Below are 144,179 nucleotides of genomic sequence, written 5' to 3' on the forward strand. Positions count from 1 at the left end.
GACCGAGACACGTCTCCGGTCAATAACCAATAGCGGAACCTGGATGTTCATATTGGGTCCTACATATTCTACGAAGATTTTTATCGGTCAAACCGCATAACAGTATACGTTGTTCCCTTTGTCATCGGTATGTTACTTGCCCGAGATTCGATCGTCGGTATCTCAATACCTAGTTCAATCTCGTCATCGGCAAGTCTCTTTACTCGTTCCGTAATGCATCATCCCGCAACTAACTCATTAGTCACATTGCTTGCAAGGCTTATAGTGATGTGCATTACCGAGAGGGCCCAGAGATACCTCTCCGACAATCGGAGTGACAAATCCTAATCTTGATCTATGCCAACTCAACAAGTACCGTCGGAGACACCTGTAGAGCACCTTTATAATCACCCAGTTATGTTGTGACGTTTGGTAGCACACAAAGTGTTCCTCCGGTGTTCGGGAGTTGCATAATCTCATAGTCATAGGAACATGTATAAGTCATGAATAAAAACAATAGCAACAAACTGAACTATCAAGTGCTAATGCTAATGGATTGGGTCAGGTCAATCACATCATTCTCTAATGATGTGATCCCGTTAATCAAATGACAACTCATGTCTATGGTTAGGAAACACAACCATCTTTGATTAACGGGCTAGTCAAGTAGAGGCATACTAGTGACACTCTGTTTGTCTATGTATCCACACATGTATCAAGTTTCCGGTTAATACAATTCTAGCATGAATAATAAACATTTATCATGATATAAGGAAATATAAATAACAACTTTATTATTGCCTCTAGGGCATATTTCCTTCAGTCTCCCACTTGCACTAGAGTCAATAATCTAGATTACACAGTAATGATTCTAACACCCATGGAGTCTTGGTGCTGATCATGTTTTTCTCGTGAGAGAGGTTTAGTCAACGGGTCTGCAACATTCAGATCCGTATGTATCTTGCAAATCTCTATGTCTCCCTCCTTGACTTGATCGCGGATGGAATTGAAGCGTCTCTTGATGTGCTTGGTTCTTTTGTGAAATATGGATTCCTTTGCCAAGGCAATTGCACCAGTATTGTCACAAAAGATTTTCATTGGACCCGATGCACTAGGTATGACACCTAGATCGGATATGAACTCCTTCATCCAGACTCCTTCATTTGCTGCTTCCGAAGCAGCTATGTACTCCGCTTCACACGTAGATCCCGCCGCGACGCTTTGCTTAGAACTGCACCAACTGACAGCTCCACCTTTCAATATAAACCTGTATCCGGTTTGCAACTTAGAGTCATCCGGATCAGTGTCAAAGCTTGCATTGATGTAACCGTTTACGACGAGCTCTTTGTCACCTCCATAAACGAGAAACATATCCTTAGTCCTTTTCAGGTATTTCAGGATGTTCTTGACCGTTGTCCAGTGATCCACTCCTAGATTACTTTGGTACCTCCCTGCTAAACTAATAGCAAGGCACACATCAGGTCTGGTACACAGCATTCCATACATGATAGAGCCTATGGCTGAAGCATAGGGAACACCTTTCATTTTCTCTCTATCTTCTGCAGTGGCCGGGCATTGAGTCTGACTCAACTTCACACCTTGTAACACAGGCAAGAACCCTTTCTTTGCTTGACCCATTTTGAAGTTCTTCAAAACTTTATCAAGGTATGTGCTTTGTGAAAGTCCAATTAAGCGTCTTGACCTATCTCTATAGATCTTGATGCCCAATATATAAGCAGCTTCACCGAGGTCTTTCATTGAAAAATTCTTATTCAAGTATCCCTTTATGCTATCCAGAAATTCTATATCATTTCCGATCAACAATATGTCATCCACATATAATATCAGAAATGCTACAGAGCTCCCACTCACTTTCTTGTAAATATAGGCTTCTCCAAAAGTCTGTGTAAAACCATATGCTTTGGTCACACTATCAAAGCGTATATTCCAACTCCGAGATGATTGCACCAGTCCATAAATGGATTGCTGGAGCTTGCACACTTTGTTAGCACCTTTTGGATCAACAAAACCTTCTGGTTGCATCATATACAACTCTTCTTTAAGATATCCATTAAGGAATGCAGTTTTGACATCCATTTGCCAAATTTCATAATCATAAAATTCAGCAATTGCTAACATGATTCGGACGGACTTAAGCATCGCTACGGGTGAGAAGGTCCCATCGTAGTCAACTCCTTGAACTTGTCGAAAACCTTTCACAACAAGTCGAGCTTTGTAAACGGTAACATTACCGTCAGCGTCAGTCTTCCTCTTGAAGATCCATTTATTCTCTATGGCTTGCCGATCATCGGGCAAGTCAACCAAAGTCCACACTTTGTTCTCATAGATGGATCCCATCTCAGATTTCATGGCCTCAAGCCATTTTGCAGAATCTGGGCTCATCATCGCTTCCTCATAGTTCGTAGGTTCGTCATGGTCAAGTAACATGACTTCCAGAACAGGATTACCATACCACTTTGGTGCGGATCTTACTCTGGTTAACCTACGAGGTTCGGTAGTAACTTGATCTGAAGTTTCATGATCATTATCATTAGCTTCCTCACTAATTGGTGTAGCAATCACATGAACCGGTTTCTGTGAAGAACTACTTTCCAATAAGGGAGCAGGTAGAGTTACTCATCAAGTTCTACTTTCCTCCCACTCACTTCTTTGAAGAGAAACTCCTTCTCTAGAAAGGATCCATTCTTAGCAACGAATATCTTGCTTTCGGATCTGTGATAGAAGGTGTACCCAACAGTTTCCTTTGGGTATCATATGAAGACGCAGTTCTCCGATTTGGGTTTGAGCTTATCAGGTTGAAGCTTTTTCACATAAGCATCGCAGCCCCAAACTTTGAGAAACGACAACTTGGGTTTCTTGCCAAACCACAATTCATATGGCGTCGTCTCAACGGACTTAGATGGTTCCCTATTTAATGTGAATGCAGCCGTCTCTAAAGCATAACCCCAAAACGATAGCGGTAAATCAGTAAGAGACATCATAGATCACACCATATCTATAAAGTGCGGTTACGACGTTCGGGCACACCATTACGCTGTGGTGTTCCGGGTGGCGTGAGTTGTGAAACTATTTCGCATTGTTTCAAATGAAGACCAAACTCGTAACTCAAATATTCTCCTCCACGATCAGATCATAGAAACTTTATTTTCTTCTTACGATGATTTTCCACTTCACTCTGAAATTCTTTGAACTTTTCAAATGTTTCAGACTTATGTTTCATCAAGTAGATATACCCATATCTGCTCAAATCATCTGTGAAGGTGAGAAAATAACGATACCCGCCGCAAGCTTCAATATTCATTGGACCACATACATCGGTATGTATGATTTCCAACAAATCAGTTGCTCGCTCCATAGTTCCGGAGAACGACGTTTTAGTCATCTTGCCCATGAGGCATGGTTCGCAAGTACCAAGTGATTAGTAATCAAGTGATTCCAAAAGTCCATCAGTATGGAGTTTCTTCATGCGCTTTACACCAATATGACCTAAACGGCAGTGCCACAAATAAGTTGCACTATCATTATCAACTCTGCATCTTTTAGCTTCAATATTATGAACATGTGTATCACTACTACCGAGATTTAGTAAAAACAGACCACTCTTCAAGGGTGCATGACCATAAAAGATATTACTCATATAAATAGAACAACCATTATTCTCTGATTTAGATGAATAACCTTCTCGCATCAAACAAGATCCAGATATAATGTTCATGCTTAACGCTGGCACCAAATAACAATTATTCAGGTCTAAGACTAATCCCGAAGGTAGATGTAGAGGTAGCGTGCCGACGGCGATCACATCAACTTTGGAACCATTTCCCACGCGCATCGTCACCTCATCCTTAGCCAATCTTTGCTAGATCCGTAGCCTCTGTTTCAAGTTGCAAATATTAGCAACAGAACCAGTATCAAATACCCAGGTGCTACTGCGAGCATTAGTAAGGTACACATCAATAACATGTATATCAAATATACCTTTCACTTTGCCATCCTTCTTATCCGCCAAATACTTGGGGCAGTTCCGCTTCCAGTGACCAGTCCCTTTGTAGTAGAAGCACTCAGTCTCGGCTTAGGTCCAGACTTGGGTTTCTTCTCTTGAGCCGCAACTTGCTTGCTGTTCTTCTTGAATTTCCCCTTCTTCCCTTTACCTTTCTTGAAACTGGTGGTCTTATTGACCATCAACACTTGATGCTCTTTCTTGATTTCTACCTCCGAAGCCTTTAGCATTGCGAAGAGCTCGGGAATTGTCTTGTTCATCCCTTGCATTTTATAGTTCATCACGAAGCTCTTGTAGCTTGGTGGAAGTGATTGAAGAATCCTGTCAATGACACTATCATCAGGAAGATTAACTCCCAGCTGAATCAAGTGGTTGTTATACCCAGACATTTTGAGTATATGTTCACTGACAGAACTATTCTCCTCCATCTTACAACTGTAGAACTTATTGGAGACTTCATATCTCTCAATCCGGGCATTTGCTTGAAATATTAACTTCAACTCCTGGAACATCTCATATGCTCCATGACGTTCAAAACGTCGTTGAAGTCCCGGTTCTAAGCCGTAAAGCATGGCACACTGAACTATCGAGTAGTCATCAGCTTTGCTCTGCCAAACGTTCATAATGTCCGGCGTTGCTCCTGCAGCGGGTTTCGCACTCAGCGGTGCTTCCAGGACATAATTCTTCTGTGCAGCAATGAGGATAATCCTCAAGTTACGGACCCAGTCCGTGTAATTGCTACCATCATCTTTCAACTTTGCTTTCTCAAGGAACGCATTAAAATTCAATGGAACAACAGCACAGGCCATCTATCTACAACAACATAGACATGCAAAATACTATCAGGTACTAAGTTCATGATAAATTAAAGTTCAATTAATCAAATTACTTAAGACTCCCACTTAGATAAACATCCCTCTAATCATCTAAGTGATCACGTGATCCATATCAACTAAACCATGTCCGATCATCACGTGAGATGGAGTAGTTTTCAATGGTGAACATCACTATGTTGATCATATCTACTATATGATTCACCCTCGACCTTTCAGTCTCAGTGTTCTGAGGCCATATTTGCATCTTCTAGGCTTGTCAAGTTTAATCCGAGTATTCTGCGTGTGCAAAACTGGCTTGCACCCGTCGTATGTGAACGTAGAGCTTATCACACCCGATCATCACGTGGTGTCTCGGCACGACGAACTTTCGCAACGGTGGATACTCACGGAGAACACTTGTACCTTGAAATTTAGTGAGAGGTCATCTTATAATGCTACCGTCAATCAAAGCAAAATAAGATGCATAAAGGATAAACATCACATGCAATCAATATAAGTGATATGATATGGCCATCATCATCTTGTGCCTTTGGTCTCCATCTCCAAAGCACCGTCATGATCACCATCATCACCGACGCGACACCTTGATCATCATTGTAGCATCGTTGTCGTCTCGCCAACTATTGCTTCTACGACTATTGCTACCGCTTAGTGATAAAGTAAAGCAATTACATGGCGATTGCATTTCATACAATAAAGCGACAACCATATGGCTCCTGCCAGTTGCCGATAACTCGGTTACAAAACATGATCATCTCATACAATAAAATATAGCATCGCGTCTTGACCATATCACATCACAACATGCCCTGCAAAAACAAGTTAGACGTCCTCTACTTTGTTGTTGCAAGTTTTACGTGGCTGCTATGGGCTGAGCAAGAACCGTTCTTACCTACGCATCAAAACCACAATGATTTTTTGTCAAGTATGTGCTGTTTTAACCTTCAACAAGGACCGGGCGTAGCCACACTCGATTCAACTAAAGTTGGAGAAACGGACACCCGCCAGCCACCTGTGTGCGAAGCACGTCGGTAGAACCAGTCTCGCGTAAGCGTACGCGTAATGTCGGTCCGGGTCGCTTCATCCAACAATACCGTCGAATCAAAGTATGACATGCTGGTAAGCAGCATGACTATTATCGCCCACAACTCACTTGTGTTCTACTCGTGCAGATAACATCTACGCATAAACCTGGCTCGGATGCTGCTGTTGGGGAACGTAGTAATTTCAAAAAAAAAATCCTACGCACACGCAAGATCATGGTGATGCATAGCAATGAGAGGGGAGAGTGTTGTCTACGTACCCTCGTAGACCGTAAGCGGAAGCGGTATGAAAACGCGGTTGATGTAGTCGTACGTCTTCACGACCGGACCAATCCTAGTACCGAACGTACGGCACTTCCGTGATCTGCACACGTTCTGCTCGGCGACGTCCCATGAACTCACGATCTAGCAGAATGTCGAGGGAGAGTTCCGTCAGCACGACGGCGTGATGATGGTGATGATGAAGTGATGACCCACAAGTATAGGGTTTCTATCGTAGTCCTTCCGATAAGTAAGAGTGTCGAACCCAACAAGGAGCAGAAGGAAATGACAAGCGGTTTCAATAAGGTATTTTCTGCAAGCACTGAAATTATCGGTAACAGATAGTCTTGTGATAAGATAATTTGTAACGGGTAACAAGTAACAAGTGTAAATAAAGTGCAGCAAGGTGGCCCAATCCTTTTTGTAGCAAAGGACAAGTCTGGACAAACTCTTATATAAAGGAAAATGCTCCCGAGGACACATGGGAATTATCGTCAAGCTAGTTTTCATCACGCTCATATGATTCACGTTCGTTACTTTGATAATTTGATATGTGGGTGGACCGGTGCTTGGGTGCTGCCCTTCCTTGGACAATCATCCCACTTATGATTAACCCTATTTCAAGCATCCACAACTACAAAAGAAGTATTAAGGTAAACCTAACCATAGCATGAAACATATGGATCCAAATCAGCCCCTTACGAAGCAACGCATAAACTAGGGTTTAAGCTTCTGTCACTCTAGAAACCCATCATCTACTTATTTATTCCCAATGCCTTCCTCTAGGCCCAAACAAGGGTGAAGTGTCATGTAGTCGACGTTCACATAACACCACTAGAGGAGAGACAACATACATCTCATCAAAATATCGAACGAATACCAAATTCACATGACTACTTGTAGCAAGACTTCTCCCATGTCCTCAGGAACAAACGTAACTACTCACAGATCATATTCATGTTCATAATCAAAGGGGTATTAATATGCATAAAGGATCTAAACATATGATCTTCCACTGAATAAACCAACTAGCATCAACTACAAAGATTAATCAACACCACTAGCAACCTACAGGCACCAATCTGAGGCTATGAGACAAAGATTGGATACAAGAGATGAACTAGGGTTTGAGAGGAGATGGTGCTGGTGAAGATGTTGATGGAGATTGACCCTCTCCCGCTGGGAGGATCAATGGTGATGACGATGGCGATGATTTTCCCCTCCCGGAGGGATGTTTCCCCGGCAGAACAGCTCCGCCGGAGCCCTAGATTGGTTCTGCTCAAGCTCCGCCTCGAGACGGCGGTGCTTCGTCTCGAAAGCTTCCTCCTTATTTTTTTACCGGGCAAAACAGTTCATATAGCCAAAGATGGGCATCGAAGGCCAGCCAGGGGCCCACGAGGCAGGGGGCGCGCCCAGGGGGTAGGGCGCGCCCCCACCCTCGTGGACGGGGTGTGGCCCCCCTCTGGTGCTTTCTTAGCCCAATACTTTAATATATTCCAAAAATAACTTCCGTGAAGTTTCAGGACTTTTGGAGTTGTGCATAACAGGTCTCTAATATTTGCTCCTTTTCCAGCCCAGAATTCCAACTGCCGGCATTCTCCCTCTTCATGTAAACCTTGTAAATAAGAGAGAAAAGGCATAAGTATTGTAACATAATATGTAATAACAGCCCGTAATGCAATAAATATCGATATAAAAGCATGATGCAAAATGGACGTATCAACTCCCCCAAGCTTAGACCTCGCTTGTCCTCAAGCGGAAGCCGATATAGAAAAATATGTCCACATGTTTAAAGATAGTGGTGTCAATAAAATAAAATACGGACATGAGGGCATCATGATTATTCTTAGAACAGCAACATATATGTATATTGTCATATGATTTCTTATGCTGAAGTAACAATCTATTCACAATGTAAATTATGAATCAGAAACTTCATTGAAAATTAACAAACTATAATCTCGGTCAATGAAGCAATTGCTATTTATCATAACATCGGAAAGAGTCAATATAAGAGCTTTTCAGCAAGTCCACATATTTCAACTATCATTTAGTCTTTCACAATTGCTAACACTCACGCAATACTTATGGGTATGAAGTTTTAATCGGACACAGAGAAAGATAGGGGCTTATAGTTTCGCCTCCCAACCTTTTACCTCAAGGGTAATGTCAACAATAATAGTTCATGATGACTTTCATCCAATTGGATATATATATATATCAGGATCTTCCCAACACAATGTGCTTGCCAAAGGATAAAACATAAAAAGGAAAGGTGAAGATCACCATGACTCTTGCATAAGGTAGAAGACAAGAATAAAAGATAAGCCCTTCGCAGAAGGAAGCATAGGTTGTCATGTGCTTTTATAGTTGAATGCGAAAGAACGCCACTTTATGTTGCCACTTGTGATGGGGACCTTTATTATGCAGTCCGTCACTTTTATTTCTTCCACATCACAAGATCGTATAAAGCTTATTTTCTCCACATTAATAGATCATACATATTTTAAGAGCGATTTGCAACAATGACAACTTACTTGAAGGATCTTACTCAATCCATAGGTAGATATATGGTGGACTCTCATGGCAAAACTGGGTTTAAGGATATTTGGAAGCACAAGTAGTATCTCTACTTGGTGCAAAGAGTTTGGCTAGCATGAGGGGGAAAGGCAAGCTCAACATGTTGGATGATCCATGACAATATACTTTATTTCTGATACAAGAAAACATAATCCATTACGTTGTCTTCCTTGTCCAATATTAACTCTTTGGCATATCATATTTTAATGAGTGCTCACAATCATAAAAGATGTCCAAGATAGTATATTTATATGTGAAAACCTCTCTTTATTTATTACTTCCTATTAATTGCAACGATGACCAAAACTATGTTTGTCAACTCTCAACAACTTTTATTCATCATACTCTTTATATGTGAAGTCATTACTCTCCATAAGATCAATATAATCTTTTTATTTCTTTTTACTCTTTTGTTATCTCTAGATCATAGCAAGATAATCAAGCCGTTGACTCAAAACTAGTCTTTATTATATATAGCTCATGGACTCGATTACATAGAAGGATCATAATGCAAAACTCAAAACTAAATCATACTAAAATTTTATTCTACTAGATCAAGATAATACCAAAAGGATCGAACTAAGAAAAGCGGTAAAGATAGAAGTGTGATGGTGATACGATACGGGGGCAGCTCCCCCAAGCTTGGCAGTTGCCAAGGGGAGTGCCCATACCCATGTGATTATGTCTCTTTCTTCGGAGGTGGTGGTGAAGATGGTGGTGATGATGGATAATCGCACATCGAGCATAGGAGATCCTCCAATTTGCGGATTATGCCCTTGAGTGCATTAACATGCTCCTTCAACAAAATATTTTCACGTGTGAGATACTTGTTTTGTATGCAAGCTAACTCAATCATCTTAAAAGCTTCAATCTCAGTTGGGGTAAGAAGATTGTGATGAGGTTGAAGGATGTCTTCTTCTTCTGCTGCTGGAGCTTGATCCTCCATGACCTTCTTGATCCTATCATCCTTGTTGATCTCACCGGGTTCTTCTCTCTTCAGCTCTAGCATCGTTGCCCTCATTGTTGGAGGAGGGTGACGACATGATCCCTGGCCTTGACAACTCTGGCAGAAAACAGCTCAAAACAAAAACAGAGGATATTTGCGTGGTACGGTGGTCAAAACCTTCGGGAGATTATATAATGAATTTTTACCGACAAAGAAGTATCATGCAAGAAAATGGAGTCCGGAGAGCGCACGGGGTGCCCATGAGGCAGGGGCGCGCCCAGGGGGTAGGGAGCGCCCTCCACCCTCGTGGATGCCCCGTGTCCTTCCCGGACTACTTCTTATTTTTCTATTTTCTTAAATATTCCAAAACGGAGAAAAATTTGCTATTAGAACTGTTTTGGAGTCGGTTTACTTACCGTGCCGCATACCTATCCTTTTCGGAGTCTGAAATGTTCCGGAAAGTGTCCCTTATGTACTCCTCCGGGGTTATGGTGTCAATAACATTAGTTTCAACATTTATGGGATTACCTGAGATATAGTGTTTAATTCTTTGACCGTTCACCACCTTCGGATTTGTGCCTTCGAAGTTGTTGATTTTTATGGCACCGGAACGATAGACCTCCTCGATAACGTAAGGACCTTCCCATTTAGAGAGGAGCTTTGCTGCAAAAAATCTTAAACGAGAGTTGAATAGCAACACATAATCACCTACATTAAACTCACGCTTTTGTATCCTTTTGTCATGCCATCTTTTAACTTTTTCTTTAAACAGTTTGGCATTCTCATAAGCCTAAGTTCTCCATTCATCAAGTAAGCTAATGTCAAATAGCCTCTTCTCACCGGCAAGTTTGAAATCATAACTGAGCTCTTTAATGGCCCAATATGCTTTATGTTCTAGTTCGAGAGGTAAGTGACATGCTTTTCCATAAACCATTTTATACGGAGACATACCCATAGGATTTTTATATGCGGTTCTATAGGCCCATAATGCATCATCAAGTTTCTTGGACCAATTCTTTCTAGATCTATTAACAGTATTTTGCAAAATTAATTTAATCTCTCTATTACTCAGTTCTACTTGACCACTAGACTATGGATGGTATGGGGATGCAATTCTATGATTAACATCATACTTAGCAAGCATTTCACCGAAAGCACCATGAATAAAATGTGAACCACCATCAGTCATTAGATATCTAGGGACTCCAAACCTCGGAAAAATAACTTCTTTAAGCATCTTAATAGAAGTGTTATGATCAGCACTACTAGTTGGAATAGCTTCTACCCACTTAGTAACGTAATCAACAACAACTAAAATATGTGTATACCCGTTAGAGGAAGGAAACGGTCCCATATAATCAAAGCCCAAAACATCATATGGTTCAATAACAAGTGAATAATTCATAGGCATTTCTTGACATCTACTAATATTACCAATTCTTTGACATTCATCACAAGACAAGACAAACTTACGGGCATCTTTGAAAAGAATAGGCCAATAAAAACTGGATTGCGATACCTTATGTGTAGTTCTATCGCCTGCATGGTGTCCTCCATAAGCTTCAGAATGACACTTGCGTAGGATCTGTTCCTGTTCATGCTCAGGTACACAATGTCTAATAACACCATCTATTCCTTCTTTATAAAGATGTGGGTCATCCCAAAGTAATGCCTTAAATCATAGAAGAACTTTTTATTTTGCTGGTATGTGAAACTAGGTGGTATAAATTTAGCAACAATGTAATTAGCATAATCAGCATACCATGGAGCAGTACGAGAAGCATTTATGACAGCTAATTGTTCATCAGGAAAGCTATCATCTATAGGTAGTGGGTCATCAAGAACATTCTCTAACCTAGACAAGTTGTCTGCAACGGGGTTCTCAGCTCCCTTTCTATCATAATATGCAAATCAAATTCTTGTAGCAAGAGAACCCATCTAATAAGTCTAGGTTTAGCATCTTTCTTTTCCATAAGATATTTAATAGCAGCATGATCAGTGTGAACAGTTACTTTAGAATCAACAATATAAGGTCTAAACTTATCACAAGCAAATACAACTGCTAAAAATTCTTTTTCAGTAGTAGCATAATTTCTATGGGCACTGTCTAGAGTTTTACTAGCATATTGGATAACATTTAGTTTCTTATCAACTCTTTGTCCTAGAACAGCACCTACAACATAATCACTAGTGTCACACATAATTTCAAATGGTAAATTCCAATCAGGTGGCTGAACAATAGGTGCAGAAATTAAGGCTTTCTTAAGTATTTCAAATGGTTCTACACAATCATCATCAAAAACAAAAGGAACATCTTTTTGTAAGAGATTAGTCAGAGGTCTAGAAATTTTAGAGAAGTCTTTAGTGAACCTCCTATAAAATCCGGCATGACCAAGGAAACTTCTTATACCTTTGATGTCCTTGGTACATGGCATCTTTTCAATAGCATCAACTTTAGATTTATCAACTTCAATACCTCTTTCAGAAATCTTATGCCCCAAGACAATACCTTCTTTAACCATAAAGTGGCACTTCTCCCAATTCAAGACTAGATTAGTTTCTTCACATCTCTGCAAAACTCGATCAAGGTTGCTCAAGCAATCATCAAAAGAAGTTCCGTATATGGAGAAATCATCCATGAAAACCTCAACAATCTTTTCACAAAAATCAGAGAATATAGCCATCATGCATCTTTGAAAGGTAGCAGGTGCATTGCATAAACCAAAAGGCATACGTCTATAAGCAAAGGTACCGAAAGGGCAAGTAAAAGTGGTTTTATCCTGATCCTCTTTTGACACAGATATTTGAGAGAAACCAGAATAACCATCTAGAAAGCAAAAATGTGTATGTTAGGATAATCTTTCTAACATTTGATCAATAAAAGGTAAAGGGTAATGATCTTTTCTAGTAGCTTTATTTAATTTGCGAAAATCAATTACCATTATATAACATGTAACAATTCTTTGTGGGATTAATTCATCTTTATCATTAGGAACGACAGTAATACCTCCCTTCTTAGGGACACAATGGACAGGACTTACCCACTGACTATCAACAATGGGATAAATTATACCTGCCTCTAGAAGCTTTAGTATTTCCTTTTTACCACTTCTTTCATCTTAGGATTTAACCGTCGTTGATGATCAGCAACCGGTTCAACGTCTTTCTCCAGTTTTATTTTGTGCTGGCATAGAGTGGGACTAATACCCTTAAGATCGTCAAGAGTATATCCAATAGCAGCACGGTGCTTCTTCAAAGTTTTCAATAAATTTTCTTCTTCTCGCTCTGAAAGGTTAGCACTAATAATAACATGATATATTTTCTTTTCATCGAGATAAGCATATTTAAGAGTATCAGGCAATGGTTTAAGCTCAAACACGGGGTCACCCTTGGGTGGAGGGGGATCCCCTAGTATTTCAACAGGCAAGTTGTGTTTCAATATAGGTCCCCGTTTGAAGAATATTTCATATATTTCCCATCTTTCACTCATAAACATATCATTTTCATGGTCTAGCAAATATTGTTCTAAAGGATCATTAGGAGGCACGACAATAGAAGCAAGACCAATAATTTCATCTTTACTAGGATTCTTTATCATGGGGTTGTCTACGAAATTTAGCAAAATTAAACTCATGAGACATATCTCCCAAACCAATAGTAACAACATCCTTTTTGCAGTCTATCCTAGCATTAACAGTATTCAAGAAGGGTCTACCAAATATAATGGGACAAAATTTATCTTGTGGGGAACCAAGAACAAGAAAATCAGCAGGATATTTAACTTTCCCACACAAGACTTCAACATCTCTAACAATCCCAACTGGTGAAATAGTATCTTTATTGGCAAGCTTAACTGTAACATCAATATCTTCTATCTCAGCTGGTGCAATATCATGCATAATTTCTTTGTATAAGGAATGAGGTATTGTACTTGCACTAGCCCCCATATCACACAAGCCATGATAACAATGATCTCCTATTTTAACAGAAATAACAGGCATGCCTACAACAGGTCTATGTTTATCTTTAGCATCGGGTTTAGCAATTCTAGCAGCTTCATCACAAAAGTAAATAACATGCCCATCAATATTATCGGCCAAGAGATCTTTAACTATAGCAATACTAGGTTCAGCTTTAATTTGCTCAGGGGGTGTAGGTGTTCTAATATTACTTTTGTTAACCACAGTTGAAGCTTTAGCATGATCCTTTATTCTAACAGGGAAAGGTGGTTTCTCAATATAAGCAGTAGGAACAATAGGATCAACATTATAAGTGATAGTCTTTTCTTCAACTTTAATAGGTTCCACTACATTTACTTCAATGGGAGGATTATATTTAAACCACTTCTCCTTAGGGAGATCAACATGAGTAGCAAAGGATTCACAGAAAGAAGCTACTATCTCAGAGTCAAGTCCGTATTTAGTGCTAAATTCACGGAAAGCATCGGTATCCATAAAAGATTTAACACAATCAAACTTAGGTGTTATATCTGACTCATTACCTTTGTCGAGGTCCCAATCTTCAGAGTTGCGTTTAATTCTTTCCAATAAATCCCATCTGAATTCAATAGTCTTCATCATAAAAGAACCAGTACAAGAAGTATCGAGCATGGAGCCACTACTAGGAAAGTGCTTACAGATAGAAGTTTAGCAGTAGCGCCTGTTTAAGCACCCACACTACTGGTATTTACCAGTAGCACCTGGTACAAAACACACTACTACTACTACTAAATAACAGCAGCGTTTGTTAGCTTGGGCCGCGCTGCTGTTACATGGACCGCAGGGCAAAAACGGGTAGCCCACTTACCTGTAGAGTTTGTTTCGAACGGGCGCTACAGCTGGTGGGCTTAGCAGTAGCATCGGCCTCTAACCAGCGCTACTACTAGAGGAAAAGAAAACCGGCCCGAGCCCCCCGCACCCCCTCACTCTCACATTATCGATCCCCTCCGCCCGACGACGCCGCCACAGTTAGGGTTCCTCCCCGACCGCCTCACCCCCGTCGACGGCGCCGTGCGCCGCCACCACGCGCGGTTGCCTCTCGCCTCCTCCGATGCTCCAGCCCCGTAAGTCCCCCTCGATCTCCTCCTCCCTGCGCGCGCCACCACTAGCTAGGCTCCGGTCGATTCGCCGCGGCGGCTCGCCATGTTTTGGGATTTTGCATGGGGGAAAGGGATTTAGGGATTGCATGGTGGCTCCGCGCTTCGATGCGACGTGTTCCAGGCTTGTTTGCTCGCGTGATTGGGGAGAGAGTAGAGAGAGGGGTTAGGTGAGAGAAGTAGAGAGAGGGGTTTCAATTCTTGATTAGCAGTTTAGCACATATATGAACACCATTGGTTTGGTCAGCCAAACTTGGTCGAATCTAGGAGACATAAAAGGAAGCAGGTAGAGGCGGGACGGGGGATTTCGGCATGGCGGAGGCTTGGTTTCTTCTTCCTTGGTTGTTGTCCCTGGAGCAGTGGCGGCGGCGGTGCCTAGTGTTCTAGGGTTTAGAGAATCTCTAGTTTCACATGCCTTCTTTCCTAACACTAGGGTTATGCCGTGAATGCTCCTCCTTTCATCTGAATGATGTTGATTGTGCCAGTTCTTCTTAAAGGTCTAAATGTCTGTATCCTCGTGAGCTACCCTATGTGTGAATTTGATCCACTAGCTTCTTTGTTGATGCATATAAAGATATGACCAAGAAGCCCTCACTGTTATGTGGTTTCATGGAAAAATCAATGCTTGATTCGATACTCTTTCATGACCAAGAAGCCCTCACTACTTTTGCTTGTCTGCTTGCGCAATAATGGCAATATGCCATTTATCTTATTATTAGGCTCTGTTTGGGTTACATGATCTCTATTAGGTTATTGTCTGAACTGAACTACGATTTAGTTGTTATTTTTCTTGCCATGTGAACCTGATGTGTATTCTCTATGATGTGAACCTGATGTGTATATTATTCAAAACTTGATGTTTATTGAAAACTTTATGTTTACTTTTTGGATCATTAATCCTTTAATCATATTGCTTGAGGGAAATTGCGCCACCACCATGATACATCTCCAACGTATCTATAATTTTTGATTGTTCCATGCTATTATATATTCTGTTTTGGATGTCTAATGGGCTTTATTATACACTTTTATATTATTTTTGGGACTAACCTATTAATCCAATTAAAACTAATCTGCGGTTTCTTTCATAAATGATATAATAATTCATCATCATCATCATCATATTAATATAAGAACTCTTGCATCATATCATCACCAACAACAGTATACTAGCTAGCTAAAAATCATCATAGTCGTCATTACCACTATTTAATCATCATAGTCATTACCGCTATCTAATCACCACCAACACTAGCTTAAAGAAGAAACATTCACTTGTACCAGAAGCAAAGATGTCATCGAGTTCAACATGGTCATGATATTATAAGCGTTCATAACACCACAAAAGCAAATAACTCTTTGGGATTAAGTTCAGGACGAAGAACACGGACATGAGAGGACAAGTACTAAGAGCATGAACTAGCTAATCACTCCTGCTGCTCTCTCTCTCTCTCAGGTAAAATAGCATAGAACATGCATAGCTCTCCTAATTCATCATATTGGAGCATGCAGATGAACATGTCTCCTGATCGTGGGCTGCGCTTCTGATTGCTGCTCCCTAGTACTTCTCTGCGATCGTTAACAATTTTGCTCCAATATTTCACTATTAAGCATTCATCGCTTTTAGAAATCCTGAATGCACTCATGTGCAATGTAGGATGTCTTGGCCGTAAGCTAACCATTGACATGCGACCTTTAGTCTCGATCTACTAAGGCACAACTGTCATCGGGAGTCCCTGTTGAAGAACATCGTATAGTAATTAATATACTTAGCAATGAAAGTTTAGCTTGAAAAATAATGTATGCAAAAGATGCACTGAGGACAAATAGTAAAAATCTTACCATCTTTCCTAAATAGATGTGACCGTAGTTCAATACGATCACTATTGGTCGCACGTTTTGAGTACTAAGATTTTCAAATTCAGGAAAATAATTTCTCTTGACAGCATCAAGATCCTCAAGCCATGAGACATAATGACTTATCTCCTCGCAGTTTAGTTCAGCCCCGGGACAGTGGACGGTCCTGTCTACCAAGCGCCGGACATGTTTGCTTGAATGGAAATAAGTTGTCAATAGAAATTAGTTGTCAACTATTTTTGAATAAACAATATCGAAGACATAAATATGGTTGAGAAACTCACATAATGGTAGAACTGGAGGCGTCTGCACATTGACCCAGATGTCTCTATTACCTTCAATATCATCTTCCGGACGAATATCAAAGGTGATAGCCATATCAGGCTCAAATGCATAAGCCTTGCATAGTGCTTGCCAAGTTTTGCATTCAAAATAGGTGTATGTGTCTACATTGTATAATATGACGTTGAAAGTATAACCATGCTCGGTCTTCAAGTAACTCTCTTTACCTCCATAGTTTCCATAGCACTGAATCCTATCTTATCCAAGACAAAAATTCTTGCATGGCAGGGGATGCGCTATTAGAATAGTGAAAATTTAAAATTATAAGTTGAAGCAAATGAAGCATAAGTCATGCTTAATTACGAAAAAAAGACTTGTCGTTGTGACTTACTATATCCACTTCGAAGGTCTCATCTAGCTTGATGCTGAAGCGCCTATCATCAAGAAGGAAATTTCTGTCACACAGGCCGCGCTGGTCTTCACAGTATTCGCACATAATGAAATCTTTTTCGTCGTCAGACGATATTTTCTATGTTCATATAGGTGAAACATTAAACACATACTAGTTCTATTAATTCAACTAATTCAAGTAGTTCTATTAATTCAACGAATTCAACTAAGCATTTACTAAAAATAAACTAGTTTTATTAATTTTCTTACTAAAATAAAGTAGCTAGTTCTATATAGTAATATTTTAATTAGATCATCAAATCTCAGATACCTAAATTTCCTTACTAAAAATAAACTAGTTCTATTAATTCAACTAAGAATTTACTAAAAATAAACTAGTTCTATTAACTTTCTTACTAAAATATATAAAGTAGCTAGTTCTATATAGTAATATTTTAATTAGATCATCAAATCTCACATACCTAAATTTTCTTACTAAAAACAAACTAGTTCTATTAATTCAACTAGTTCAACTAAGCATTTACTAAAAATAAACAAGTTATATTAATTCAACTAGTTCAAATCTCATATACCTAATTTTTTTACTAAAAATAAACTAGTTCTATTAATTTTCTTACTAAAAATAAACTAGTTATATTAATTCAACTAGTTCAAATCTCATATACCTAATTAATATCTAGCTAATTCATCAAAGAAATGACATTAATATTTAACTTTTCTATCTAATTCATCTAACATTCGACATTAATCTAACATTCTTATCTAGGTAATTCATCTAATTCGATCATCTAATTAACAATTTGACATGCATTAATCTAAAAACAGAAAACAGAAAATAAGTAAAAAAATGTGTGTGAGTGTGTGTGTGTATAAGCGGGGGCGGCAGCGTACGGGCGGCGGCGCGAGACAGCGACGACGGGGACGGCGCGACGGGCGGCGGGGGCGACGGCGCGAGACGGCGGCGTACGGGGCGGCGGTGCGAGACGACGACGACGGGGACGGCGACGATGGGCGGCGGGGCGACGGCGCGCGGCGGTGGCGGCGAGGGCGAGACAGCGCACGATGGGCGACGGCGCGGCGGCGGCGGCGATGTCGCGAAGCAGTCGGAGAAGAAGTGGGGAGATGAAACTGAATTTTTTGTAAGTGCTATATATATAGGAGGGGCCTTTAGTACCGGTTGGAGCCACCAACCGGTACTAAAGGCCAATTTTGGCCAGGCCAAGCGGCGGGAAGCGCCCCCCTTTAGTACCGGTTCGTGCCCCCAACCGGTACTAAAGATCCCCCTTTAGTACCGGTTAGAGCCACGAACCGGTACTAAAGGTGGGCGCGCTCCCGCGGTGCACAAAGTTTAGTCCCACCTCGCCGAGCGAAGGGCAGCCGCACTGGTTTATAAACCCAGCCGCGGCTGCTTCTTCGAGCTCCTCTCTAAAGTAGGCTTCTGGGCCTAACTTTCCCGCGCTGCCCTGTGAGCCTGCCTGGCCTTATGGGCCTGCATATCCATGCCCAAGGCCGAGCAGGCCCACAGGGTAGCGCACAAATATTTTTTTATATAGTATTTTCTTTTATTTATTTCTGAGTAGTTTTTTTTGAAGTATTTAGTTTCTTTGTGAATATTTTTTCTTTAGGTACAAAAAATTACAAATATTTTTTCTTTGTTGATACATGCCAAGTTTCAACATTTTCAGAGTTCATTTTGTAGTGATTTTTAATTTCACGGTCATTTAGCTCTCTAAACAAATCGGTAAATGACTGAAAAATAGGAAATGATGTCAGAAAGGGTTGAAAAATGATGACGTCGCTTTGAATGGTGCATACGGAACGCAAAAAAAGTCTGATGTTCAAATAAGATTAAAAAATGATGTGCCCGTGTAACAGATGAGTTCTCGTCTGAAACCCTGATACTCCGAAAGAGATTGTCCAGTTTGTACACGAAGTGCATCCAGTTTTTTCCGTAACCCTCTCTACTTTTTTGCACATGCTATGTGGGTGAAATGATGATACCATGCCAAGTTTCAACATTTCCAGACATTCATTTTGTAGTGATTTTCAATTTCACGGTCATTCAGCTCTCTAAACAAATCGGTAAATGACTGAAAAATAGCAAATGATGTCAGAAAGGGTTGAAAATTGATGACGTCGCTTTGAATGGTGCATATGGAACACAAAAAAGTGTGGAGTTCAAATAAGTTTAAAAAATGAAGTGCCTGTGTAACAGATGAGTTTTCGTCCGAAACCCTGATACTCCGAAAGAGATTGTCCAGTTTGTACACGAAGTGCATCCAGTTTTTGTCGTAACCCTCTCTACTTTTTTGCACATGCTATGTGGTTGAAATGATGATACCATGCCAAGTTTCAACATTTTCAGAATTCATTTTGTAGTGATTTTCAATTTCACGGTCATTTAGCTCTCTAAACGAATCGGTAAATGAATGAAAAATAGCAAATGATGTCAGAAAGGGTTGAAAATTGATGACGTCGCTTTGAATGGTGCAAACGGAACGCAAAAAACTTCTGGAGTTCAAATAAGTTTAAAAAAAGGAAGTTCCCGTGTAACAGATGAGTTTTCGTCCGAAACCGTGATACTCCGAAAGAGATTGTCCAGTTTGTACACGAAGTGCATCCAGTTTTTGCCGTAACCCTCTCTACTTTTTTGCACATGCTATGTGGGTGAAATGATGATACCATGCCAAGTTTCAACATTTTCAGAATTCATTTTGTAGTGATTTTCAATTTCACGGTCATTTAGCTCTCTAAACAAATCGATAAATGAATGAAAAATAGCAAATGATGTGAGAAAGGGTTCAAAATTGATGACGTCGCTTTGAATGGTGCATACGGAACGCAAAAAAAGTCTGGAGTTCAAATAAGTTTAAAAAAATGAAGTGCCCGTGTAACAGATGAGTTTTCGTCCGAAACCGTGATACTCCGAAAGAGATTGTCCAGTTTGTACACGAAGTGCATCCAGTTTTTTTCGTAACCCTCTCTACTTTTGTGCACATGCTATGTGGGTGAAATGATGATACCATGCCAAGTTTCAACATTTTCAGAGTTCATTTTGTAGTGATTTTCAATTTCACGGTCATTTAGCTCTCTAAACAAATCGGTAAATGAATGAAAAATAGCAAATGATGTCAGAAAGGGTTGAAAATTGATGACGTCGCTTTGAATGGTGCATACGGAACGCAAAAGAGAGGCACAATGCTACCTGCACATTGCTTAGCTTCAGGCCTGGAGGAAATAGTGTAAACTGCACGGAGCTATGTGTAGTTTTCGTTCGAAACCCTGATAGCTCCGTGCAGTCTACACCACTTCCTCTAGGCGTGAAGCTAAGCAACGTGCAGGTGAGCATTGCGCCTCTCCATCATCGTCTCTGCACTCAGGGTTTATAAACCGCTGCGAGTGCCTCTCGCTTGGCGAGGTGGGACTAAAAAACAGCCGCAGAAAGAATCAACTAAAAAACTCTATTACCGGTTCATGCCACGAACCGGTACTAAAGGTGCTCGTGGGGCCCCAGCCTTCGAACTAGTACTAAAGGTGCTCATGGGGCCCCAGCCTTAGAACCGGTACTAAATAAAATTCCTTTGTTTGTAACAGATGCGTTTTCGTTCGAAACCCTAATACTTCGAAACAAATTGTGTAAACATGTAGAAATATACATAAACAATACATTGATCTAAATGATATGTGTAAACATGTAAAAATATACCCCTTTGTAAAGAAAATATAAGAGCATTTAGATCATGATCTTATATTTCCTTACAGAGAAATACATCAAAAATACTTTGATCATCAATGATCTTTTTGTGTACAATCTGAATTGTCAATATGAGTCCTCAACGGTTTTTAAACCGGTGAAGACTCATATTGCGGCCACAAATTTTACACATAGAGTTCAATGAAGACCAAGTGCTTGTGATAGTTTGAGATGTAACATATTTAAGGTGGTAAAAACCTTGTTAGGGGAGCGAGGTGGGACTAATAACAGCCCGCCACAACCTCTTTAGTACCGGTTTGTGGCACGAACCGGCACTAAAGGGGGATGGTGGGGCCACAGCCTGATCGCAGCCTGCCACAGCCTCTTTAGTACCGTTTCGTGGCATGAACCGGTACTAAAGGTTCTCCACGAACCGGTACTATTGATCTCCGCCCGCCTAGCCGTTGGAACCGGCCTGTTAAAAACCGGGACTAATGTCCTTCACATTTGACCCTTTTTCTACTAGTGATTCTCTATCATATAAGTTTCCGATCTACTTTTATTTTGCAATCTTTACTTTGAATCTATACAATAAAAATACCAAAAATATTTATCTTATTATCTCTATCAGATCTCACTTTTGCAAGTGGCCGTGAAGGGATTGACAACCCCTTTATCGCGTTGGTTGCATGGTTCTTATTTGTTTGTGTAGGTACGAGGCAACTTGAGTGTGGTCTCCTACTGGATTGATACCTTGGTTCTCAAAAACTGAGGGAAATACTTATGCTACTTTGCTGCATCACCCTTTCCTCTTCAAGGGAAAACCAACACGGTGCTCAAGAGGTAGCAAGAAGGATTTCTGGCGCCGTTGCCGGGGAGATCTACATCAAGTCAATACCAAGTACCCATCACAAACTCTTATCCCTCGCATTACATTATTTGCCATTTTCCTCTCCCCAACTTCACCTTTGCTGTTTTATTCGCCCCTCTTCCGTTCATCCTTCTGTTTGCTCGTGTTACCATGTGCCTTCTATTTGCTTGCATCTTTGCTTGCTAAAAATCTATTGATATGGATCCACTTAAAGTTTTCTACTTGGATCGTCTTCGATCTATATGTGCTCGTGCTGATACCCCAACTAGTTTAGTTGAGGGAAAATCTTTAGATGAGCATGCTCATTTTGTGCGTCATCGTTTGTCTGAAGAAGGGAAGCTCTTATGGTATCATATAAATAGTTTGCTATGCTATGCTTGGAATCTTTGTGAAATTTGTGATTTTACTTGTTGCTGTAAGAACCCTAAAAAACACCTTTCCTACCTATGTGAGTTTAATGATAATGAAATCTTATCTTCTTATGCAAAGGGTGTTTATAGTTACTATCATATCGAACAAATTAAAGAATTTGTCGTTTTTAAGGGTGCTCATGAAGTTGCTTCTTTGATTGAAAAGTATGATATTACTTTCCACAAATCTGAAAATTCCGACATACTTAAATATTGCTATGAAAACTATGCTCATAATGCCTATGTTAAGGAATTTATTGAGAGAATGACCATTTCTTTGGAAGAGAATAATGATATGCATGAATCTATAGATCGAAGATGATCCAAGTATCTCTTGATGAACATGATGCTTGCTATTCTTGTGGCCATGATGCCAATATTTATGAAGACGAATTTGCTATAGTTCCTTATGCTAAAAATGAGATCGTTGCTATTACACCCATACTTGATAGTTCCTTCGATGAAAACCATGATTGCAATGATTTTACTATAAATTCTCTTGATGTCAATTGTGCTAATAATATCCAAAACCCTAATCTTGGGGATGCTAGTTTTGCTATGTCTGCTATTTGTTGCAATGATCATGATTGGGGTGATTCTTCTTATGATATTGAAAATTTATTTAAGCCCCATGATGAATATGAGATTGATAATAGTGTTATTATTGAAAGTGGGTTTGGAAGAGTGTCAACTTTAGATCCCACATATTTGGAGAATGTTCAATCTTATGAATTTTTTGATAAAAGTGGATTTGGAGAGGTCGTGACTTTAGTTAATGTTAATCCCACTATTTTGGAAGAGTGTCAACTTCGCATGCATGTGGATCGTGTTGAAAATATTTTATGTGATAGCTATTTTGTTGAATTGGCTTATGATCCTACATGTGATTATTATGAGAGAGGAAAATATGGTTGTAGAAATTTTTATCTTACTAAATTACCTCTCGTCATGATGAGATTGCTATCGTCTCTTTCTTCTTCCTTGCATATGCTAAATTTTGCTTGCTATGATAATTTGTTTGCTTATAAAATGCATATGCATAGGAAGTATGTTAGAGTTAGATGCTTTTGTCACGTGCTATATGATGCTCTCTTTGTGCTTCAATTCTTGTCTTTCATGTGAGCATCATTAAGATTATCAATGCCTAGCTAGGGGCGTTAAACAATAGCGCTTGTTGGGAGGCAACCCAATTTTATTTTTGTTTCTTGATTTTTGCTCCTGTTTAGTAATAATTAATTTATTAGCCTCTGATTGGATGTGTTTTTATGTTTTAATTAGTGTTTGTACCAAGTAGAACCGTTGGGAAGACATGGGTAAAGTCTATATGATCATGCTGTAAAAAACAGAAACTTTTGCGCTCACGAGAATAGCTGCCGTTTTTCACCAGAGAGTGATTTTTAGTTGATTCTTTTTGAACCTGATTACTAGACAAATTCCTCACGTCCACCAATTTATTTCAGAATTGTTTGAGACACAGAAGTTTTCGTTAGAGACAGATTACTACAGACTGTTCTGTTTTTGACAGATTCTGTTTTTCGTGTGTTGTTTGCTTATTTTGATGAATCTATGGCTAGTATTGGAAGTTATGAACCATAGAGAAGTTGGAATACAGTAGGTTTATCACCAATATAAATAAAGAATGAGTTCATTACAGTACCTTAAAGTGGTGGTTTGTTTTATTTCGCTAACGGAGCTTATGAGATTTTCTGTTGAGTTTTGTGTTGTGAAGTTTTCAAGTTTTGGGTAAAGATTTGATGGATTATGGAATAAGGAGTGGTAAGAGCCTAAGCTTGGGGATTCCCAAGGCACCCCAAGGTAAAATTCAAGGACACCAAAATCTTAAGCTTGGGGATGCCCCGGAAGGCATCCCCTCTTTCGTCTTCATCTATCGGTAACTTTACTTGAGGCTATATTTTTATTCACCACATGATATGTGTTTTGCTTGGAGCGTCTTGTATGATTTGAGTCTTTGCTTTTTAGTTTACCACAATCATCCTTGCTGTAGACACCTTTTTGGAGAGACACACATGAATTGGAATTTATTAGAATCCTCTATGTGCTTCACTTATATCTTTTGAGTTAGAAAATTTTGCTCTATGTGCTTCACTTATATCTTTTAGAGCACGGTGGTGGTTTCATTTTATAGAAACTATTGATCTCTTATGCTTCACTTATATTATTTTGAGAGTCCCTTAAAACAGCATGGTAATTTGCTTTGGTTATAACAATAGTCCTAATATGATAGGCATCCAAGATGGATATAATAAAAACTTTCATAAAAAGTGCATTGAATACTATGAGAAGTTTGATACTTGATGATTGTTTTGTGACATGAAGATGGTGATATTAGAGTCATTCTAGTTGAGTAGTCGTGAATTTGAGGAATACTTGTGTTAAAGTTTGTGATTCCCATAGCATGCACGTATGGTAAACCGTTATGTGATGAAGTCGGAGCATGATTTATTTATTGATTGTCTTCCTTATGAGTGGCGGTCGGGGACCAGAGATGGTCTTTTACTACCAATCTATCCCCCTAGGAGCATGCGTATAGTACTTCGTTTCGATAACTAATAGATTTTTGCAATAAGTATGTGAGTTCTTTATGACTAATGTTGAGTCCATGGATTATACGCACTCTCACCCTTCCACCATTGCTAGCCTCTCTAATACCGCGCACCTTTCGCCGGTATCATACACCCACCATATACCTTCCTCAAAACAGCAACCACACCTACCTATTATGGCATTTCCATAGCCATTCCGAGATATATCATCATTATTAGAGCATTTCCCCAAGTGAGGAAAGGATGATGGAGACTATGATTCCCCCACAAGTCGGGATGAGACTCCGGGCTAAAAATAAAAAAAATAAAAAAGAGGCCAAAAATAAATAAAGAAAGAAAAAAAAGAAGGCCCAAATAAAAAAAGATGAGAGAAAAAGAGAGAAGGGACAATGTTACTATCCTTTTACCACACTTGTGCTTCAAAATAGCACCATGATCTTCATGATGGAGAGTCTCCTATGTTATCACTTGCATATACTAGTGGGAATTTTACATTATAGAACTTGGCTTGTATATTCCAATGATGGGCTTCCTCAAATTGCCCTAGGTCTTCGTGAGCAAGCGAGTTGGATGCACACCCACTTAGTTTCCTTTGTTGAGCTTTCATACACTTATAGCTCTAGTGCATCCGTTGCATGGCAATGCCTACTCACTCACATTGATATCTATTGACGAGCATCTCCATAGCACGTTGATATGCCTATTTGATGTGAGACTATCTTCTCCTTTTTTGTCTTCCCCACAACCACCATTCTATTCCACATATAGTGCTATGTCCATGGCTCACGCTCATGTATTGCGTGAAGATTGAAAAAGTTTGAGAACACAAAAAGTATTAAAAAATTGCTTGGCTTGTCATCGGGGTTGTGCATGATTTAAATATTTTGTGTGATGAAGATAGAGCATAGCCAGACTATATGATTTTGTAGGGATAACTTGCTTTGGCCATGTTATTTTGAGAAGACATGATTGCTTTGTTAGTATGCTTGAATTATTATTATTTTTATGTCAATATTAAACTTTTATCTTGAATCTTTCGGATCTGAACATTCATGCCACAATAAAGAAAATTACATTGAAAATTATGCTAGGTAGCATTCCACATCAAAAATTCGGTTTTTATCATTTACCTACTCGAGGACGAGCAGGAATTAAGCTTGGGGATGCTTGATACGTCTCCAAAGTATCTATAATTTTTGATTGTTCCATGCTATTATATGTTCTGTTTTGGATGTTTAATGGGATTTATTATACACTTTTATATTATTTTTGGGACTAATCTATTAACCCAAGGCCCTGTGCAAATTGCTGTTTTTTTGCCTATTTCAGTGTTTCGTAGAAAAGGAATATCAAATGGATCCAAACGGAATGAAACCTTTGGGAGAGTGATTTTTGGAACAAACGTGATCCAGAGGACTTGGAGTGGACGTCAAGAAACAAACGAGGAAGCCACGAGGTAGGGAGGCGTGCCCTACCCCCCTGGGCGCGCCCCCCACCCACGTGGGCCCCTCGTGGCTCTCCTGACCGACTTCTTTCGCCTATATATACTCATATACCCCAAAAACATCCGAGAGCACCATGAAACCCTATTTCCACTGCCGCAACCTTCTATACCCGTGAGATCCCATCTTGGGACCTTTTCCGGCGCTCCACCGGAGGGGGAATCGATCACGGAAGGCTTCTACATCAACACCATAGTCTCTCCGATGATGTGTGAGTAGTTTACCTCAGACCTTTGGGTCCATAGTTATTAGCTAGATGGCTTCTTCTCTCTCTTTGGATCTCAATACAAAGTTCTCCTCGATTCTCTTGGAGATCATTCGATGTAACTCTTTTTGCGGTGTGTTTGTCGAGATCCGATGAATTGTGGGTTTATGATCAAGATTATCTATGAACAATATTTGAATCTCCTCTGAATTCTTTTATCTATGATTTGTTATCTTTGCAAGTCTCTTCGAATTATCAGTTTGGTTTGGCCTACTAGATTGATCTTTCTTGCAATGGGAGAAGTGCTTAGCTTTGGGTTCAATCTTGTGGTGTCCTTTCCCAGTGACAGTAGGGGCAGCAAGGCACGTATTGTATTGTTGCCATCGAGGATAAAAAGATGGGGTTTATATCATATTGCTTGAGTTTATCCCTCTACATCTTGTCATCTTGCCTAATGCGTTACTCTGTTCTTATGAACTTAATACTCTAGATGCATGCTGGATAGCGGTCGATGTGTGGAGTAATAGTAGTAGATGCAGAATCGTTTCGGTCTACTTGTTGTGGACGTGATGCATATATATACATGATCATGCATAGATATTCTCATAATTATTCGCTTTTCTATCAATTGCTCGACAGTAATTTGTTCACCCACCGTAATACTTATGCTATCTTGAGAGAAGCCACTAGTGAAACCTATGGCCCCCGAGTCTATTCTCTATCATATAAGTTTCCGATCTACTTTTATTTTGCAATCTTTACTTTCAATCTACATTGTATAATATGACGTTGAAAGTATAACCATGCTCGGTCTTCAAGTAACTCTCTTTACCTCCATAGTTTCCATAGCACTGAATCCTATCTTATCCAAGACAAAAATTCTTGCATGGCAGGGGATGCGCTATTAGAATAGTGAAAATTTAAAATTATAAGTTGAAGCAAATGAAGCATAAGTCATGCTTAATTACGAAAAAAAGACTTGTCGTTGTGACTTACTATATCCACTTCGAAGGTCTCATCTAGCTTGATGCTGAAGCGCCTATCATCAAGAAGGAAATTTCTGTCACACAGGTCGCGCTGGTCTTCACAGTATTCGCACATAATGAAATCTTTTTCGTCGTCAGGCGATATTTTCTATGTTCATATAGGTGAAACATTAAACACATACTAGTTCTATTAATTCAACTAATTCAAGTAGTTCTATTAATTCAACGAATTCAACTAAGCATTTACTAAAAATAAACTAGTTTTATTAATTTTCTTACTAAAATAAAGTAGCTAGTTCTATATAGTAATATTTTAATTAGATCATCAAATCTCAGATACCTAAATTTCCTTACTAAAAATAAACTAGTTCTATTAATTCAACTAAGAATTTACTAAAAATAAACTAGTTCTATTAACTTTCTTACTAAAATATATAAAGTAGCTAGTTTTATATAGTAATATTTTAATTAGATCATCAAGGCGTTGTTGTTCGTGACCATCAATGATTGGCCTGCTCTCGGTAACCTTAGGACAGACAAACAAGGGATACCGCGCATGCACGCACTGTTTGGATGATACCGACAGTATATATTTGGATAATTGTAGGAAGAATGTGTACCTGGGACATCGTCGATTTCTTCCGAGCAGGCATCCCGTAAGAAAGAAAGGCAAGCATTTCAAAGGTGAGGCGGATCACCGGACGAAGCCTCGCCACCGTACTGGTGCTGATGTACATGATATGGTCAAGGATTTGAAGGTGTCTTTGGAAAGGGTCCTGGCGGACAACCTGTTCCGAATGATGCTGGCGGACGCGCACCCATGTGGAAGAAGAAATCTATATTTTGGGACCTGCCATATTGGAAAGACCTAGTGGTTCGCTCCGCAATCGACGTGATGCACGTGACGAAGAATCTTTGCGTGACCCTGCTTGGCTTCTTGGGCGTGCATGGGAAGACAAAAGATACACCTGAGGCACGGGAGGACCAGCAACGTATGCACGGAAAAGACGGCATACATCAGGGTCATGCCAGCTACGCTCTTACCAAAGAAGGGAAGGAAATCTTCATTGAATGCCTACTCAGTATTAAGGTACCGTCTGGCTTCTCGTGGAATATAAAGGGAATAATAAATATGGCAGAGAAAAAGTTCCAAAACCTAAAGTCTCATGACTGCCACGTGATTATGACGCAACTGCTTCCGGTTGCATTGAGGGGGCTTCTACCGGAAAACGTTCGATTAGCCATTGTGAAGCTATGTGCATTCCTCAATGCAATCTCTCAGAAGGTAATCGATCCAGAAATCACACCAAGGTTAGAGAATGATTTGGTGCAATGTCTTGTCAGTTTCGAGTTGGTGTTCCCACCATCCTTCTTCAACATCATGATGCACGTCCTAGTTCACCTATGCGAAGAGATTAACGTTTTGGGTCCTGTATTTCTACACAATATGTCCCCATTTGAGAGGTTCATGGGAGTCTTAAAGAAATATGCTCATAACCATGCTAGGCCAGAAGGAATCATCTCCAAGGGCCATGAAAATGAGGAGGTCATTGAGTTTTTTATTGACTTTATTCCTGACCTTAAGCCGATTGGTGTTCCTGAATCGCGGCATAAGGGCAGATTGGATGGAAAAGGCACGCTAGGAGGGAATCAAATAATATCTATGGACGGACATTCTCTCACTGAAGCACACTACACAGTTCTACAGAATTCTGCCTTGGTGGCTCTGTATATGGATGAACACAAGAATTTTCTACGCTCCAAACACCCGGAGCGGTCTGATGACTGGATTACACGTGAACAAATGGGGACTTTAGCCGGCTGGTTGCAGACACGTGTCATGCATGACGCCTCTATTGAAGATGGCATGTACTTGCTGTCCTAGTTACCATCTTCGAATATAATGACTTTCAAAGGGTACGAGATAAATGGGAATACATTTTACACGATCGCCCAAGATAAGAAGAGCACCAACCAAAACAGTGGTGTCCGCTTTGATGCAGCAACCAAGACGGGAAAGGAAACATATTATGGTTACATAGAGGACATATGGGAACTTGACTATGGACGTGGTTTGAAGGTACCTTTGTTTCTGTGCTAATGGGAGTGGATGACAAGACAAACATGTCAGAAGATTATGAAAAGTTTGATGAAATTGCCCCATTCACAGTGAATATTGACCCGAGCATCCAGTTAAATGATGAAGATTTTCCATGGTTACGGCGCAAAGGGACACGCGAAAAAAAGTTTCACACCCAAAGATCTGGGATGTGATCGGCTTCACTATCATCACTTTCTTCTGTGTTTCACACCCAGGAGGGAATCTCTGTAATAGTTAGGGTAGTTATGTGTTTTGGCATTTGAAACGCGAAGAAATTTTATGTGCAAACAAATTCTTTCAAGCATTTACTGATTTTTTTCAGCTAAATGACCCTGAAATTGAAAAACACTTCAAATGAACTCCAAAAAGGTTGAAAGTTGGCATGGTATCATAATTTCACCCACATAGCATGTGCAAAAAAGTAGAGAGGGTTACGGCAAAAACTGGATGCACTTCGTGTACAAAATGGACAATCTCTTTCGAAGTATCAGGGTTTCGGACGAAAACTCATCTGTTACAAAGGCATTTCATTTTTTAAATAACCTAAGTATTACCAAATTAAATATAATGATAAAACACACTAATATTAAACATAAGAAAAAAGAATCACTGAAAAATCTATTTTTAAAGTTAAGTTATTCAGAAACTAGTGATTCACACAAATTTCAAATAATTCAAAATTTAAACTATTCAAATTTGAAAACTACCGGCACTAACAGAAAGTTTGTAATTTTTTGTACCTAAAGCAAAAATATTCACAAAGAAACTCTAAATACAGCAAAAAAACAACTAAAAATAAATAAAGCAGAAAAGGAAAAAAAGAAAAAACTAAATGAAAAAAAGCCCACCTACTGGGCCACATCGGCCTGCATACGACTAGAAACCCAAATTCTAGTTGGGCCAGGATGCAGGCCCGCTAGCCCTATAGGCCCAACTGGGCATCGCAGCAGAGATAGGCCCAGAAGGCCTGCTTTAGAGAAGAGCTCGAGACAGCAGCGGCGGCGGTGCTTATAAGCTGGTTTGAGCTCCCCTCGGCTAGCAAGGTTGGACTAAACATCTGCGCCCCTCTCCTGGCAGTGCACCAACCTTTAGTACGGGGTCGTGGCTCCAATCGGTACTAAAGGGGGGTCTTTAGTACCGGTTGCAGCCACGACCCAGTACTAAAGGGGCTCGTTTCCCGCCGCTTGGCCTGGCCAAAACAAACCTTTAGTACTGGTTGGAGCCACCAACCGATACTAAAGGCCCATCCTATATAAGCAGCACTTATGAAAATTTCAGTTTCTCCTCCCCACTTCCTCTCATCTCTGCTTCGCCGTCGCCGCCGCCCCCGTCCCGCGCCGTCCCCATCGCCGCCCGGCCCGTCCCCGTCGTCGCTGCCCCGGCCGTCGCTGCCCCGTCCCCGTCATCGCCGCCCCGTCCCAGTCCAGGCCCGTCATCGCCGCCCGTCGCCGTCCCCGTCGCCGCCCCCCGTCGTCTCGCCTCGCCGGTGAGCTCCTGCCCCGGCCGCTATGTCCACACACACACACACACATTGTTAATTAGTTGTAAAATTGTTAGTATTTTATATGTTTTTTAGTTATAGAAATGTTAGAAATTTTTCTGTCTTTTATTTATAGAAATATTAGTTATATATAAATTTTAGAAATGTTAGTTTTAGCTAGATGAATTAGATTAATGTCAAATTGTTAGACGATGATCTATTTTTTTAGTTTCTTATAATTTTAGTTATAGAAAAATTTAGAATTTGCATATAGAATTTTAGTTATCACAATCCAATCGTTTAAAAAATGTTACTTTTTGCGGGCATATAGTATTTGTCTCGACGATGCCCGGCCCGCATCCTCGCCGTCGACCCTTTCACGACGACGTCCTGCTTCAGAGGACCCATGTCCGGGACTGGGCTCCGCCGGGCTGGCACGGGGAGGTGCTACCTTCAGGGGCTCGCCGCTTGGTGAGGAACCCGGCCCCGGGTCCCGTCGTCGACCCTGAGCTCCTCTGGTGGCGTTCACGTGGGCCACTTTCGGTGCGGAGGGAGCCGGCCCCGCAGGAGGTGGTACGTCACCGTGTCAGGGAGGAGGACGAGCACGTCCATCGCTACATGGCTGCTATGGACGTCAGGTTCACCAATTCCTGGCAGGTTCTTTGGGGAGATCACCCGAGCTATGATGCAGTGATGGTTCCTTCATTTTGGGTGTCCACCGCCCGCGCCTCAGGAACCGCGAGTGGTCTAGATTACTCTGTAGTATTCGATCTTTATTACCTAGCTAGCTAGTGATGTACTCGATATATAATATTCGAGACGATTTATTCGAGATTATATCTATTATTCGAGACGATGTATTCGAGATTATATATATTATTCGATAATACTCGAGACGATGTATTCGAGATTATATTCGATGATGCTTATTATGTACTATGATTGATTCAGTTTTTCCTTATTGATTGCATGCATGCATTGTAATTTTAATACTAAATTGTTTTATATTTCTTCTGGAGTAGTGAAGTATAAACTATGGCGGACAATATCGGCAGAGAAGGAGAAGAGGCCCTGTTCGAGATCATACGCTCCCCTCGCGGGCCAGATGATCAGAATGAAGAAGATGACGGCTCCCAATATCTAAACAACACCGGGGAGGGTGATATGATATTCGATCGCGATGACCGAATTGATGAAGTCATGAACTATGATTATAATTACGAAGAAAATGTTGATCTTCAAACAACAGAGACCGGCGAGGTATAAGCAGGCATCTGGTGATCTCACATGTTTTAAATGACTTGAAGATATATTAACGAATCGATCTTTCTTCTTTCAGCCCTCCGGATCGAGCAAATCTTCCACAGGCAGCAGGATAGTACAAGGCCCGAACAGAAAGTTGAAGGAGGGCGTGAAGCACAATATCGATGCCATCAAACCTAATGGTGAACCAAGTGCGCGTAAGAACATTGCGAACAAGTTTATTCGTCAGTGCGGAGTTCTTGTGAAGGACCAACTCCCGATCTCCCTTCAAGAATGGAAAGAACCAGCAAAGAAACGTCCAGATCTTACTTTTGTCAACGACAGAGCAAAATCTATGCTTTGGGAAAAACTCATGGAACATTTCATCCTACCAGATCATTTCACAGATGCAGATGTGCAGAAAGTCAGGGACGCTGCTCTTAGGAAGATGGCAATTGCATTCAACACCCACAAGAAAACTATATGGGCCAAATACACCAAAGGAGGAAAGAAGACTCCAGAATTCAAGGGAACACTGGAGAAGCAAAAAGATCATTGGGACGATTTCGTGAAATTCAAGGAATCGGAATTATCTAAGGAATGGTCAAGAAAAAATAAGGCCAATGCCGAAAAAAAGGAGCAGTTCCATAGGCTGGGTCCAGGTGGCTACGCAGTGGCAATGCCTAAGTGGGATAAGTCTGGGAAAGAGATGCTGGATGCAGAGGTCACTCCAGTTACATTGAGCTGGCCCCCCAGGTGCAGGACTTGGTTCTATGCGCATGGGGGCCGTTGGACCCGAAGACAGGCGAGGTTTCGAAGAAGGCATGTCTTAAAGGAGCCGAAGATAAGCTACTTGTTGCAATAGAAGAGGCTCGAACGGGGCTGTTCATGCCCAACAGAGAGAACGACGAGCTTACGCGCGCCCTGGGAAATCCTGAACACCCGGGAAGAACACGAGGCAAGGGCGTTATTCCATGGTATGAGGGGTTTTCGGACTTGAATGACGACTACAGAAGCCGTGTGAGAAGGAAGATGGAGGAGGAGAAGAAGAGGAAGAAAGAGGGGGAGCAAAGGAGGCAGGAAGCAGAATGCCTTCAAGGCCTAGAAGCAAGGCACGCAGAGTTGGCACTCCAATTCCAGCGGCAGCAGCAGCAAATCGACTCACTTAGCCAAGAAAGGGGGTCTCAGCAGCGGCAGCAGCTAGCGGATGATCTAGCATTGGATAGCACCGTCCCATCCATGCCGAGAAGCAGCGTGGGTTCCGCCCCGGGCGGCGCACTGCTGGATAGATACCCCATGGATGACATCATGGAGAACACTAACTGTGAGCTACACTTCAAAATGAAGAACATATCCATGAAGGTGGCGGACGCCGTTGCTTATACAAATGGCCCCGAAGCAACCTTCCATTGCAACCCGATTCCAGCCGGCTATGCTCGTGTCATGGTTGATGAGGTGGTGGACCAATATTCGGGGCTAGAGCTTGACATTCCTGGAGGTGACGACGAGCACACACTGGGAGAGGCCAGACATCGTATCATCCTATGGAGAAAGGATTGCATCATCTTTCGAAGGCCACCAACACCGCGTCAGCCGACTCCTCCTCGAAGTCCACCACCGCGTCAGCAGACTCCCGCTCCTCCAAGTCATCAGCAACCCCCTGACCAGAGTCCAGCTCCTTCAATTGCACCAACGCATCAGGCCACTCCTCCTCCTCCAAGTCCGGCACAACGTCAGGCCACTCCTCCTCCTCCTCCAAGTTCGCCAACGCGTCAGGCCACTCCTCCTCCTCCAAGTCCGGCACAGTGTCAGGCCACTCCTCCTCCAAGTCCGACACCGCGTCAGGCCACTCCTCCTGCTCCAACTCAGCCACGTCAGCCGTCTCCGCCGCCTCAGCAATCGCGGAAGAGAGCCGCCGCAGCTATGGTGCATAGCGGTACAAGTCGAGGTAGTACGGGAGGTACAGGTGGAGGCAAGCGATTTCAATATGGTCCAAGCCTCGCGCCTCTTCCGCAGAGGCCTTGCGACATGACCGAGGGGCAAAACGCAGCCATAGTGAAGGCCCATGTGGACGCTCATTTTGCACTGAAACCGCCACCGCCACCAAGGGAGAAAGTGCTTGAGGAAAAGATTGACCACTTCATTCGTTTGGCTAGACCACCAGCTCCCAAGCCTGTTGACTCAGACTATGAGCGCCAAATCAGGAAGGCACATCGAGCACGACTATAGAAGGAGTCGAGCTCGAGATCGAGCAAATCAGCTGGCAAAAAATGCGGGAAAACCGTTCCCCAACTGGGAGAACATGCGGCGCAATCGATCCCCCCGCTTGTTGTGCCAACAACACATGAGAGTACCAGTGCCCTATATATATGTTGGCAAACCGTTCCCCAGCTGGACAATCTGGTAATAACCGAGGAGCATATAATGCAGGCTGAAATGCTCGGTATCACTATTGGACAACTCCTCGAGATCGAGCCCATGCCTCGGCTTAGAGAGGAGGAAATAAAACAAAAATATGTCCGCGGCCAACCTTTGGTCAAGCCCGACGAGGTCAAGAACCTCCCAACGAGAATGTATGAACTGCATCAATGGTACATGAACATTACCAAGACTTCCAATCGAGAGTCCCTCATGGTGAATGTCAAGGAGGAGCATTACTTCCATGAGAAAGCTCTGGCCGTTGAGTATACAGAACTGCTTCAATTATTCAATCAAGACGCACTCGACAAAGCTATCGTCAGTTGCTATTGTCTGTAAGTGATTTCTTTCTGTAATTTAAGTCTCAAGCTAGCTGTAGTGATCATTTTGATCAATCATTACCTGTAATTATCCTCACTATATTCTTTTCTATGGTATTATGCTGGATGAAGGTGTATGAAATGAAAAAATCTGGACGCTATGACATTGGGTTCATTGACCCAAATACCATTAATGAACACACATGAAAAAATCCATGTTATCGAGCAAGTTTAGAGGAAAGCATGCTAGAGTTCTTCAAGCGTCTCAATACCAATGAAGATATACTTCTTCCTTACAACTTCAAGTGAGACACACTGTCTTGTACTACAAATTCTGTTTTTGCTTACTAGCTAGCTAGTTAGATGTTAATAATTAAGTGTGCGCATGCAGTTTCCACTGGATCTTGTTAGTCATTAAAGTTGATGAAGGAAAAGTTGAAGTACTGGACTCACTACTTAAGGAAGAAAGTGACTTCGCCATCGTGAAGGGGATAGTCAACAGGTAATTTCAATCGTTATTAACTATATCTCGGCCTATTTAATTAGTTCGTCATTTCCTGATATCAACTATTCAATAACCTCTTTATTCATTTTCTTTGCTGGCGGGCAGGGCTTGGGCAAAGTTCATCAACGTGACTCCAGGCCAATGGAAAAAAAACTGTTTTGGTATCGACCCAAGGTAAGTAATTAAGTAGTACTAGCTAGCTACCATATCTTTAATTCTTGTTTCAATACCATTAATTATCATGCTTGAATAATTATTATCTGATTAAATTCCATTCTCGTAAAGGCCCTGAAGCAGGCGCCGGGGAATGATCTGTGTGCATACTATGTTTGCGAGAGTATTCGCATGATGGCGTCCGAAAGGACCAGATCTGATAGACAGCTATGGGTACGTTTGCCAAAATACTATTCACAATTTTTACATCATTATCGATATCTAGTCACACAACTAATACACATGCATATTGATCTCCTTCTTAACAGTTCAATTCGGTGCGGGAGCAGATCCTACCAACGGAGCGCATACGAGCACTTCAAGAGAAAATAGCGGGATTTTTGCTCGACTAGGTCATAGATCCGAACGGAGAATACTATTACCCGCTACCAACCCCCTGAACCACTTCCAATTGTCATCGTGCTCCGAAGGCACCAAGGGCTAATCCCACTTGCTCTGAAGGCAACATGTAGGAGAAATTGTATATACCTAGCTAATTGTGTATATATATATATATACATGTGTATGTGTGAATGATGGTTGTGAGACATTCGATGATATATATATATATATATATATATATATATATATATATATGATCAGTTCTACGAGAAATTCTATTTATATATATATGCATAACGTGTACAATATGTAGTATCGTAAAATACCAGCAAACAAAAAAGAATTAAATGGAAAACACAAAATTTAATGAAAAAGAAATCATGAACCCAAAACCCCCTAACCTTTTAGTACCGGTTGGTGTTACCAACCGGTACTAAAGGTCTCCCCGCCCCCGGCGCTGGCTCGTGCCACGTGGTGGCCCTTTAGCGGCGGTTCGTGCATAACCGGTACTAAAGGGGGGACCTTTAGTCCCCACCCTTTAGTGCCGGTTATAGAACCGGCACTAAAGGCCCTTACGAACCGGTGCTATAGCCCGGTTCTGCACTAGTGCCCCCCCCCCTAATTCGGACTCCCAAGGGGGGGTGCGCGGCCAGCCCTAAGCCCTCTCCTCTCTCTCCCATAAGGCCCATGTTGGCCCATTATATCCCCAGGGAGTTCCGATAACCCCCCGGCACTCCGATAAATATCCGATGACCCTCGGAACTCATCCGGTGTCCGAATATAGTCGTCCAATATATCAATCTTTATGTCTCAACCATTTCGAGACTCCTTGTCATGTCCGTGATCACATCCGGGACTCCGAACTATCTTCGGTACATCAAAACACATAAACTCATAATACCGATCATGACCAAACGTTAAGCGTGCGGACCCTACGGGTTCGAGAACTATGTAGACATGACCGAGACACGTCTCCGGTCAATAACCAATAGCGGAACCTGGATGTTCATATTGGCTCCTACATATTCTACGAAGATCTTTATCGGTCAAGCCGCATAACAGTATACGTTGTTCCCTTTGTCATCGGTATGTTACTTGCCCGAGATTCGATCGTCGGTATCTCAATACCTAGTTCAATCTCGTCACCGGCAAGTCTCTTTACTCGTTCCGTAATGCATCATCCCGCAACTAACTCATTAGTCACATTGCTTGCAAGGCTTATAGTGATGTGCATTACCGAGAGGGCCCAGAGATACCTCTCCGACAATCGGAGTGACAAATCCTAATCTTGATCTATGCCAACTCAACAAGTACCATCGGAGACACCTGTAAAGCACCTTTATAATCACCCCGTTACGTTGTGACGTTTGGTAGCACACAAAGTGTTCCTCCGGTATTCAGGAGTTGCATAATCTCATAGTCATAGGAACATGTATAAGTCATGAATAAAAACAATAGTAACAAATTGAACGATCAAGTGCTAATGCTAATGGATTGGGTCAAGTCAATCACATCATTCTCTAATGATGTGATCCCGTTAATCAAATGACAACTCATGTCTATGGTTAGGAAACACAACCATCTTTGATTAACGAACTAGTCAAGTAGAGGCATACTAGTGACACTCTGTTTGTCTATGTATCCACACATGTATCAAGTTTCCGGTTAATACAATTCTAGCATGAATAATAAACATTTATCATGATATAAGGAAATATAACTAACAACTTTATTATTGCCTCTAGAGCATATTTCCTTCAAGGACGCCGTTGTCGTCCGATCTGGAAAACCAAAGTTTGGTGGCCCCATCACTCCAACATATCAATTGCCGCCTTGACAGGACCTGGCCTCTCCACTAGAGACACCATCATAATCATCCACCTTGCATCCATCTGCTGCACAAAACGTCGTTCCATATATTTTCATTGGCAAGTTTTAGATTCATACCATGCGAGAACTCTCCCGTTATGAAACCGGATTCTACAACCATGGTTGTGATATCACTTGGTATGCACAATTGCCTACATGGCTAGAAGATATACTCAACTGGAGTATATTTCATCAACGAAGATGATAGTACATGCAATAAAGCGACCTGAGAGGCTAGGATGGCGGCGCGCATTGCAATGCGTATTGAAATGTTTTCAGTTTGAATATTTCTTTGGTTAACTCTTTAATTTTCAACTATGTCTGCATTCACCATGTTGCTTATTTGTCGAGCGAGTGGATGGTGGGGGTGGCTCAGACAGAACGGGATAACAAGGCAGCATGGTAGCACTAGTAGAAAAAGGGCCTAATGTGAAGCACATTAGTCCCGGTTTGTAATTGAACCGACACTAATGTGCTCATCAGTGCCGGTTCCAACGGCTAGGCGGGCGGCCATCATTAGTACCGGTTCATGGCGAACCTTTAGTACCGGTTCGTGCCACGAACCGGTACTAAAGACGTGGTGGCAGGCTTGTGTCAGGCTGGGGCCCCACCAGCACCTTAAGTACCGGTTGGTTATATGAACCGGGACTAGAGATGCACTTTTAGTCCCGGTTCGTATAACCAACCGGTACTAAATGTCATCCTATATAAACCCCTTCGTCGAGCATGAACACTCTGTTCTTCCCCTTTCCCCTCTCCTCTGTTTTCTTCCTCTTCCTCTCGAGCTCACACTCCATTTTTGCCAAAATTTGTGAAGATTTGAAGGCACCCCATCCATCCAAGTGATCACAAATGTTAGAAACTTTGTCCTTTCATCTCTCATTGCTAGATTAGCTCTTGCAATGCTCTATAAGTATAGTGATTTGTGGGTTTTATTTTGGGAGGAATTATATGTGGTAGTATTTAATTTATATGCAATTTGAGGTCAAAATAACTCTTAGTTTGCATATGTAGGTGTGGTTTACTTAGAGCCTTCCCGTCTCCGTCATAACCACCGTCGATCGCCCGCACCATCCCGTGAGCCTCTTGTTCTTATCCTTTTTATATAAAAATATCATGTTTGTGTGATTTAGATATATAGTTACTCGTATAATTATCTTACCCGTACTTTGTTTGTTATACTTGTGCATACTACGTTTGCGAGAACATTCACATGATGGCGTTCGAAAGGAGCAGATCTGCTAGACAGCTATGGGTACGTTTGCTAGAACACTATTCATAATTTTTACATCATTATCGATATCTAATCACATAACTAATACATGCGTATTGATCTCCTTCTTAAAAGTTTAATGAGGTGCGGGATCAGCTCCTACCAACGGATCGCGTACGAGCAATTCAAGAGGAAATAGCGGGATTTTTGCTCGACCATGTCATAGATCCCAAAGGAGAATACCATTACCCGCTACCGCAGTAATGCCTCCATGTAGGAGAAATTGTATATACCAAATTGTATATATACATGTGTATGTGTGAATGGTGGTGCGAGACATTCGATGATATTATATATATATATATATATATATATATATATATATATATATATATATATATATATATATATATATATATGATCGGTCTAGGAGAAATTCTATTTTTATATATGCATAACGTGTACAATATACAGTATCGTAAAATACTAGCAAATGAAAAGGAATTAAATGGAAAACATAAAATTAAAGGAAAAAGAAATCATAAACCCAAACCCGCTAAACCTTTTAGTACCGGTTGGTGTTACCAACCGGTACTAAAGGTCTCCCACCACCCCCCAGTACCGGTTGGTGTTACCAACCGGTACTAAAGGTCTCCCACCCCCCCCCCCGACGCTGGCTCGTGCCACATGGTGGCCCTTTAGTGGCGGTTCGTGCTGAACCGGTACTAAGGGGGCGACGTTTAGTCCCCACCCTTTGGTGCCGGTTACAGAACCGGCACTATAGGGCCTTACGAACCGGTGCTATAGCCCGGTTCTGCACTAGTGTAGAGACGCCGGCCCTCGTGTGGCAGGGGCCGGCGTTTAGGCTGGTGGAGATGAATAGATCGATGGTGGAGGTATCTGCCTGTCCTACTGACCAAGGTTTTATTTATTTAATTTTTGCGGGGAGACGAAGGAAAAAATTGACTGATCAAAAAAAAAGTTCAAGTAACTGATAGGTAGCATGTCGCTTCACGTTCGTTCACAAGAAACAGCAAGGAAATACACTTCCCTGGAAAAAATCCTTACCAGTGCAGAAACTTATTTCATCTGGACTATAGAGTACATGGCCAGGAGCCAGCCGCACACAAAACGAATCTTCGATCTATGTGGACAAGTCAGGAACAGCAGGGCAGGCAGCGATGTACCCCTTTAGTTTGCTACAATAAACATTTATGATTTATGAATGACAATACTAAGATATTTTGAACTGACTTATTCTTAGACCTTGCCTAGTCCAAGGAGAAACCAGCATCCATGATGAGGACAGCCCAGTTGTCTGTGTTGGCTGATATTTTTTCAGTGGGGACAAGGACGATAGTGGCTGATGCTACATACAGCACCACAAATCAGCTTCTTTTCTAGCAACAGCACCACAAATCTGCTTTTTTACCATCTCTTTGCAGAGGCCTCGAATGTACTTGCAACAATATTAAGGTACCAGACTGGTAATGTGCTCTAGGCCTATAAATAACGTAACTTGAAAAAGGATGTTGATTCATTAGTACAGTATTAAAACAGATAGAGCAGAGCGGAGATATGAGAATGGAGTGCGGCTTCCTAATCCTCGTGCTTGTGCTTGCGTTGCTAGGGACGCAGACAACACGAGTGTTGGGCGCCGTGGGGACAAGTAGCCGGCCGTATGAACAAAGCAATCTTGCCGTTCCGTCGGCGGCCATGATGGGCAGGTGCCCGAAGAAGTGTGGCAATCTGAGCTTCGCCTACCCATTCGGCATGGGCACCGGCTGCTTCCGCAACCCCGACTTCAACCTGACCTGCGTCGTCGAAGGCAGCACGGGCACCTCCCGGCTCTTCTTGCGCGACGGCATCACCGAGGTCGCTGCCGGCCATTGGTTCCGGCATCGAGGTCGGCTGGTCGCCGGAAATAAGCATCTCCTACACCGAAACCGTCCCTGTCCGCTCCGGCGTGGACGTCTACAACATGTCCTCTTGGTCACCTCCCGGGCGATCTTTCTTGCTATTCGATGCCAGCATAAACGTCACGGGCTGCGGCTTCGACGTGTACATGCTGGACCACGACTTGAACACGACCTCAAAGGTCTGCTCAACCACCTGCCCCGGCGGCGAGATCACGGAGACGATGGCCATGCAGAACTGCAACGACACCTGGTGCTGCTCCGTCCGTTTTTTCTTTAACTTTAATGGGTTTCAGTTCAGCTTTGTCCGGCGACGGGGCGAGGAAGGCAGGGTAAACTACACAAGTCCCTTGTGGAACAAGATCAGCGTCACAACGGACGATGCAATCCTGCTGTGGTATGTGGCCGATCAGCAAAGATGTGCCGACGCCGAGGCAGACGTGGCCACCTACGCCTGCCTCAGCAGCAACAGCAGCTGCACAGATAACGATTTTACATATAGCGGCTACCAATGCTACTGCGACGGCGGGTATGTAGGCAATCCCTATGTTCGCGGTGGTTGCTCGCGCGACAAAGGTAACCTTCTTTTTTTTTCCCTTAATTTTGAACAAATTTTCTCTCATAACAAACTTTCGGTAAGTTTTACTGTGCACTTTGTAGAACATCACCGGGAACAATTAATTAGTACTACCTCCGTCCGAAAAAACAACGGAGCCGCCACACCACCCCCATCGCAACCCAACCCGTCCTCATCGCACCCATAGTTTGAGTCATCGCACCACCGCTATCATGGGAGCAAGACCTCCTCGACTGGCGGGCACACCTCCATGTTCCCGTGGCGGACGCCCGCAGGTTCGCAGGGAACTCCAGAGCCAACCCATACTACCCCAACCTCCAGAGGCCGTGCTCTAGAACAGCACGAGAGCGGGTCCTGGTTTATGTTTCTCACACTTGCAAAAATTATGTCTTTAATTTGGCTGGTCATATTATTAGAAAAATGTCTTGTTATATTATTATTCTTATTTGAATTGGCTTGTTATATTAAACACAACGTGGCACAGTACATTTCATCCAAAACTTGTAATTTTTCTTTGTGCAAATAGGATATAAGCCAAATCAACAAGTGACAAATTGCACACGACGATGTGGAAACATTGACATCCAATTTCCTTTCGGCCTAGAAGAAGGCTGTTTTGCGAGGGAGGTATTTCAGCTGAATTGCACTAATACGACAACCTCTACACTACAAATGAAAGATGATGATGAAAATCAAGTGACGTACATAAATATTGAGGAGGGGCTAGTGGAGATTAATTATACGGCAGATTATTACAACCTGCGGTTTTCCGCGAATTATATTGACGAGGAATCTAACCTCTATATGAGTAGTTATTGGCACACATCATCGGTTCAGTGGGCTGTCGCTAACCTAACTTGTCAAGAAGCACAGATGGACATGTCTAGGTATGCATGTGTCAGCAGCAATAGCACATGTCTGATTGTCAACTCTACGATGAATGGTTTCTATGGTTATCGCTGCAAATGTTCGCCAGGCTATCAAGGAAATCCGTACGTACATACTGGTTGTCAGGGTAATCCCTCCCTCCCTCTCTCCCTGTCTTAAAAAGTTTATCCCTCGCGGCCTAAACTAGATGAGATTGCGATGCAGATATTAATGAGTGCACTAATACAAGAGGTATATGTGAAGAGGTTTGTCATAATACTGTGGGGAGCTATTATTGCACCAAGTGTCCTCCAAAAATGGACTATGATACTACAACAATGCAATGTACTTCAATAAAAAGACAAAATATTTACATAGGTGAGTGTTTGAGTATCATCAAATTCACCGCTAAGTAAAATAAAACAATCCAATATGCTAGCTAAGATGGTTTAATATTTTCAGGTATTATCATTGGGTTGAGCAGTGGCTTCGGGGTTCTTTTTCTTAGCTTGAGTGGAGTTTTCATTGTACACAAATGGAAGAGCCACATCCGAAGGCAGATGCGGAGGAAATATTTTAGGAAAAACCAAGGTCTTCTTTTAGAACAACTTATATCGTCGGATGAAAATGCAAGTGACAAGACAAGAATTTTCTCAGTGGAAGAGCTAGAGAAGGCAACAGACAACTTCCATCAAACACGTATCGTTGGCCGTGGAGGGCATGGCATGGTTTACAAAGGCATACTATCCGACCAAAGGGTAGTTGCCATAAAGAAGTCTAAGGTCATTGAGCAAGGTGAGATCAATCAATTCATCAATGAGGTCGCCATTCTCTCTCAGATAAACCACCGAAACATCGTAAAGCTTTTCGGATGTTGTCTTGAAACAGAGGTACCTTTGTTAGTGTACGATTTTATCCCCAACGGATCATTGTATGGTATTCTTCATTCTGATTCCAACACTAGTTGTTTATCTTGGGATGACTGCATAAGGATTGCTTTGGAAGCTGCAGGAGCTCTCTCTTATCTCCATTCCGCAGCATCAATATCAGTCTTCCATCGTGATGTGAAATCATCCAATATACTATTGGATGGAAACTACACAGCTAAGGTTGCTGATTTTGGGGCTTCAAGGCTAGTTTCTATTGACCAAACCCACATTGTGACAAATGTACAAGGCACGTTTGGGTACTTGGACCGAGAATATTACTACACTGGACAATTAAATGAGAAAAGTGATGTCTACAGTTTTGGGGTTGTACTCATTGAGCTACTTCTCAGGAGAGAGCCAATATTCACAAGTGAATCCGGCTCGAAGCAAAACTTGTCAAACTATTTCCTATCGGGGTTAAAAGCAAGACCAGTTACAGAAATAGTAGCTGCCCAAGTTCTTGATGAAGCAACTGAGGAAGAGATTAGCAGCGTAGCTTCCCTTGCAGAGATGTGCTTGAGGCTCCGAGGTGAGGATAGACCTACCATGAAACACGTGGAGATGGCTTTAAGGGTTCTGCAAACAGAAAGGTTAAAATTGTGCCATGTTGATCCAGGGAATGCACAAGAGAAGGAACCACTGCTAACTCCAGCAAGAGAAAAAGATAGCTCTGATCAGTTGGTTGCTTCTGATTGTGTCAATGCTAATTTGGCATCTGAAAACATGAAACCGTGCTATAGCTTTGAGCAAGAGTTCATGTCATATGATGGTGTTTCACGCCTCTGATGATCATTCGTCCTTTATGCATCAATAAACAATGCACATTTGTAAGGTCAAGCACCATATGTACCGATGTAGTAGGTTGTGTAAGTTGTATTTCTCAGGTCTGTTGTAAACTAGTATACCAAACTTTGTGTGATCCTGTCAGTCTATTCTATGTAGGTTGTCTAGCTTAGTTCTTGAGTGGCAAAAAAAAAACACAATTTTTTTGAAAGATGGCGATTGTAATGTATCAGCACATGCAAAATGAGGCATTAGACAAAGCAGGATCCATTCTGGTACACTAATTAGCGTTATAATAAATATGAGAAAAGTAAATATTTCGTCCCTCGACTCTTTTAAAAGTACAAAAATGGCCCTCAACTCCAAAACCAGCAAACCTTAGAGCATCTCCAGCCGCGCCCCCAAGAGGCCCTCCCCAGGCGTTTTTTTAGCGCCGGCGGGCGAAAATCGGCCCAGTCGCGCCCCCATGAGTCCGTTTTTCGCCGGGTTGGGCCGAAATAACAGCTGGCGCACCCGACCCGAACCCGGCGCGCTGGGGGGCGCCGGCACAAGCGAAAACGGGCATGGGGCCGCTCTGTCGGCGAGTAGAGACCCTTTTCCCGCCGTTTCTTCCCGCTTTCCCCCGGCTTCCCTCTCGTTCGCTCCATTCCTCCCGCCAATCTCCCTCCTCCTCGCCTCTCAGCCGGCCGCCATGCCGCCGAAGAAGTACAACGGCTTCGATCGCCGCCATCGCCCAGCCGAAGCAGAGGAAGCCGAGGGCGCCGCCGTCCAAGCCACCGGGCATGTCCAACGCTGACTGGAGGGCGGAAGTTCAGCGTCGGGAGGATGTCACCACCGACCGGCGGAACAGGGCCAACGCCAAGAAGGCCCGGGACAGCGCGGCGCACGCGGCTGCGGCGGAGCAAGCGGAGCGCTCGGCCGAGCAAGTCGAGGCGGCCCGCGTGGGGATGATGAATCCACCCGGCGGCCACGCCCAGTACGCGCCCTGGAGCCAACAGAGTGTCGGTTCACCAGCCGGCTTCTCATCGTCGCCGCAACCCTGGGGATGCACGCCCTCGCCGGGCTACGCCGATGGGCACGCGCACGGTGGGTTCAACCCCAACATCACCTTCCCCCATGGTCACCGGGCGCAGCGCACGCCCTCGCCCGCCTTCGCCGGCGTGCAGTACCCGCCATACAACTACTCGCCGCCGGCCTACGCGTCCTCTCCGACGCCGCCTTTTCGCTGTGGCGCGCTGCCCTTCTCACAAGCGTCCACGTCGCACCTCGGCGACACCGACGCGACCGAAGCCGACATGGAGGACATCATTACGGCACGCTCGGCCGCCGCCGCCGCGTCCCCCGGGTTTGCAACCCAGGACGAGACGATGGACCTCAACGGCGACATGGACGACGAGGAGGAGCTGGATGAGCAGGAGGAGGAGGAGGAGCCGGCGCCGGTTCCGGCGAGGAGACGCAAGAAGAAAAAGGGGGCGGCCAAGACTGGCGAGCCGCGCATCAAGTGGGCGTCCAAGGAGCAGGAATGTCTCGCCGAGGCGTGGAAAGTCGTCTGCCTCGAACCGATCACTGGCACGAACCAGAGCATTGAGACCTATTGGGAGCGCATCAAGGCCAAGTTCGACGAGCGCAAGATCGTCGACCCCTACTTCAAAGGCGTCTACATGCAGCGCGGGTCAAAGGCAATGGCGAACCATTGGGGGCTCATCCAGGCGGCGTGCAACAAATGGCATGGGAACGTCAAGGAGATCGCGGCTCTCGCCCGAAGAGCGGCCAGTGTTGAGGATCAGGTATGGCACGCCGGTTTCCCACTTCTTTTCACCGTGCACGCCGGCCAACTGTTTTTCCTCGGCGTAGCTGCTGCGGATGTTCGCCATGTATCGCCAGGATAGCAGCGACCAAGACTTCAAGTAACTCCACGTCTTCAAGCGAACCGAGAAGTGCGAGAAGTGGGCGGATGTCCGGCGCATCCTCGCCAAGGCCAAAGAAACCTACAAGCCGGACGCGCCGACGCCGGGCGCGGGCGACGGGCGCCCCGAGGGCAACAAAGGGGCCAAGAAGGGGAAACACGCCGACTCGGCTACCGCGCGCGTGCAGGAGTCCATCGAGCATTGCCTCACCGACGCACAGGCCCGGTGTCGTGGTTCTAAGACTGACAGTAGAATGGGGGTAGGTATGAGGAGGCAAGATCCTAGCTATGGTGAAGTTGTACACACAAGATTTACGAGTTCAGGCCCTTCACGGTGGAAGTAACAGCCCTACGTCTCGGTGCTCGGGAGCTCGGTCGATTGGATTATGTGTGTGGAGTTACAGGGGGTGCGAACCCTTGTCCCTGAGGAGGGGGGTGGCTTATATAGAGTTCGCCAGACCCCTCCCGCCCTCAGTTACACAGGGTTTAAGGTACATAAAGATAGGGCGTTACTGGTAACGCCAGCAATAAAGATACATGAATGACCATTAAGTCTACAGAGTAAACGCCCGACCGTTGCTGTACAAAATGACTTTAGATCTTCTGGTCGTCGAGTGACTATTGCTATGGTCGAGTGAAATTGAATCTTCCGAGTGGAATGCTTCTGGTCGAGTGGATGATGTTATCCCTTGAATGCTTCTGACTTTAGGGTAATGTTCTTGGGGAGGGTATCTAGGTCAGGCCTATGACCCTATCCTAGGTACATATCGCCATCACCCGGGCTGCCCTGCGTGAAGAGAAGACCGAGGCGCGGTGGTCGGCGTTGATGACGAGCAGCGCCGTCAAGCTCGACCTACTCCGGACAAACGTCGCCGCGAAGAAGAGGAACACCGACCTGACTTTCCTGCTGGGCGGGGCGGACATGCTCCAGAGCAACGACAAGGCGGTCAAGGCGTGGTACTTGGCGGAGCGCGGCCTCATCCTGAACCAGCTGCCGTCGACGGCGCCGCCAACTCCCACGCCCACGCCGACGCCGCCACCAAGCCCGAGCGATGATGCCCCAAGACTCCCCGCAGCACAGAACCCACGCCGACGCCGCCCTGCACAGAAGAAGCTCCGACCCCGCCAAGCCCGCACACGACCCTGCCAAGCCCGCGTATGCCGGCTCTGCCGACGCCGGAGGCCGACCTCGCCGTTTGATGCGCGCTGCACGCGCGTCCTTTCTTTTTTGTACGCCGAACTTTTCATTCGATCGCCGAACTGTGGCCGCTTGATCGCCGGATTTGTGGCGTCTATTTTGTGAGCGGGAATGACTACGTTTAAATTTGCCGCGGCTTGGGGGCGATGTCTGGGGGCGTGGCTGGGAGCTAGGTCGCCCCCAGGGGCCAATCTAGCGCCGGTTCGCCCCCAGACCGCTCTTTTTCGGCGCCCTAGGGGGCCGAACGGCTGGAGATGCTCTTAATCCCTCAACTTCTCAAACCGTAGAAGTTTAGTTCCTCGTACCACTTCAGGTGGTTTTGACCGCGTCTGCGTCCATGTGGCAATCCCTCGTGGATCTTCTTCTTCTCATTCTAACTCAGTTGGGCATTTCGCCGAGCAGTTAGCGTGAAAATAAGAAGAAAAATGTCGCCCATCTAGCATGCATGGAAATGGTGACTTTACATTGGTACAGAAGCATTTTGGATATGTGCCTAAATTAAAATAGAGGAAATAATATACATTTATATGACTTGAGATAATCTTTTCATTAAGTGTTTGAGCTTAATTTATACTCCCTCCATCCTATAATATAGATGTTATTACAATCAATATACACATCTTATATGAGTATGTGCATGTCAAATTTTGGCATTTTTGGGGGTATATGGGTGTTACTACAACCAATATGAGCATATTATATTATGGGACAGAGGAAGTATCAAATTTCCAAAAATAAGAAATATGAGAATGGCGAACTGAGCATAGCTTGGATGGTTAGATTCTTTGTGGTGGAACCAGCCCACTAGGGTTTAAGTCCTCGACTTGACACTAGTGCTCACTTTTTTTCTCAAAAATGGGCCGACCCATCTAAGTTTGCAGTAGTAGGACCTGGTCCCAGTTTTGGGAATCTTTCAGAAGCTTTCCAACCATATTTTTGTTTTAGGTTTTTTGGATCTTTTTTCATTCTTTTTCTATTTCTTTTATTTTTTTTCTTTTTTAAAAAAATGCATGAAAACAAATCGATTTGGAAAGCCTTTTCCAATTCGCAAATTTTTCAAAAGAGTGATTTTTTTCAAGTATCAATGACCTTTTTCAAATTACCATGAAAATTTTCAAATTCGTGAACCTTTTCAAAATTTGAACTTTTTACATTTTTGTGAACCTTTTTTTTTCAAATGTATGAACCTTTCTCAAAAATTGATGAATTTTTTTCAAATAGATGAAGTTTTTTTGAAAATTCATGAGTGCAGATTTCATGTTATTGTTATTTTTTTTTCTATTTCCTTCTTTTTCCCATGAACTTTTTTGCAAATCTATAAATTTTAATCAAATCTTTATGATTTTTTTCAAAATTTATAATTTATTTTTCAAATCTATGAACCTTATTTTGAGTTCATGAGTATTTTCTTTTGGTTTTACATTTTTTTATTTTCTAAAGCATGAACTTTTTCAAATATGCAAACTGTTTTTCAAATTCCATGATTTTTTAAAAAAAATTGTGAGAATTGATGTTTTTTTTCAAAAATCTGTAAACCTTTGTTGAGCTCAATTTTTTGTCAACAGTATATTATGAAAAAGGCGGTTGGTTTTGTCCTACCACACGAACAGCTAAAAAGACAAAAAAAACAACTAGGCGAAGCGAGCGGGCGGGCGGCTGGCGCGAAGTTGGGTTGCAGCCTGCTTTTTTCTTTTAGAAGTGCAATATTTTTATATTAATAATGTCAACAGATTACAACATACATGACAGATCTGAGGAGAAACCCAAATAAACAGCACACCAAGTGAAATTGCAACAAATAAAGAAAATTTACAGAAAATCTTTTTGGTCTCCTTGCATCCACCAACAAAAGGACCACAATCTTCAGCCACCGCCGTCACCGGAGCATGCGTCGGAAAGGAGAAGAAAATGTCTCCACCAAACCAAGATCCAAGAGAAAGCCATGGCATCAAAACTGCGTTGTGAGCCTCTGAATAGGCGTTGCCGTGAACGGCGTCGCACTTGTCGATGTGGGTTGTCGGCTGAAACACATCTGCACTTCTCTTGGATTGCGATTCTAAAGTACTCATGCGACAACGCCGATGAGGGGATCCAGAACCGGCAACCATCTTCCACCTTCAAAGAAACTCTAGGTGCACCATACCTTGGATGAGACCGCCGCCGCAACGCCAGCCACCTCCAACACCAACACTTTCGGCTTCGCGACAGCACCGGAGGAACCGCTGACGCGACGTGGACGAAGCCGAAGAAACAGGACCCTCGACAAGACCTCCACCGCCGTCTAGAAGGCCTTGCCTGGACACACATCTGCGACTCCTTGACGCTGTCGTAGAACGCCGTCAAAGCGGTGGCCCGGAAACATCTTTTCTTAACAAAGACGTCGGCACCGACCGAGCGACGTCGCCTGAACAAACTAGCATAGACCTAGAAACGAGCCAAAAGGAACAGGGGCTCCCCAATCCTGTCGCCGCCGCTGCAGCGACGGCGGAGGGAAGGGGAGCCGGCCGCGTGCCGGCGTAGGAAACGGAACTACCTCGCGTGTCGCCGAGAGAGAGGGGGCAAGCAGAACTGCTCGACAATCCTCGGGCCGCCGGTCCAGCGTTTTCGCCATTTCGGCCCCAGAACATGTTTATCAGGCCGAAAATACCGGGCTCAGGTCGAGTACTCTCCAATGGGCCGAATGTGTTAGTTACAACAGCCCGGCAGCTAGGCCTTGCGCGGCCCGTCTTGTTCCGACGACGGCGAAGCGGATAAGGCCACCCCCCGCTCCCGCCACGGCGAGCCAAAGCTTCGCTCTTCCGCTCCAATGGCGTCGGCGTGCCCCCGCCCCCTCTTCCTCTCCTTCCCCAAGTCCCCGGCGCCGCCGCTCGCCGTCCCCTCCAAGCACCACCCATCCGCCACCGCCTCCCTCTCCGTCTCCACCCGCGCGCGCGCCGCCTCTTCCAGCGCCCCGTCCCCCTCGCCGTCTCCGTCTCCTCCCGCGGACGGGGTCGGCCCCGCCGCGCCGACGCGGGGCGACGTGTACCTGGGGCGGCAGCTCGCGGCCGCGGCCGCGGCAGGCGCCCGCGCGCGCGCGCCGGAGGAGGACGCCGAGAGGCGCCGCCGCCGCAAGGAGAAGCGGAAGGCCCTGGCCAAGAAGACGCCCTCCGGCGTCGCCTGCTGCTACGGCTGCGGCGCCCCGCTGCACACCGGCGAGGAGGGGTCCCCCGGCCACGTCGAGCCCGCCACCTACGACCTGGTAAGCGGCCATCCACGCGCTCAGTCCGCCGCCATTTTCAGCGTGTATGTTCACCGGCTTATCGGAGCATGGACTGACATGACACGATGTGAGCAGAAGAAGAGGCACAATCAACTAAAAACCGTGCTATGCGGGCGGTGCAAGCTGCTGTCGCACGGGCACATGGTGACCGCCGTCGGTGGCCACGGCGGTTACCCGGGGGGCAAGCAGTTTGTTTCGGCAGAAGAGCTAAGGGAGAAGCTGTCGTACCTCCGCCACGAGAAAGCATTGATAGTGAAGCTGGTAAACAACCCTGGCTCTCATACCCCAATCGATTGATGCATAGTACTTGGTTTTCCTGCTTGTGCATTTTCTTGCACTCATTTTGGCTGCTATATGAATGTAGGTTGACATAGTCGACTTCAATGGAAGTTTCCTGTCACGCATACGCGATTTCGCCGGCGCTAACCCCATCGTGCTCGTGATAACAAAGGTGAATTTCGTACATTGTCAAGTTCTATGTACTGTTACTGCTGTCAGATAACTGAAGCTAGCTGCTCTGTAGGTTGATCTCCTTCCTAGAGACACAGATTTGAATTGCATCGGCGATTGGGTCGTGGAGTCTGTTGTTAGGAAGAAACTCAAGTGAGATTTTTTTTCCCGCTGAGTTTTCCTTTCTATTTCATCAGATCTTTACCTAACTGATAATTTATTTCTCTAAAAAAAACTGATAATTTATTATTTGCTTTGCTTTGTGTGGGTAGTGTCCTTAGCGTCCATTTGACAAGTTCAAAGTCATTGGTCGGCATCACTGGTGTTATATCAGAGATTCAGCAGGAAAAGAAGGTCGGCTTGTTATCCACTTACTGTCTAGCTATTCTTGTTGGCTTTTGACTTCTCATGCACAATCCTGACTGCATTTTCATTGTCTCTTATCAGGCCCGAGATGTATATATACTGGTAAGCATTATTCACACATTACGACCGAGGCATTGTGCCGTCCTGTTTTGCACATTGTGTTTCAAAATGCAATTCATGCCTGTCATTTGTCCAAAATAATAAGGGTATAAGGAGGATCCAAAATCATGTCATGGTCCTTTGCATGTTTGAAGGGCTTATCATCCTCACCAAAAAAACTAAAAAATAGGATGATGGTCATATCTACTTCATTTGCTTTTTCATTATGCACATTGAGTGGTTATAAATTATAATAAAGACAATCTGAACAGTACGAGTAACATGCCTGCTTATTGCCTACTGTAGTTATATCTGACAATCTGATGCGTTCATACATTGTTACAGGGTTCAGCAAATGTTGGGAAATCTGCATTTATTAGTGCCATGCTAAGTAGGCCCTTAAATTCTCCTACCACCCTTTTTGTGATTATCTGGTCTTTTTTTGTTCATTCATATCTTCATCGTGCTAATAGTTGGAGATTGCTGTTGTAGAAACAATGGCATATAAAGATCCAGTGGCAGCTGCGGCTCAAAAATACAAGCCAATACAATCTGCTGTTCCTGGAACAACCTTAGGTCCTATTCAGATCGAAGCATTTTTAGGAGGAGGGGTATGCTTCTACTTGTTTTTCAAATTCAGATATGTATGCTACTTTACATGTGAACCTAGTTTATCATCAGTATTGATGTGATGTAGCTGTCAGAGAATCCAATATAATCTCTCCTGCACCCTGCTTACATGCTAAGCAAAATGCTGCTCACCTAGACAATTAGATAATTAGATGCCTTAAATCTCCGTACATAATATATTTTTAACATGTTCTAAAATGTACCTTTAGATGACACGGATAAGTGCCTATATTTTGTGTCTCCTGTGGTGTCCAGTTTGGACCTTAATATTGTTTAATCTATGCATGACAGAAATTATACGACACACCTGGAGTCCATCTTCACCATAGACAGGCAGCAGTTATCCACGCTGATGATCTGCCTTCTCTTGCACCACAAAGTCGCCTAAAGGGGCGATGTTTTCCTGTATGTATACCTCGATCTGTAAAATCCATGTTACTTTCTCAAAATTTCCACACTAATCTCTTTCTTCAGAACATAATGTTATGTTCAGGCTAATGATACAGATGTTGGATTGAGCGGGAATACGTTGTTCTGGGGGGGACTTGTCCGTATCGATGTTGTTAAGGTACCTAAATGCTCTCAAAATTTCAGTACTGATATTTTCCCGTCTTTTCAACGTCGCTCGTAAATTAGTAGCCACTAAAGGATAACCGGTAAATTGCCAGGCTCTTCCACGCACACGGCTAACATTCTATGGACCAAAGAAGCTAAGTATTAATATGGTCCCCACCACAGAAGCAGATGAATTTTACAAGGTATGTGGCTGTTCCACGAGTTTGATTTTCTTCTACTTAGAAGTAATAATTTACTTCTTCTTTCAAAATTTATTTACAAAACTTCATTGCACTTGTGCAATGGAGCTATTTCTTTATTTAAGCTTTATTCATCTCAAAGAAAGAGTCCCACCGCATGTAACCTCATCTGCTCAAAACTAGCTTTTGGCGCCGTGCCATCTTTGATTTGCTGGGCGGAGGTATTTTGGATGAGGATTTAATGTGTGCTTTCATTTCGAACAAACTGAATCCGTTGTCCTTTTCTATTCACTTCCCAGAGAGAAGTCGGAGTTATGTTGACTCCCCCAACTGGTCAGGAGAGAGCTGAAGGATGGTGTGGTCTTCAGGGCGTTCGTGAATTGCAGATAAAGTATGAAGAGCTTGATAGGTAATGTTTGCAACTAAAATTTGGGTCTTAGCTTTGCAGCAGTCATTTGCTGGCCAGTACCAGAGTTACTGCTTTGGTATTTGGTAATATATGTTATCTTCATGACAGGCAACCATATATAACAGTCTCTATATAAGAGCATTTTTATTTATTTGAACATTTTACATCCTGATTGATTTATTGGCACCTTCTTTCCTGTGCAGGCCTGCTAGCGACATTGCGATATCTGGACTCGGGTGGATCGCGGTTGAACCACTTGGTGTGCCATCTAGCGACCCTGATAGCAGCGTCGAGGAAGAAGACGGTGACAGTGGCGAGTTGCATTTAAGAGTGCATGTACCCAAACCAGTTGCGGTCTTCGTCCGCGCCCCACTGCCCGTCGGTAAAGCGGCGTCGCAGTGGTACCGGTACCAGGAGCTGACGGAGGTAGAAGAGGAGCTGAGACCCAAGTGGCACTACTGATGCTGCGGTTGCCAAATGCCTATTTTTGGTCTTCTGTGTATGCTGCTGGAGCAGCTCCGCGTGATCCAGTTACGCCCCGACATTATGTTTCTTGGATGATCTTATAGGGATGAATTCATAGTTCTAGCTTAGGATCAGCTGATGAAAATGATTCAGGAAACCTCGAGTGAAATGTTGCTGTGGTTACACTTGTTGCATATATATGAAACCATTTCACCGTCGTCTTGCAATGTTTGATTGATAGCTATTTTGTGCAAGGAGTATCAAATTCAGTTGTTGCCAAGTTTTATTAAACATGCCAATTTTGAAGGAATTAACAAAAATACAGCCAAGAAGAAAACATACATCTTACAACAGTGGAAAGTTTTCCTTTTCGCAACAAACCACTTCACCCCGGCCATATTTGATCAATTTATACAGCTCGTATTATAAATTGCAACCAGATCCCTAATGGACACGTGGAGAACGACTTTGATACGTGGCGGAAGATACTGCTCGAGCTGCCACAATAGCGCCAACCACCATGCCACGTGTCCGCCAGGGCATCCCGCCGATGACCAAGACTGGCCATGGCTGCCACCAGCAAAGTGAGTGTTGCCACTATTGTGAAAAGTTGGACACATGCAATTCTTAAGAGGCATCACAAAAAAGCCAACTTGTTTTGCAAGCGGCCATGGATTCTTAACTTGTGCACATAATATGCTTGGACTATTGGACCTAACCAGGGTCCCCTTTTTCGTATAAATTTCTCCTCTCCTCGAGAATCGCATCACCTTGGCCTATGTTACGTGCGACCTCCCCCATCCCTCACCCACCCTCGGTCAACCTCTTCCCGCCAACCCCTTCTCATTATGACCCCCTACCTCCCCATTGCCGCTCAAAACATTATATATAGATACCTTACCTCACGGGCCCCATGCTAACACGCATGAATCCGCCATCACCACCAACCCCCACCTCATAACCATATCACTCCACTCATCCTTCTTCGGGGTGGTGTGTCGAGTAGCTCAAACCATCAGATGGCCCTTCCTTCCACGTCCATCGTCAACGGTGTAGCCTCGCTCTTCCTCCCCTCCCCTCCCCTCCCCCTACCTACAGTCCTTCATTTTGCCACCACTCTAAACATTTAGGAGAGAGAGAGAAGAAAGGGAAAGGAAACGACCCTGAACAACCCTAACCTATAACCTCCCGGAGAAAAAGCACCACCAGAAAACAAAAACAGCGTATCGGCCCCGCCTCCAGAGCCGGAGCAAACGGCAGCCATGGCCGAAAGACACGCAAGGCGCTCTATCATCGTTTCTAAAAAGATTATAAACCTAATTTTCACAAACCCATGTGTTAGCCATGGACCTAATTTCCATATAAACTCAGGTGGTAGTACAAGGTTATGCATAAAAAACCTATTTTTCTCCCCAAGAAAATGCCACTCCGGGAGGGAAGCCCCTAGACTGTTCTAGAATCCACAAGGAGCGGCGCCCAAGCCCCAAGGCAAGGCAGAGACCACCGCAAGGACGAGTCTTGACACTCCTCGCCAGAGTCAAAACAAAATCCATCGGGCTTTCTCCTCTCCCCCTCCCCCTGAATCCCACCGCCGTGCCGCCTCCGACCCCACCGCCCCTCACGCCGCCGTTCCCGGTCGGCCTCGTCGCGCCCGCCCCTCCCGCCGTGCTGCGCCGACCCCCCGCCCCGCCGTCCGCGATCTTGGGCGTCGGTTTCCGAGGTACGCGCGCCCTGCCACCCACCCAGCGACTAGTCGAGCCCTAGACGGACTTCATCCGGCGGCACGCCGTCTAGATCCGCCCCCGGCTGGCGGCCCGAAATGCCGGGCGGCGGCTCCTCCGGGGCCCCGCCGGAGCAAACAAAAGGCCCGATTTTTCCCTCGGTGGTTCCTCCGCGGGGATCTTCTTCTAAGGGCGGAGTTGGTAACCCTAGGGAGAACCCCGAGGAAGACCCGGAGGCGCGCCCTGCCTTGCCATTTTACATGCCCTGTATTTTGTATGGCGCCTGAAGGATCTGTATCTGTCTTCTGTGGTTGCAGGGATGGCTGACGACGGTGCCAGTGGTGCCGGGGGTTCGACGGCGAGGGATGGCGCAGATGGCCTGGAACCCGCCACCATCGAGATCAACATCAAAACCCTCGAGTCGCAAGTGCACAAGCTCCGCGTCGACAAGAATGTAATGACGCCCTAGCCTTTCTAGTTTGGTTCTGCTGTGCCCTGAACTACTTGCAAGTGCTATCAATGCTATAGTCCTGTTTGTGCTCAAGTCCCTGTTAACTGTCAGTTCCTGTATTTAGAGTCGGAAGAACGCATATTACTGTGTGCAGTGTTTTCTGATGAACTAATTGGGTAATTGCCAATATTTTTCCTCAGGAGACTGTTCTGAACCTAAAGGAGAAGATAGTAGATGTCGCCGGGATTCCTGTGGAGCAGCAGCGGCTGATTTTTAGGGGAAGGGTCTTAAAGGATGATCACCTCTTGTCAGAATACCGTATCCTTTTGTTTGTTCCTTTCCTGTCAAGGCTACAAAGTTTTATTATTGAACCATCTGCATCTCCACATCAGTTATTACCTTGATGAGTCATACCGAAGTTTTTGTCGTATTGAAGTTGCTTAGAAATACAAACGAGAACCTCAAATCATTGTAAGCTTTTTCCATGCATTTATTAAGTCGAGTTGTTCGCTAGTAACCGCCGGAACTGTAGATTTTACTGATGCAATAATAGGAGGTTGTCATTAGTTGTTGGTTTCTGTCATTCAGAGCATGATTACGTGCAATATTCGTATACCTGTTCATCTAGACACTTTAATGGATGCTTTTCAAGTTGTTCTCCTGCCACATTTATCCATGGATTGCTCTGGTCACAACTCTTGTCATATATATGTATCCTTGACAATCTGAAGACTTGGAAGATGGATATACATTGCATTTGGTGGCTCGGCGCACAGCTGAGGGCCAACATTCCTCTGAGACTCCTGAAGCAAACCCCAATGCTAATGGTAAGTCAGATATGTCATTGCTCTGCTACCTACATCATCAATCCTGAGCACAACAAATATTTTGATATGCTGTCATGATTTAGTATACATACATGGTGCGCCTTACCCTGCGTCAGCATTATGGGAGCTCAAATTAAGTCTGCATCCACCTCTCAAATGTCGTGTTCTCCATTTGCACACAAACTGCAGTATATGCATTGCACATTCCATAATGAACATTGCTTAACACAAGGAGGCTGAAAATAGTTATAGCTAGCTGTGGATGTAAAGAGCCAGTGGAGTTTTCAGGCTATTTAAACTGAAAGAGGTCTTGATTAATCCTCTGGTATATGTGTTGCTTTAGTCTATGCAGAGGCACTGGTGACCAGTCAGAGTTATATGCTTATGCAGATCGTTTCTGCTATCTGATTATATTTTCTGTACCTTTGCTCATTTCAGATGTAATTGGTTGTTGCTGAATTCGATTCATTTATCTGATCTTTAGTATAGTATAGTATGATTGGATGACAGTATGCTGGGACTGGGCCTTATGAACCTTTTACATTTTTGTTGTGGTTGCAGTTAATAATGCTGGAAATGGAGCAATGCTCGGAGATTACATGTCCAGGGTATGCATCTACCATTTTTGTAATGGTTGGCATTGATTATATTAACTTATTTATTTGAAAAGTTGCTGCTCTGCCTACCATTTAGCAATGGTTGAACATCGATTATAATTCTTAAATAGTTGTTATTTATTCTCTTCTAGGAAACTATAGATGTTATGGTTTCCGAGGGGGTGATAAATGACATTCCTGCGGTATATGCTTTGCTCTAGCATTCTGTATAATTTTTCTGTCAGATGATCGCTTGCTTCACTTGCCCATTGGTATAATTCCTCTCTTCTGTTATGTTCAGACTGTTCGGGATATTCTTGGTAACTTTCTTGGGATGCCTGGTGGTGTGGCAAATGCTACATTCTCGGTAATGAGGTTTCCTCAATAGGCCTATCTAGGGTTGCGTAGATACATTAATGCTTAACTTCTCTGTGGTTGCTTAATTAGGTGCCATTAAACCAGCCCCCACCAGATGGGGCCAATAATGGAAGAACTCAGCCAGGCCAGGCACCACCTGGGTTCTCAATTCTCAATCATCAAATTCATGTGTCACAGCTTCCACCTTCCGGCGCTATTCCTCACAACATGGTTAATATACTGTTATCATTTTCTTCCTCATCTTTTGGCATCTGTATTTCATTCATCTAACTTTAACATTGATCATAGGTTATTCCTGATTCCATGACGACCCTTTTGGAGTATATCAATCGCATGGACCAAGTATTGCAGAACAATGGTATGGTAATTCTTTTTGCAGCTGGTTTATTTGTTGCTTGTCAATAGCACTAATATCTGTGCAATTCTTTTTTGATGTATGAAAATAAAGGTGTTCCACCATCCACGGACTCAAATGCTCAGGAACCACCAACATCAGCAACAGATGATGCTTACTTGAACCAAAGCTTTCCAAGTCCGGAGGTGCTGGCTTCAGTTGTTGAAAGGGCCCAACAACTTCTTGGCGGCAGTGCTTCTTCTGCGCTTTCTGTATGTTACTTTTCCCTCTTGTAGTTGTATTCTGCGCTTCTGACCTTTGCAATGGTTGACCTTTGACAGAGATAGCATATTTCATAACTATTTTCCCTTCTATTGTAGTCTCCAAGCCAATGCTCTCTAGCAAGTGTTACCATTTGAGTACTTTTATATAGACAATGCTATGGAAATATATATATGAAGTTATAAACTGAACATTTGAAATTTGCCCTTATTGTCTTAACACAACGCTCATAGGACTGTTGATGCTTTTTCTGCTGTTAGAATTTCATGCTTTGTTTTTTGGTAACTGATTATGCAGTTGCTATGGTGCAGTTTTGTGTCTGTTAAATTGTTCTTCTCTCAAATAATTTTTTAGACAACCGAAGAGATAAATGCGGACATTTGTGCGGACTTCTTTTGACCTACATTCTTCTGATTTTTGTTTCAGCATCTTGCACAACGTATTCAGACAGATGCTGCCACTGCTGATCCATCTGTGCGAAGCCAGATTCAGAATGAGTCGGCACAGTTGGGAGTAGCGATGCAGCATTTGGGGTCTATGCTTTTTGAGCTTGGACGGACAATGATGACGCTTAGAATGGGACCATCTCCTGTATGCATATTTCTACAAATTTCACTATCACACAAGTGATTCACATGGTTTAAGCATTCTGAAAGCTTGTTGATTTTGCAGATTAATGCTTTTGTAAATGCCGGGCCTGCTGTCTATATAACCCCCACAGGACCAAGTCCAATCATGGTTCAGGTGATGTATTATGATGCTTCTTGGTGTTGGTTTTGATGTGTTCTGCAACTCCAGTAACAATAACACGTTATTTCATTGCGCAGCCGTCTTTCCAGAGTGCCCCTCATTTTGGAGTTTCTAGCATACCGCCAGTTTTTGGTGTCTCTGGTCCATTTGGTATTGTTGATCCTTCTCGAGCAAATGGTGTCAATATTCATGGTGGTAAGATATCCCACTGCAAGTACTATTAAATTTTTTGCTTTATGGATTTTTTTAATATATAAGTGGGTTAATGGGCAAACAGGTGACCTTCTTATGGTGTATTATCTATGTTTATCCCCCCCCCCTCGTCCCCCTGCATTGAGTACATCAAAAGAGCATCTAAATTGTATCTGGTTATTAATTTGTCTGAGTTTATATGTGTTAGGTGCATCATAAATGGTGTCCTCATATGAGGAAGTAGATATGTTTCTAAACCTTGTGATTGTCATTCATCGAAAATCAAAATCATACAGACAGGAAAAGAAAAACGAATTTCTATCAAATCAATAGAAGAAAGGATCCTTTCCCTGATTTGAATCCTGGTGGACATATAACAACTGTTTTTTTTTAAATTATATTGGCTTCCAAATGTCATTTGTGTTCTCGACATTTGATGCACTCGGTGGGGAGCACATGCAGCATCGGGACCACATTGAGATACTGTGTTCTGTGTTTACTGTTCTGTGTTGTGTCTCTTGGATGACAGTTATATAGTATAAGATGAAATGTGAGCTTTAATTTTGAAGTTGCAATGAGTGCTTGTCACATTTTGATATCCCCTGAGCTTCCCCTGACTCTTCTTTTGTCCTGTATACTAGGTGCTTCTGCAACAAGTGGTCCATCTGTTGGTTCAACCACTGCTTCTGCAACCACTGCCAATGGGGAAAGCCAAAATGCAGAAAGAACTCAAGGAGGCAACCCGCCGGCTACACGTGGATTGCCACCACGAACAGTTGTTGCAGCTATTCCGGCCTTTCCAGGGAGGTCCTCAGTTGGTGTTATCCTTCCTGTTCAAATGAGAAGCCAAGTGGCAGCACCTAACCAGTCAACTGGTCCTCAAGTTCCTCAGACTGCAGTGGGCAATGGGTCTCAGCCAAATTCGACATATGTTATTCCACAAGCTTCTTCAGGCAGTGCTATTTCTTCTATGATAGCACAGATATCTGCACAGGTAGCCAATGCATTGGCCGCAAATCCGCAAGCATTGGCTTCACTTACATCATCTGTGCTGAACCCAGCAGCCCAGGGGCCTCACCCAACCACAAACAATGGAGCTGGCACCGTGAGCTCTGTTACATCAGGAAATACACAATTACAAAATGAGCTGCCGGGTTCTCATCCTGGACAAACTTCACTGAACGTGCAACCTCATGCAACTGGTGCAGGTATTTCTTTTTGAAGTAACCCGAATTCTTTTCCCTTAGGCAAAATTGCACTGAATCGTTCACCGCTCCTGTTTCTGTTATTATTGCTCTATTTAGGTACTGTGCCTTCAAATGCACCCGATCCCAGTTTGACACCACAAGACATCAGTACTGTGAGTGTTTCCGATGTTGATAGCAGTCAACAACACTCGGGGGAATCGGCAGCAGCCAGCTTAGGAGGACAGATGACAGGCACACGCACAGGTGATGTTCCTTTGGGCATGCCAGCAGAAAATTCTGAACTGAAGAGCAAGCCCTCGGATGGAGAAACTGGAGAGTCTGCTAAACCTACTGCCAGTGGTGGGTCTGGTCCGCTTGGTCTTGGTGGTGGTCTGCAGCCCAAGGTAAAATACTAATAAGTTCCTGGTTCTTAGTCCTACAGTCTCACAAACTTCATTGCTCAAAAGTTTGCATTCTGTTTCTGTCAATGATTTCCTGCATATTGTCCTAGTGCTTGTAATTTGTTGTTGTCAGCTGCAATGTCATTGATTTTTATTTGATGAGAGAACAATGCCATTGATTATGTTACCTACACTTGCAGAGACGTAGCAGAGTAACAAAGCTATCTGGGACTAGCAGCGATTCTGGGGAAGCTGTTAACACCCCTTCTGTCCCTAGAAGCCAGGAAGCTGTTCTGATGGGACAGCAGGCTCTGCAAGCGCTTGTTTCAAGAGGTGCTAATGTGAGCAGTGGCAGTGTTACGGCTTCTCCAGCTCCATCTTCAACTCCTCGGTCTGCTGCTGGAATGCCTGTGAGAAGACCGGGTGGTGAAGGGCAAGTTGACCTCGGCAGTATGCTATCAAGCGTTCTCAACAACCCGATGTTTGGCAATCTGATGTCAAATGTAGCTGCTCAAACAGGAATGGAATCACCAGCTGATGTGAGGAACATCATGGAAGACTTGACACAGAACCGTGCGGTGATGGACACCTTGAGCAGTATGGTGCAAAATGTGGATGCGCCACAAAGGGGCCAAGGTGGTTTTGACTTGGCCAGTATGATGCAGCAGATGATGCCTGTTGTGTCACAAGTTCTTGGTGGAGCTTCACCTCGTCGTGCTGGTACAGATGTGCAGCCTCGACAGAATGACAGGGAAGTAAGCGGCGCTGCAGGTGGCAGAAGCTCTCAGGTACGCCATCCTGTTTAACAAAACACTAAAGTTGGTAGGTCAGTTCGTATATTACCTGAATATGCCATGTTTGGACACCAGCCAGCAGTTCGGAGAGTTGAAAAATGTTTGCTGGAACAAGAAATATTTATGTTGCCTGAACGTGTGAAACCCATTTTTTGATCAGCGTGAAATACTGGAATCTTTGATCTTGTAACATACAACATCGCTCATGTTTGGCGTTTCTTGGACAGATGGATCTTCAAGAAGCATGTCAACGCATCGAGCAACATGATGCCCCTGAGGATATCTTTGGTGCTGTCCTTGAGACCGCTGCTCAGGCTTATGGCGACGACGAGAGCATCGAGGTCATGCTTGAAGAGCTTGCCAGTGACCCAGAGCTTGCTGATGTATGTTCCCTACAACCTCTAGTTTTTAAAATAAGCCCAAATATAGTTTATTACATAATGTTTAGTTAACAATATAAAATGCAATTGTCGGTGAATGCTAGACTTGAGATTACATTACACGCATAATATGTCGTCCGCTGGGTACATGAGTTTGTTATGAGGGGGATTATCCCCCCTGTGTGGTTCCACCATTAGTTGGTAACAAAAGCTGCTGATTTTGTCAGGAGTACATGAAGCTTCTGCTGGAGCAAGTCGGCGAGAGGGTGGAGTCCGAATCGGAGGCCAAGACGCAGTCGTGAAGCGTGGCCCGGGAACCGGTCGGTCAAGCGGGTGGTACATTTCAGGCGGCGTGGTTGACAATGTGGTGAAAACATATATACAGAACTCGTGACTTGTGGATGTAATTGTGTCTCCTGACTTGTGGATGTAGTTGTTGTCTGTTGTTACCGAATTTTGCTAGACATGCACATAGCTAGCTTTCTGGAAGCGTGTTCCTGGATCAGTCTGTCTGTGGTACCGACGACATTTAATTGTTGGGCATTGCGATTTATGTTGGGACTCGGATTCTCCGCTGTTGTGGTTCTGATTTTATGTTAAAATCCATTAGTAGGATAATTTTCTTTTACGCCAGCAGAGCCGAGAAACATCACTCGGTTCGGTCGGTGCGTCACAAAGCTCTCCTTCCTTGCTCCACTTGCTCCTCCCTCCCATAGCTTTGCCTCTCAGAGGTTGCAACCATGGATTTTGGCGACGACCAGGTTCGTGCATGTCGAAAGCACTCCTCAAGGAAGATTGTGTGCTTGTCTTCTCGGATCCGTGGCACCTCAAAAACCTGATTTGTACCGACAATTCTTCAAGCCCTGTCAAGTGTTCGAAGCCGCCCCATTCTGCTCTGGTCCACTAGCATTAGACATTATCTTGAGCCTCTGGAGCTTGGATAGTTGGGTATCACTCTGGTCTCAAAAGGGCAGCTACAAAGCATTGTTTAATTGGAGGTTAAAACTCTTTAGAGGCGAGAACGCTCCTCAATCATAGATGGTTCATTTCTACAATGGATCTTCTTCGGATTTTCAGGTCGATGTGGGTGAGGCCAGGAACTCGTGTGTTTCTTTTACAATTTTAGCAATTGATTAAGTTTGCTTCCTTTGCCCTGCTATGTAATTTGTGCTGCTCATCTTCTCAAACCCTCTGCTGCTCAAGAAAAAAAATGTACAGGACATTTTTAACATCGCACTTGAACCATTTCCTCGAGAAGAAAAAAAATACTCGGCCATGCACTTCCAATCTGTTACATTAAAAGACATATGACGAAAGAACAACAAAGAATATATAGTTCTCCGTTGCCGATTCTCCAATACACGGCGAAAACCATTTAGATACCAGCACCATGGACATTTAGGACAAAACCTAATAAATCCAACAAGTGGCGCCAGAACTATAAACCGGTGATGCCAAGTGTCTCTAAATCTTGTAATATCACGTAAATGTATATTACATGAAGTTTTACTTGTTTTTGTTGGGTTTGGCCGAAAACCATGTATTTAACTGTCTGCACACCCTTAACGTGGATCTGACACCGAACCCAAGCCGCAGGAGGATCAAGGCCAAGACCAGCATGACAATGGCAATGATCAAGCCCTTCCTGTCCCGCTTCACCGTCCTGGCGTGTGAGATCTGAGCGTCGGCTTGGGCCTTCATGGCGGCGAACTCCTCGGGCTTATCGGCGGCGAACTTTCTCGCCATGGAAAGCATCTCCTCCCGCCTGGTTTGGTTCAGCTGGTGTGCGGCAAGTTTGAGGTCCTGAGGCCTCTCATGCATCCCGGCGAGGTCGTCGGGGGACATGCGCCGCGTCTGCTCCTCCGCCGGGTGAATCATCTCCGGGTTCGTCGTGGTTCTCCCGGTGTGATTCGACGCCAAGAGGAAATAGGAAATTTACTCTCTGGTATTTTTGGGTGGTTGATTCCCACAACCTGTCGCTGGTATTTATATTGGAAAACTGTTGGAGGGAGAGACGGATACGCGTGTACAAGTCGGATACGGGAGCCCAATTAATCCGGGTATGCGTCCGTATTTTTTTGATTGGCAAATCCGAGTATGCATATACGTGACAAAAAGGAGACGGGAAGCCGGACAAAAACATGCCGACACATGTAGATGACATCACGACTGTTTATGGACCACCCGTGGACTTCTTTCGCTGCTTCTTGTAATTTTTTTTTGTCCAGCCCAGCACGTTGTTATCTTTTTTAACACAAACAGACGCAAGCGCTCATATATACACATATACACTCATCTCAAGATGGCAATGGGGTCCCGAAACCCGCGTCCCCGCAGGTTTTTACCCTATTAGGGGACGGGGATGGGCGTCTTTTTAACCCCGCAGGGCTGCTGTTGGGTAAAGTCTAAAACCCGACACGTTTCATGGGTTTAATCCCGTTTCAATAATACCCGAACCCGAAACCCGCCATCCCGGTCAAAATACTACAATGAGCGTATTCGAAGAGTACAATCTTGAGAGCGATGATGATAATGGACATCCATCTTGCTTATTCTCTTCTTTGCAAACTGCAATCCTTATGTCACTCTTCAATGAACGTGTTGCTCAAAACTGGCCAACATCTGAGCTAGACCGTTATTTGGAAGATGAGCTAGTTCCATCGTCCAAAGATAAATCCAGTGTGTTAGATTGGTGGAAAGTTGGTGGAACACGCTATCCATCTTTGAGTCTGCTAGCACGTGATATTTTTGTAACTTCGGTCAGCATGATTACCTCAGAATCAGCATTTAGTACAAGTGGTAGAGTTCTAGTCCTTATGTTTGCTTAAATATGCCGATTTCCCCGTGGGTTCCCCGTGGGCTTAGAAAACCCGATGGGTTTAGGGGACGGGCAAAAATCTAGCCCCGCGCACGATGACGGGGACGGGGTGGGCTTGCGATTTTCTTGTGGGGATGGGTTTGGGAAGGCGAAACCCGGTGGGTTTCATCCCTGTTGCCATCTTGACTCATCCCTACGAACGCACACATGCACACCTTATCCCTATGAACACCTTCAAAAGACTGAACCGGCATATCATCTTGAGATTTTAGGAAGTCACGGTACGCGCCTTGTCGTCGACGGGAACGTCTCCTCCCATTGAACGCGCGTCGTTGGAAATTCTGAAATAAATCCAATAAAAATACAAGCACCAAGATTTGAACCCTGGTGGGCCAGGGCTACCACTATCCACCTAACCATCTAACCACAGGTTGGTTCACAACATGTTGTTGTCTTATCCAGCAATCACATGGACAACTTCCCAACCAAGATAAAGCCGTGTCGTTGCTGCTGGGCCTTGTAGTTGTTGTTGGGCCCAACAGGTTCTAGTTGTTTTTTGTTGCTCTTGTTTGATTTGGTCTGTCTTTTCTTGTCTGGACTCTTGATCTCTGTAGTGCAACAGAAAAAAAAGAGTAATGAAAAGAAAAGCAATGAGAAAACAAAAAACGGGTATGTTGTGTCTGTTTTATAAATCCATCCTGCTATTCGCAGTTTTTACCATCCTCTCCCCAGCCGGCAGAACGCTCCCACTGCTCCGGTCGTCCCTCCCCTCCCACCTCGCCCCCACAGCGAAAAGAGAACACGGTCCCGAACTCGGCACCCAAAGGAGCACACCGACGTTAGAGGCTGGATCGAGCCCATCCCCGCCGCCACGGTCGCCGGTCTGCTGTTCACGATGGCACTGACGCTGCCCCAAATGCAGCACCGACGAATTCTTAACCTGCGCACTCTCCTTCGTTGCGTCCCCATGCCAGCGCGCGCGAGGCCGGGCGATTGGATCGATGGCGCGCGTGCTATATGTGTGTGCGCGTGCGCCTGAACGCTAGGATGGCGTGCAGGAGTTCCCCCTTCTCCTCCCTTTTCCTCTTTCCCAGGCGTGTGCAGTGGAGCTTGAGTAGAGCTGGAGTTCTTGGGGGCGGAGGAAGAAGACGGACAGGTAGGAGGCGTGGACGTTGGGGAGTGGCTGCGTGCGAGGAGGGCGTGAACGGCTGGCTGGCCGATGCGTGCATCAAGCCTGCTCTAATGTTGTTAATTTTTCTGCTCTGCCCTGATGTACTGCTTTTGCGTATATAAAGGGATCATAGAGGAAAGCAGTAGCAGTAATCCTACTGCTGCAATTTTGTTCATGCCGCTACTGGTTTTGTTCATGATGTTACTTTCTTACTGATTACAATTGCTGCTATTTGTTCATGATGTTACTTTCTTACTGATTACAGTTGCTGCTACTAGGTGCTCGATTCATGATATGTAGATATGTATGCTGCTGGTAGGTACTCCTGAGCATGGTGACAAGTGATCGGTGCTGCAGCAGGAGCCTGATGGCCATGCAGTGGCAGCCGCTACTTAGATGTGTAATCTAGCCGGCAATGGTGAGAAGACTTTGATCTTTGATATATTAGATGTAAGCTCCATACGCCATAGGAGGTCCTGCTCATATCAGCCGGTGAGCTTTCTCCATCTCCACTCTCTAACATAGATTGGTTCTGCATTATGCACCTGTAGCTTAGATAAGAAATCAATGTTTCTATCTGAATATTATCCCATTATTCTTTATTTGTCCAAATCGATTTAGGAGAAGAGATAGAGACAAGAACAAGTTACTGGTGTGGTTCATTTGGGAAATTCAGTACTTCTCTATACTGCTTTGTTTTAGGGGATGAAATAAAGAGAAGAAATTCCTATGATGGATCTCTATGCAAGTTGTTACATTAAGTATTTTATCTTGGAACGTCTACTTTGAATACCTCTTGTGTTGGGTTTGGTCTTCATTCAATCTCCAAATTATATGGTTTGCTAATATTTTCCTTTTTGAAAATTTGATCGTTTAATGATGTGTACGCCAGCATCCGTCTCCCACTGGTTGTGTCCCTTGCGCGCTCACGGATAGCAGCGGCGTCTGCGGAAGAGGAGGACTATCCTGTGTTTATTCCGACGAGCATTGCAAGCTCTGAAATGTACATATTACCGTGACAAGGCCGCGCCGTCTCAATTCTTGGCTTCTACCGCAATCACACTGTTGCGCGTCTTCTGTGCCGATGTTGTTGTGTTCTACCTCCACGATTCGCCGCTGTCATTCCATCCGCCGCAATTGCCGAGTGTTTGGGGACGGATTTTCTATTTGCGGCATATGCTTTGCCCCCCTCAGTATGGGACAACAAGGAGAAAGCTGGGTAGGGAGAACAACAAGTCTTCTGTAACGTGAAAAATTGAGAAGAAAATGATTGGCTTGGACGAGGAGGTTCATCGGTCGGAAACCATATATTTGATTTTGCTCTATGTGTATTTATCAAAAACATGGCATCATTTTTATGATGTCTTGGTACATCTTTTATTGTTCAGTAGGGTCGTCTTGACACTTAAGTGAACAAGTTACACTCGATCTTTTGTGATTCCGTAGCATAGCACGGGCATCTTACTAGTTTTTTAAAAGTTACGGTTCCATGAGATGAGATGATGGCTCCGATGTGTCATTTTGACAAAAGTTCCACTATGGTATGTTCTTGTAGTTCAATTAGAGAATGCAATTTTCAGATAATATGTGATATGGTGATATACTTTTATTTATTTATTTATTTGTTTATTTCATGTGTTCCTTGTCACCAGCATTTGTGCATGAATTGGTTACATGCCTGGAAAGCTAAACATACAAAATGAGATGAATTACATGTCTTCAAAACTAACCAAATATGAATGAGATGAATTTTCTGACCGCAGTTTGTGCCGAAGCTTTACTATGAAACAGATGCTCTATCCCAAAATCTTCACTCTCCTATTTTTATTTTATTTTCACTGGTTTACTGACTTCATTCTTGACTAGAAGGCACGGAAGTTCTCGAGAATAGCCACAACTAGCAGTAACTATATTTGGTTCTAGGCCGCCTCAGTCCACAATTCTTTTGCGCTTTCAGTCTCATAACAAACGTAATTCCCCACCATGTTAGTTAGCATTACTATATCATGCTGTAATCCCTTCTCTCCAATCCCAAGAAGTACTTAACTTCCTTTTTGCAGAATCCACATACTAACACACGCAGAAAATATCTTTGTACATGAGATTTTTTTCTCACGGTTATATGTGCATTGCATGTGCACACTTACTACTTAGTTAAATGAGTGATCAGATCTTTCTAGTTTTTTGGTAATTTCTAGTCTATTTCTCTTTTTTCTGATGAGTTCATTAAATACTTTTAATATTATAGTTGGGAAAACGTACTTTAAATATATAATAGATGGGAGAAGAGAAGCAGTCGTAGGATGCAAGTCGCCACACTTACAAAAATGTGGTAACATGAGAGAGAGAGAGAGAGAGAGAGAGGGGGAGAGAGAGAGAGAGGTGTTAAACTTTGATAGTATAACCCCTTCGCCTCCCCACCAAGCGAACATGCGGCTAGGGTTTTTGCCTCCTGTTGGCGGCGGCGCCGATCTGCGCATCTTCTGTGGTCATAGGGACATGGCGGCGTGGTGGATCCCGGTCCTTACCTATGGGAGGGCTCCGTTTTTATATGTTTCTTTAAGTTTTGCTAGTTAGGGTTTGTGTCCTGCTTAGAAAGACTACACGACCTTGGTCCCTATAGATGAAATAAGGTTTTTCCAGCCTAGCCCCCGTCTAGGTGGTGTATTTAGCTTCGTCTGTGGAGGTGTGTATCCATCATATCTCGCAGGATTCAATCGATAGTTTTCTTTGGTCGATCCGGTCTTCGTTCGTCTATATCAGTGTGTCTTCAGGTTGGATCCTTCCGATCTACGCTTCTATTGATTGTGGTGGTTAATGTTCTAGTGCGCTGGTCCTATGGGGCCTTAGCACGACGACTTCCTGATTGTCTACTACAACAAGTTTTGCCCTGCTCCGGCGAGGGAGGGGTGATGATGGCGGTGCGCCTTTGGTTCGCTTTTGTGCTTGTAGTCGTTCCTAGATAGTCTACGCATCCGGATGTAATTTTTATTATTACTGGTGTTCGTTGTACTGCCTTGATTGATAATGAATAGATCAGAAGTTTTCCTGCAAAATAAAACATTAATAGTATAAGGTACAATCAAGTTGTATTGCCAAGCTGGTTGCAAGCAATCTTTGCTCGCCGCGTGGAATGTAGTAATCAATTCCATCTAGATTCTCCATGTTGGCCCATAGGACAAATACGTACAGTTGTGTCATGTCTTACACTTGACGAAGTCATAGACATGTTCATTAATTTGGTCAGTGCAACTAGCTAACATTCAACGGTTTGAATAGAATAAGATGGATCAGTAATTAATTATAGTACAGGAGGATCTTGAATTTACTTGAGCAAACTGTTCCATGACAACTTGGCTCGCGTTGGTAGAATCAAACATGCCTCATCCATGCAATTTGTGCGGTGAGAAATGACATAACTAATTATGCATAGTACTACTATTATATTTCTTCACAACATGAACTCTCCTGGCTTTTGTTTCGAACATAATGAATTTCTATTTTCCAGCCAGCAGGCCCAACGCATAGTAGTAGCTTACTGACAAGCTAAAAGATTTGTGGTAAGTTACAACTCTGTATTTCCTTGTCAATCAAATTCTGGTCGTGCCAAACCTACTATCAAACGGACTCCTATTGGTATTAGTATGTGGACACAATGTGTTGCTGCTTATTTAAACATTCTGTTGTATTGAAAAAAGTTAACACATTTTCCATATACTTGAGCCATGAAATCGTAATGGCACAATATGCTAAAGGTATTGTACGTGGGTCACTCTGCTAGTTCAAATTAATGTGATGCTCTTGATGCTCACCCCAAGTCAACTCTTGAAACGGTCCTGCATGACGCAAGTTGCACATATGTGAAGTACTACGTCCCGACGACTTGTAACGTGTATGTACGCAAGTGGTTACGCATCATAGAGGTGGTGGCTGTCTATAAATTGCAGCTGTTTGCTCTACCATATGTGCATGCACCAGTACGTTCACACATCATATATGTATGTATACCTTGTTCTCTTCTTCTCTTGTAGCAATGGCGAAGGCTTCATCAAGTGCGGCTGTAGTCGCCGTGCTGGTGGCCGTGCTGATGGCGGGCATGGGATTGCCGGCGGCGGCAGCGGAGACAACGGAGGCGGAGACAGAGACGACGGCGTGCAAGGACTGCCCCACGTACTGCAGCTCGAGGTGCAGCCGCGGCATACCCTCCTTGGCGTCCTCGGAGAACTGGTATGCATGCAAGGGCCCGTGTGGCTCGGCGCCGGACTGCGTGGAGACCTGCAAGTCCACGGGCCCCGCGCACTGCACCAGCCGCTGCAGACGCTCATGTAGCCACGTCGACTACGAGGCTACGTGCAGGAAAAAGTGCTGCCTTTCACGCCAGCAGTGCGACGAACAGATCAACAGCATCATCCAGATCTGCACTGCCGGCTGCACGACCGGCTGCAACACAACCTGCGTCAACACCTGACGGACCGACCGGCCGATTAATTTGTTTTCTACGTCAAATAACTCAGAGGAGTAGTGCTTGTATTTGTATGCATGCATGTGCCTCATCTTTGTTGTCGACGTACTTTGCTTGTTTTTTTTCTTTCTTGCGAGAAGGTACTTTGCTTGCGCGTGAGTACTCCCTTCGTCCAGGTGCATAAGCCATCTTAAGTTGTGCATCGCAACCAAGGCGGAGAGAAAAACGAGAGAACTTAATGTTTATTTGTTAATTAATAGCGAGGGGTAAGAACAAGCGCTACAGGTACTACATAACAGTAGCGCTGGCTGTCCCAACAGGCGCTGCTGCTAAGTGGGCTCCACAGTGTCCCCACGGGTTGGCCACAGTAGCAACGTGGGTCGCCGGACAGCGCTACTGCGAAGCCCGTTAGCAGTAGCGCACTTCTATACCCCTCGCTGCTACTGTGGCCAGCCTAGGCCCAGCTCCCAGGCCCACTTAGCAGCAACGTGGGTTCTGACCCCACGCTACAACTCATAGTGCTATTGCTACGCTAGCTCTACCTTCTTCCTTCGTGGCCCGTTCCACTACCTCTCCCTCACTCTTCCCTCATACTCTCTCGCTCGCTAGCTCTCTCTGCCGCCGCCATCGCCTGTCGTACTCCTCCTCCTCTCGCCACCCTCCTCCCTCATACTCGCAGGTATCTCCCTCCCTCCTCCTCTCGCCGTCCTCCTCCCTCCTCCCTCCTCCTTCTCTCGCCGCCCTCCTCCCTCCCCCTATCGCCGTTCTCCTCCCTCCATCCCGGCCTCCTCCCTCTCTCCTCCCTCCCCCCCACCCATCACGGCCTCCTCTTGGACCTAAACACCCCTTCACACTTTTCTTTCTGCCCCGTTGCAAGACCTAAAATATCATGCACTCTCTTCCAATTCTCGCAAGCACGTTGCAGAACATTGCATTGCACATTCCATAATGGACATTGTTTAACACAAGGAGGCTGAAAATAGTTCTAGCTAGTTGTGGATGTAAAGAGCCAGTGGAGTTGTCAGGCTATTTAAACTGAAAGAGGTCTTGATTAATCCTCTGGTATATGTGTTGCTTTAGTCTATGCAGAGGCACTGTTGACCAGTCAAGGTTATATGTCTGTGCAGATTGTTTCTGCTATGGGCGAGCCGTCTGCTTGTATGCCACAAGCCGTTCGCTTCTCGTCATTAATTTCCTACAACAAGTCCCTTGTTGCAAACCTTATTCATGCAACACAACCTTTGTTGCAAAATTTGTCTCGCACTTTCCTATAACAAAACCCTTATTGCAAACCTTATTTCTGCAACAGGACCCTTGTTGCAAAATTTACAAGAATATCTTCGGCCTCCCTAACCATTGGATGGACCTGCAAATGACAGTACAATGTGCCCACGTGTTGCAGCCCCCTTTGCAACAAGGATGGTATTTCTGCAACAAAAGTCCTATTGCAGAAAATTTCCGCAACACAATTCTTGTTGCAGAAAAAACTTGTGAGTTTTTTTACAAGGCTGAAACATAATCGTTTTGCAACAAGAGCCTTGTTGCAAAAATAGACACGGGAGAGAGAGACAATGGTGAGAGGAGAGCCAGGAAAGAAGGGCACGACGTGTAGCACTAGGCATCGGCGAATGCCTCAATGGCCACGCCGCTATCGAGCACCTACACACGAACAACACCGCACAAACACCTGGCAGCCTATTGCAGCAGCAAGGGACATCGGCGATCATCTCACAGCAGCTTGTGGCAAATCTTGGAGCATCGCTGCAAGTTAGAAGATGCTAGAAAGATGGAGAGAGAGGAAGAGATGAAGCGGTTGTTGGGGAACATAGCAATAATTCAAAATTTTCCTACGTGTCACCAAGATCAATCTAGGAGATGCTAGCAACGAGAGAGAGGGAGTGCATTTTCATACCCTTGAAGATCGCTAAGCGGAAGCGTTACAAGAACGCGGTTGATGGAGTCATACTTGCAGCGATTCAAATGGCGGAAGATCCGATCTAACGCCGAACGGACGGCGCCTCCGCGTTCAACACACGTACAGCCCGGGGACGTCTCCTCCTTCTTGATCCAGCAAGGGGAGAGGAGAAGTTGAGGGAGAACTCCAGCAGCACGACGGCGTGGTGGCAATGGAGCTCGTGGTTCTCCGGCAGAGCTTCGCTAAGCACTACGGAGGAGGAGGAGGAGGTGTATGAGGAGGGAGGGCTGCGCCAGGGAAGAGGTGCGGCTGCCCTCCCACCCCTCCACTATATATAGGGGCAAGGGGAGAGGGGAAGGCGCCCTAGGGTTTCCCCTAGGGGGCGGCGGCCAAGCAGATTGGATCTCCCTAGGGAAAATCCTAGGGAGACTTGCCCCCCAAGCCAGGTGGAGGCGCCCCACCTCCCCAAGTAACGTGGGAAAGGGTGTGGGGGGGGGGGGGGGGGGGGCGCACCACCCCTTAGTGGGCTGGTTTGCCCCTTCCCCTTTGGCCCATGAGGCCCTCCAACACTTGCCGGGGCTCCCGAAACACCTTTCGGTCATGCTGGCCATAGCCTGGTACCCTCGGAACACTTCCGGACTCCAATACCCTTCGTCCAATATATTGATCTTCACCACCGGACCATTCCGGAACTCCTCGTCATGTCCAGGATCTCATCCGGGACTACGAACAACCTTCGGTAACCACATACTATTTCCCATAACAACTCTAGCGTCACTCAACCTTAAGTGTGTAGACCCTACGGGTTCGGGAACCATGCAGACATGACCGAGACACCTCTCCGGCCAATAACCAATAGCGGGATCTGGATACCCATATTGGCTCCCACATGTTCCACGATGATCTCATCGGATGAACCACGATGTCGGGGATTCAATCAATCCCGTATACAATTCCCTTTGTCAATCGGTATGTTACTTGCCCGCGATTCGATCATCAGTATCCCAATACCTCGTTCAATCTCGTTACTGACACGTCTCTTTACTCGTTCCGTAACGCATGATCCCGTGGATAACTCATTAGTCACATTGAGCTCATTATGATGATGCATTACCGAGTGGGCCCAGAGATACCTCTCCGTCATACGGAGTGACAAATCCCAGTCTCGATTCGTGCCAACCCAACAGACACTTTCGGAGATACCTGTAGTGCACCTTTATAGCCACCTAGTTACGTTGTGACGTTTGGTACACCCAAAGCATTCCTAAGGTATCCGGCAGTTGCACAAGCTCATGGTCTAAGGAAACGATACTTGACATTAGAAAAGCTCTTAGAAAACGAACTACACGATCTTGTGCTATGCTTAGGATTGGGTCTTGTCCATCACATCATTCTCCTAATGATGTGATCCCGTTATCAATGGCATCCAATGTCCATGGTCAAGAAACCATAACCATCTATTGATCAACGAGCTAGTCAACTAGAGGCTTACTAGGGACATGTTGTGGTCTATGTTGGAAATATGCCCTAGAGGCAATAATAAAATGGTTATTATTGTATTTCCTTGTTCATGATAATTGTCTGTTGTTCATGCTATAATTGTATTAACTGGAAACCGTAATACATGTGTGAATACATAGACCACAACATGTCCCTAGTAAGCCTCTAGTTGACTAGCTTGTTGATCAATAGATGGTTATGTTTTCCTGACCATGGACATTGGATGTCATTGATAACGGGATCACATCATTAGGAGAATGATGTGATGGACAAGACCCAATCGTAAGCATAGCACAAGATCGTGTAGTTCGTTTGCTAGAGCTTTTCTAATGTCAAGTATCATTTCCTTAGACCATGAGATTGTGCAACTCCCGGATACCGTAGGAATGCTTTGGGTGTACCAAACGTCACAACGTAACTGGGTGGCTATAAAGGTGCACTACAGGTATCTCCGAAAGTGTCTGTTGGGTTGGCATGAATCGAGACTGGGATTTGTCACTCCATATGACGGAGAGGTATCTCTGGGCCCACTCGGTAATGCATCATCATAATGAGCTCAATGTGACCAAGTGTTTGGTCACGGGATCATGCATTATGGTACGAGTAAAGTGACTTGCCGGTAACGAGATTGAACAAGGTATTGGGATACCGACGATCGAATCTCGGGCAAGTAACGTACCGATTGACAAAGGGAATTGTATACGGGATTGATTGAATCCTCGACATCGTGGTTCATCCGATGAGATCATCGTGGAACATGTGGGAGCCAACATGGGTATCCAGATCCCGCTGTTGGTTATTGACCGGAGAGTCGTCTCGGTCATGTCTACATGTCTCCCGAACCCATAGGGTCTACACACTTAAGGTTCGGTGACGCTAGGGTTGTAGAGATATTAGTATGCGGAAATCCGAAAGTCGTTCGGAGTCCCGGATGAGATCCCGGACGTCACGAGGAGTTCCGGAATGGTCCGGAGGTAAAGATTTATATATGGGAAGTCCTATTTTGGCACCGGAAAATGTTCGCGATTTTTCGGTATTGTACCGGGAAGGTTCTAGAAGGTTCCGAAGTGGGGCCCACCTGCATGGGGGACCCACATGAACGTGGGTAGTGGGGGCAAGGACCCACAACCCTGGTCAAGGCGCACCAAGATCCCACCTTAGAAGGAATAAGATCATATCCCGAAGGGATAAGATCAAGATCCCTAAAAAAAGGGGATAACAATCGGTGGGGAAGGAAAATGATGGGATTTCTTTCCCCCACCTTTGCCAACGCCCCAATGGATTTGGAGGGCAAGAAACCAGCCCCAATGTGTTCCCCCTAACTGTGCACCGTTGCGAAGGTTCGTTGTTTCGAAGCACCACGTGATGATCGGGTGTGATAGATTCTAACGTTCGCATACAACGGGTGTTGACGAGCCTAGCATGTACAGACATGGCCTCGGAACACAAGCAAAACACTTAGGTTGACTTGAGGAACCTAGCATGTACAGACATGGCCTCGGAACACAAGAGACCGAAAGGTCGAACATGAGTCGTATAGTAGATACGATCAACATGGAGATGTTCACCGATGATGACTAGTCCGTCTCACGTGATGATCGGACACGGCCTAGTCGATTCGGATCATGTATCACTTAGATGACTAGAGGGATGTCTATCTAAGTGGGAGTTCATTAAATAATCAGATGAACTTAATTATCATGAACATAGTCAAAAGGTCTTTGCAAATAATGTCGTACCTTACGCTTTAGTTCTACTAAGATATGTTCCTAGAGAAAATTTAGTTGAAAGTTGATAGTAGCAATTATGCGGACTGGGTCCGTAAACTGAGGATTGTCCTCATTGCTGCACAGAAGGCTTATGTCCTTAATGCACCGCTCGGTGTGCTGAACCTCGAGCGTCGTCTGTAGATGTTACGAAACATCTGACATACACGTTTTGATGACTATGTGATAGTTCAGTGTGTGATGCTAACGGTTTAAAATTGTGGCACCAAAGACGGTTTTGAAACGTCGCAGAACATATGAGATGTTCCAAAGACTGAAATTGGGATTTCAGACTAATGCCCACGTCAAGAGGTATGAGACCTCTGACAAGCTTCTTAAGCCTGCAAACTAAGGGAGAAAAGCTCAATCGTTGAGCATGTGCTCAGATTGTCTGAGTACTACAATCACTTGAATCGAGTGGGAGTTAATCTTCCAGATGAGATAGTGATGGTTCTCCATAGTCACTGCCACCAAGCTATTAGAGCTTCGTGATGAACTATAACATATCAGGGATAGACATGATGATTCTTGAGCAACTCGCGATGTTTGACACCGCGAAAGTAGAAATCAAGAAGGAGCATCAATTGTTGATGGTTAGTAAAACCACTAGTTTCTAGAAGGGCAAGGGCAAGAAGGGATACTTCATGAAACGGCAAATCAGTTGCTGCTCTAGTGAAGAAACCCAAGGTTGAACCCAAACCCGAGACTAAGTGCTTCTGAAATGAGGGGAACGGTCACTGAAGCAGAACTACCCTAGATACTTCGTAGATGAGAAGGCTGGCAAGGTCGACAGAAGTATATTGGATATACATTATATTAATGTGTACTTTACTAGTACTCCTAGTAGCACCAGGGTATTAGATACCGGTTCGGTTGCTAAGTGTTAGTAACTCGAAATAAAAGCTGCGGAATAAACGGAGACTAGCTAAAGGTGAGATGATGATATGTGTTGGAAGTGTTTCCAAGGTTGATGTGATCAAGCATCGCATGCTCCCTCTACCATCGAGATTGGGGTTAAACCTGAATAATTATTATTTGGTGTTTGCGTTGAGCATAGACATGATTGGATTATGTTTATCGCAATACGGTTATTCATTAAAGGAGAATAATGGTTACTCTTTTATTTGAATAATACCTTCAATGGTCTTGCACCTAAAATGAATGGTTTATTGAATCTCGATCGTAGTGATACACATGTTCATGCCAAAAGATATAAGATAGTAATGATAGTACCACATACTTGTGGCACTGCCACTTGAGTCATATTGGTATAAAACGCATGAAGAAGCTCCATGTTGATGGATCTTTGGACTCACTTGTTTTTGAAAAGATTGAGACATGCGAACCATGTCTATTAGTATATATGCATGAAGAAAGTCCATACAGATGGATCATTTGGACTCACTTGATTTTGAATCACTTGAGACATGCAAATTATACCACATGGGCAAGATGACTGAAAGGCCTCGTTTTCAGTAAGATGGAATAAGAGATCAACTTGTTAGAAGTAATACATTTGATGTGTGCAGTACAATGAGTGCTGACGCACGCAGTGGATATCGTTATGTTCTTACTTCACAGATGATTTGAGTGGATGCTGAGAATATTTACTTGATGAAACACAAGTCTGAATTATTGAAAGGTTCAAGTAATTTCAGAGTGAAGTTGAAGATCGTCGTGACAAGAGGATAAAATGTCTGTGATATGATCATAGAGATGAATATCTAAGTTACGAGTTTGGCACACAATTAAGAAATTGTGGAAATTGTTTCACAACTAATACCGCCTGGAACACCATATTGTGATGGTGTGTCCGAACATCATAACTGCACCCTATTGGATATGGTGCATACCATGATGTCTCTTATCGAATTACAACTATCGTTTATGGGTTAGGCATTGGAGACAACCGCATTCACTTTAAATAGGGCACCACGCAATTCCGTTGAGACGACACCGTATGAACTATGGTTTAGAGAAACCTAAGCTGTCGTTTCTTAAAAGTTTGGGGCTGCGACGCTTATGTGAAAAAAGTTTCAGGCTGATAAGCTCGAACCCAAAGCGGATAAATGCATCTTCATAGAATACCCAAAACAGTTGGGTATACCTCCTATTTCAGATCTGGAAGCAAAAGTGATTGTTTCTAGAAATGGGTCCTTTCTCAAGGAAAAGTTTCTCTCGAAAGAATTGAGTGGGAGGATGGTGGAGACTTGATGAGGTCATTGAACCGTCACTTCAACTAATGTGTAGCAGGGCACAGGAAGTTGTTCCTGTGGCACCTACACCAATTGAAGTGGAAGCTTATGATATTGATCATGAAACTTCAGATCAAGTCACTACCAAACCTCATAGGACGACAAGGATGCGTACTACTTCAGAGTGGTACGTAATCCTGTCTTGGAAGTCATGTTGCTAGACAACAATGGACCTACATGCTATGGAGAAGCGATGGTGGGCCCGGATTCCAACGAATGGCTCGAGGCCATAAAATCCGAGAGGATCCATGTATGAAAACAAAGTATAGACTTTGAAAGTACTTGATGGTCGTAAGGCTGTTGGGTACAGATGGATTTTAAAGGGAAGACAGACAATGATGGTAAGTGTCACCATTAAGAAATCTCGACTTGTCGTTAAGATTTTTTCCGGCAAGTTCAAGGAGTTGACTGCGATGAGACTTTCTCAATGTTGGAAATATGCCCTAGAGGCAATAATAAAATGGTTATTATTATATTTCCTTGTTCATAATAATTGTCTATTGTTCATGCTATAATTGTGTTATCCAGAAACCGTAATACATGTGTGAATACATAGACCACAACATGTCCCTAGTGAGCCTCTAGTTGACTAGCTCGTTGATCAATATGGTTACGGTGTCCTGACTATGGACATTGGATGTCATTGATAACGGGATCACATCATTAGGAGAATGATGTGATGGACAAGACCCAATCCTAAGCATAGCACAAGATCGTGTAGTTCGTCTGCTAGAGATTTTCCAAATGTCAAGTATCATTTCCTTAGACCATGAGATTGTGCAACTCCCGGATACCATAGGAGTGTTTTGGGTGTGCCAAACGTCACAACGTAACTGGGTGGCTATAAAGGTGCACTACGGGTATCTCCGAAAGTGTTTGTTGGGTTGGCACGAATCGAGACTGGGATTTGTCACTCCGTATGACGGAGAGGTATCTCTGGGCCCACTCGGTAATGCATCATCATAATGAGCTCAATGTGACCAAGTGTTTGGTCACGGGATCATGCATTACGGTACGAGTAAAGTGACTTGCCGGTAACGAGATTGAACAAGGTATTGGGATACCGACGATCGAATCTCGGGCAAGTAACGTACCGATTGACAAAGGGAATTGTATACGGGATTGATTGAATCCTCGACATCGTGGTTCATCCGATGAGATCATCGTGGAACATGTGGGAGCCAACATGGGTATCCAGATCCCGCTGTTGGTTATTGACCGGAGAGTCGTCTCGGTCATGTCTGCATGTCTCCCGAACCCGTAGGGTCTACACACTTAAGGTTCGGTGACGCTAGAGTTGTAGAGATATTAGTATGCGGTTAACCGAAAGTTGTTCGGAGTCCCGGATGAGATCCCGGACGTCACGAGGAGTTCCGGAATGGTCCGGAGGTAAAGATTTATATATGGGAAGTCCTATTTTGGCCACCGGAAAATGTTCGGGATTTTTCGGTATTGTACCGGGAAGGTTCTAGAAGGTTCCGAAGTGGGGCCCACCTGCATGGGGGGACCCACATGAACGTGGGTAGTGGGGGCAAGGCCCCACACCCCTGGTCAAGGCGCACCAAGATCCCACCTTAGAAGGAATAAGATCATATCCCGAAGGGATAAGATCAAGATCCCTAAAAAAGGGGGATAACAATCGGTGGGGAAGGGAAATGATGGGATTTCTTTCCCCCACCTTTGCCAACGCCCCAATGGACTTGGAGGGCAAGAAACCAGCCCCCTCCACCCCTATATATAGTGGGGAGGCGCATGGGAGCAGCACCCCAAGCCCTGGCGCCTCCCTCCCTCCCGTGACACCTCTTCCTCCCCGCTTGCGCTTGGCGAAGCCCTGCCGGGATCCCGCTACTTCCACCACCACGCCGTCGTGCTGCTGGATCTCCATCAACTTCTCCTCCCCCCTTGCTGGATCAAGAAGGAGGAGACGTCCCCGCTCCGTACGTGTGTTGAACGCGGAGGTGCCGTCCGTTCGGCGCTAGGATCATCGGTGATTTGGATCACGACGAGTACGACTCCATCAACCCCGTTCTCTTGAACGCTTCCGCGCGCGATCTACAAGGGTATGTAGATGCACTCCCCTCTCTCTCGTTGCTAGATGACTCCATAGATTGATCTTGGTGATACGTAGAAAATTTTAAATTTCTGCAACGATCTCCAACAGTGGCATCATGAGCCAGGTTTATGCGTAGATTCTATGCACGAGTAGAACACAAAGTAGTTGTGGGCGACGATTTGTTCAATTTGCTTACCGTTACTAGTCTTATCTTGATTCGGCGGCATTGTGGGATGAAGCGGCCCGGACCGACCTTACACGTACTCTTACGTGAGACAGGTTCCACCGACTGACATGCACTTGATGCATAAGGTGGCTAGCGGGTGTCTGTCTCTCCCACTTTAGTCGGATCGGATTCGATGAAAAGGGTCCTTATGAAGGGTAAATAGCAATTGGCATATCACCGTTGTGGCTTTTGCGTAGGTAAGAAACGTTCTTGCTAGAAACCCATAGCAGCCACGTAAAACATGCAACAACAATTAGAGGACGTCTAACTTGTTTTTGCAGGGTATGCTATGTGATGTGATATGGCCAAAAGGATGTGATGAATGATATATGTGATGTATGAGATTGATCATGTTCTTGTAATAGGAATCACGACTTGCATGTCGATGAGTATGACAACCGGCAGGAGCCATAGGAGTTGTCTTAATTTATTGTGTGACCTGCGTGTCAATGAAAACGCCATGTAATTACTTTACTTTATTGCTAACCGTTAGCCATAGTAGTAGAAGTAATAGTTGGCGAGACAACTTCATGAAGACACGATGATGGAGATCATGGTGTCATGCCGGTGACGAAGGTGATCATGCCGTGCCTCGAAGATGGAGATCAAAAGGCGCAAGATGATATTGGCCATATCATGTCACTTTATGATTTGCATGTGATGTCTGTCATGTTTACATCTTATTTGCTTAGAACGACGGTAGCATAAATAAGATGATCCCTCACTAAAATTTCAAGAAATGTGTTCCCCCTAACTGTGCACCGTTGCGAAGGTTCGTTGTTTCGAAGCACCACGTGATGATCGGGTGTGATAGATTCTAACGTTCGCATACAACGGGTGTTGACGAGCCTAGCATGTACAGACATGGCCTCGGAACACATGCGAAACACTTAGGTTGACTTGACGAGCCTAGCATGTACAGACATGGCCTCGGAACACAAGAGATCGAAAGGTCGAACATGAGTCGTATAGTAGATGCGATCAACATGGAGATGTTCACCGTTGATGACTAGTCCGTCTCACGTGATGATCGGACATGGCCTAGTCGATTCGGATCATGTATCACTTAGATGACTAGAGGGATGTCTATCTAAGTGGGAGTTCTTTAAATAATTTGATTAATTGAACTCATTGTCATGAACATAGTCTAAATTGTCTTTGCAAATTAAGTTGCAGATCAATAGCTCGTGCTTAAGCTCCCTGTTTTAATACGTTCCTAGAGAAAGACTAAGTTGAAAGTTATTGTGAGCAATTGTGCGGACTAGGGCCGTAGTCTGAGGATTGTCCTCACTGCTACACAGAAGGCTTCTGTCCTTGATGCACCGCTCGGTGTGCCAACCCCTCTAGCGTCGTCTGTGGATGTTGTGAACATCTGGCAGACACATTCTGATGACTACTTGATAGTTTAGTGCGCCATCCTTTACGGCTTAGAGTCGGGGCTCCAAAAGCGTTTTGAACGCCATGGAACATATGAGATATTCCAAGAGCTGAAATTGGTATTTCAGGCTCATGCCCATGTTGAGAGGTTTGAGACCTCTGACAAGATCTTTGCCTACAAGATGGAGGAGAATAGCTCAGCCAGTGAGCATGTGCTCAGAATGTCTGGGTACTTCAATCGCTTGAATCAAGTGGGAGTTAATCTTCCAGATAAGAGATTGATTGACAAAGTTCTCCAGTCGCTATCACCAAGCTACTAGAACTTCGTGATGAACTATAACATGCAGGGGATGGAGATGATCCCGGAGCAGTTCGCGGTAGGCCGCGGAAGTAGAAATGAAGAAGGAGCATCAAGTGTTGATGGTTAACAAGACCACTAGTTTCAAAGAAGGGAAAGGGCAAGTAGGGAAACTTCATGAATGGCAAGCCAGTTGCCGCTCCAATGAAGAAACCCAAGAACCCAAACCCGAGACGAAGTGCTTCTATTAGGGGAACTGTCACTGGTAGCGGAACTGCCTCAAATACTTGGTAGATAAGAAGGCTGGCAACTTCAACAAAAGTATATTTGATATATGTGTTATTGATGTGTACCTTACTAGTACTCCTAGTAGCACATGGGTATTAGATACCGGTTCAGTTGCTAAGATTGGTAACTCGAAACAAAAGCTACGGAATAAACGGAGACTAGCTAGGGGCGAGGTGACGATGCGTGTTGGAAGTGTTTCCAAGGTTGATGTGATCACCATCGCACGCTCCCTCTACCTTCGAGATTAGTGTTGAACCTAGATAAATGTTGTTTGCATTGGTGTCTGCGTTGAGCATGAACATGATTAGATCATGTTTATTGCAATGCGGTTATCCATTTAAGTCAGAGAATAATGGTTATTCTGTTTACATGAATAACACCTTCTATGGTCATGCACCCCATGTGAATGGTTTATTGAATCTCGATCGTGGTGATACACATGTTCATAACATTGATGCCAAAAGATGTAGAGTTGATAATGATAGTACCACTTTTGTGGCACTGCCGCTTAAGGTCATATTGGTGTAAAGCGCATGAAGAATCTCCATGCCGATGGAGTTTTGGAGTCACTTGATTTTGAATCACTTGACACATGCGAGCCATGCCTCATTGGCAAGATGACTAAAACCCCGTTTTCTGGAACAATGGAACGGGCAAGTGACTTGTTGGAAATCATACATGCTGATGTGTGCGATCCGATGAGTGTTGACGCGTGCGGTGGATATCGTTATTTTCTCACCTTCACCAATGAATTGAGTAGATATGGGTATATTTACTTAATCAAGCATAAGTCTGAAATGTTTGAAAAGTTCAAGCAATTTCAGAGTGAAGTTGAGAATCATCATAACACGAAGATCAAGTTCCTGCGATCTGATCAAGGGAAAAGTATCTGAGTTGTGAGTTTGGCAATCACTAAAGACAAGGTGGAATCGTTTCACAGTTGACGCCACCTGGAACACCATAGCGTAATGGTGTGTCCCAGCGTCATAGTCGCACCCTAATGGTTATGGTGCGATCTATGATATCTCTTACCGATCTACCGCTATCGTTTTGGGGTTATGCATTAGAGACAACTACATTCACTTTAAATAGGGCACCATCTAAGTCCGTGGAGACGACACCGTATGAACTATGGTTTGGCAAGAAACCTAAGTTGTTGTTTCTTAAGGTTTGGGGCTACGATGCTTATGTCGATAGGCTTCGGCCAGAAAATCTCGAACCCAAAGCGGAAAATTGTGTCTTCATAGAATACCCAAACAAGATGATTGGGTATACCTTCTATCTCAGATCTGAGGGCAAATTGTTTGTCGCTATGAACAGGTCCTTTGTCGAGAAAGAGTTTCTCTCGAAAGAATTGAGTGGGAGGAAGATAGAACTTGATGAGGTTGTTGAACCTTCACTTCAATCAGAGAGTAGCGCAGCACAGAAAGATGTTTCTGTGGCACTTGCCTCAGTTGAAGAGAAAGCTAATGATGATGATCATGGAGCTTCAGATCAAGTTACTATCAAACCTCGTAGGTCGACAAGGGTGTATACAACTTCTGAGTGGTCACCCTGTCTTAAAGGTCATGTTGTTGGACAATGATGAACCTATGAGCTATGGAGAAGCGATGGTGGGCCCAGATTCCAACAAATGGCTAGGAGCCATGAAATCCGAGATAGGATCCATGTATGAGAACAAAGTATGGACTTTGGTGGACTTGCCCAATGATCGGCAAGCCATTAAGAATAAATGGATCTTTAAGAAGAAGACAGACGCTGATGGTAATGTCACCATTTATGAAGCTCGACTTGTCTCAAAGAAGTTTCCGACAAGTTCAAGGAGTTGACTGTGATGAGACTCTCTCAATCATAGCGATGCTAAAGTCTGTTAGAATTATGTTAGCAGTTGCTGAATTTTCATTTACGAAATCTGGCAGATGGATGTCAAAACAAAAGTTTCCTTGACGGTTTCCGTGAGGAAAGGCTGTATGTGATACAACCAGAAAGTTTTTGTCGATCCTAAGGATGCTAAAAGGTATGCAAGCTCCAGCTATCCCTCTATGGACTGGAGCAAGCATCTCGGAGTTGGAACATACGCTTTGATGAGGTGATCAAAGTTTTTGGGTTTATACAAAGTTTGCAAGGAACTTGTATTTACAAGAAAGTGAGTGGGAGCACTACAATATTTCTGATAAGTATATGTGGATGACATATTGTTGATCGGAAATGATGTAGAATTTCTGGAAAACAAAAAGGGTTGTTTGAATGGAGTTTTTCAAAGGAAGACCTTGGTAAAACTGCTTACATATTGGGTATCAAGATCTATAGAGATAGATCAAGACGCCTAATAAGACTTTCACAGAACACATACCTTGACATGATCTTGAAGGAGTTCAAGATGGATCAGTCAAAGAAGGAGTTCTTGCTTGAGTTGTAAGGTGTGAAGTTAAGACTTAAAGCTCAACCATGGCAGAAGAAAGAGAAAGGACGAAGGTCGTCCCCTATGCCTTAGCCATAGGCTCTATACGATATGCCATGTTGTGTACCGCGATGTGCCTTGCCACGTGTCTGGCAAGGGGGTATAAGAATGATCCAGGAGTGGATCATTGGACAGCGGTCAAAATTGTCCTTGGGAATAAGGAAATGTTTTCTCGATTGTGGAGGTGATGAAGAATTCGGCGTAAAGGGTTACGTCGATGCAAGCTTTAACACCAAGCCGGATGACTCTGAGTAGCAAACCGGATACGTATAATGGAGCAACCATTTGGAATAGCTCCAAGTGGAGCATAGTAGCAACATCTACAATATGAAATAGAGATTTGCGAAGTACACACGGATCTGAATGTTGCAGACCCGTTGACTAAAACCTCTCTCACAAGCAGAACATGATCAAACCCTAGAACTCATTGAGTCTTAATCACATGATGATGTGAACTAGATTATTGACTCTAGTAAACTCTTTGGGTGTAGTCACATGGCGATGTGGACTATGAGTGTTAATCACATGGCGATGTGAACTAGATTATTGACTCTAGTGCAAGTGGGAGACTGTTGGAAATATGCCCTAGAGGCAATAATAAAATGGTTATTATTATATTTCCTTGTTCATGATAATTGTCTATTCTTCATGCTATAATTGTGTTATCCAGAAACCGTAATACATGTGTGAATACATAGACCACAACATGTCCCTAGTGAGCCTCTAGTTGACTAGCTCGTTGATCAATAGATGGTTACGGTTTCCTGACTATGGACATTGGATGTCATTGATAACGGGATCACATCATTAGGAGAATGATGTGATGGACAAGACCCAATCCTAAGCATAGCACAAGATCATGTAGTTCATCTGCTAGAGCTTTTCCAAATGTCAAGTATAATTTCCTTACACCATGAGGTTGTGCAACTCCCGGATACCATAGGAGTGCTTTGGGTGTGCCAAACGTCACAACGTAACTGGGTGGCTATAAAGGTGCACTACGGGTATCTCCGAAAGTGTCTGTTGGGTTGGCACGAATCGAGACTGGGATTTGTCACTCCGTATGACGGAGAGGTATCTCTGGGCCCACTCGGTAATGCATCATCATAATGAGCTCAATGTGACCAAGTGTTTGGTCACGGGATCATGCATTACGGTACGAGTAAAGTGACTTGCCGGTAACGAGATTGAACAAGGTATTGGGATACCGATGATCGAATCTTGGGCAAGTAACGTACCGATTGACAAAGGGAATTGTATACGGGATTGATTGAATCCTCGACATCCTGGTTCATCCGATGAGATCATCGTGGAACATGTGGGAGCCAACATGGGTATCCAGATCCCGTTATTGGTTATTGATCGGAGAGTCGTCTCGGTCATGTCTGCATGTCTCCCGAACCCGTAGGGTCTACACACTTAAGGTTCGGTGACGCTAGAGTTGTAGAGATATTAGTATGCGGTTAACCGAAAGTTGCTTGGAGTCCCGGATGAGATCCAGGACGTCACGAGGAGTTCCGGAATGGTCCAGAGGTAAAGATTTATATATGGGAAGTCCTATTTTGGCCACCGGAAAATGTTCGGGATTTTTCGGTATTGTACCGGGAAGGTTCTAGAAGGTTCTGAAGTGGGGCCCACCTGCATGGGGGGACCCACATGAACGTGGGTAGTGGGGGGAAGGCCCCACACCCCTGGTCAATGCGCACCAAGATCCCACCTTAGAAGGAATAAGATCATATCCCGAAGGGATAAGATCAAGATCCCTAAAAAGGGGGATAACAATCGGTGGGGAAGGGAAATGATGGGATTTCTTTCCCCCACCTTTGCCAATGCCCCAATGGACTTGGAGGGCAAGAAACCAGCCCCCTCCACCCCTATATATAGCGGGGAGGCGCATGGGAGCAGCACCCCAAGCCCTGGCGCCTCCCTCCCTCCCATGACACCTCTTCCTCCCCGCTTGCGCTTGGCGAAGCCCTGCCGGGATCCCGCTACTTCCACCACCACGCCGTCATGCTGCTGGATCTCCATCAACTTCTCCTCCCCCCTTGATGGATCAAGAAGGAGGAGACGTCCCCGCTCCGTACGTGTGTTGAACGCGGAGGTGCCGTCCGTTCGGCGCCAGGATCATCGGTGATTTGGATCACGACGAGTACGACTCCATCAACCCCGTTCTCTTGAACGCTTCCGCGCGCGATCTACAAGGGTATGTAGATGCACTCCCCTCTCTCTCGTTGCTAGATGACTCCATAGATTGATCTTGGTGATACGTAGAAAATTTTATTAGCAGTTACTGCATTATTTATGAAATCTTGCAGATAGGATGTCAAAACATTGTTTCCTCGACAATTTTCTTGAGGAAAGGTTGTATGTGATACAACCAGAAGGTTTTGTCAATCCTGAAAGATGCTAACAAGTATGCAAAGCTCCAGCAATCGTTCTAAGGATTGGAGTAAGCATCTCGGAGTTGGAATGAACGCTTTGATGAGATGATCAAAGATTTTGGGTTTATACAAAGTTCATGAGAAACTTGTATTTCCAAAGAAGTGAGTGGGAGCACTATAGAATTTTTGATGAGTATATGTTGTTAACATATTGTTGATCAGAAATGATGTAGAATTTCTGGAAAGCATCCAGGGTTATTTGAAAAGTGTTTTTAATGGAAAACCTGGATTAAGCTACTTGAACATTGAGCATCAAGATCTATAAGGATAGATCAAAAAATCTTAATAGTACTTTCAAATGAATACATACCGTGACAAGATTTTGAAGGAGTTCAAAATAGATCAGCAAAGAAGGAGTTCTTGGCTGTGTTACAAGGTGTGAGTATTGAGTAAGACTCAAGACCTGACCACGGTAGAAGAAAGAGAAAGGACGAAGGTCGTCCCCTATGCTTTAGACGTAGGCTCTACAATATGCTATGCTGTGTACCGCACCTGAAGTGTGCCTTGCCATGAGTTATTCAAGGGGTACAATAGTGATCCAGGAAGGGATCACATGACTGCGGTCGAACTTATCCTTAGTATCTAGTGGACTAAGGAATTTTCTCGATTATGGAGGTGGAAAGGGGGTTCGTCGTAAAGGGTTACGTCGATGCAAACTTTGACACTAATCTGGATGACTCTGAGTAGTGAACCGGATTCGTATAGTAGAGCAGTTATTTGGAATAGCTCCAAGTAGCACGTGGTAGCTGCATCTACAAGATGACATAGAGATTTGTAAAGCACACATGGATCTGAATGTTGCAGACCCGTTGACTAAAACCTCTCTCGTAAGCATAACATGATCAAACCCTAGAACTCATTGAGTGTTAATCACATGGTGATGTGCACTAGATTATTGACTCTAGTAAACTCTTGGGTATTAGTCACATGGCGATGTGAACTTTGAGTGTTAATCACATGGTGATGTGAACTAGATTATTGACTCTAGTGCATGTGGGAGACTGTTTGAAATATGCCCTAGAGGCAATAATAAAATGGTTATTATTGTATTTCCTTGTTCATGATAATTGTCTGTTGTTCACGCTATAATTGTATTAACTGGAAACCGTAATACATGTGTGAATACATAGACCACAACATGTCCCTAGTAAGCCTAGTTGACTAGCTCGTTGATCAATAGATGGTTATGGTTTCCTGACCATGGACATTGGATGTCATTGATAACGGGATCACATCATTAGGAGAATGATGTGATGGACAAGACCCAATCCTAAGCATAGCACAAGATCGTGTAGTTCGTTTGCTAGAGCTTTTCTAATGTCAAGTATCATTTCCTTAGACCATGAGATTGTGCAACTCCCGGATACCGTAGGAATGCTTTGGGTGTACCAAACGTCACAACGTAACTGGGTGGCTATAAAGGTGCACTACAGGTATCTCCGAAAGTGTCTGTTGGGTTGGCACGAATCGAGACTGGGATTTGTCACTCCATATGACGGAGAGGTATCTCTGGGCCCACTCGGTAATGCATCATCATAATGAGCTCAATGTAACCAAGTGTTTGGTCACGGGATCATGCATTATGGTACGAGTAAAGTGACTTGCCGGTAACGAGATTGAACAAGGTATTGGGATACCGACGATCGAATCTCGGGCAAGTAACGTACCGATTGACAAAGGGAATTGTATACGGGATTGATTGAATCCTCGACATCGTGGTTAATCCGATGAGATCATCGTGGAACATGTGGGAGCCAACATGGGTATCCAGATCCCGCTGTTGGTTATTGACCGGAGAGTCGTCTCGGTCATGTCTGCATGTCTCCCGAACCCGTAGGGTCTACACACTTAAGGTTCGGTGACGCTAGGGTTGGAGAGATATTAGTATGCGGAAATCCGAAAGTCGTTCGGAATCCCGGATGAGATCTCGGACGTCACGAGGAGTTCCGGAATGGTCCGGAGGTAAAGATTTATATATGTGAAGTCCTATTTTGGCCACCGGAAAATGTTCGGGATTTTTCGGTATTGTACCGGGAAGGTTCTAGAAGGTTCCGAAGTGGGGCCCACCTGCATGGGGGGACCCACATGAACGTGGGTAGTGGGGGCAAGGCCCCACACGCCTGGTCAAGGTGCACCAAGATCCCACCTTAGAAGGAATAAGATCATATCCCGAAGGGATAAGATCAAGATCCCTAAAAAAGGGGGATAACAATCGGTGGGGAAGGGAAATGATGGGATTTCTTTCCCCCACCTTTTCCAACGCCCCAATGGACTTGGAGGGCAAGAAACCAGCCCCCTCCACCCCTATATATAGTGGGGGGGGGGGGGCGCATGGGAGCAGCACCCCAAGCCCTGGCGCCTCCCTCCCTCCCGTGACACCTCTTCCTCCCCGCTTGCGCTTGGCGAAGCCCTGCCGGGATCCCGCTACTTCCACCACCACGCCGTCGTGCTGCTGGATCTCCATCAACTTCTCCTCCCCCTTTGCTGGATCAAGAAGGAGGAGACGTCCCCGCTCCGTACGTGTGTTCAACGCGGAGGTGCCGTCCGTTCGGCGCTAGGATCATCGGTGATTTGGATCACGACGAGTACGACTCCATCAACCCTGTTCTCTTGGACGCTTCCGCTCGCGATCTACAAGGGTATGTAGATGCACTCCTCCCCTCTCGTTGCTAGCATCTCCTAGATTGATCTTGGTGGCACGTAGGAAAATTTTGAATTTCTGCTACGTTCCCCAACAGTCTATGTATTCACACATGTATTACGGTTTCCAGTTAATACAATTATAGCATGAACAATAGACAATTATCATGAACAAGGAAATACAATAATAACCATTTTATTATTGCCTCTTGGGCAAATTTTCAACAGTGTCCCACTTGCACTAGAGTCAATAATCTAGTTCACATCACTATGTGATTGTAATGAATCCAACACCCATGGGGTTTGTTCATATCTCGCTTGTGAGAGAGGTTACTAGTCAACGGGTCTGAACCTTTCAGATCCGTGTGTGCTTTACAAATCTCTATGTCATCTTGTAGATGCAGCTACCACGCGCTACTTGGAGCTATTCCAAATAACTACTCTACTATACGAATCCGGTTTACTACTCAGAGTCATCCGGATAGTGTCAAAGTTTGCATCGACGCCACCCTTTACGATGAACTCTTTCACCACCTCCATAATCGAGAAAATTCCTTAGTCCACTAGTTACTAAGGATAAGTTTGACCGCTATCATGTGATCCATTCCTGGATCACTCTTGTACCCCTTGACTGACTCATGGCAAGGTACACTTCAGGTGCGGTACACATCATAGCATACTGTAGAGCCTACGTCTAAAGCATAGGGGATGACCTTCGTCCTTTCTCTCTCTTCTGCCGTGGTCAGGTCTTGAGTCTTACTCAATACTCACACCTTGTAACACAGCCAAGAACTCCTTCTTTGCTGATCTATTTTGAACTCCTTCAAAATCCTGTCACGGTATGGATTCATTTGAAAGTACTATTAAGCGTTTTCGATCTATCCTTATAGATCTTGATGCTCAATGTGCAAGTAGCTTAATCCAGGTTTTGCATTGAAAAACACTTTTCAAATAACCCTGTATGTTTTCCAAAAATTCTACATCATTTCTGATCAACAATATGTCAACAACATATACTCATCAGAAATTCTATAGTGCTCCCACTCACTTCTTTGGAAATACAAGTTTCTCATAAACTTTGTATAAACCCAAAATCTTTGATCATCTCATCAAAGCGTACATTCCAACTCTGAGATGCTTACTCCAATCCTTAGAAGGATTGCTGGAGCTTTGCATACTTGTTAGCATCTTTCAGGATTGACAAAACCTTCTGGTTGTATCACATACAACCTTTCCTCAAGAAAATCGTCGAGGAAACAATGTTTTTGACATCCTATCTGCAAGATTTCATAAATAATGCAGTAACTGCTAATATAATTCCAACAGACTCTTAGCATCGCTACGAGTGAGAAAGTCTCATCGCAGTCAACTCCTTGAACTTGCCGGAAAACATGTTAATGACAAGTCGAGCTTTCTTAATGGTGACACTTACCATCATTGTCTGTCTTCCTTTTAAAATCCATCTGCACCCAACAGCCTTACGACCATCAAGTAGTTCTTCCAAAGTCTACACTTTGTTTTTATACATGGATCCTCTCTCGGATTTTATGGCCTCGAGCCATTCGTCGGAATCCGGGCCCATCATCGCTTCTACATAGCTCGTAGGTTCATTGTTGTCTAGCAACATGACTTCCAAGACAGGATTACGTACCGCTCTGAAGTAGCATGCATCCTTGTCGCCCTACGAGGTTTGGTAGTGACTTGATCCAAAGTTTCATGATCACTATCATAAGCTTCCACTTCAATTGGTGTAGGTGCCACAGGAACAACTTCCTGTGCCCTACTACACACTAGTTGAAGTCATGGTTCAATAACCTCATCAAGTCTCCACCATCCTCCCACTCAATTATTTCGAGAGAAACTTTTCCTCGAGAAAGGACCTATTTCTAGAAACAATCACTTTGCTTCCGGATCTGAAATAGGAGGTATACCCAACTGTTTTGGGTATTCTATGAAGATGCATTTATCCGCTTTGGGTTCGAGCTTATCAGCCTGAAACTTTTCCACATATGCGTCGCAGCCCCAAACTTTTAAGAAAAGACAGCTTAGGTTTCTCTAAACCATAGTTCATACGGTGTCGTCTCAACGGAATTGCGTGGTGCCCTATTTAAAGTGAATGCGGTTGTCTCTAATGCCTAACCCATAAACGATAGTGTAATTCGATAAGAGACATCATGGTATGCACCATATCCAATAGGGTGCAGTTATGATGTTCGGACACACCATCACACTATGGTGTTCCAGGCGGTATTAGTCGTGAAACAATTTCCACAATTTCTTAATTGTGTGCCAAACTCGTAACTCAGATATTCATCTCTATGATCATATCACAGACATTTTATCCTCTTGTCACGACGATCTTCAACTTCACTCTGAAATTACTTGAACCTTTCAATAATTCAGACTTGTGTTTCATCAAGTAAATATACTCAACATCTACTCAAATCATCTGTGAAGCAAGAACATAACGATATCCACTGCATGCCTCAGCACTCATTGGACTGCACACATCAAAATGTATTACTTCCAACAAGTTGCTTTCTTGTTCCATCTTACTGAAAACGAGGCCTTTCAGTCATCTTGCCCATGTGGTATGATTTGCATGTCTCAAGTGATTCAAAATCAAGTGAGTCCAAACGATCCATCTGTATGGACTTTCTTCATGCATATATACTAATAGACATGGTTCACATGTCTCAATCTTTTCAAAAACGAGTGAGTCCAAAGATCCATCAACATGGAGCTTCTTCATGCGTTTTATACCAATATGACTCAAGTGGCAGTGCCACAAGTATGTGGTACTATCATTACTATCTTATATCTTTTGGCATGAACATGTGTATCACTACGATCGAGATTCAATAAACCATTCATTTTAGGTGCAAGACCATTGAAGGTATTATTCAAATAAAAGAGTAACCATTATTCTCCTTAAATGAATAACCGTATTGCGATAAACATAATCCAATCATGTCTATGCTCAACGCAAACACCAAATAACAATTATTTAGGTTTAACACCAATCTCGATGGTAGAGGGAGCATGCAATGCTTGATCACATCAACCTTAGAAACACTTCCAACACATATCGTCATCTCACCTTTAGCTAGTCTCCGTTTATTCCGTAGCCTTTTATTTTGAGTTACCAACACTTAGCAACCGAACCGGTATCTAATACCCTGGTGCTACTAGGAGTACTAGTAAAGTACACATTAATATAATGTATATCCAATATACTTCTGTCGACCTTGCCTACCTTCTCATCTACCAAGTATCTAGGGTAGTTCTGCTTCAGTCACCGTTCCCCTCATTACAGAAGCACTTAGTCTCGGGTTTGGGTTCAACCTTGGGTTTCTTCACTAGAGCAGCAACTGATTTGCCGTTTCATGAAGTATCCCTTCTTTCCCTTGCCCTTCTTGAAACTAGTGGTTTTACTAACCATCAACAATTGATGCTCCTACTTGATTTCTACTTTCGTGGTGTCAAACATCGCGAATAGCTCAAGGATCATCATATCTATCCCTGATTTGTTATAGTTCATCACGAAGCTCCAGTAGCTTGGTGGCAGTGACTTTGGAGAACCATCACTATCTCATCTGGAAGATTAACTCCCACTCGATTCAAGCGATTGTAGTACTCAGACAATCTGAGCACATGCTCAACGGTTGAGCTTTTCTCCCTTAGTTTGCAGGCTTAAGAAACTTGTCAGAGGTCTCATACCTCTTGACGTGGGCACAAGCCTAAAATCCCAATTTCAACTCTTGGAACATCTCATATGTTCCGCGACGTTTCAAAATGTCTTCGGTGCCTCTAAACCGTTCAACATTACGCACTGAACTATCACGTAGTCATCAAAACGTGTATGTCAGATGTTCGCAACATCCACAAACGACGCTCGAGGTTCAGCACACCGAGCGGTGCATTAAGGACATAAGCCTTCTGTGCAGCAATGAGGACAATCCTCAGTTTACGGACCCAGTACGCATAATTGCTACTATCAACTTTCAACTAAATTTTCTCTAGGAACATATCTTAAACAATAGAACTAAAGCGTAAGCTATGACATAATTTGCAAAGACCTTTTGACTATGTTCATGATAATTAAGTTCATCTAATTATTTAATGAACTCCCACTCAGATAGACATCCCTCTAGTCATCTAAGTGAAACATGATCCGAGTCAACTAGGCCGTGTCCGATCATCACGTGAGACGGACTAGTCATCATCGGTGAACATCTCCATGTTGATCGTATCTACTATACGACTCATATTCGACCTTTCGGTCTCTTGTGTTCCGAGGCCATGTCTGTACATGCTAGGCTCGTCAAGTCAACCTAAGTGTTTCGCATGTGTAAATCTGGCTTACACCCGTTGTATGCGAATGTTAGAATTTATCACACCCGACCATCACGTGGTGCTTCGAAACAACGAACCTTCGCAATGGTGCACAGTTAGGGGGAACACGTCTCCTGAAATTTTAGTGAGGGATCATCTTATTTATCCTACCGTCGTTCTAAGCAAATAAGATGTAAACATGACAAACATCACATGCAAATCATAAAGTGACATGATATGGCCAATATCATCTTGCGCCTTTGATCTCCATCTTCGAGGCGCGACATGATCACCTTCGTCACCGGCATGACACCATGCTCTCCATCATCATGATCTCCATCATCGTGTCTTCATGAAGTTGTCTCGCCAACTATTACTTCTACTACTATGGCTAACGGTTAGCAATAAAGTAAAGTAATTACATGGCGTTTTCATTGACACGCAGGTCATACAATAAATTAAGACAACTCCTATGGCTCCTGCCGGTTGTCATACTCATCGACATGCAAGTGGTGATTCCTATTGTTGGAAATATGCCCTAGAGGCAATAATAAATGGTTATTATTATATTTCTTTGTTCATGGTAATTGTCTATTGTTCATTCTATAATTGTGTTATCCGGAAATCGTAATACATGTGTGAATACATAGACCACAACGTGTCCCTAGTAAGCCTCTAGTTGACTAGCTCGTTGATCAACAGATAGTCATGGTTTCCTGACTATGGACATTGGATGTCATTGATAATGGGATCACATCATTAGGAGAATGATGTGATGGACAAGACCCAATCCTAAGCATAGCATAAAAGATCGTGTAGTTTCGTTTGCTAGAGCTTTTCCAATGTCAAGTATCTATTCCTTAGACCATGAGATCGTGCAACTCCCGGATACCGTAGGAGTGCTTTGGGTGTGCCAAACGTCACAACGTAACTGGGTGACTATAAAGGTACACTACGGGTATCTCTGAAAGTGTCTGTTGGGCTGGCACGGATCGAGACTGGGATTTGTCACTCCGTGTGACGGAGAGGTATCTCTGGGCCCACTCGGTAGTGCATCATCATAATGAGCTCAATGTGACTAAGGAGTTAGTCACGGGATCATGCATTACGGTACGAGTAAAGAGACTTGCCGGTAACGAGATTGAACAAGGTATTGGGATACCGACGATCGAATCTCGGGCAAGTAACATACCGATTGACAAAGGGAATTGCATACGTGATTGATTGAATCCTCGACATCGTGGTTCATCCGATGAGATCATCGTGGAACATGTGGGAGCCAACATGGGTATCCAGATCCTACTGTTGGTTATTGACCGGAGAGGCGTCTCGGTCATGTCTGCATGTCTCCCGAACCCGTAGGGTCTACACACTTAAGGTTCGGTGACGCTAGGGTTGTAGAGATATGAGTATGCGGAAACCCGAAAGTTGTTCGGAGTCCCGAATGAGATCCCGGACGTCACGAGGAGTTCCGGAATGGTCCTGAGGTGAAGAATTATATATAGGAAGTCAAGTTTCGGCCACCGGGAAAGTTTCGGGGGTCACCGGTATTGTACCAGGACCACCGGAAGGGTCCCGGGGGTCCACCGGGTGGGGCCACCTATCCCGGAGGGCCCCATGGGCTGAAGTGGGAAGGGAACCAGCCCTTAGTGGGCTGGGGCGCCCCCCATGGGCCTCCCCCTGCGCCTAGGGTTGGAAACCCTAGGGTGGGGGGGCGCCCCACTTGCCTTGGGGGGCAAGTCTCCCCCCTGGCCGCCGCCCCCCCATGCAGATGGGTTCTGGCCGGCGCCCCCCTCCCTGGGGACCTATATAAAGGGGGGGGATGGCAGTAGTACTACAGCCTTAGGCGCCTCCCTCGTCCCCTGCTACACCTCTCCCTCTCGCAGAAGCTCGGCGAAGCCCTGCCGAGATCCCGCTACATCCACCACCACGCCGTCGTGCTGCTGGATCTCCATCAACCTCTCCTCCCCCCTTGCTGGATCAAGAAGGAGGAGACGTCGCTGCACCGTACGTGTGTTGAACACGGAGGTGCCATCCGTTCGGCACTCGGTCATCGGTGATTTGGATCACGGCGAGTACGACTCCATCAACCACGTTCATTGGAACGCTTCCGCTCGCGATCTACAATGGTATGTAGATGCACTCCTTTCCCCTCGTTGCTAGTATACTCCATAGATGGATCTTGGTGATGCGTAGGAAAATTTTAAATTATGCTACGATCCCCAACAGTGGCATCATGAGCCAAGCCTATGCGTAGTTACTATGCACGAGTAGAACACAAAGTAGTTGTGGGCGTTGATGTTGCCAATTCTTCTTGCCGCTACTAGTCTTATCTTGTTTCGGCGGTATTGTGGGATGAAGCGGCCCGGACCGACCTTACACGTACGCTTACGTGAGACAGGTTCCACCGACTAACATGCACTAGTTGCATAAGGTGGCTAGCGGGTGTCTGTCTCTCCTACTTTAGTCGGAACGGATTCGATGAAAAGGGTCCTTATGAAGGGTAAATAGAAATTGGCAAATGACGTTGTGGTTTTACGTAGGTAAGAAACGTTCTTGCTAGAAACCTATACAAGCCACGTAAAAAAAAACTTGCAACAACAATTAGAGGACGTCTAACTTGTTTTTGCAGCATGTGCTATGTGATGTGATATAGCCAGAAGATGTGATGAATGATATAAGTGATGTATGAGATTGATCATATTCTTGTAATAGGAATCACGACTTGCATGTCGATGAGCATGACAACCGGCAGGAGCCATAGGGGTTGTCTTTATTATTTTGCATGACCTGCGTGTCATTGAATAACGCCATGTAAATAACTTTACTTTATTGCTAATCGCGTTAGCTATAGAAGTAGAAGTAATCGTTGGCGTGACAACTTCATGAAGACACAATGATGGAGATCATGATGATGGAGATCATGGTGTCATGCCGGTGACGAAGATGATCATGGTGCCCCGAAGATGGAGATCAAAGGAGCATAATGATATTGGCCATATCATGTCACTATTTGATTGCATGTGATGTTTATCATGTTTTGCATCTTATTTTCTTAGAACGACGGTAGTAAGTAAGATGATCCCTTATATTAATTTCAAGAAATTGTTCCCCCTAACTGTGCACCATTGCGAAGGTTCGTTGTTTCGAAGCACCACGTGATGATCGGGTGTGATAGAATCTAACGTTCGCATACAACGGGTGTTGACGAGCCTAGCATGTACAGACATGGCCTCGGAACACACGCAATACACTTAGGTTGACTTGACGAGCCCAGCATGTACAGACATGGCCTCGGAACACGGAGGACCGAAAGGTCGAGCATGAGTCGTATAGAAGATACGATCAACATGGAGATGTTCACCGATCTTGACTAGTCCGTCTCACGTGATGATCGGACACGGCCTAGTTAACTCGGATCATGTTTCACTTAGATGACTAGAGGGATGTCTATCTGAGTGGGAGTTCATTGAGTAATTTGATTAGATGAACTTAATTATCATGAACTTAGTCTAAAATCTTTACACTATGTATTGTAGATCAAATGGCCCACGTTGTCCTCAACTTCAACGCGTTCCTAGAGAAAACCAAGCTGAAAGATGATGGCAGTAACTATACGGACTGGGTCCGGAACCTGAGGATCATCCTCATAGCTGCCAAGAAAGATTATGTCCTAGAAGCACCGCTAGGTGAAGCACCAATCCCAGAGAACCAAGACGTTATGAACGCTTGGCAGCAGCGTGCTGATGATTACTCCCTCGTTCAGTGCGGCATGCTTTACAGCTTAGAACCGGGTCTCCAAAAACGTTTTGAGAAACATGGAGCATATGAGATGTTCGAGGAGCTGAAAATGGTTTTCCAAGCTCATGCCCGGGTCGAGAGATATGAAGTCTCCGACAAGTTCTTCAGCTGTAAAATGGAGGAGAATAGTTCTGTTAGTGAGCACATACTCAGAATGTCTGGGTTGCACAACCGCTTGTCTCAGCTGGGAGTTAATCTCCCGGATGACGCGGTCATTGACAGAATCCTTCAGTCGCTTCCACCAAGCTACAAGAGCTTTGTGATGAACTTCAATATGCAAGGGATGGAAAAGACCATTCCTGAGGTATATTCGATGCTGAAATCAGCGGAGGTAGAGATCAGAAAAGAACATCAAGTGTTGATGGTGAATAAAACCACTAAGTTCAAGAAGGGCAAGGGTAAGAAGAACTTCAAGAAGGACGGCAAGGGAGTTGCCGCGCCCGGTAAGCCAGTTGCCGGGAAGAAGTCAAGGAATGGACCCAAGCCTGAGACTGAGTGCTTTTATTGCAAGGGAAGTGGTCACTGGAAGCGGAACTGCCCCAAATACTTAGCGGACAAGAAGGCCGGCAACACCAAAGGTATATGTGATATACATGTAATTGATGTGTACCTTACCAGTACTCATAGTAGAGCCTGGGTATTTGATACCGGTGCGGTTGCTCATATTTGTAACTCAAAACAGGAACTGCAGAATAAACGGAGACTGGCAAAGGACGAGGTGACGATGCGCGTCGGGAATGGTTCCAAGGTCGATGTGATCGCCGTCGGCACGCTACCTCTGCATCTACCTACGGGATTAGTTTTAAACCTCAATAATTGTTATTTAGTGCCAGCTTTGAGCATGAACATTGTATCTGGATCTTGTTTAATTCGAGATGGCTACTCATTTAAATCCGAGAATAATGGTTGTTCTATTTATTTGAGAGATATGTTTTATGGTCATGCCCCGCTGGTCAATGGTTTATTCTTGATGAATCTCGAACGTGATGTTACACATATTCATAGTGTGAATACCAAAAGATGTAAAGTTGATAACGATAGTCCCACATACTTGTGGCACTGCCACCTTGGTCACATTGGTGTCAAACGCATGAAGAAGCTCCATGCAGATGGACTTTTGGAGTCTCTTGATTACGAATCATTTGACACGTGCGAACCATGCCTCATGGGTAAGATGACCAAGACTCCGTTCTCCGGAACAATGGAGCGAGCAACCAACTTATTGGAAATCATACATACCGATGTGTGCGGTCCAATGATTGTTGAGGCTCGCGGAGGATATCGTTATGTTCTCACTCTCACTGATGACTTAAGTAGATATGGGTATGTCTACCTAATGAAACACAAGTCTGAAACCTTTGAAAAGTTCAAGGAATTTCAGAGTGAGGTTGAGAATCAACGTGACAGGAAAATAAAATTCTTACGATCAGATCGTGGTGGAGAATATTTAAGTCACGAATTTGGTGCGCACTTAAGGAAATGTGGAATCGTTTCACAACTCACGCCGCCTGGAACACCTCAGCGAAACGGTGTGTCCGAACGTCGTAATCGCACCCTATTGGATATGGTGCGATCTATGATGTCTCTTACCGATCTACCGCTCTCATTTTGGGGCTATGCTTTAGAGACTGCCGCATTCACTTTAAATAGGGCTCCGTCGAAATCCGTTGAGACGACACCGTATGAATTATGGTTTGGGAAGAAACCTAAGCTGTCGTTTCTAAAAGTTTGGGGATGCGATGCTTATGTCAAGAAACTTCAACCTGAAAAGCTCGAACCCAAGTCAGAGAAATGCGTCTTCATAGGATACCCTAAGGAATCTATTGGGTATACCTTCTACCTCAGATCCGAAGGCAAGATCTTCGTTGCCAAGAACGGGTCCTTTCTGGAGAAAGAGTTTCTCTCGAAAGAATTAAGTGGGAGGAAAGTGGAACTTGATGAGGTGATAGTCACCCCTTCCGAACCGGAAAGTAGCGCAAAGTGGGAAGATGTTCCTGCGGTGCCTACACCGACTAGGGAGGAAGTTAATGATGATGATCATGAAGCTTCAGATCAAGTTACTACTGAACTTCGTATGTCCACAAGGACACGTTCCGCACCAGAGTGGTACGGTAACCCTGTCCTGGAAATCATGTTGTTAGACAACGGTGAACCTTCAAACTATGAAGAAGCGATGGCGGGCCCGGATTCCGACAAATGGCTGGAAGCCATGAAATCCGAGATAGGATCCATGTATGAAAACGAAGTATGGACTTTGACTGACTTGCCCGATGATCGGCGAGCCATAGAAAACAAATGGATCTTTAAGAAGAAGACAGACGCGGATGGTAATGTGACCATCTATAAAGCTCGACTTGTCGCTAAGGGTTATCGACAAGTTCAAGGGGTTGACTACGATGAGACTTTCTCACCCGTAGCGAAGCTGAAGTCCGTCCGAATCATGTTAGCAATTGCCTCATACTATGATTATGAGATATGGCAGATGGACGTCAAAACGGCATTCCTTAACGGCTTCCTTAAGGAAGAATTGTATATGATGCAGCTGGAAGGTTTTGTCGATCCTAAGAATGCTAACAAAGTATGCAAGCTCCAGCGCTCAATCTATGGGCTGGTGCAAGCATCTCGGAGTTGGAACATTCGCTTTGATGTGATGATCAAAGCGTTTGGGTTTACACAGACTTATGGAGAAGCCTGTGTTTACAAGAAAGTGAGTGGGAGCTCTGTAGCATTTCTCATATTATATGTGGATGACATACTATTGATGGGAAATGATATAGAATTCTTGGAAAGTATTAAGGCCTATTTGAATAAGTGTTTTTCAATGAAGGACCTTGGAGAAGCTGCTTATATATTAGGCATCAAGATCTATAGAGATAGATCGAGACGCCTCATTGGTCTTTCATAGAGTACATACCTTGACAAGATATTGAAGAAGTTCAATATGGATCAGTCCAAGAAGGGGTTCTTGCCTGTATTGCAAGGTGTGCAATTGAGCACGGCTCAATGCCCGACCATGGCAGAAGATATAGAAAAGATGAGTGTCATCCCCTATGCCTCGGCCATAGGGTCTATTATGTATGCCATGCTGTGTACCAGACCTGATGTAAACCTTGCTATGAGTTTGGTAGGAAGGTACCAAAGTAATCCCGGAATGGAACACTGGACAGCGGTCAAGAATATCCTAAAGTACCTGAAGAGGACTAAGTATATGTTTCTCGTTTATGGAGGTGACGAAGAGCTCGTCGTAAAGGGTTACGTCGACGCTAGCTTCGACACAGATCTGGATGACTCGAAGTCACAAACCAGATACGTGTATATTTTGAATGGAGGAGCAGTAAGCTGGTGCAGTTGCAAGCAAAGCGTCGTGGCGGGATCTACATGTGAAGCGGAGTACATGGCGGCCTCAGAGGCAGCACAGGAAGCAGTCTGGATAAAGGAGTTCATTACCGACCTAGGGGTGATTCCCAATGCGTCGGGCCCGATGACTCTCTTCTGTGACAACACTGGAGCTATTGCCCTTGCGAAGGAGCCCAGATTTCACAGGAAGACCAGGCATATCAAGCGTCGCTTCAACTCCATTCGTGAAAGTGTTCAAAATGGAGACACAAATATTTGTAAAGTACATACGGACCTGAATGTAGCAGATCCGTTGACTAAACCTCTCCCAAGAGCAAAACATGATCAACACCAGGACGCTATGGGTGTTCGATTCATCACAATGTAACTAGATTATTGACTCTAGTGCAAGTGGGAGACTGTTGGAAATATGCCCTAGAGGCAATAATAAATGGTTATTATTATATTTCTTTGTTCATGGTAATTGTCTGTTGTTCATGCTATAATTGTGTTATCCGGAAATCATAATACATGTGTGAATACATAGACCACAACGTGTCCCTAGTAAGCCTCTAGTTGACTAGCTCGTCGATCAACAGATAGTCATGGTTTCCTGACTATGGACATTGGATGTCATTGATAACGGGATCACATCATCAGGAGAATGATGTGATGGACAAGACCCAATCCTAAGCATAGCATAAAAGATCGTGTAGTTTCGTTTGCTAGAGCTTTTCCAATGTCAAGTATCTATTCCTTGGACCATGAGATCGTGCAACTCCCGGATACCGTAGGAGTGCTTTGGGTGTGCCAAACGTCACAACGTAACTGGGTGACTATAAAGGTACACTACGGGTATCTCTGAAAGTGTCTGTTGGGTTGGCACGGATCGAGACTGGGATTTGTCACTCCGTGTGACGGAGAGGTATCTCTGGGCCCACTCGGTAGTGCATCATCATAATGAGCTCAATGTGACTAAGGAGTTAGTCACGGGATCATGCATTACGGTACGAGTAAAGAGACTTGCCGGTAACGAGATTGAAAAAGGTATTGGGATACCGACGATCGAATCTCGGGCAAGTAACATACCGATTGACAAAGGGAATTGCATACGGGATTGATTGAATCCTCGACATCGTGGTTCATCCGATGAGATCATCGTGGAACATGTGGGAGCCAACATGGATATCCAGATCCCGCTGTTGGTTATTGACCGGAGAGGCGTCTCGGTCATGTCTGCATGTCTCCCGAACCCGTAGGGTCTACACACTTAAGGTTCGGTGACGCTAGGGTTGTAGAGATATGAGTATGCGGAAACCCGAAAGTTGTTCGGAGTCCCGGATGAGATCCCGGACGTCACGAGGAGTTCCGGAATGGTCCGGAGGTGAAGAATTATATATAGGAAGTCAAGTTTCGGCCACCGGGAAAGTTTCGGGGGTCACCGGTATTGTACCGGGACCACCGGAAGGGTCCCGGGGGTCCACCGGGTGGGGCCACCTATCCCGGAGAGCCCCATGGGCTGAAGTGGGAAGGGAACCAGCCCTTAGTGGGCTGGGGCGCCCCCCATGGGCCTCCCCCCTGCGCCTAGGGTTGGAAACCCTAGGGTGGGGGGGGCGCCCCACTTGCCTTGGGGGGCAAGTCTCCCCCCTGGCCGCCGCCCCCCCCCCCATGCAGATGGGTTCTGGCCGGCGCCCCCCCTCCCAGGGGACCTATATAAAGGGGGGAGGGGGGGAGGGAGGGCAGTAGTACTACAGCCTTAGGCGCCTCCCTCCTCCCCTACTACACCTCTCCCTCTCGCAGAAGCTCGGCGAAGCCCTGCCGAGATCCCGCTACATCCACCACCACGCCGTCGTGCTGCTAGATCTCCATCAACTTCTCCTTCCCCCTTGCTGGATCAAGAAGGAGGAGACGTCGCTGCACCGTACGTGTGTTGAACATGGAGGTGCCGTCCGTTCGGCACTCGGTCATCGGTGATTTGGATCACGGCGAGTACGACTCCATCAACCACGTTCATTGGAACGCTTCCGCTCGCGATCTACAAGGGTATGTAGATGCACTCCTTTCCCCTCGTTGCTAGTATACTCCATAGATGGATCTTGGTGATGCGTAGGAAAATTTTAAATTATGCTACGATCCCCAACACCTATTACAAGAACATGATCAATCTCATACATCACATATATAATTCATCACATCCTTTTGGCCATATCACATCACATAGCATACCCTGCAAAAACAAGTTAGACGTCCTCTAATTGTTGTTGCTTGTTTTACGTGGCTGCTATGGGTTTCTAGCAAGAACGTTTCTTACCTACGCAAAAGCCACAACGGTGATATGCCAATTGCTATTTACCCTTCATAAGGACCCTCTTCATTGAATCCGATCCGACTAATGTGGGAGAGACAGACACCCGCTAGCCACCTTATGCATCAAGTGCATGTCAGTCGGTGGAACCTGTCTCACGTAAGAGTACGTGTAAGGTCGGTCTGGGCCGCTTCATCCCACAATGCCGCCGAATCAAGATAAGACTAGTAACGGTAAGCAAATTGAACAAATCATCGCCCACAACTACTTTGTGTTCTACTCGTGCATAGAATCTACGCATAGACCTAGCTCATGATGCCACTGTTGGGGAACGTAGCAATAATTCAAAATTTTCCTACGTGTCACCAAGATCAATCTAGGAGATGCTAGCAACGAGAGAGAGGAAGTGCATCTTCATACCCTTGAAGATCGCTAAGCGGAAGCGTTACAAGAACGCGGTTGATGGAGTCGTACTCGCAGAGATTCAAATCGCGGAAGATCCGATCTAACGCCGAACGGACGACGCCTCCGCGTTCAACACACGTACAGCCTGGGGACGTCTCCTCCTTCTTGATCTAGCAAGGGGAGAGGAGAAGTTGAGGAAGAACTCCAGCAGCACGACGGCGTGGTGGCAATGGAGCTCGTGGTTCTCCGGCAGAGCTTCGCTAAGCACTACGGAGGAGGAGGAGGAGGAGGTGTATGAGGAGGGAGGGCTGCGCCAGGGAAGAGGTGCGGCTGCCCTCCCACCCCTCCACTATATATAGGGGCAAGGGGAGAGGGGAAGGCGCCCTAGGGTTTCCCCTAGGGGGCGGCTGCCAAGCAGATTGGATCTCCCTAGGGAAAATCCTAGGGAGACTTGCCCCCCAAGCCAAGCAGGTGGAGGCTTGCCCCCCAAGCCAGGTGGAGGCGCCCCACCTCCCCAAGTAACGTGGGAAAGGGTGTGGGGGGCGCACCACCCCTTAGTGGGCTGGTTTGCCCCTTCCCCTTTGGCCCATGAGGCCCTCCAACACTTGTCGGGGCTCCCGAAACACCTTTCGGTCATGCTGGCCATAGCCTGGTACCCCCGGAACACTTCCGGACTCCAATACCCTTCGTCCAATATATTGATCTTCACCACCGGACCATTCCGGAACTCCTCGTCATGTCCAGGATCTCATCCGGGACTACGAACAACCTTCGGTAACCACATACTATTTCCCATAACAACTCTAGCGTCACCGAACCTTAAGTGTGTAGACCCTACAGGTTCGGGAACCATGCAGACATGACCGAGACACCTCTCCGGCCAATAACCAATAGCGGGATCTGGATACCCATATTGGCTCCCACATGTTCCACGATGATCTCATCGGATGAACCACGATGTCGGGGATTCAATCAATCCCGTATACAATTCCCTTTGTCAATCGGTATGTTACTTGCCCGAGATTCGATCGTCGGTATCCCAATACCTCGTTCAATCTCGTTACCGACAAGTCTCTTTACTCGTTCCGTAACGCATGATCCCGTGGCTAACTCATTAGTCACATTGAGCTCATTATGATGATGCATTACCGAGTGGGCCCAGAGATACCTCTCCGTCATACGGAGTGACAAATCCCAGTCTCGGTTCGTGCCAACCCAACAGACACTTTCGGAGATACCTGTAGTGCACCTTTATAGCCACCCAGTTACGTTGTGACGTTTGGTACACCCAAAGCATTCCTACGGTATCCGGGAGTTGCACAATCTCATGGTCTAAGGAAACGATACTTGACATTAGAAAAGCACTTAGCAAACAAACTACACGATCTTATGCTATGCTTAGGATTGGGTCTTGTCCATCACATCATTCTCCTAATGATGTGATCCCGTTATCAATGACATCCAATGTCCATGGTCAGGAAACCATAACCATCTATTGATCAACGAGCTAGTCAACTAGAGGCTTACTAGGGACATGTTGTGGTCTATGTATTCACACATGTATTACGGTTTCCAGTTAATACAATTATAGCATGAACAATAGACAATTATCATGAACAAGGAAATACAATAATAACCATTTTATTATTGCCTCTAGGGCATATTTCCAACTGCGGTGACCTGGGTGGTGAAAATTAACGAGTGGATGAGAAGCATCAAGAGTAGAGAAGGATAAAGCCCGTATATTGCTGAGTTTGTTTCTCATGGGACACGTGTTGGACATAGGAGCCGGCGGACGCGATAGACGTGCAATTGAAGAGTCTACTTTAATTAGTTCAGAGGTTTTAGGTGGTTTAACATAACTCTTACGAACCATAGTTGTAGTCTTAGCATGTTCCTTAACTCTATCAGGAAAAGGAGGCTTCTCAATATAAGCAGTAGGCACAACAGGATTAGCAGAATAAGCTAGCATTCCAGTATTAGGAATAATAGGTTCTTCACAAATATCTTTAATGGGTGGATGAAATTTAAACCACTTCTCCTTAGGAAGATCAACATGAGCAGCAAAAGATTCACAGAATGTAGCTACTATCTTAGAATCAAGTTCATATTTTGCACTAAGCTTATGAAAAACATCTATTTCTACAAAAGATTTAACACAATCATACCCAAGATTTATACCTGACTCTTTACCTTTGTCGATCTCCCAATCTTCAGAGTTGTGTTTAATTTTTTCAATAAGATCTCATATGAATTCAATAATGAGTTGCATTTAATTTTTTCAATAAAAACATCTATGCATGTTCTCTGTACTTTAAATGTGCTATGATTAATCAATATTGTGCCACAAAATTAAGTGGTCAGTAAGAATGCCCTAGTTTTTAATAGCCAAAGGTCACATTTGATTGGTCAAGGTCTTTTTTTCATTGGTTTTATTTCCTTTGTTAATGTATGCAGAGGCATGACAATTTTAGACCATAAATGTTGGAAGCTTTTGCATGTTCTCTGTACTTTTAATGTGCTATGTTTAATCAACCAAAAAACTACCATGCCTCTGCATATACATATTAACAAAATATAAGCAATGAAAAAACAACCCATGACAGATCACATATATGACGCTCATAATTATTGACTTCATCCTCTTCTTATATGCATGTCCTATATATGACTACAATGCTAGACATGCAGATTATGTCAAGTTAACATCTGTGTTCATTAAAATGAAAATAAATATAATTAATTATGTGCTGCAAATACCAAACATCAGTTCTCTTGATAAATATTTGCATAGACTTTTGCAAAAGCTTATCTTAGTTGAGAACTGCAATTATGATTAAGCTAGATATATCGAGTCTGAATGACTTTTGTGAATCTTAATGAGCATAGTAATGATTCACACATGCACCGCACACCTTATATCATAAAGGCACCTCAATCCAGCACGATGAACGAAAAACGTGAGCAGTGGTGTTCAACCAAGGGTGAACGCAACCGGCTTGTAGTATGACCAGTCAGTTGTTGTTGAGAGGAAAAAGTCCAAAATAAACCTTGAAGTTGTAGACGAAAGCTAAATCAAACCCTGAACTGTGAATCCCGAAAATTGGCACTGTGAACTTGTAATCCCGGTCTATTTTGGACCCTATATCTGTTTACCACACCGGGAATACTACAATCCCGGCCGGGATAACCAGCTACTCTCACGGGTAAGAATTTGGGCCGGCCCACTATAGCACAACAAAAATTCGTGAAGCTTAAAAAATGTTCGCCCATTTCTAAAATTGTTCAGAAGTTAAAAAATGTTCCTGTTTTATATTTTTGGCACGAATTCGATTCATTTTGTGTTTAAAAAAATATATTTGGAATTATGAAATTCTATTCGCATTTTAAAAAACTATTCGTGATTTCGAAAAATTCACATTTATCAAAAAAATGTTCCGAATTCCAACAGTTTTTCACATGCTATGAAACATGTTTCGGATTTTCAGAATTGTGTCATATTTTTTGAATAATATTTTTTAATTTTCATAAATTATTTCGTAAATAATATTTTTTAAATGTTTCAGATTGTTGGTTGTGGACTTGACTGGGCCGGCACCCAAGACATAATGAGAGTATTTGTTTCCTATAACACGCCATAAAAAATTCTTTCTTTCTTTTTCTTAACGCGCGGCGTAATAATTCCGAAAGAGAAAAAAATGCCGTGGAGTCAAACTCGGGACCTGGAAGGTTTGATCTGATTTCACCAGCCACTACACCAGACGACTGTGACTGACAAAATAAGAGGCCAAAAATATTTAATCCGAAACCAAAGCGTCGAACTTCAAAAACTTTTTTTAGGGGCAAACAAGTATTGAAAATGTATTTATTCCTGAAATGTTTGAGCATTTTATAAAGTGCGTTTTCGAACATTTCGAATACTTTTAATAAGCAAACAACTTTCAAAAAGAGAACACCTTTTGGAACATAAACATTTTTTTAAACCTGAACAAAAATTTATAGTGCAAACACTTTTTGAAACATAAATTTTTTCTGAAACCTGAACAAAAGTTTAATGTGCGGACACTTTTTGTACAATGTAAGAAAGTGTTTGCGTGTTGTAAAAAAATGTGTCATAACCTTAACAGAATATATGTGACATGTGTTTGAAATAGTGTATGCAAATTTAAAAATGTTGAACCATGTAAAAGAGTGTTTGTGTAGTTTTACAAAATGTTTATTGTCATTAAGAAAATGTAAAACATGTATTTGGAAAAATATTACCATGTATTCAATTTTTTTTGAAAACATTTAATTTAAAAAATGTCCATAATTTATTTGAAAATATCAAAGTTTATCAAATAGTAATGTATGCGTTAAAAATGTACATTGGATACTGAGAAAATTAGACATGTGTAAAAAATAAAAAGGAAATGAAAACGTAAAAGGACAAAAATAAGAAAAAACAAATTATTGTGCGCGCGAGAGCGACTGCGCTGCTGGAACGGCCCAATTTGGCAAATACTGGCGAAGTCCTCTCAAGGTTTAAAATAGACCGGGATTAGAGAATTTGGTGTGCTGATTTCAGGGATTGAGAGTTCGGGGTTTGGTTTAGCTTCCGCCTACAAATTCATGGTTTGTTTTGGACTTTTTCCTTGTTGAGAAGCTTACATATATGATTACTTGGAAAGAGGACTGTTAACTGCTTACAATAAATAACTGAAATTACTGGCGGATCAGCCTAGTAAAGGCCTAGAGGGACGCTGCCGTCCAACACTAGGGCAGACTCGCCGATGTTGCCGATGGTACAGAGAACAGGCAAAAGTGTTGCTGCAGCTGCGGACGTGCAGAACTTGCATGATGATGAGGAGCCTACGGAGAGGCAATTCCTAGGTCAAAGCATTAGACGAACTTAATAAGAAATAGGAGAGCTCGCTGTTGGGAGTTGGGACATTAACTGGAAATCCTGAAATTGGTCTTGGAGTCGTGTAGTTAGGTGCTGGGCAAAACTAATAAGGACTATGGCTGCACATGACGTAGGTGCACAATCTACATGGTGCACATTGGCCACTGGGAGGCAGGACCACTGTCATCCTTGCGTTGGCATGGCATGAATCAATCACGGGTTGATGGTTCCCGACTCAACTTAATTACCCCGGCCAGGTCAAGGCATCAAGGTGGGGATGATAATTAGAGATCACATCTGCCATAGTTCTTCAACTCTCCAGCTTCACCAAGACACCAACAATGGTGGTTGTCCGTTCTGATTCAGTTAGCACCACCCCTCCTTCTCCACTGCATATGTTCATCACAGATTCTGGCTTGATCGGGGCATGACATCTTAGTGGATTGAAAAACCTTCTCCTCAGCCAAGATTGGAGATCAACTTCCAAGGGGATGGGGAAGAGGCCCATTGGATCATTTTACTTTAAGACTGGAGATGTGAAGGAGGAGGAGGAGGAGGAGGGCCTGATGTGCAAGATGAGCGCTAGGGTTTTGTGGATGATGCGCTGGTATCTCGCATGGTAGGATCAAGGGAGGGAGAAGTCTGCAAGGGAGATGCTGTTTTTTTAAGGTAAATATTTGTGAGCGGCGGACCGGCCGAAGCTTGGGCCGGTCGCGCGCGCATCGTTGGATGAGACCGAATCCATCGGCCCCCGCCTGCTCCACGTAGCACTGGCCCACCCACCGCTTCGCCACGCCTACCTTATCTCTTCGCAGAAGATTTTTGTCATCCACTCATTCCCTTTCTCCCTGCTCGCGACGCATCTCATTCTTATCTCTTTCTCTCTTTCTCTCGCGTCTTCCGGTGACCACCGGCACCCAAGCAGAGCAGCATCACTTTTTTGTGTGAGGATGGCTGCAGATGCAATCGACAGCGGCGGGATCTGCGGACCTGGGTTGGTCGAGCTCCAACCGTGGGGACGGGGAGCTGCAACCCCTGGGTTGAGATTTGGAGGCGATGGCGACAAGTGCTGGAGAGCCGCGGCAACTGGCATTCAGGCGCATTTGTAGCCACTGCGACAAGTGCTAGAGATCCGGCGAGGGTCTTTTTTTTTTCTGGAAGCAGCCCCAAATTTTGTACCCATTTTTGCTACAACCGTTCTGAATTTTGCTACTATCGGTGTTGTCAATTGCCACATCCCTTTTTCTTTGCTCGGATGTGCAAATGTGATGTTTTTTTCCGATTGAGTTTTTTGCTATAACCATGTTTGATTTTGCTGGAACCGGAGACATTTTTTGCTACATCCATGTTTTGATTTTGCTAGAACCGCACATAATTTTTGCTACATCCACCCACGGCGGTGTTGGTCGACGGCGGCGATGGCTATCTTTTTGCTGCAACCGTAGTAGGATTATGCTATTACCGTTGGAGCTTTTTGCTACATCCATGTAAGGCAGAGCTGTGACCTCGCGAAGGCGGCGACGGTGTTTTGCTACACCCGTAGTTTGATTTTGCTACTACCTGTGAAGTTTTTTGCTACATCCATTCAAATGGCGTTGATTGACTGGCGGCCGTTGTTGATGTAATTCCGTGCAGCAAGCATCAATGGCGACGGGCGGCGGCGGAGCTACAAGCATCATCGTCAAGAGCTGCAACCGCAGGTGGAGCTGTTGCATGGGTCGAGGTGACAACGAGGCCGGGAGGGGTGAGGACCGGTGACGAGAACGGCCGGCAAGGGCGGGGTCCGGCGGGCGACGAGGAAGACCGGCGAGGATGGGGATTGACGACGGGGACGGCCACCGGAGGGGACAGGAGGCGTGGCGCCGCGGTCCACGAGCGGGACATGCGGATCCAGCCCGAACTGCCCGAGAAAGAAGAAGCTAGGGGCGATCTGTTTTTTTTTGCCTGGATCCAACTGCTGCGCGGCTCACATCCAACGGCCTGGGCTAGACCGGCCGAAACTTTCGGCCGGTGCGCCGGCGCCTATAAGCGCCCCTTTTTTATAAAGGAGGGAGATGTTGTTTTTAGGTAGCGTGGGAGATGTTCCTTTATTTGCATATAAGATATTTCCGTCATCACGTGGCACAATAGGCCAGGACTCCTTAGGTATTTTAACAAACGGTTATAAATACTTTGTACAGAGATCGGTTGGATGACAAACTAAGTTTTTAAGGATTAACGTGGTAGTAGAGGGCTAGCTATTTACATGTAGATATGCATTTTGAAGTATTGGTGGATTTAGACGATTTTGGATGAAAATGTGTAAGACTAATATTTGGGTTGGAGAATGCGAAGGATTTGAATTTACTGATTTTACATGCATTAGATTGGTCTGACATTTTTTTCTCCGAAAAGGGTGGATTTTCTTAACTCAAAATGAAGCATCAAGAGGATACAAACACAATGGACACGCATATGACCTCTGCGTAGCTAAGATGCACACAGCCGACACCAACACATACAAAGGATCACACCGACATTGAGCAAAGTCATAAAAGACCAAAGCTATGTCTTGGTGGAGTTAAAATAAAGCAAAGATGATCCACACCGAGCTGATGACCTAACCAAGATAATGCAAGCACACATGGCATCTGACATCTTGTTTGTTGACAAGAAAGTAACTAGGAAAGGAGATATCAGGCACATATTCATGTATGCAGTCCTTCCACTATTCGAGGAAGCTAGACATTAAACTTAACTAATCAGGCACAGTTTTTGTTGCAGTAGGAGGTGCAGCAGGCGTTGCACTGACGGGAGTAGTTGTCCTTGCAGGCGTTGCACAACTGTGAATTGGTGCAGTTCCTCTTGCACTGGATCTCGACGCCGCTGTGGCAGCCGTCGCAGGCAGTAGCGCAGTTGCACCCCCCGCTCGGGCAGCTCCTGTTGCAGCTATGTGAGCAGCCGGCCACGCACTTTGGGACCTCTGTGGCCTTGCAGTGCTCCACGCACGCCGGGATCGGGCTGCAGTCGCTGCTACATGGGAAGTTGCGGGCGCTGCACGACAAGCTGCACTGCGACGCGCAGTCGCTGCATGTCGCCGCGGCCGGGCATCCCATTCCCAACAGCACGACGACAAGCACGGCCAACACAGCAGCAGTACTTGGCGAAGCCATTAGTTGCAAGGAGGCTAGCTAGCTGTAGTACAGGACAGCAGCAGTACAAGACAAGAAAAGGAAGGCTAGAGACGACGTCTGTATGATAGAGGAAACCTTCTCTTTATAGGCTAGCAAATTATCACTCATTATATTAGACATCTAGATGCCGTCTATCTATAATTCTATATACATGCATATGCATGCATGTTAGCACTCTTACCCAGTCAGCTTGGCCGTATTTGTAGTTGTCTACACACACGTACTTAATTCACTGAAGATTCAACTTGCACTAGTCATTTGCATCTTACAGAAGTTGACTTGCGGCGGAGCTACAAGCTACTTGAAGTAGTACTATATATGTCAACGCGTTGGGCTTAGCGAAGGTCAGATCTGAAGATCGAGATCAGACGGTACTAGCAACTCATTTAATTTTCATCACTTGACCGGGTCCATTTTTCACATACATGTTTAATTACTTAGAATATTTTTGGGTAGATCCCATTTTCATCGCATGATGTTGTAGTTAATTACATGGAGAGGAGATGGAGTGGTCACACGTGAGAGAGAGATAGAGAGAGACAGAGAGAGAGAGAGAGAGAGAGAGAGATATGTTGGCCCATAGGTTAAATACAATTGTGTCATGTCCTACATTTGAATAAGTCTTACACGAGATCATTAAGTTGGTCAGAGAAGCTAGCAGCCAGTCAACGGTAAATCCGGTAGGCTATCCGATTTACTTGAGCAAACTGTTTCATCAAACCTTGGCTCACGTTAGGAAAATCAAACATTACGTACAATTAACTTGTTGGATGTTGTCAAGCAATCTATTCTCGCCACACACAACGTACTAGTAATTAATTCAATCTAGATTCTCAAAACAGGTTTCTACCCCAGTTTATAAATGAAGTGCATAGCCAAATGATATATATGGTGTTGAGTAAAATCATCCAAAGCTGCTCACAACAGAAAAATTGACAAAACACACCAAGGATGTGAAAGACACATAAGAGTGTGCTCTGGTTTTCTCTCGCAGTTTTCCTTTCTTCCCGTTACAGTTTATTTTTCACACTATTCATGGTGCCTTTTCATTTCATTTTATAAAAAAATAAAATGGAGATATTACCCTTTATTTTCTTGTTTTTTCCTGCTTTTTATTTTCTTGATTTTCACTTTTTTGTAGATACATTTGTTTTTTATTTACATGTCCTTTTCATCTTTTTACCTGAAATATGTGTGGTTTCTTATTATTTTGTTCTATCAGCTTTAAATAAAATGTTCATCATGTATTTCAAAATTGTTCACCACGTTTTAGAAAAAGCACCACATATTCTACAAGAAGTTAGGTGTATTTTAAAAACAGTTCACATGTATTTGAAACAGTGTTCATCACCTTTAGAAATATTCATCATGTACTTTATTATTATTTTATGTATGTTTTTCTTGTTTGATTTGAAAAATCCATCAGCATTTTTCAAGATGTGTAAGAAAAGTACATGGACATTTATTTAAAATATGTGAAAACTTTTCAAATTTTACATGAACTATTTTTAAAATACATGGAAATTTTGAAATAAAATATGAACAAACTTTCCTATGTCCTATTTTTAGTTGCACTACAAACATTTTTTATGTATACTATGAGTTTTTTTAATACACGTTGAACATGTTTTAATACATGAAATACATTGTTGAATTACGCCTGACAATTTTGAAGTGCAAGATGATTTTTTTAAATACATGATAAACTGTTTTTAAGTTGTGACATCTCTTTCGGACACCACTCCCCAAAATAACTACGCAGAGTTTATAGTCATTGTCGATAGATGGAAATTTGCATACCAAGCTAGTCATCAAAGAATATCTTGCACTTTAGAAGATCGTTTATGATGCGAGGATGGCTTGGATGCACGTCGAAAGCACTCCTCAAGGATGACTCCATGCTTGTCTTCTCGGATTCCATGGCTCCATAACAACTGATTTCTATAAAAAAATCTTCAATCTATGATAAGTGATTGATGCTGGCAGGTGAGACCCTGCTGGCTCTGGTCCACTGGCACTGAACATTAGCAAAAGCCTCTGGAGCTTGGTATCGTATCGGCCTTAAAGGACATGTACAAATCTTTGTTTAATTGGAGATAAAACACTTCAGATCCAGGAATGCTCTTCTGTCATCGATGGTAATAATTTCTACAATGGATCTTCTTTGGATTTCAAATCGAGGTGAGTGAGGACAGGAAAGTCAGCAAGGATGCCAACACCGTCATTTAGCAGATGATGAACTTTACTCACTAATTTCAAGAATTTATGTGTCCCCTTATCCAAATAACAACCGTGGAATACCAATAGTAATTCATGTGTGTCTCCTAGCACTAGTATAGAAACCCCTTATAGGATTTTGCTAGTAACAGCATGTCATGAAAATCGATCGTGGCAACTATTTTTCCAAATTACTAGTAACGTTCGGCGAAAAGAATCAACGTCATAGAAGCAAGAGTACTAGCAGCGTCCGACGATATCGAACGCTGCTAGTGTGGTGCATCATGCTAGCGTACCAGCCATAAACTACTAGCTGCATTCGAGCGTAAGGAACATCATGGGTAGTTACAACACTGACAGCGTTCTATCTGATCCAGGACGCTACTAAGGTTATTATGTGCAATTGTAAAGATATATGTAATTTATATTTATATTTGAAAACTCTTGTTACATTAAGTTGTTGTGTTTTGATTCTTTAATACACACTAAACCTATCTGTTCATACAAGTTGGAAGGCAAAATAAAAACCAATATTTAATGATTGAACTCCTCAAATACATAAAACGTACCAGGAGCGTTTGACCTGGGGCAAAGGTGGCTAGTGCACACTCTAGCAGCGTTTGCCGGATAGCGAACACTCCTAAGATTTTTGTTTTACCGAGTAACTTTCATACTTCAGAGACCAACCTATCTATAATTGGATATGTAAAAGTAAAGTGGTGCAAACTATGTCTATATATCTTAAACTCCCAAAGTGTAGAAATCACACCAGCAACAACGTATTATAGCTGCCAAACGCAGTTATAGACTAGAACGCATGCGTGCTTCGAAAGTTGACTCGAAGAGGGGTAACTTACTAGCAACTCATTGAATTTTCATCACGGGTCAATTTTTCACATACATGTTGAATTAGTTAGAATATTTTTGGGTAGATCCTTTTCATCGCATGCTGCTGTAGTTAATTAGATGGAGAGGAGATGTAGTGGCCGCACTTCAAAGAAAGATGTAGCTGGTAACATGCAGTTCGGAGAGAGAGAGAGAGAGAGAGAGAGATCCATTGAATTTTCATCACTTGACCGGGTCCTTTTTTCACATACTTGTTGAATTTGTTAGAATATTTTTGGGTAGATCCCATTTTCATTGCATGATGTTGTAGTTAATTACATGGAGAGGAGATGTAGTAGGTGCACTTCAAAGAACTAGGTAGCTGGTAACATGCAAGTCGAGGGGGGGGGGGGGGGGGGGGGGGGAGAGAGAATGAAGTTGTTATGTCAGGCCGTCAGCCAGCAATATTTTCTCGCCGTGTACTATATTTAGTAATTAATTCGATCTAGATTCTAGAGGCTTGACAAAGTCTTGCACAAGTGCATTAAGTTGACAAAGTCTTCGCCCATAGGTTAAATAGAATTGTGTTATGTCTTACACTTGACAAAGTCTTAGACGAATCCATTAGGTTGGTCAGCGAAGCTAGCAGCCAGTTAAAGTAAATCCAGGAGGATCCGATTTACTTGAGCAAACTGTTTCATCAAACCTTGGCTCGCGTTGGTCAAATCAAACATTACATACAATCAATTTGTTCCATCAAGTTGTCGGCAAGCAATCTATTCCCACCGCGTACAACATACTTGTGATTAATTCTATCTTGATTCCAGTGCGTCTCCAGGAATTTGAGGCCCGGTGCGAAAAGTAAAAGTTTTCACCCTGAGTGTCAAGGGGAAGGGAGAGGACCAAGGCGACACGCCAAGAGGAATGCGACACCCACAGCCATCGCCACCATTGGCTACGAGACGCAAAGCTTTTGCTTGCCCTCCCTGCCTCCACACCCACCTACCACGCGCAGTAATAGGCCATAAATCCACCATGGTGATGGAACACCATGTTGAGCCGGTATCTACAGATCTAGAAAGGTCTAGGCCGCCACCGGTACGACAGCTTCACCAGGACCACCTTCCACCATGCATCCTACTACTCACATGGCCAACACACACCTCCGTTAACCTCAACGCCACCGCCAGACATCCACTGCGGCAACCATGGCCCCAACACCCCCATGCTTGCTGTCACCAACCACTGAAGATATGGGCGGGAAGGTCCCTCCTCCACACATGGACAACCCCCAAGCTTGTTCCCACCCGGGCTTAGTCCGATCTAGATATCACCGCCCACCTTGCCTCTCTTGGGCAAGGTCTGAGCTCCCCGGTGCTGCACAGGCACTAGGGGCATAAATGAATCTTTGGCCTACCTAGCTACTAATCCACACCCTCAACGATGGTCATAACCTAGGAGTAGTCTAGCTCTTCGGCAGCAGCCCACACATGCTCAACACGGTTTCGAGAGGAGCCGACCTCCGACCGACAACACTAACGGAAGGCAAAGGAGGGGAGCCCGCTCCGCTAGACTCGTGCCACCGCCGACCAAGTCGCCCCCAAGCCTTCTTGCCTTCGAACACCATCGACCACTACCGCCAGTGCACAGTCAAGACCGGGAGTCGCAATCACGACTAGATCAACCACCGACCAAGATCCCCACGCAAGCCACACCTCCTGCCGGCCATGCCTCCGCAGCGATGCCACCACGGCTATCCACCTGTGCCATGCCGTCGGGAACTTAGCCGTCGGGCCTCTGTGCACAAGATCTAGGGCCACGCCCCCACACACCTGGGAGCCCCACGTCACCATATAGAAGAGCAAAAAGGAGGATAAGCCCCGCTACGCGCCAGCACCATGCCGCGTGGGCTTTGCCTGGCTGCGCTCGTCAGCGGCGGTGAGGAGGAAAAGGCAGAGGATTGGTGGGAATGGAAGCGCTAGGGGTGGCGCTCGGGCTGCTCACGGGAGTGTCTCCGGCTGAACTATTTTTTTCTTTCTTCCGAGACCTGATTCACGCTTCCAGCGATGACACTATTCGATCTAGATTCTCCCATTTGGCCCATAGGGCATGTAGAATTGTGTCATGTCTTACACTTCACAAAGTCTTAGATGAGTTCATTAAGTTGGTCAGTGGAGCTACCAACCGGTCAACGGTACAAAGAGATCAAGATAGATCCGTAACAAATTTGCATGTAGGAGAATCCTAGATTTACATGGGCAAACATTTTCATGACAATGTGTTGCTACTATTTAAACATTCGGTTGTATTGAAATAAGTTACTCCATATATTTCAGTCATGCAATTATAATGGCTCAATATATATGCTAAAACTAGCTAGCTAGTGTGGGTCACTGTGCTAGTTCAAAGTAATGTGATTTTTTTCCCGATAAAGCCAAACTAATGTGATGATCTGGATACCCCTCTCCTTGTCAACTTTGGAAACTTCCATGCATGCATGATGCAAGTTGAAGATATATGAAATACGAGGTACGCCCCGACGACTTGTAACTTGCATATGCATGGCGCCGTTTAGATGGACGATCCATGCATGTGTGTGTACTCAAGTAGTTAGCTGGAGGGGGTGCCTGCCTGACTACTCTATAAATAGCAAGGTTGGCTCTACGATATGGGCACCAGCATACATACATACATTGTCATCCTCTTCTCTTGTAATAATTTGTAATAATGGCTTCATGGAGCGCAGCTGTAGTGGGCGTGCTGGTGTTTGTGGTGTTGGGCATGGGAGCAGGGCCGGCGGCGGCGAAGATGGCGTGCAAGGGCTGCCCCACGTACTGCAGCTCGATGTGCAACAGCACCATCAGGGGAGTGGCGTCGTCGAGCAACTGGTATTTCTGCAACGGCCCCTGTGGCTCACCGACGAACTGCGTGGAGGGCTGCAAGTCCTCCGGCCGCGCGCCGTGCTTGAGCGCCTGCGCAAGCTCGTGCAGCCCCTCGGCCGGGAATACCTACTGCTCCAGCTTCTGCGCCGGCTCTTGCAGCCGCATCGACTACGAAACCGCGTGCAAGAGTAGGTGCTGCCCTTCCCGTCGGCAGTGCGACGAACGCATCAGCGGCATCATCCAGACGTGCATCACCGGCTGCACCACCGGCTGCCAGGCCAACTGTGTCACCGCCTGATCGACTCATCGTCAGACAACTCGAGGACTGCATCTATCATGTATGTATGTATGTACGCATGCATACGTGGCTATGCTTTGTTGAGGTTGTGTCATTGTTGTCGATTTACGCATTACGCTGCTTGTAACTGGAGTAGATGTTTGGACCTCGTTGTCTTACATCTGTTTTAATAAAATCCTGTGAGGTTTTTTCTCTGTCCCATCAGCGCATCCTATAAGGTAGTTCTCTTGTTTTCAGAAGTTACAGATTTTTTCCCTCATAAATAAAGGAAGTTGCGGTTTAAAATAAAAACAGAAAGTCAGTACGAAGTCATTTTACATAAAAAAAACAGAAAGGCTAATTTACCACAAGAAAGACCAAATTAATGGCAGATTGATCCCCGCGACCCTCTATCGCGCTGCCACCAGCGAGGCGCCCAGGGAGGGCCTCCCGATCTACGCCGCCAATCTCCCTCCTCCCCCCCCTCCTTCCTCGCCGCCACCAGAGGGCGCGGCCGGGCGAAGCCCGACCGTCGGCGGCGGCGGCAGGGCTAGATCTTCTTCTCGCGTGACAGGGTGGAGCGGGCCTCTCTCGTCGGGTCAGGGTGCGGCACGGGCGCGGGGGCGCCGCGGTGCGCCGATGCAGCTGCTGCATGGGGGTGTTGCGGCGTGAAGGGCTGCGTGGTAGCAGAGGCGTGCCTCGTGGCGGCGGTCGGATCTGGCCGGCAGGCGGCACGGGCCACGGCGGCGCGTGCGGAGGTTACTACTCTCCTTCCGGTGGCAGTGGCTGAGGTAGTGGTGGAGCTCTCATGTGGCGCGGTGGCGGTTGGCAGATTGGATCGCCGGGCGGCAGGTGGCGGTGGTGGCATGCTGCAGCCGCTTAACCTCAAGTTCGGATTCGGATTGCAGTGGTGGTGATCATCTCCTCCGTCTGAGGTGGTCGACCTGAGGCTGGGTGATCGGATCTCGAGATCCGTCGTGTAGTCCCGGCTGCGAGTTGGGGAAACATAGTTGCCGGTGAAAACTGAGCCGACGACAGGTGATGGCGGCATTTTGCGTTATTACCTTGATGAAGGCATCGTCGTGTAACTATTGTCGACCCACTCGTGCTGCTCTGGGGGAAACCCTAGGATCCATCTTTCAGATCAGACAATGGCGTCACAACGGCGTCACTGCGGCGTCGTTTCTCTCTTGGGAGCATTGTTTGTGGAGCAGCGCTGGATGACAGAGGCGGGAGGTGGAGCGGCTTCGTCCTGCACGAAGTTTTGATGGAGACTTCAAGTCATGCCTAGCCGACAGGTGCTACACTTTGTCATGCGTGTTCGGCAGGTGCTATGCACGACAAATCTTTCAGGGACTTCAAGCTGTGTTAGCTGGTGGTACTTTGCGGCATGGTGCCGTGTTGTACCGACGGCGACCGCGACGTGCTCAGCAGTTTGCGCGAAGGGAGGTGGTGCCGTTGGGCATCATGGTGGCGTCGACGGAGGGCCGGACTGGCAAGGATGATGCATATCTCTTTCCTGAAGATGGGTTAGCGGTTTGATGATGATGCGGCCTCTAAAACGTGTGCATTTGGTGCACGCTTCTGCACCGGTTGTAGGTTCCAATACGTTATGTGGATGGATCGGCGACGTCACCGGTTTTAGATATGGGGAGTCAGGGTGGACGTACCGAGAGGGCTTTTCGGCCCGCTCGTGGCCCGCTCGGTCTTGGCCCGCTCGGTCCTGGCCCGCTACATAAATTGGACGGTCCGGTCTGCCAAATCAGGCCCGAGAAAATGTCCGGTCCGGTCTTTAACCGAGCCGACCGAGCGGACCGAGAAACGCAGTCATCGTGGCGGCCACCGGCAGCCCCTGGGTGAACCACCGTGTCCCATAGCCTCTTTCCGCCGCTCGCCGTCGATGCCGTGCGTGCACTGCCGCCGTTCGCGAGTTCTCGATCACGGCAACAGTCTCAGCAGAGCACGCACGCACGCACTCATGAAACGCTCGGCCGTGATTTTTGCATCGTGGGAGAAACGCTGGGCCATGATTTTCTCGTCCAACAAATCAGGAAAGTGTTGCTTTGGAAGGTGCTAGATTTTATACCGTCAGCTTCCTATAATCACGTCACGCGCGATCCCATGGTGCCGTCTCCTTTTGTTCAGTAAAACAGAAAACTGAAAGTACGAGAGAAACAGGGCTTGATCCAAAAATCACGTTACCGTTTGACGATTAACTCCACGTCCCATTTGATCCGCTAATCACGCAAGGCCCGCACACGAGAAATCATGGGCTCATGCACACCATAGATTACTTGCATGCAACGGAAAAACTGCTAATCAACAAACATGTGCACGTTCATGGCAAAGAACCGCGGCGCCCACGCACTTCCCACGGCACGTCGCCCACCTCGACACAGGCGCTCGCGCATGTCACCCACCTCGCCACAGCACCTGCGCACGTCGTACACCTCGCCGCTGCACCCGTGCAAGTCGCCGCCGGTGGTCGTTGGCCGGTCCGCTCGGTCCGGCCCGGGCTTCGTCGTCGCCGGTCCGGTCCCTGAAATCAGGACCGTCATGCTGCTCGGTCCGGTCCGGACCGCCGGCGGCCGGTCCAAACGTCGGCTCGGACCGGGACCGGACCGGCCCGGACCGTGTCCACTCTGAATGGGGAGTGAGAGCACTTCACATTATCGAGTTTGTAAATGTGAGTGGTGGCTTCGAGTGGCTTGATGTATATTCTTGTCAGATCTTTGTTGAATAATTAATAAAGATGGTTGTATGCATCGATCGATGCAGAGGCCAAGGTCTTAACCTCTTTTTGCAAAATAAAATAAAATAAGAAACAACTAGTCATGTCACTACTGTAGAGCAAACCTCCTATACTGCCACGTACTCCCTTCATTTCATAATGTAAGATCGTTTTGCAAGCTAACCGGTGGCAATGCATATGCATGCATGATGCATCTTACAACTCACCTTTGCCGTATTTACACATACATACTTAATTCATGTTACTGAAGATGCCACTTGCGCCACTCACATGCATGTTACAGAAGTAGACCTACGGAGGAGTAACAAACTAGAAAATCATCATCTGAATGCCTTGGGCTTAATGAAGTTTTAGTTTTGACGAGTTATAATACCCGGGCAAGTGGACATTATTCTACTTTGACCTGTCAAAGTCTAAACCGAAGATTTAGATCAGGAGGATCTTAAATCACTACAGGAAAATCACTCGTGCACCGAGTGTTAAAACACGGGCTCACGATTTACATAAAGGTATGCCAAGTGAGTATCAAAATGTACACGGCAAACAATTCATACTGTTTACACCAGAGTAAGCCGTGAGGACATACAAAAGGCATTCGGTTTCCGATTCATACTCTTCTTATCTGTGAGTAAGCCGTATGGCACTTGAAAACGTACTCGGCATAGAAAAAATCGCCGGCAAAGGCTGCTGCTATGTGTCGTCCGTCGGCGCACTTGACGGCCGTCGGCATAGTATGCTCTCCGGACACTCGGATAATATTCTCGATTTCTCTTCTTAAAACCGGTTACGCTTGACCTGCGCAGTAAGCCTTGTGGCCGTGAAATAACACTCGGCTTACACCAGGTTATAAATGGAAATGGCCAGCCCTTTGAGCTTGAAATCCTGCCACCGACGAATGTAAGTCAGGGCCCTCTCCTCTGCCACTTTGCCCACCGCATCCGCAGCCACCACCGCCGCTGTCCCAGCAAGAAGCACGGACTTCATCCCTCGCCGGTCTTCGTCGCGTTGTCTCGGAACAAGAAAGGTCAGTCGATCAATCTAAAATCTTACATGTTGTTCGATCTTCGTGTTTATATATAGTTCCATCTCTTGTTGTTTGACCGGTTTATATATGATGATATTTTGTTTAGTTATATATAGGGGTAGTGAGAATACAAGAATGTGTGAATTGTGTTGCTTCGTGTGTGTTCATATTTATATTTGTGAAGGACAAACTATGAACACGAACGTGGCTCGTGTGTGTTTATATTCATATTTTGTTTAATTATGTTGCTTCGTGTGTGTTCATATTTATATTCATATTTGTGATGGACACTAGCTTGGTGAAGGAACGTGTTCGCAATCACTCATATTCATATGAATAGAACAATGTTATTTTGTTCTTTATATTAGAATAGATGATATCTTGTTACATATCGATTATTATATGGCATGCCCTTTTTTTCTTATATGACGAGAGTACGATGGATTTTGTGCACTGGCTATAGTAGCTAGATAGAAGCGATTGGTAATTGTCTATTTGGATCGATGGTCGATAGCTAGCTAGTATTGTAACATTTTGTTATGTTAATAAAAATGTAAAAATGCATGCATAAATTACATATATATTCAAATATTTGTATATGTGTATATATATTTCAATTGTAGTGTTACACTTTATGTGTTTTTATATAGTTAATAATGACATCTATCTATCTATCTATTCTATACTAATTATAGACTCCCTAGAAATTACCACATCAATTAGAAATTACGAGTCGTTCATCTCTGTGGGGCGCCAAATTATTACGTGTAGATTTAACCATAAAATATCAGCAAAAAAACCTGCTCGGAAGGCCCAAAAACCTTTCTTAGAAAAAATGGCAATCTACACCACAATCTCATTCCTTTGTTAAAAAAACAGAAAAAACAAAAGAAAAAAGTTTATCTCAATCTGTCAATAGAATATAGGTCCGGTTAGCAATCTCATATCTCGAACTCGACGATCTCTTTCCTTGGTTAAAAAAAGAAAAAAGTAAAAAAAGCTTATCTGAATCTATCAACAAAATACCAGTCCGGTTAGCAATCTCATACCTTGAAATCAATCTATCAATAGAATAAATAAAAAAACTATTCCTTGCTCCATGGGTCTAAAGCTCCATGGCTCTTCTCTCCATGAAGCAATCGGCAACCATACTCCACGATCTATGCCTTCTGATTAGAAAGATCAACCACCTGAAGTGATCTCTATGCATTATCCATCGTCTCTTCCACTTCCGAACCAATCTTGTGGCATGGAATCCTCTCTCTCTCTCTCTCTCTCTTCGAAAAAATCCATCGTCTCTCTCCAGCTAAAGGCGCGCCCAACCTTAACAACACCGAGTGTTTTCCGGTAATGAAGCCTTACTCGATTACTTTGGAGCCGAGCCAATCGGTGTTGTGAGGAGATGAAAATGCAATACACGCGCGTCCGTAAGCTACTAACACCTAGCTGACGGATCTACTTCTCTGGGAGAGCAGGTATACGTGCTAATCACTTCAATCTGTTATGCCAAACACATGGATTCAGGACTCCGCTGAAGTGATCAAAGAACATTCAGTTCTATCTTAAATTTTAAATCCAGTCAATATTTCTACTCATTTTGCTTACTATTTCTAATAAGCGATCTGATAAGGGAGCATATGCCGTTCTTCTGCAAGGGAAGGCCGATCTGCTTCGCTAAATAATGAGTTAGCATTGCTCGACAAAGATAAATCGCTTGGGATGGAGCGGCTCATATCATGAAGTGATGGTCTGTCGGTTGATGTCTACACATACATATTCTTAAAAATCATACAAAACTCGGTGCAATCCAATGGCCCTGAGGGAGGACTTCTTATGCAATGCGTTTTAAGATCAAATTCTACCATTCTTCCGTGGCAGAAAGGAGGAAGTGTGTCTTCGTAGGTAGTGAGTATACATGAACATATATGCTATAATAGGGGAGCTTGATCATATACCTTTCAGAAATTTATATGTCACAAATACATGATACATGCAACAACTTTCGAATTTGTAACAATGTTGTGTAGTAACATAATAACAATCAATAATAACATATTCTTATTATTGTCCAACATTTCTAATTTGTCATATTCAACATTAAAAGTGCTAGCCAGTGCAAATGCATGGGTTGATGACTAGTAATACAATAATCTAAAACTGTAACCGCGCATCGCAACCGAGTTATAATATAGTTTGATGGATCAAAATTTCACCTTATGCACTTGTAATTATTTCCCGGGAGAAGATAAGCAGAGGTAACATGCCAGTCGAAAAATTTCTAAAAGTGTTGGGGTGACATGATTTAAGTCTTCCCGAGAGAGAGAGGAGAGGGGAGTGAGGGGGGGGGGGTACATTTAATTCGATCTAGATTCTCCCTGATTGTCCCTTAGGACAAATACATTTTTTTAGAAAAGGAGGATGACCCCCGGCCTCTGCATCTGGGAGATGCATACGGCCACTTTATTGATTATTCTCGAGGCCCTTACAAAGTATTACAACAATATGCCAGAATCCACCATCTTGGCAACATATGCCGCTACTCCTATCCATACGATGAAGGGGTGCTAGCTGGGCCACTCAGACCACTCACCTAAGCCTAACATCAAAAGCCGGAAGCCCCAGCCGAGCCACATACCGGGTCTGGGGCACAATCCGGTCAGATGCACTCGTGTGTCGTCGCCGCCATCTTCCACAGGTCCGTCTTCAGATCATATTGAGGCATCTACCTTGTCTAGCCACTCAGCCATCGACGTCACCATGACGCCAGACAGCTACCTCTTCCTGCGCGAGTCCATCCCGCGCATCGGACGCCGAGCCTCCACATCACCATGCCGCCGATAACCACCGCCATCAATGTGTGAGATGAAGCACCGCTCCGCCGAGTCCGGCAGGGCTGCTGAAGACCAAGCACCGTGGAAGAAGGACTCCGAGGCAGAGCACATAGGCGGCAGAGCGCCAACGCACCGCCACCAGACGAACTCCGACCACGCCACCAACCGCCGCCAAGCAACCAAAGCATCACATCCACCCCAAGCTCACCACGAACGACACCCCGAAGAGGGCGACGACGCCCGGAGCGCCGCTGTCGCTCGATCCGGCAAGGATTTGGGCTTTCGCCCGGCATACGAGCTGGGTGGAAGGAGGAGGGGAACGAGGCAACCTGGACGGCGCCTACAAGAAGGGTACGGCGCCCTCGGGCGTCGCCGCCGTCGTGGCCAGCACTGCTGGCCTCGGATTTCTCCGGAGCCACCTCCCACCTCCAGCCGCCAAACATGTACAACTCCGGCGACAAAGGCCGCCCAAAGCAGGACCATCGGAGGCAGCCCTGGTTGAAGTAGACGGAGGCCTTTGGATCTGGATCGGGCGCCGCCGAGACGCCCGCACCACAACCGCCACCTGCCGCCGCCTCGTCACCCCTGCGGCCGAGGAAGAACGGCCAGCACCAACGAGCACCGGTCACCGCAGACCCGGTGTCGATCAACTAGCCGAGGCCGCCGCCACGAATCCAAAGCCCCCCGAGGAAGAACGGGGCAGCCAGATCCTCGCTGCCACCTTCACCGGCGGCCGAGCGGCGAGCCGGGGGCCACCTCCGGTGGCGACGAGGGAGAGGAGAGGTGGGGGAGAGGGCCGGCGGCGGGCTAGGGTTACGCCGCCCGAGTCGCCCCTGCAGGAGCGACGCGGGGGCCAGAGCTAGGACAAATACAATTGTGCTATATTTTACACTTGACGAAGTAATAGACGAGTGAATTAATTTGGTCAGCGGAGCTAGCTACCAGTCAAAGGTCCGAAGAGATGCAGTAACTAATTGGCATGCCATTGGATCCTAGATTTACCTGAGCAAACAGTTTCATGACAACTTGGCTCGTGTTAGTCAAATCGAACAATGCTCATGCATGCTGTTTTTCGTGGTGACAAATGGCATACCTAATTTGGTATGTTCTAAGAATTTTGTATTTCCTTTTCAATCATATTCTGTTCATGCCAAACCTACTACCAAACGGACACCAATTAATTAGTAAGTGAACACAATGTGTTGCTACTTATGATATTTCCATGGTGACCAGCCTTATTTAACCATTCTGTTGTATTGTGAAAAGTGAATGCTCTTTTCATATATTCGAGTCATGAAATCGTAATGGCTTAATATCATAAAGAGTACTATTGTGGGTCACTGTGCTAGTTAAAAAGTAATGTGATGATCTCGATACTCCTCTCCAAGTCAACTTTTGAAACGTACATGCATGATCCAAGTTGCACATATAGGAAAGTATGTAGGTAGTACTAGGACCCGACGACTTGTAAGGTGTAACGTGCATATGCATGGCGCCGTTTAAGATAGTCGAGATCTGCCAGAGATGCCCTTAGATGGATGATCCATGTGTGTAGACTCAAGTGGTTTGCTATAAATAGCAAGGTTTGCTCTACCATATGGGCACCAGTACCTTCACACATCAGACATCACATACAGCCTGTCCTCTTCTAATGGCCTCATCAAGCGCAGCTGTGGTCGCGGTGCTGGTGGTTGTGCTGTTGGGCCTGGGATGGCCGGCGGCGGCGGAGACGACGGCATGCGAGGGGGACTGCCGCATGAACTGCAGCTCTATCTGCACCCACAACATCAACGCCCAAGCGTCACCCTGGCTTGATTGCACCACCTCCGGACCCTGTGGCCCGCCGCCGGACCCAGGCTGCGTGCAGGCCTGCAAGTCCAAGGCCCTCGCCCGGTGCGCGGACGCTAGGTGCAACAGGCAGTGCGCCGCCTGCCACGTTTCCCGTCAGCAGTGCCGCGAAACCATCGACATGTTCATCGGGATGTGCACGGACGACTGCACGACCCGCTGCAAGAGGGACTGCGTCGCCACCTGATCCACCGGCTAACTACCCCCTCCATCCCGTAAGACTTTTTTTAACACTACACTAGTGTCAAGAAAGTCTTACATTACGGGATGGAGGGGTGGTTTTCTTTGCCAAATAGTATCATCTTCGTTGTGTTTGTGTCATTGTTGTCCACTCCTTGCTTGTACCTAGATGTTTTGATCTCGTTGTCTTACATCTCTGTTTTAATAAAATCCTGTGATATTATGGAACGGAGGGAGTACAAATTTACCAAACAAAGGCAATGGCGGATTGATCCAGTTCAACAACATAAGAAACAACTAGCTAGTATGTCACTATTAAAGAGCCCTAACTATACCTCCATCTTCACGTATGGCAATGCATATGCATGCATCTTACCAGTCGCCTTCGCCGTATTTGCACATACGTACTTAATTCATGTTATTGCAGATGCCACTTGCGCCACTCACATGCATGTTACATACAGAAGTAGATCTGCCGAGAAGTAACAAATTACTCCCTCCGTCCCAAAATAAGTGTCTCAAGTCTAATACAATTGTGTACTAAACTTAGTACAAAGTTGAGAGACACTTATTTTGGGGACGAAGGGAGTAGAAAATTAGCATGTCAGTGCCTTGGGCTTAACGAAGTTTTGACGAGTTATAATACCCGGGCAAGTGGACATTACTCCACTTTGACCTGTCAAGGTCCAAACTGAAGATTTAGATATGTAGGATCTTAAATATGTATAGTGAAAACCAAAAATCTATTTAAATTTTCTAGCGACTAGGCTACGACATATTCGAAACCATGGTTAGACAATTCAGGGAACCAATTTGAAACTTGGGGATCCAGTACCACTACTCTAGGATAAATTGCCGTGTGGAGGCGAGCGCTAAAAGCCTAACGACGGCGGGCGAGGTCTCTAGAATCGCCCGCCACTGATGGGGTTATTTCAGCTCAATAGCCTTTTTTTAACATAGTACAGGTGCAAGTGCTCATACATACGCGCATACACTCATCCCTATGAATGCACACACGCACACTCTACCCCTATGAGCACTCCCGAGGGACTGAGCCTGCATATCATCTTGAGATTTACGAATCCACCGTAGGCGCCTCGTCGTCGACGTGAACGTCTCTTTCCATTGAAAGCGTATCGCCAGGAATAATGCGAGCACCAGGATTTGAACCCTGGTGCGCTGGGGATACCACTATCCCTCTAATCATCCAACTACAGATTGGTTCGCAGCTCAATAGCCTTTCTGTTCTACGCCAGATGTAAAAAAGAAAGGTTTATTACGCCACCAAGCTCCAAAATTTGTTACGCCGAGTTTCACTATTTGTGTGCAATATTTGAGGTTACCACGAGTGTACGGATCTAAGGGCATGTACATCGGTACAGACGCCTGGTATCTGTAGGATATGTACACATCATCTATATAGACACCATCAAAAATAAAACTCAAAGCTGGGCGTCTGTTACGTTGGCTGTAGAAACTCCAACCGCTCGTAATAATTAGGCCCACGAACACGAGATGCAACAGCCCACGACATGCGACGGACTCGTACAACGGGAAACGAGTTGTCTATATGCAGCGATCTATGCGGGAGTAGACCATCGATATTTCCGCAGACAGACTCTAGCGTTTTCCCTCTTCTCTCTCCCCCGTGTCAGTTATTTTCCTACGTGGCCAAAGTTACAGACAGCTTTTTTTTTTTTGAAAAATCTCGCCACTTTATTGGATAGTAATGTTCATAGGTACACGGTTTGGGTCATGAGGAATCCCCAACCAGACATGTCTACCTAAGTCAAGATTACAAGCAAACATGGCGAGATTATGAGCCTCAAAATTATGACTCCTAAGCTCATGAACAAAATTACAGAAATTGAAGCTAGTCCTACGAGCTACTATTTCATGAACAATTGCCGAATGTGGTCCTCCCGTGCCCTAATTTATGTCCTTGACTACATTCTGGCAATCTGATGCTATCAGTAGTTGCTGAATATCCAGGTCCTCTGCAAGTGCAAGCCCCTCCCTACATGCATAAGATTCCAGGATCACCGCATCATTTATTCCTCGAAACACCACCGCCGACGACCCCAAGTAAGCTCCAGAGTGGTCTCGACAAATCGCAGCTACTGCTCCTCCACGTCCATGGCGGGCCACAACACCATCTACATTGATTTTCTGGGTGTGAATCGGTGGAGGTATCCAACGTTGCTGCACATTACTGGAAGGTACACTCGCTGGTTTAATAGCCCCAGCTTTCGGAAGTTGATCTAGCTCATTTATGTAGGAGTTGACAAAATAGAAAACCTGATATGGACTTTGAAAGATTGCTTCATGTATTGCCTTTCGCCTTGCATACCATATAGACCATCTATCAATCTATCTATCTATCTATCTATCTATTCTATATACCTCTACTAATTAGGGACTCCCTAAAAATTACCACGTTAATCAGTAATTAGGAGCCGCTCATCTGGTGGGACCGAGTTATTACGGTCCAGATTAATCCATATATTTAGAATTCCAACATTAATTAAATTACCATGTTAATCGGTAATTAGGAGCCGCTCATCTGGTGGGATCGAGTTATTACGGTCCAGATTAATCCATATATTTAGAATTCCAACATTGATTAATGAAACGCAACGATCTCTTCTAGCAAAAAAAAATCTAACGATCTCAATTTGTCTCCTGGGTCGGATATGTGTGTCACGTGTATCCCACCAGGCTGCAACAGTCCTATCTCCTCACGCAAGGCTTTTTATTTTTCCCAAATCTTCTCACACAAAGTTTATCCATGACCATGTACCTTCAATCTAGATTGAGGCCGCCCCTCCCTCTTGGCTGATGCATGCGGCTAGACGTCCACCAATTGAGACAGCATGCATGGCTGGCTGGCTGCACTATGTTGGTGTACATACATGCTTCGGTTAATTTTGCTGAGACATATCTATCTTTGGATGCAGGCTGCTGGATCGATTCCGTTCAAGCCTAGCTAGCTTTCAATCGGCCGGAAACATGCCCACGCTACAGCCTAGGTTAATGGATTTCATGACAGCTCGCCCGATGCTTTTGTACGGCAGAAAACACACCAGCGCCAACATGTGGGATGACGAGATGTCTGGCTGCACTCCAGTGTCAGCAAGGTGGGCTAAAGAGATAATACCCCAGCGTCGGCCTCGGATATGCTCTCGGCGCATTGCAAGTAGTCGTGCAAATTTAGAGTATGTTCTTTATTTTCTCATCTTCGATTTCTTTGTGTTGCTCCCATTGCCATATGTATAAATTGCTAACTGCATGTATATGGGATAGATATCTACAATATGCTGCAAAAGATTTACTCGCATATAGGCTGCCACATGGGTAAGGCAATGAATGTCGTTCTGTCATAATCAATTTGTAATACCTTCATTTCATTTTCAGATTTTCCAGAGTAGTGTTCATCATTACACACTAAAACAAAAATTGTTGCTATTATGGCTGCTTGATTTCTCCATCATAGCAAGACAAGGAATTGAACAAGATTTCAAGTCAGGTTTATGCATTGATGTGTGTGATATGTAAGCAAACATATTATATTTGCTGTCTAATAGTTGATTGTATGTTGTTTAAATAAAAAATAATTATCCAATGAGATTGCATGACCTCGCAATCATAACTTACAAAATGATGTCAAATCATCTTTATATTGGAGATGGTAGAGGAATAAACTAGCCTATATCAATGAAATTACACAATAATTTTTTTGGTGACCATGTACTTGATATGCATATATTTTTGTATATTAGTTCCTTTTGGACCTTTTTTTTGCGGGAAATCCAGGAACTTTTGTTCAGCTAGAAAAAAAGCAACGCTGCTATGCACACGACGCCGTGCGAACGATTTCTGCACGACAGCCCATATCAGTCCATTCGTGTATTTCATAGGGCTCATGCATACGGTTGAATTGGCCATCATGCATCCGTCGTGCATGTATGCGTCGTCCCTGCAGCAATTTCAAAAAAAAAGACAGCAAACTACAATATCAATTCGCCCAGTTAAGTCACATATTTATCTCTTGGGTTTCAGATGCTTTAAGTTTGATCTGAAGCATCAATAGTTAACTCAATGCTTCATATTATTGTTATCATGGAATAACTTCATTCCATTATAATTCTTGATTCTCTTTATTTTCCAGGGAAGAATTGTCAAAATTGTGTAGCAGCACAGGCAAGTGTAGGTTTTTATTCAAGATGATGGATACGTTTAATGTGTGGTATTACAAGTCATATTGCCCAGCGACAAGTGAGATGCTTCAAGTGCATGAGCCGTAAGGATCCCTAGATTATGGACATATCAAAATATACAACAATTCTACCTGCCTGCACTAATTATTTCCATTCTAATCCTCATAGATGATTTTTAGTATTTTATTTACACATATAATCAGATCCTTTGATGTACTTCAGGAATACATGAGGTCTTCGTGTTATACCAACACGGGAAAAGTGGAAAATTACTACAGGTCAAAGCCTCTCGAATGTCGATCTATAGAATCATGGATTTCCTATAATAAGTTAATCCGACAATGCAATAGTGTAATACAATCTTCTACACATAGCATATGTAGTTAACTGAATTTAATTAGCATCCTTCGATTAATCTCAGTACGACTATGTTGAAGGCTATTGCTCGAGATTTTGACTTAGTATAAAAATGTAGTGGTTCACTTCTGTAAGGTTTGTACTAATGAAAATTTGTCAATTGTTGATTCTTCATACCTACACTAGTAGAAAACAGGGCATTGGTTCGGCCCTCGTAATACCATTAATCCCGGTTGGCTCACGAACTGGGACCAAAGGAGGCAACTGTCCCGGTTCGTGAGCCCAGGGGGCCGGCCAGGCCACGTGGGCCATTGGTCCCGGTTCGTCTGGACCTTTTGGTCCCGGTTCCACGCACGAACCGAGACCAATGCGCCTCGCCCCTGGCCCATGACCATTAGTCCCGGTTTGTGCCACAAACCGGGACTAAAGGGTTGGTCCTCGTTACGGTCAGAGTTCAGTCCCACCTCGCCAACCGAAGGGCGCTCACACCGGTTTATAAGCCCGTCCCTCTCTGCCTTGTTGAGCTCCTCTCAAAGTGAAAATAGATGCCCTTATACAGGGAATTTGACCTAAATTCAGAGTAAATTTCTTTGAAATTCATAGAAATTTATTATGAATTTAGGTTGAATTCTCTCTATAGGCACATCTATGCTCATTTTTTTATGTTGGGGTTGGCGATCTTTACAGACTTTTTGTGTGTTGAATATGCACCATTCAAAATCAGTCTCTGCTTTGAATGGTTCATTTTCAACACACAAAAAGTCTGGAGTTCAAATAAGTTCAAGAAAATGAAATCCCTTTGTAACAGATGAGTTTTCGTCCGAAACCCTGATACTTCGAAAGAGATTGTCCATTTTGTTCATGAAGTGCATCCACCTTTTGCCGGGACCCTCTCAACTTTTTAGCACATGATATGTGGGTGAAATGATGATACCATGCCAACTTTCAACCTTTTCAGAGTTCATTTGTAGGGTTTTTCAATTTCAGGTTCATTTGAAACGCTTTTCAATTTTAGGGTCTTATAGCTCAAAATAATTAGTAAATGCATGAAAAATAACAAATAAAGTCAGAAAGGATTGAAAAATGATGATGTGGCTTTGAATGGTGCATTTTGAACATACAAAAAGTCAGGAGTTCAAATAAGTTTTAAAAAATGAAATCCCTTTGTAACAGACGAGTTTCCGTATGAAATCCTGATACGAAGTGCATCCAGTTTTTGCCGTAACCCTCTCAACTTTCTTGCACATGCTATGTGGATGAAATGATGTTACCATGCCAACTTTCAACCTTTTCAGAGTTCATTTGAAATGCTTTTTAATTTTAGGGTCATATAGCTCAAAATAATCAGTAAATGCATGAAAAATGGTGCATGAAAAATAACAAATAAAATAAATAAGTAATTAGAAACAAAATAATATAAACTTTATTAAAATATATAAGTAGAAACAAAATAAAATAAACTTTAATAAAATTTATGAAACTAAAATTAACAAAGTATTTTCTGTTCAAAACATTATAAGAAACCTCTAGTATTATTGAAACTAAAATTATATAAAATTGATGCAACTAAAATTATCGAAGTATTTTCTATTCAAAATTATTAAAAGCAAGAAGAATTTTCATAAAGAACTTTTTTTGTTAGAAACTTTAATAGCAAAAAGAATTATCATAAAGTAAAATAAATAAGTAATTAGAAACAAAATAAAATAAAATTAAAAAGTTTTTTGTTGTAAGTAGAAACAAAACAAAATAAATAAAGAAAAAAAACAAAACAACAGGCAAAAAATAAAAAATATGCCACCTACTAGGCCACCACGGCTTGAATACGACTAGAAACCCATCGATGGGCCAGGATTCAGGCCCGCAGAAGGCCCAGTAAGCCCATCAGGCATAGCAGTGACAATTAGGCCCGTAAGCCTGCAATGGAGAGGAGTTCGAGAGGGGTGCGGTAGTGGGGCTTATAAACCACTGCGCGCCCCTCTCAACTACCGAGGTGGGACTAAACTTTTGACGCGGGCGCAGCAGCACAAGGCCTTTGGTCCCGGTTGGTGGCACCAACCGAGACTAAAGGTGTGCATTGGTACCGGTTCGTGGCACTAACCGGTACCAATGCCCCCCTTTAGTCCCGGTTGGTGCCACCAACCGGGACCAAAGGCCTCTTTTCAGCAGCCTTTGGTCCCGGTTGGTGTCACCAACCGGGACTAAAGGTCTCATTCGTCCCGGTTGCTGTCACGAACCGGGACCAATGCTTCGTCTATATAACTAGCACTTGTGAAATTTTTCATTCAGTTCGTCTTCCTCGCCCCGACGACGCCGCCAGGCTGCCCCTCTGCGCCTCGCCGTCGCCGTCGTCGCCCTCCCTCCGACGCCGTCCCGCGCCGCCCAAACGCCGTCCCGCGCCGCCCAGACGCCGTCGCCGCCCCACGCCCCCTGCCTCCTCGTCGCCCGTCGCCGTGCCCCTCACCTCCGCCCCTGCCTCCTCGTCGCCCGTGGCCGCGCCCCTCACCGTCGCCGTCGCCGCCCCCTGCCTCCTCGTCACCCGTGGCCGCGCCCCTCACCGTCGCCCCCGTGCCCCGCCTCCTCGTCGATCGCCGCCCCCTTAGTGAGCTCATATATATTTTCCTAATTTAGATGTGTAGTTAATTTAGATGTGTAGTTAATTGAGTTGTTGTAATTTTTTCATAAATGAATATGCAAAAGTTAGAATTTTTTTCTGTTCATAGATTTTTTGTGATATTATTGTTGAATATGCAAATGTTTGTGTGTTCATATATATGCAAAGAATATGTCAATTTTTTCATAGAATTTTTATAATTTTTTTCTGTTGTAATTTTGTTCATAGAATTTTTATCTTGTTCATAGAATTTTTATGATTTTTTTCTGTTGTAATTTTGTTCATAGAATAAGAAGAGAAAGTGTTTAATAGAATTAGTTAGAAAAATAATAGAACTAGGTAAACTAGTTTATTTTTAGTAAGTACTACTTTATGCTATTTATAGTAACTGCTTAGTAGTTGAACTAGTTGATTTAATAAAACTAGTTTATTTTACTATAGAAGTAGTTTATTTTTAGCAAGAAAATTAATAGAACTAGTTTATTTTTTTAGTTAAAGCAATTATTCCCGCATCGACGTCGACGATGCCAATCCCGCATCCTCGTCGTCGACTCGGCGGAGGAGGCCGGCTTGATCAGAGGGGCCATGTCCGGGACTGGGCTCCGCCGGGCTGGTTTTGGGAGGCGTAGGTTGGTGAGGAGGCAGCCCGTCATTGACCCGATCCTTGTTTGGTGGCGGTCGCGTGGGCCGGTGATGGTGCCGAGGCTTCCGGACACCGCGGAGATGGTACGTCACCGTGTCAGCGAGGAGGACGAGCACGTCCGTCGCTACATGGTTGCGTTGGAGTGCAGGTTCGACAATACCTGGCAGGTTCTTCAGGGATCTCACTGGAGCTATGATCCTGTGATGGTTCCTTCTCTTTGGGTATCCACCGCCCGCGCCGATACCCGTCGGGCGCTACGGTTCTAGCTGTACTAGCAATGCTATATGTATGATAGTATTCGAGGTGTATTAGTGATAATATTCGACGATGTACGGACGCATGGAGATGATGTAGTTTTGCTTATAATTGAATGCATCCTAATTTGAATACTACTTTATTTTGTGATTTGATTTTGCTTATTGAATGCTCAAATTGGAAAACTACTCCTACTTTGAATGCTAAAATTGGAGAGCACTATGCAAGGCGTATGCATATGATTAGTTGATAGCTTATAGGGTTTTTGTTTTCGCAGAAATCTAGGAGCCCCCCTCCATCATCCCCGCCGTCGTCCCCGTCACCGACCCCCTCCGACCTCGAGGTGAGACCAGCCACGAACCGGTTTTAGAAAGATAATTAAACGATATTTCGGGTTGACTTTAAGTCTATTGAGTCTCCACCATATATGAGAGGACGAAGAATCCCGACTGTTGTCGTGGGGGTAGCTTCTCCTTCGTTCCCGTGTGCTAGACAATTTGGTGTAATGCACTCGGGAACGAAAGGAAGGAGCTACCATCACCGACGGTCGCAAATGTCTGAGAGGAATCAGTGAGGGAGAGTTCCACCATATATATATGAGAGGACGAAGAATCCCGACTGTTGTCGTGGGGGTCGCTTCTCCTTCATTCCCGTGTGCTAGACATTTTGGTGTAATGCACTCGGGGATGAAAGGAGGAGCGACCATCACCAACGGTCGAATGTATACACCACGTGAGCTGAGAGTTTTCAAGAAAAGACTCGACAAACCGATAGTCAACCCGTGATGAATAATAATGATCTAACTTAGGTTTTTAGTACATATATTTAATTGTAGACGTTTAATATTTGAATTATGAACATAGGAAATGTCGTACTCGGACGACGAAAGTCTCCCGGGGGAGTGCGACTGGTGCCACGACGACCGAGGTCTGTGCGACAGGCCTCACCTGGACGAAGATCGGCGCTTCAGTATTAAGCTGGAGGAGACCTTCGATGTTGAAACGGTACGCAACGACGACAAGTGTTATTTTTTCGTAATTAAGCACGACTTCAACTATTTCAACGTGTACTTTTCATCTTTTACAATTCGACTAGCTTATCCCATGCCATGCAAGACGCTACGTCTTGGAGAGGATGGGTTTTGAAGACCATGAAAGTATGGAAACAAAGAAAATTCACCTAAGGACCCATCATGATATAGATTTTGAAGTAAATCTGTATAATTCTGAGAGCGTAACCCATTTTGGTTGCAAAAATTGGGAAGCATTTTGCAAGATGTATGGTTTTGATGAGGGTATGCTTGTCACCATGGATCTTGGTGATCCTGACATCGAGCAAGACAATATGGACATTTGGGTCCTTGTTGATACGCCTCCAATTCTACCGCTATGTGAGTTTCTCAAACATAGTTATTAGCTAATTTATATTGTTCATTTCAAAATAGTTGACAGCTTATTTTCATTGACAGCTTATTTTGATTGTTCAAACAATGTGCGGAACATGGTAGACAGAACCTACTACACCGATGGCTCTGAGTTAACTTATAAGGAGAAAACTCATCTGGTCGGATTTTGTACTGATCTTGAGAATTACAATATCTATTGTAAAACTCCTCCACATTATGGTCAATACGTGCCACTAGTGCACGTGTTGAACTACGGTAACTACTATGGAGATACCCTGGTAAGATTTCTTACTATTACGACATCCGTGCATCTTTTGCATACTTCTAAAACTAGTACATCATTGCTAACTATGAAGTTATTACTATGTTTTTCAACAGATAATCCCAGAGGATTGTGTGCCTCATTTGATGTATCAGAATGGTAGCCTTGATGTTTTGAACATACAACCAGGTCATCCTACGAATCTCAACTGTCCATACCGGATTTCTAAAAGAAGTGGAGACATGAAAATCAAAGAATGGAAAAAATGTATGGACAGTCGCAAGGAGGTTCTTGGAAGCAAAAGGAAGCGAAGCGCAAAAATTGGAGACAGGATGATCTCCATTCTCCATAATGGAGAGTCGGGGTCTATATTGTTTTATGCTATTTTACCTTAAAGAGGGTATTTAGGTCCTACCTAATACTGATGATCATGTGCTAAGAACAATTAAGTAGGGTTGGTTCGATGACTATGAGGATGATGATCGTATGACTTGTTATTAATAACGAGTAGAAGTTGTATGATGATGATTAGTAGGACTTGTTATTATGATGATGCATGATGCGGGCATGAAGAGTTATTATATATCAGTGGGTGAAATGAACATGGATTGGAATGAAGTGAAGGCAACAAGCATGTGGTGCATGTCGAAAGTAGTACTAATCCAAACTTGATCAAGTTAGGATTAATATTACTTTCGACATGCACCACATGTTGCCTTCACTTTAATCTAAGCCATGTTTAGGCATAGCAGTAGCGTTGGTAAATCAAGCACGGAAATAAGAGAGGACAGTTCTCTCTGTTAGCTAGCTTACACACCCTAAATTACCCCCTAAACCCTCCCCCCTTTAAAAAAACAAAACACCAGCCACTGAAATGCTGACGCGTGGATGCCTTTTGGTCCCGGTTGGTGTCACCAACCGGGACCGAAGGCCCTCCTGCCTGGGCTGGCCGCAACGGCCACGTGGAGGCCCATTTGTCCCGGTTCGTGTAAGAACCGGGACTAAAGGGTTAGGGCATTAGTAACGACCCTTTAGTCCCGGTTCAACAACCGAGACAAAAATCCCTTACCAACCGGGACAGATGACCCTTTTTCTACTAGTGCTACAAGCTTACTTCTAAGTCTTACTTCTGTTTGTAAAACCGGAGGACATTTTCTTCACATTACTTGATAGTTAAAACTTTTAACACGTAGCATAATTTGCTGATGATGGTCGGCCACGATGACATGGCATTTCCATTATGGCGATATGCCAATACAGCTATAGTAATAGCGCCCCAGCTCGCATTTTTTCATATCATTCAAAGTTTAGTTCACTTTGAAAATCAAAGTTATCAAATAAATCTAGACATTGGTTAGCTGTACATGTTTGATTCTGCAAGCTAGCACAGTTATGTCAATAAACTTCTGAGCTATTAGTGAACCCAACACGATTATGCATGGGTTTGACATTTGCCTTGCCCATTTTTGTCTATTATATTTCTTATTTGACCCACTTTTTCGTACTCGCATTGTCAATTTTCCGTAGTAGATTATAAAGTAACCACATCACATCACAATTTATCAACTGTAAACTGAGCCTAAAAGAATACGACTATTTGCATGCATTTTTTTCTGCAGAATTATGAAGGATTTAGGAATATTATTTATTTTTGCTACATATGATGAAAGCTATTACAGAACATTATTATTTTGGAGTATAATTAAATTTTCTTTAAATATTTCACATTTCGGAAAACTCAAGTACAACTATATATGTATAATGCTAGCCCGTGCAAATGCACGGGTTGACGACTAGTAATGTGATAACCATTCGTGCAAACTCCTTCTGGTCCAACACATCATTCATATTAAAAAGCCAACTCTTAGCACTGGATTCAGTGTTCACTGCCATTTTAGATACTAGATTGTCATCAATGAGCGCCCAAGTGCATCTGGCGTTTGTACAGGATATTAATGCATGGCGCCACGAATCCACACACCCGCAGAGTGGGCATGCATCCTGCTTAGCCATGTTGCGATGCTTCAGCACATCCATCGTTGGCAAGGAGTGTCGAGCTAATCTCCAGACAAAGATCTTGACCTTCGAAGGAACTACCATGCTCCAAAGCGAAGATCACGAATTCGCTTCCCTCTCCGTGTCCGACTGACCCGCTCTTCCTTCCAACCAATTCTCTCGTTGGATTTTTGTAGTGACCATGAACTTATATGCTGAACTGACCATAAACAGTCCCCTACCATCAGGGTGCCACGCCCAGAAATCAGAAATGTTCCTAGTGCACACCGGAATCTTCAAAATTGCTTCTGCGTCAATCGGTAAGAAAGTGGCACGTATAAGCTCTTCATTCCATGAAGCTGTTGCTAGTAAAAGGAGCTCCAAAACCATCCTGGGAGGGTTTGACACCAAGGAGGTAATAGGGCGAAGTGACGCCTCCTTGGGAATCCAATTATCGTCCTATATGTCAGTTGTTTGCCCATTGCCAATGTGTCTGATTATTCCTTGTCTTAGAATATCTCTCCCTTCTAATATTGCTCTCCAAATCTGAGAAGGTCGAGACCCAAGCTCCGCATTGAGGAAAGGAACATTAGTGAAATATGATGCTTTCAAGATGCGTGCACTCAGCGAGAAAGGTTCCTGTAAGATCCTCCATGACTGTCTTGCAAGCAATGCAAGGTTGAAAAGTTCTAGGTCCCTGAAACCCATGCCACCTAGGTATTTTGGTCTAGTCATTATTTCCCATGAGACCCAAGCTGGCTTCCTCCTCCCTTGTTTGCACCCTCACCAAAATTTTCTGATGAGAGAACTTATGTGATCACATAAACCTCGAGAGAGCTTGAAACAGGACATCGAGTAGACCGGAATTGACTGGATTACTGACTTTATAAGCACCTCCTTTCCACCAGCAGATAAACATTTTCCCATCCATCCTTTCATCTTATCCCACACACGGTCACTCAAATGGTTGAAGGTGCCCTTCTTTGAGTGCCCAACATCCGTTGGCATCCCCAAGTATCTATCCCTCAAAGATTCATTTGGTACTTGTAAACATCCCTTGACAGCATCTCTTACTATTTGTGGGCACCCCTTGCTAAAGAAAATTGACGACTTATCTTTGTTGATTCTCTGTTCCATTAACACCCGCCCTAAAAAACAGCAGGCTATCATCCGCGAATAAAAGGTGGTTCACCGGCGTTGCAGATGGCGCCACCTTAATACCGCCGAGCTGGGATGATTGATTCTGAGAATTTAAAAAGCACGAAAGGCCCTCTGCTGCCAACAAGAAGAGATATGGAGAGATAGGATCTCCCTGACAAATACCCCGTGTCGGTTTAAACTCCACCAATTTACTACCATTGAACAAAATTGAAAAAGAAACTGTTCTCACCATTTTCATCACAGTGGCCACCCAAGGTGCAGCAAAACCTAGTTTTTCCATGATTGCTTCCAGATAACTCCACTCCACCCTATCATAAGCTTTCATCATATCCAACTTGAGGGCACAATGGGCACTATTTTTTGACCGGTTCCTTTTCATAAAATGTAAACACTCATATGCTGAGATGATATTGTTTGTAATAAGCCTTCCAGGAACAAACGCCGATTGCTCTTCAGAAACAATATCAGGCAGAATCTCCTTCAAGCGATTAGCAAGTACTTTGGAGGCAATCTTGTAGAAAACATTACAAAGGCTTATCGGACGAAATTGTGACAGGAGAGTGGGGTCTGATACCTTTGGGATAAGAACTAGCATCGTATCATTTATGTACTCTGGATTCTCCTCCCCGCGTACGATGCCCAACACTGCCTTAGTAACTGCAGCTCCACATATGTCCCAGTGACGCTGGAAGAAGTGTGCTGGAAAACCATCGGGCCCAGGAGATTTTGTTGGAAACATTTGGAACAGTGCCTTTTTCACCTCTTCCTCCTTATACTGTGCCATTAGGGTGTCATTCATTGCTGCTGTTACCTTAAGTGGGACATGCTGTAGCACATCATCCAAACCTTGCACACCCTCTGAAGTGTAAAGAGTTTTGTAGAACTCCATAGCAAGTTTTTGCATCTCAGTCCAATCATCAGTAAGCTGCCCATCCGGCTTTTGTAGAGCCTTAATCAAATTCTTTCTGCGCTGAATTGATGCACGAAGATGGAAAAAATGTGTGTTGCGATCTCCTACAGATAGCCATTCGACCCGTGATCTCTGTCTCCACATCACCCCTTCCCTCATAAAAAGCTCAATCAGACGGTCATTAACCTTAATCTCCGCATGGCTCAGCCCCACTCTTGCATGATCAGACCGCAACCTTTCAAGTTCTTTTTTCAATTTTCTGATCTCACTGCGGACGCTACCAAATGTGTGCTTGCTCCAGTCGCCCAGATTACTAGCAAGCATGGTTAATTTTGCTCGAACATCGCTGGCTGTCTGGACCTGGCCATTCGCCTCCCATGCAGATCGTACGGTAGGGATTAAATCTGAGTGGGTATCCCACATAGTCTCGTACCGAAACAGTTTTGGCACTCTGCTTGCTGTAGTCGAGTCCAGGTTGAGTAGAATTGGTGAATGGTCCGATGTGGCAGCAGTAAGGTAGTCCACCGCTGCTAACGGAAATTGCGCACACCATTGCACCGAGCCCAATGCCCTGTCCAGCCGCACCCTAGTGAAAGAGCCGCCGGCCACCTTTTTCTCGAAAGTCCACTTCCTTCCCTGAAAACCAAGGTCTACAAGACTGCAAATATCGACAACATCTCTAAAACCTTGAACTTGGGTCTGGCTCCTCTGGCCGATCCCATCATGCTCATCACACCGAAGAACCTCATTAAAATCACCAATGCAAGCACATGGCAAGTCATGCAGCGATGCCAACCCCCTCATTGTGTCCTAGACAGCTGACTAGATACCTTTGTACATGCCCTAAAAAACCACGCACATGGATGGACCTGAGAAGGCTAAAAAACAACGCACATGGATGGACCTGAGAAGGCCCGGGGGGAGAAGCCCATGCGTCTCCTCATCATCATATCGCGGAGGATCCATCTCAAAAGAAAACAGCGGAGAGAACCGGTCCGTCTTCATCCCTCGCGCTGCTTCCCCTCCACTTTAATTAAACCATCGCCAAGAACTGCTCTCCTTCCCAAACACAGCAAGTCTTCAGCCGGCCGCCGCGTCCACGAGCGCTGCGCACGATCGAACCCCGCTTTATAAGCGAGACATGGCCGCCGGCGCGGCTCGCGTCGCGTGCTGGGATCCCGTCGTGTACATGGTCATCCTCGGGAGGAACGCCTCCTAGAGGTAACGCCAATCTGGCTTCTTGTTTCTTCAAATTGCCTTCTGAAAACTGAAGTGTGCATCTGTGAACGGTAGATCCGGGCGCTCAGCGTGGCCAGGCATGACGAAAAAAACACTGGGCCGGGGATTACCGGTTGACAAGGCTGGATGCGTGCCATCTACTTCGATTCTGGTATATGCTTCTCTTTCTTCAGTCATTTACTGTTGCTCTGTTTCTGCCGTTAGCAAGTTTCAGTGTCGAAAAGTTATTTTCTAAACTTCAGAACCACGGGATTGATATTCTTTCTGGACACCTCGAGTAAGTAACAAAATCGTTTGTGGCATATTTAACTCGGGTGGTTGTGTTTACGTTGCGGCGGAGTTCCAACTCTGCCAGCAAATCAAGATTAAGTCGGACGGTGTGAAACCCTTTTGAGTGTAAATGTCTAACTAAATTATTGAAGATGGTCTGAAATTCTTTTGCATGATTTGCTTCACCAAGTATAATTGTATTGATACAACTGGCTCACCATAGTTATATTTACCAAAAGATATATTGTCATCATAGTGTTGGTTCCTTTCAGATTTCTGGTACATAGCTTAGATCATTCATTGAACCAATTGGATGTTGTAAATGAGATTGAAATTCAACAAGGCTACTGAGTAGATATGGAAGTTTACTGAAATGACTGAGCTAAGCACCAAAGGGAAACAAGCTATTTGTTTCCCATCAGGCACCTTCAGAAAATATTCATTACTTCTTTCGTTGGTGTTCATACACAGTCTACATTTCATCTCCTAGACCTTCCATTTGCTGGCAAAGTTTGATACAGTTGTCTATAAGCCAATCTGTGAACTTCATGTTATCTTTTATTTCAAAGGTTTTAGGCTTGTTACTATCAGCGGTCCAGTGTTAAGTGTTACTAGTTTGCACTCCACCACATGGGGTAGTTCCTAGAGATAGTACTCATATCATTGATGAAGGACTTTTGTCTTTAGTAGCCTATGAAAAAGTGATATGGAACTAGTAAGTGATAACAAGGAGTATTCAACTTAGAAGGGATATGGAAGTAACAATCAAACATTAGTCAAAATTGATAAATATTTATCCCAAATTTATGAATATTTTCCCCTTTTTACGCTCCTAGCTTGAATATGTGAAAAATTTAAGAAATCTTGCCACATTTTATCCCTTAGTTGTTTGGCCTTGTCACATCTCTCTAGATTAGGCAAGTGTACTTCAGAGATTTGCTTTAACATGTCAAGGGGCAATAACAACATCACTCTATGCATTATGAAATAGCAGTAGAAGCAAGAAGCAAAGATAGGCTAGGTACAATAGAATGCTTAAGGGTGAATTTGTGACTTTTTGTGCCATTAAGCGCTAGTATTGTACCTAGGATATCGTCTTCTATTTATCCTGCTATTTACTAACACATAGTCAGATGCGGTTTAAAAAAATTCTTTGACCGTGGAAAAAAAATCTTCGAAGTAACTTCCTAATCTAGGGAGATGTCACAACGCCAACAATTGGGGGTTAAAGTGTGGCAAGATTTCTAAATAAGGGAAAAGTTGGTGCAAAGATCATACTCCTAAACTTGGGATATAATATTAAATTTTCATTAAGGTTTCGTTGTTCTTACCATATCTCCTCTAGGTTGAACATGACTTCTGGTGAAGTTTTTATGATGTGCATTCGATTGGTTGAAAGCTAAAGAAATATTAAAAAAAATCTTCATTGAAGATCTTGGTTTCAAAAGTTCCTTGGAACTACCACATGTTTTTATCACGTTCAAAGGCTATTCAGAGATCAAAAGCCCTTCACTGATGATGGGGGGTTTGGATATCTCTTGGAACTATCATAGTGTGCACTTTTAGGAGGAAACACTTACCTTAGGACCGACACAATTTATTTTTTGGCTTCACTACCTGAGTACCAACATTTGTGAGGGCATCGAAACTTTTCCAGGTGCTTACAAAAGTTTATTGCATTCGGTTTATGTTTTGTTTAGAAACCTTGCACTAATTCTGCAACTTTGTAGTTGCACGACAGGGTGGAAAATAACAAATCGCCTGTTGAGTTGGCTTCGCACGAGCAATACGGAGCCATGTGCAATGTCTGTTGCGGTAGTATTGATAAATCTATGAAAACAACTTGCGACCATGTATCCTACTCCTGGTGGTGGCCCAGGATCCGAATCCACAAACAGGATCGCGTGAAGCAGACGCTGCCGCAGAGACATCCATGATCTAATGAGCGCTCGATTC

General features: G+C 44.4%; 2 protein-coding genes and 1 pseudogene across 3 annotated transcripts; all 3 read left to right on the forward strand.

Moving 5' to 3' along the window:
• The first annotated feature begins 40,798 nt into the window (after positions 1-40,798).
• On the forward strand, positions 40,799-44,367 carry LOC123142967 (wall-associated receptor kinase-like 6; annotated as a pseudogene).
• A 5,831-nt stretch (positions 44,368-50,198) lies between these two features.
• Positions 50,199-54,077, forward strand: LOC123142968 (putative nitric oxide synthase). The gene is made up of 13 exons (XM_044561690.1): positions 50,199-50,660; positions 50,757-50,942; positions 51,046-51,132; positions 51,205-51,284; positions 51,404-51,485; positions 51,579-51,599; positions 51,942-51,987; positions 52,089-52,207; positions 52,518-52,631; positions 52,720-52,794; positions 52,895-52,984; positions 53,281-53,390; positions 53,594-54,077. Exons 1-13 carry the CDS (start codon positions 50,229-50,231, stop codon positions 53,850-53,852), a joined length of 1,701 nt encoding a protein of 566 aa, XP_044417625.1. The 5' UTR covers positions 50,199-50,228; the 3' UTR covers positions 53,853-54,077.
• A 1,230-nt stretch (positions 54,078-55,307) lies between these two features.
• On the forward strand, positions 55,308-62,701 carry LOC123142969 (ubiquitin-like domain-containing protein CIP73). 2 transcript variants are annotated; one of them, XM_044561691.1, is made up of 18 exons: positions 55,308-55,575; positions 55,894-56,030; positions 56,228-56,345; positions 56,759-56,854; positions 57,416-57,462; positions 57,603-57,653; positions 57,752-57,817; positions 57,898-58,038; positions 58,117-58,186; positions 58,277-58,434; positions 58,871-59,035; positions 59,117-59,188; positions 59,272-59,389; positions 60,028-60,594; positions 60,691-60,977; positions 61,175-61,762; positions 61,996-62,151; positions 62,376-62,701. In XM_044561691.1, the coding sequence occupies exons 2-18, from the start codon at positions 55,896-55,898 to the stop codon at positions 62,448-62,450; spliced, it is 2,910 nt and encodes a 969-aa protein (XP_044417626.1). In that variant the 5' UTR covers positions 55,308-55,575; positions 55,894-55,895; the 3' UTR covers positions 62,451-62,701. The 2 variants fall into 2 exon arrangements, with proteins under 2 accessions (XP_044417626.1, XP_044417628.1); XM_044561693.1 differs by lacking the exon at positions 57,603-57,653 and having other exon boundaries at positions 55,309-55,575.
• Positions 62,702-144,179: the final 81,478 nt, after the last annotated feature.

Source organism: Triticum aestivum, chromosome 6D, assembly GCF_018294505.1.
Source record: "Triticum aestivum cultivar Chinese Spring chromosome 6D, IWGSC CS RefSeq v2.1, whole genome shotgun sequence".
In the NCBI taxonomy this organism is placed as follows: domain Eukaryota; kingdom Viridiplantae; phylum Streptophyta; class Magnoliopsida; order Poales; family Poaceae; genus Triticum; species Triticum aestivum.

What these genes read in the sequence shown, in the direction of transcription:
- LOC123142968 (XM_044561690.1), top strand. Translation starts at nt 50,229, where the DNA reads ATGGCGTCGGCGTGCCCCCGCCCCCTCTTCCTCTCCTTCCCCAAGTCC. An exon ending in ATTTATTAGTGCCATGCTAA is followed by an intron (nt 51,988 to 52,088) that starts GTAGGCCCTTAA and finishes TTGCTGTTGTAG; the next exon opens with AAACAATGGCATATAAAGAT. An exon ending in TCCGTATCGATGTTGTTAAG is followed by an intron (nt 52,795 to 52,894) that starts GTACCTAAATGC and finishes GTAAATTGCCAG; the next exon opens with GCTCTTCCACGCACACGGCT.
- LOC123142969 (XM_044561691.1), top strand. Translation starts at nt 55,896, where the DNA reads ATGGCTGACGACGGTGCCAGTGGTGCCGGGGGTTCGACGGCGAGGGAT. An exon ending in TGGCAAATGCTACATTCTCG is followed by an intron (nt 57,818 to 57,897) that starts GTAATGAGGTTT and finishes TTGCTTAATTAG; the next exon opens with GTGCCATTAAACCAGCCCCC. An exon ending in GTGCTTCTTCTGCGCTTTCT is followed by an intron (nt 58,435 to 58,870) that starts GTATGTTACTTT and finishes TTTTTGTTTCAG; the next exon opens with CATCTTGCACAACGTATTCA.